The sequence below is a fragment of the Lissotriton helveticus genome, chromosome 2_1, assembly GCF_964261635.1.
Source record: "Lissotriton helveticus chromosome 2_1, aLisHel1.1, whole genome shotgun sequence".
In the NCBI taxonomy this organism is placed as follows: Eukaryota; Metazoa; Chordata; class Amphibia; order Caudata; family Salamandridae; genus Lissotriton; species Lissotriton helveticus.
Window position 1 is genome coordinate 1,926,385,372 of NC_136059.1, and position 144,179 is coordinate 1,926,529,550.

A 144,179-nucleotide genomic window follows, 5' to 3' on the forward strand; every position below is an offset into this window, starting at 1 on the left:
TGAGGAAACAATGACTAAACTGCCCGCATGAATGTCTGAGGTGGAAGGCCCAGGCTCTAGTTTGGAGGATAAACTTTGGTCTATGGAATGGGAAGTTAAACAGTTTGGGCATAAATAAAAGCTCTTCAAAGTAAACTCCAGAATTTGGACAACTATAACAGACATTTATATAGTAGGTGTTCCTGAAGGAAGCAAAGGTCCTCATGTACGTAACTGGGTCGATTCCCTACTGAATAGTGCTATCCCAGAGTTAACAGGAGATCTAACTAAAGCTCAGAGTGGTATATTCATAAGGAGCCATCGCCGAATTAACGGCATATTATCACAGCCAAAGTCATGATAAATTTACCCCACCATTTACAAGCTCGTACTAACAGCCCACAGCACCAGTTTTCCCGTGATAGCAGCCACAAAAAATATCGCCACAGAGGACCTCCACAATTTTCTCTAATGAGATGCAGAGTAGGCGTCAGAGTAGGCGTTCCAGTGACAAAACCTGCGATAACACCACACCTCAACATTCACAACGATCAGCCAGATCGGTGATAAGAACACAAAACACATGATAAGGTGCGTTAGCAGCAGGAAATTTACACCTGCTCTGACCTGGTGTAAAGTCGGACCACAGCCTGCACCACAAAAGGGGGCACAGTCCACATCCACACCTGAAGGCAAACAGATGCCATAGAGCAACTGAACTTGCAGCATGGACATCCAAGAGGGCCACAACACCCACCCACACCACCCCAAGGCCACCGCTCCCTGGCACCCCCAACCAAAGACATGCCACATCAGCTACACCGAAACATGTATGAAATAATCCGCCTTATGTCGCACATTCACAATTGGTATTGGTAAATGCTTTTATGCGAAATGCACATGAGAAACTAAGTATATATGGTTTTATTGTGAAGAGCTCTGATACCCCACGGGGTCAAGTTCGCGCTATATAATAAATAAAAATAAACTGGTGACATGCATGTGTCTTCACAGAAATGAGCATCACACATTCATTTTTCGAAGCAAACAATGAAACTTTAGTGGAAGGTCATGAGGCCATGTGCAGGACCAACCAGGAACAGGCCAGGTGGCAGAAATGAATGCTACTGAGCCCTTCTGATCACGATCCCATCCACGCCCTCATCTCCGGATGTGTGCCCTGCCCCACCTGGGGGTGTTGCTGTACTGGCTGTGGCACTGTGTGCCAATGACACCTCAGGTGCCGGAGGTGGATTGTTGGCCGCACTGTGTGGCACTGCAACATCAGGTGCCGGAGGTGGATTGTCGGCCACACTATGTGGCACTGTAACATCAGGTGCCGGAGTGGTTAGGCCTGCCGCACAGGGAGGCATAGACAGTGGTCCCTGGGACAGTGAAAGATGTATTTTCAATGAATATAGCACCAATCAGTACTATATTTGTGCCAGTATCGAGCCCGATAAAGGCAATTTTAATATGCAAAATAGTAGAAAAATAGAACAAAATTGCGAGTAAAATAACAGTGGTAAAAAAGCATGTATTCATGGACCCACAGTTTGTGGTTGTTTCTATCAAGAAATGCAACAATTGTGAAACAATAAATATCAAAAGGTCACCTTTACACAATATTAAATGAAAGAATCACTGTGTATATGGTTCACAATTATGTTGACGACGTTTCGATCCTTATCAGTGAAATACCGGATCATCCTCAGGACTATCAAATAAAGTGCCTGAAAAACATTTGCCTGTAAATTACTGTAGTGTCGCCCTGTAGATGAAGGCAGTCTTAGGCGTGTCTGGATTCCAAGCGCGACTCACTGAGATAATGGAGCAGATACAAAGAAGATGGGGACTTGTGAAGTTGACATCTCGAAGGGGCGCAGATTGCCCGGAAAACCACACGCCGCGATCAGCAGTGGTTTAGGCCCTCTGTCTGCCAACCCAGAAACTCTCCACGCTTCCAGTAACGCGAGCATCTCTCTCGCTCAGGCTTTCAACATGCCGCGAGATGTCAACTTCACAAGTCCCCATCTTCTTTGACTAAGATGCTGATCCCGCGTCTTGACATCACGTCACACTATATCTGCTCCGTTATCCCAGGGAGCCATGGATAAAAAGGAGCCTTCATAATATTGGTAAAATAGATTGTATCACATTAATTAATTTTATTAAATATTTAATACTGTTTGTTTTTATTTTGAAATGTATTTTAATGTTTAATTTTGATGTATTTGGGTTTATTTAAAGTTTGTTGGCATTTTACATTTCTAATAATTTTTTAGTGGCTAGAAGAATGAATAACATTTTGGTTTTTTGAATTGTTAGTTAATTGTTATTGCATTGTTTATAATTGTTAATGTGTTATTTAGTATTTTATATATATATGTGTGTGTGTGTGTGTTTGTGTACATATATATGTATGTTTTCCTAGTAATTCATTTAAAATATAAAAAAAATAATATAATGTAAAATAAATATTTATATTACTTATGTTAACTATGTTACATGATATATATATCATTGAAAATACCAAAGCCATGAGTGGTGGGTTTTGGATTTATGTAGGGTCATTAAATATTACCTTACATTAAAAAAGAGCTAGAAATTCAGTCAAAATACTAAAGTTTAAGTAACGTCATAATAAGGTGACATTTTCATTAAAACATGTTATGTTTTAAACTCTAAAAACCACAGAAATTCACCATCTCAAGTAAGTATAACTCGTTCCCTAAGGTAACTATAACTCTCAGCTCCACCGTTCACAGTTTTTTCATTAATAGTTTCACTGCAAATGTTGCAGTGATATTTTCAATGAAGTCAGATAAGATGTCTTGAGTGATGTAATATGTGGGGTAAATAGCAGTGCATGAAGAGGTCACAAAGTATAGTTACCTTAGGGCCCCCCAAAGGCAGACAATTCCGTACTGTACACAGCCTTTGGCCATACATGGTGGGGATTGATCACAGGGTGTTGACCTGGGGACACCATCCCCCAAGGACTTTTATTCTTATGGGGAGATGGGTCACATGCACCGTCCCTGAACCTATTAAGCCCTGGGACCCCCATAACCCAGGACCACATATATTTTAAAGGGATGGGAGATCACATGGCCCACCTCCTTTGAGGCCATATTAGGCCCTGGGGACACCAATCCCCAGGGGCCGTATTTATTTAGAAGGGGATAGAGCCACATGGGCCCCCCTCCTCATGCCTTATCAGGGACTCCAAGGCCAGGGTCGGTTTTCCTCTCTGAGTCTTATTAGGCCTTGGGGAACCAATCCCCTGGGATAAAAAATAAATGGAGTGGGGCCACATGGTCCCCCTCCCCAAAACGTGTTAGGCCTTGGGGATCCCATGCCCCAAGGCCACTACTTAAAATAATGCTGAGGGGGCTGCGTGGCCCCCTCCACAAGCCATTATTGATCATAGGTACCCCATCATCCAGGCCCACATTTTGTAGAGGTGGGTGTCCTGGCGCCTACCCAGGGCACTCACCATATACTTGTTGGGGACTGCGGGGAGAGTCCCAATGCCCTCTTGGCCCCTGTGGGCACCAAACATGCAGCGGGAGCCAACATTGCTCCTGCACCCAGGGAGCAGCTACTTATGCTCCGTTTCCCTGCCAAAAACAGATAAAAATTCTGCTCCGAGCTGACAGGTTTCTTTTCAAACCTCCTGCCAGATGAAAGCAGACTTTGTGTTACCTTCCGCATCGTGGAACTTTGGAAAATGCTCCTGCCAAATGGGACCAAACACAGGATTCCCTGTCCACGCCGGTGCAGGCAGAGAAACCACTATGTCCTGAGTGCGAGCTTTCTGGGACATAGCTAGGGAGCTGGCCCCCGATGATGGGGTCCCCAGGGCCATACATGGCTCAGTGAGGGGACTGTGGGGCCCCCGGTGATGGAGTCCCCAGGTCTTTGGAAGCTCAGGGAGAAGGGCTGCAACCTCCCATCCCTTTAAAAATACAGTGGGTGATGGGGTTCCTGGAGCCAAATATGGCCTAAGGAGAGGGGCCACATGCCCCCTACCCCTTAAAAATACCTCAGGCCCCTAGAGATTGTGCCCCCAGGGATGTGAGTGGCTCAGGGAAGCGGGCCACATGCCTCTCTCCCCCTAAGCATATGTTGGGTCCAGGGGTATGGGGGCCCATGGGGCTAAAAATAGCCTGGGGGCTGCTTGTCCCACTTTTCCTAAAAAAGACATCAGGCCCTGGGCAATGTGGACCCCACCACCAGGCCTAGTGGGTCAGAGTATCCCTATCCTGTCCCCTTATGCCTTTTGTTTTACTCTTTTTTAGGACTCGGGACTGAGTCCTGAGTCCTAAGATGGCTGCCACCACGTCCTGGTTGTGCAGCCAATCAGATCTCAGCAGGAGATGTTTTGGGATCCGTGGAAGCTCAGCATCACTAGATATAAAATGTTTTTGATCATTAATTGCTCAGACATTACTGGACGGCATTACATAAAATCACAAATAAAGCCCTCTTTCTATCTTCCTGCTAAATCCGGTTTAGGCTGTAGATATGTCTGAAGTTCCAATGGAAAAACCGGGACGCCCTTTTTTCTTGGCCCCTGCTTGATGGATCACCCGAAATCATTCCATGTGCTAACTAGTCAAAAAGTAGCAGGTTTTAGGAAGCTTAATGGAGATTCAGCAAACGGCACCAACGTTATTAGATAGTTAAACATCCAGAGTTTAAAGACCTCACGCGTGAATCACACGTCATGAGGTGCGTGTCTGAATGCCTTCAAAGTGCAACTATACTGTGACTATGGCTGAAAACTATGTGCCATGATTATGCCAAAACCAGCAACATACACTGAACCTTAACTGAGGAAGAACTTTGCACTTATTTCTAACCTATGAGCTTAGGTCATGTCTTATTCTTGTACCTTGAAGAAGTCCCTAAGTTTTAGGATGAAATTTGGAGGCTGTGTCTCTGTTCCCCTTTTGTTAAAGTGGAAGCAAAGAAATAAAGAAAGAACATAAAGAATACATGTGCCTCATGATGTTTTTGAACTAGATGACTAATTAATTTTCTACTACTCTGTATATAGACTCAATCTTGGGATATTAGGCCCAGTGGTAAATGTTTCCCACAGTCTCTTATTATTAGTAAAGCAAGGGAGCGTCTTTTGATTGTTAAATACTGGGGCTTTCCTGACAGTTGGCCCTAGGAGTGAGCATCCAGTGTTGTGGGGAATGTACAGAATGCAGCAATAACGAACCCTAACCATTCCAGTTGTGTTTTTTGTAATTTAAAATAGTTAATTTCTTATTTGTACGGTACTTAGCAATTTGGAATCAATTGAGAAAGAAAGTAATACATCTACACATGTAGATTTATATTTATGCTCAAGTGTAGTTTCACTACTTTCTGAAATGTATGAACTGTCAAAGGAATGAGCTTCGAAACTGTGTCAGATGCAGGTTTAACTCAGATTCTGGGTTCTGGGAGAGCCATGCAATATCTCAAATAGGATCCCATTCCCAGTGTGCCGAGTTGACTATTGTACCTAACTGTTATTCCCTGTGAAAAGAAACATATTTGTTAGCTGCAAGAAAATATTTTTCCAGTAAAGAAACCCCTTGCATTATACGTCCACAAGATCTGGGGATGTTTAAACCCTCTTCTCACCCTGGAAATGGTTTATTCTGGCATTGTGCTGGAGTAAGAATCTGACCTTGCTGAGGCTGGAAAAGGAATGTGATGAGTTTATGAATTTCTCACAAATGTTTTTTGTGGTCATTCACAAACATTCCGACTAAGTAAGCTTTTGCACACCCCCTGGGTGGAACTTACTCATGCAGAAAACTCTCCATAAATGGTAGAAATCTCTGCACCTGGAATTGGGCACACTCCTGCCAGGAATCACTTTGTGAATTCCAAACATTCATAAGTTATTTAAATTTGTTTGTAAGCCGATGTTTGTCACCAAGTGTAGCATTGTGAGTTGGTGATGCCCAATTTCTTGGTTCATATGAAGGTAACAACTCTGAATTTGTGGTTCAGCAGCTATTTTGCATCGTTCTATGAATCATTGCCTGTTTGAACTATATTACTATTTTACAGGGGCATATATATATTTTTTTAATATTGCAAATATTCCTTGATATGCTGTACTTTGCTTGGTAAAAGACCAAAGACGAATGGTACTTTATTTTTGTGATATTTGTAATTTACAGTGAACATTTGTCTGAAGATGACTGGGCACGATTTAAAAGATTCATCCATTAGTCAAATTGAAGTTTAGCTCTTATCTTCTGGGCAATGATTCCTCTCAGGTTTTGAACCAGCAACATTTGTCTAGCTAGTTTAGGTCATATTCTGGGAGGGTATTCAATATTAGTTCCAGAAGAAAATATAGAGATGACAAAGTCTTATTTTAAGTACCCTAGAATGTTTCTACTTTCTAACTCTGTCATTGAGAGCAGATGTTTGTGTTTTCTTAATTTTCAATAAGACGGTCAATAGTGGTGCCACTCCTATACCTTCCATTAGAACACAATTTAGTGCACTTCTAGTGTGTGCATCAACAAAGGTTTTCCTTTTTGTGTAACCCATTTCAGTAAACATGTTTGAATCTGTAAAAGTGAGAAATTCAAAAAGAATAGATTTCCACACCTACAGGTTGTTTGTTCTCTTCAGTGTTCCCAACTACAACTCCTAAATTAAGATAGACAGTATCATCTTTGGTGGTAGAAGTAAGTAGATGGCTTTTCAGTAGATGTCTCTTTAGTGGAAAAATATGAGAGGAATATTTTAAGTTTTAAACATAAATTATTATTAACTGTAGGTGTTGTTAGGAATTTCTGTGCTAATTATAGCTGTCAACAATAAATAAACATATGTGCACTCACTTCTGTTAGGGTTCTAGTTGCATTTGTCATGCAAAGTAACACGCTACTCTTTCCATGGGCAGGTATGGTACTAGTTTGATTGTTTGGCTCTCTTCTATTTATAACGCTAAAAAATGTATTGACCTTTCCTTTTCTTTAAAAAAAATATTTCTATTGCATTTTATATAATAATACCCCCCCAACCAAGCAGACATTTCTCATCATTTACAACAAGTAAATCAAGTAGCAGCGCTTAAACACTTGTGTGATTCATCAGAGAAAAAAGGAGAAACAGAACAAACAAAAAGAGAAAAAACACACAAGTTTTACACAAAATCCAAACATAGGGGCTCATTAGGATCGCGGTTTTCCCGCATCCTCCGGGCCGGCGGAAGCCACCGCCGGCCCGGAGGATGCGGGAAAACCACCGCGGAGCCTCCAAAGACCCACCGCCAAATTAGGATGGCTGGTGGGTCTTGGTTTATGTCCGCCGCTTTTCCGCCGCGGTCGGCTTACAACCGCGGCGGAAAAGCTCTAATATGGTGGCGGTGTCTCTCAGACACCGCCAGCCATATTAGGATTGTGTATCTGATATGGTTTTCCGCGGCTTGTTCTCCGCCGTGGAAAAGCATACGGATGTGCACCTCGGGGGCCCGTTGCGGGCCTCCAGGGTGAAGGGGGGATGGGGGGTGCACATGGGGGGTACCTATGGTACCCCCCTGCATTTACATGCAGACAGCGGCAGGCACCGCGCGGTGCCTGTAGCTTTCTGCATGTAAATGCAATGTGTGCATTTTTACCATTGCGGCGGGCGCAGCTTGAAGCCGCACCCGCCGCAATGTTAAAAATAGAGGATGTGACCGCCAGGGTGGCGGTCACATCCTAATTGCAGAGGAGGGAACGCCGCAGCCCATGCGGACGTTCCCTCCTCCTCAAGGGTCGCGGACGGACTCAAGTCCGTCCGCGATCCTAATGAGCCCCATAGAGTGGCGCGAAATTGTCCATAAAAACAAAGAGGTGCTAATTGCTAAACCTCACTTGTCAATACAAATCATTTACACCCTCCCCTTTTCTGAGATTATTCCCCAGTAGAATAGTATACCACCCACCCCCCAGCCCTAACTCCTTCTCTTGCAGAAGGGTGGTCAACCATTGCTGAGGCCCAATAGTAGAATTTAAGATTTGGGACTGCCAAGCAGCTGCGTTTTCTTGTAAGGGTCATACATTTTAATGCCCTCCTAGGGTTAGCATAAACTCAAAGAAAGCATGTTAGCATCCCATCCAGTTCTTTTAACCACTTTTTTCCCACCTCCAGGGGAATGGCTGGAAGAAAATATAGAATTTTGGGCTGGAACATCTTTTTAATAACGTTAGTCCACCCTATCAAGCAAAGTCTTGTATTGTTCCATCTCCCAAAATCCATCTTAGATTTATGTATCAGAGGGGGCAAGTTACATTCCACAATTTTTCTGACATCTGCCTTAATAGTGTCACCTAGGTAGACCAATACTTCGGCCACCTGTCTATCCACAAATACTGTCTTCTTATTAATTACAACTTGTGTCTTTTCTTGGCTCAACAAGTACCCAGAAAAACTTCAGAATCTCCTAGCTTCCCTTTCAATTTCTTAAATGGTGTTTCTAGGATGAAGAGTGACAATAGCCATATCATCGGCAAAAGCAAGAATTTTTGTCCCGCCCCTAAGAGTTTATTGGTGAAATTGCGGGGTTATATTGGATTTGCCTGATAAGGGGATCGATGTACAGAGCAAACAGTAGGGGGGAGCAAGGGCAACCTTGCCTAGTACCCTGGTCTATATTCACTAGATCAGAATAACCACACATCAATGAAATCTTAGCCCAAGGGTTATGGTAGAGGGCCTTAACCAATGTCATAAACCCCGTTACCATACTCGTGTCATAGCCTCCCAGAGATACGACCAGGAAGTTGAATGATTTTCCCGCATCTAGGATTATTAATGCCATAGGGTCTTGTGCTGTGCCAGTCACATCAAACAGGGTGATAACCAAGCAAATATGATCTGTAGTCCCCCCTTCCCGGAATAAATCTGTGCTGAACTGGAGAGACAAGCCGGCTGATGACAGCTGCCAGTCGTGCAGCCAGGATGTTTGAGTAAATCTTAGAATCACTATTTAAGAGTGTGATCTGCCAGTATGAACCTAATTCTTGAAGAGGCATATTTTCTTTGGGAAGACAATTATGTTGGCCGTAATCTAAGTATAGTCCAAGTCTCATGAGGAGCTGTCCCCCTCTGAACCTCCTGAAATAGATCCCTCATATAGCTTTTAAGTATAGCAGAAAAAGTTTTATATAATTCTCCTGGAATAAGATCTGTCCTAGTGGCCTTCCCTGATTTTATATTAGTGATAGACAGTCCTACCTCTATTTCTGAGGTGGGTTGCTCTAGCATCTTCCTATTTTCTGCCACCAGGACACCTCCAAGACCTGAAGCCAAATACCGCTCTATACTATTACTTATGTCATTCACTTCCTTTTGATAGAACTGCTGAAAGGCCAACCAAATTCCAGCTGGGTCTGATTTTAAACCCCACAAGTGGGTCACGGATTCCCTTAATATTGCTAAAAATAGTGGTTTGTCATGTTCTGGTTGCTAAAAACTACCAAACCTTCTCTTTGTATTCATAAAACCTTTCTCGCCAAACTATATATTTATCTGTGACTTTTTTTGCAGTAGCTCTGGCTACGGCTACTTCCAACAGGGCATTCTCTATCCCTTGTCCTGTTGATACCAAATCAACCAATTTGGCCTCTGCTTTTGCCAAAGTCGCATAGAGTCTATCATCTGTAATTTTTCTCTTCCCTGTTGCTCCATGCTATACCTCAAGTTTTCACCCCACGGACTAGCCTCAAAGCTGTCCCAGACGACTTCAACTGGAGCGCTACCAAGGTTTTCTGTCATAAATTCTGGGATCCAACCCTACATATATCTCACGTATTCTGGATCTAGCAGGAGTGCCCTTTCAAATGACCAGCTACTGTCCACCTTAGATGTAGAAGTCATTTTCACTTCAAGTATGAGTGGGTTATGTTCTGACATTGCCCTAGGAAATTTAAAGATTTGTGAATTTGGCACCAACTCTTCTGAAATAAAAAGGTATCCAACCTAACATGCACTCTTGGCAGATTTTAGAGTCTAATTTAAATGCCCCATTGGCTGAATTAATATCAAGGTCCCCGCATATGATAAGCGGCATAGGTCATAGCTTTATTTAGCCAGTTAAACATGATTGGGTCGTTCAGTACTGGGCCATATATAGAACAGAGTGTAAAATAACCTGAGAGGGAGCAGCATTCTGTAATGGTTCAAAGGGCAAATGTATCTGTACTCGACGAGGGAAGTTACAGGCACCCTCTCTTGTCAAGATAGCAACCCCCAAGTGCGTGTGCCTTGAGTAGTACAGCAAACAATTTGAAAGCCCAAACAGCTTAGAATATTTTGCTGTGCATTCTCTATATGCGTCTCTTGCATGCAAAATATATCCACCTTTAACATGCGTAATTCAATGGCCACCCTTTACCTTTTTAACCGATCATTGAGCCCACAGATGTTGATTGAAGCTATACGTAGATTACTCATAGAAGAGACAAAAACAACACCCTAAGTGCCCCAATAAATCAACTAAGCATTTCACTACTTCATACTCTAGCTGCTTTACCATAATTGTATCACTGTTTGCTGCCCCCTACCACCTCCCACTCATTTCCACTCAACCGGGCCATCCCTCTCAGCTTCCCGCTCCCCCATGCCCTCCCAGGGCCCCCTTCCTCCATCCCCAAACCATCACCAAGCAACAGGTCACTACTGACCATAATGATGGTACCCTCTGAGGCGTCACTTCCACACCCCATTGGCTCCGGTGAATCCAAAAGAACCTAATTTATCCAATGGACGGAAAGGAACAAAAAGAATAGGAGATGATGTAGCCTTATGGATAGAGCGGTTGACCTCGAAGCTGGGGGAACTGGGTACTAGTCTTTGCAAGGAAACCAACATCCTGTGATTCTGGGCAAATCACTTAATCTCCACTTGCTTAACAAAAATGAACGTGTCCTTGTGTAATGAAACTGGTGCTCATGGAAAGCGTACTGATACCCGATATGTTCGGGTCTAGTTCACGATATATAGTAAAAATTCAACTAAAAAAAAAAAAGGAGGGAGGCGGAACCCCCATGCCTCTCTATCTAACCAGTGGATACCATGACACATCACCTTGTACATGTAACAAAGGGACCTTCTCAACCCTGCCCAGTTCTCCCACCCATAGCCATTAGAGTCAGTTGAGATCTCTTCCAAAAATTCTTGTGCCCTTATTTTGGAAGAAAAAAAACTAGTGGCTCCATTAAAAATAACCTTTAGTCTGGCAGGGTTAGGCAAAAAGACCTGACAGCTAGCCCCTTGGAGAGGTGAAAACATTTGGCATGTGGCTCCACCTCCTCTCAACGGTGGCGTGGCAGAAATTGGGCCGAACAAAAAAGGTACGGCCTTCAAATGAGCGTTTGGCTTCCGGCCGAGCTTTTTCAAATAATCTTTGTTGCAGCAAAAAATTGCCAAAAAAGACCAAAATCACCTTTGGGTTTTCCACGTGATCGGCCTATTGAGTTTTTCTCAACATCAGTGGAAACCTGTGCGATCGCTGCACTTCCACGTCCCAATTCCAATTGGGGAGATCTGGGAAGGCTCCCTTAAGCAAACCCATGATTAATGCGCTAATGTCATCATTCCCCTCAACATTTTCTGCGAGACCCAGAAATCGCAGATTATTACGCCTCTGCCAATTTTCAAAATCCTCTAGCTTCCATTGGACATCAGCCATTTGAGCGTCATGTTAGTCTACAAGTGCTTGTAGCTTGCCTGTAGCCTCCTTTACCGCCACTGTCCATGCTTCCACCACTGATACTTTTTCAACCATATCGAGCATATATCACTAACTTTGCGTATTGCCTCCTGAAGCTTTTTGGTAGCCACATGAGCCCTGTGATTCTCAGCTTGAGCCTCCCCTTGCACTTTTTGTAGACTGCTATAGATAAGTTCCATAGTGGTTGAGCCTGTGGATGCTGAACCTGTACGGGTCCTATCCAGGGACTGACCACCTATCTCCTCATACACTTGTTGGGTTGCGGAGTAGTCCAAAATCAGCTGCTGGGAAACACCTGAGGCTAGGTTGGCACCAGAGGCTGGATCGGCACCCTACCTGGTGGGTCTGTTCCTTATTTTCTGCTTTTTCAAAGTCATTGGTAATTTCTGCATTGTAGATTGCTTAAAGCTACTACTAACAATTCCCCCAGAGACCCCAGATCTCAAGACTTCTTTAGATAGCTCTTCTCTTCGACCTGGTCGATCATGCCATCTTGATCGACCGTGTCGAAGCACTGGGGATTAGACACAGGGCTAGGACTCTCCTGGCTTCCTTCCTTGCCGAGAGAACTCAGGTAGTCACCATAGGGCCTTTTCAGTCCACCACCCTGTCCCTGCCGTGCGGTGTACCTCAAGGCTCATCCCTGAGTCCGACACTCTTTAACATATATGTGTCGGACCTTGCCAAAACCATTCGTGCCCATGGGATGAGCCTTACATCTTACGCCGACGACACTCAGTTGGTTCTGGCCATCAGAAATGACGGCCAAAAAATCACCGATAATTTCAATCTGGGCATGCAGGCCATAGGGAATTGGACGGCATCCAATTGCCTTAAATTGAACTCGGATAAGTCCGAGGTGGTCATCTTTGGAAGCTTAACCCCAGAATGGTCCTCCCGCTGGTGGCCACAGTCTATGGGTCCTCCCCCCACCCCTGTCAGCAAAGTGAGGAATCTAGGTCTCACGTTTTTCCCCCATGCAAATCAGATTGCCTCCTCTGCTTTTTATAAGCTACGAATCATTAAAAAAATTCTCCCCTTCCTTCCTGTCTCAGCTGGTAAAACCCTGATCGCCTCCTTGGTCCTGTCCACCTTGGACTATTGTAATGCCCTATTTCTGAATTCCCAAGAAAAAGTTCTCAATAAGCTGCAAACCATCCAAAATGCGGCTGCCAGACTGCTGGGTGATATCCCCAAGTTTCAATCAGTCTCAGGAACCATCAGAGAACTTCACTGGCTTTCCATCAGGAATAGATCTAAATTCAAAGCTTTGTGTATTGTGTATAAGGCGTTGCATAACCAGGGACCAGCCTTTCTTACGCAACAACTTGTTCCTTATCGGCCCATCAGATCCCTGAGGTCTTCTGACCTCCTCCAGCTGGAAATACCCCGTCCCAAACTGGTTTCATGGGGCGACAGAAGATTTCTCGTTTCAGCACCCAAGCTCTGGAATACTTTGCCACTATCTATAAAGAGCAGCCCCTCTCTGTGGTCTTTCCGAAAGCATCTTAAAACGTGGCTATTTGATCAATAATTACCTCCTTCTCTAAGGCAGATTTCAGCAAATACTTAGCACCGAGATGCCCACGGGCCTTCGTTGCGCTTAACAAGTGTTTAAATAAATAAAAAGAAATAAATAAACAACAGCTCAGACTCATCTGTCAAGGAGAAAAACGTGTCACATTTTTTCTGGGGAAGCAGCATCTCCCACCTTGCCAGGGCTCCTCAGAGTTTCCTCGAACCCATGGATGGCTATAGCTGGGGGGGCAGCAACCATCTCCTCCTGCTGGTTTTGATCCCCTCTTTTCAAACTGGTCAGGCATTCAATAGATGCATTAGCTGCCTCCCTTGTGGTAAACATTCCCCCACAAGCCTGGCAAACTGGGTAACAGCTCACCAGGAGTAATATCCGATATTGTAGAACCATATCACAAGCCCACCATACTACTCACAGTCTCGTCCGAACCACGGGCATCTAGTTCTTCCACCTGTGTTCCTTGAGTTCCTTCCCTTTCTCTGGCTTTCAAAGGCTGGTATGAGGCTGCAGTAGTTGAAATCACCAGGATAATTGGCTGCTTTTGTCCAACATGTCCTGATTGGCTTGTAGTACTCCGGGGTTCCTTCTGCAGTCTCTGCTTCTCTATTGCGGCTCCCAGTTTCACTTTCTCTTTGGTCTCTGCATTCAGTTCCTCTGCTGCTTTCCTCCTCGCAGTTCAATGTTGGAGGGGCGGCACCATGGTGCTGACCGGCGGTGCGTCTTTTCAATCTTTCTCCTTCTCTTTCACCACTTTACTTGGCCGCCGTGCCAATCTTCAACCTGGTTGCCTAAACCACCTTGCCACTGCAACACCGGACAGCCTCTCCTATATTTATGATGGTGAGTGCAAAAATTAAAGAGCGTTGTTAAACATGTCAAAGTACAAAATATTGTCTTTTTATATGTATAAAAAATAATGTAAAATAAATTAACTAATACATTTAACTTATACAAAAATATTTAGATTTATTTGTAAATTTTAACAATTATAAGTAATACATTTAATTTATAAATAAATTAAACATACATATATAAAATGTAATATACATTTACTTAGAAATAATTAATAAATAATCATTTTAATAAATGATAAAATATTAGAAATATATTTAAAAAGATAAATAAATATATATATACACCTGTAACATAACCATTAAAATAATTAAATATTATAAAATAAAATATTAAAATATTTAATATTTTGTAAACCTACACTTTACACCACATTTAGTGCAACAATAGGGAATGTGTTGGATAGCAGAGGAACATTTTTTACTATTCCCACTCTAGCGAGTGCAACAGTAGGGAAAGTGTTGGACAGCGGAGGGGAATAATTTACAATTCCCACTCCAATGTGTGCAACAGTAGGGAAAGTGTTGGATAGTGGAGTGAAAAAATTACTATTCCCACTCCCGCAAGTGCAACAGTAGAGAAAGTGTTGGATAGCAGAGGGATACAAATTACTATTCCGACTCCAGCGAGTGCAACAGTAGGGAAAGTAATGAATAGCGTAGGGGTAAAAATTACTATTCCCACTCCAGTAAGTACAACAGTAGGGGAAGTGTTGGATAGTGGAGGGAAATAATTTACTATTCCCACTCCAAGTGTAACAGTAGAGAAAGTGTTGGACAGTGGAGGGATAAAAATGACTATTCCCACTCCAGCGAGTGGCACAGTAGGGAAAGTAATGGATAGCGTAGGGGTAAAAATTACTATTCATACTCCAGTAAGTGCAACAGTAGGGAAAGTGTCTGATAGCGGAGGGAAATAATTTACTATTCCCACTCCAGCAATTGCAACAGTAGAGAAAGTGCTTGATAGCGGAGGGATAAAAGTTACTATTCCCACTCCAATGAGTGCAACAGTAGGGAAAGTTTTGGATAGCACAGGGGTAATAAATTACTATTCCCACCCCAGCGAGTGCAACAGTAGGGAAAGTGTTGGATAGCGGAGGGGAACAATTTACTATTCTCACTCCAAAGAGTTCAACAGCAGGGAAAGTGTTGGATAGTGGAGGGTATTAATTTACTATTCCCACTCCAATGAGTGGAACAGTAGGGAAAGTGTTGGATATCGAAGGGGATAAAATTACTATTCACACTCCTGTGACTGCACCAGTAGGGAAAGTGTTGGATAATGTAGGGGTAACAATTACTATTCCCACTCCAGCGAGTGCAACAGTAGGGAAACTGTTGGAAAGCGTAGGGGTAAAAATTACTATTCCCACGCCAGTGAGTGCAACAAAAGGGAAAGTGTTGGATAGTGTAGAGGTATAAATTATTTTCCCACTGAAGAAAATTAAAATTTAAAAACAAACAAAACAAAATATCAACAAAATAAAAAATTAACAATTACCAAAAATATTTATCAATTAATAAATTAATATTAATAATCAAGTAATGATTAATTAATTTAAACTAAATAACTTTCCACTCTCTCCCCTAATAAACACCAAAACACACACCTAAAAGTATTTACACAATTTCATAACTAATTTTACATTAATAATTTAATCTCAATTAACAACAAATCCTTAATTAATTTTAAAATATTTACTTCCCACCATTTACAACTATGAACCCCACAACTCACGCATCACAATTATTACACAATTGGCATATTTACATTTTTATTAATTAATTAGCATTATTTAACAAATAATTAATAATAAATAAATTACCTGTCACTATATTCCCCTATCAATGCCACCACCCATTTCGTAACACATGACACAATTAACATAATTAATTAACAATTAATAACAATCAAAATATAAATATTTATAAATAAATTAATTCACACATTTACCACTATAAAATAAAAATAAACGAATATTATATAAAAAATATTAATAAATGTATTCAAATTAAATCACTTCCCACCCTATCCCCTATCAATCCACAAACCACTCCTAAAAAAAGACACAATTAACATAATTACCAATTGATTAATAATAATTAACAACACATTAATAAATAATTAATAAAACATTAATCCCCACACTTAAATTATAACATTTTAAATACATAAATATGAAATAATAAAAAAAGTAATGAATTATAATTAAATTACTTCCCACCCTATTCCCCTATAAGCCTACAACCATCTCCTAAACAAAAATGACACAATTAACATATTTACCAATTAATTATTCAATACAAATTTACAGCCAATTATTCATTAATTAATTATAAATTAATTCCCACAACTAACTTTAAAATCAAAACTAAATAAATACTAATAAATAAAAAGTAATATTCAATTTATTATAATGAAATTACTTCTCACCCTATACCCCTATGTACCCACAACCCGCTACAAAACTGAAACGCAAAATGTAATTAAAATAAAATTAATAACTTCTAAAAATTTAACACATATATTAAAAAACAAATACAATACTTAGACAACAAAAAAGAGCGCATACATTTAAAATACATATTAAAATCCATAACACTAACTAAAAAACTATATTTTAACAACTATATTTTTGCAAACTATATTAATGACTTCGATATTTTAGAAAACAGTATTTATTACCTTATACTCGATATTCTTGACCATGATATTCTTCCAGTAGATATTTATGTATCTTGATATTTTTCCCTCGATATTAGTGCAAGTGGAAATTTCCAACTCAATATTTTGACTCTTTACCCAATCAAACAACTGGACCAAGCAGGAAATATAAGCGGTTGATTGAAGCCATCCGCAACTCCCGGTGTCACAAGGTGGCGTAAATTCTCTATTCCTTTCAGATTGCCATCTTCCCCTGTTAGATGCCCCAGAGCCTCGGTGAATAGTTAGCGCGGTGTCCTAGGTAGATGCCTTCTTGCTCATCTGAGAAACCCTGGGGAATGTGTACAAGCCCCTATCGCCACGGGAGCGTCACTTTTTGTGACGTTTCCATGGCGATAGGGGCTGCACCTTATGTATCGAGGCTTAACGCTGCCTTGTACATAAGGCACCCTTTCACGCTATGCTTAGCGTGAAAAAGGCGTGCATTAGGTGTTGTGGTGGGGGTTCCATTGCAACACCCATTGTATTTGACACTGCCTCCTATGCACAAGGAGTGGCAGAGCGTGTCGTTAAGCCTAGGAGGCTAACGACACGCTCCGCCACTTTGTCATACATATGGCCCCAGTTTCTAACCGTATTGTCCTTTTCTATTGTAAACTGTTTGATTTTTTTATGTGATTAGTTCGGTATTTAATTTATAACTTTTTTTCTGTTAATAGGTAGATGTTACTTTTTTAATTGATCTCTGTTTGGAAGTTTGCTTTTGCGAGCTTGATGTATAAACGTTATGGTAATTTATATCTTTATGAATGATATATCATTTTATATATGTTGTTATTAATATATTTGCTTGAGAATGCTGGCAATGAACTGCAACACATGTTTTCACTTTCCATTGATGTAATTGAAAAACAATATTCTGTTTATCTATATTATTTTAGTCGATGTAATTGTATAATGTTTCTAACAATGATTAGTTTGTTGTTTATATTTCTGTATTTTAGATAAAGTGTTAGATTTTCAGTAATTATGTTTTTGTGTCATGGTTTGTTTGTTGTCGATATTGTGAAATCCAGGAATGTCAGAACTCTTACTTGCCTTCGAAAAGTGTTAAAATGTGGTCAACTGAAGAGCATGTAAAAGCATATCATAAACCTACAAAATCCACTGCAAACCTTCCCAATTTGTGGCGGCTGCATCCGCTTAACGCATTCCATAGGTGTGCTAAAAGTGGCGTATGTAAGTAGACATTAGAAGGCATTGAATTGAATATGAGAAACAAAAATGTAATTCGTGCCATTTTCTATCGGCAGCAAAACAATATGGTGTCTACAATTACAGTCCTTGTTGTGCAATGTACATTGGTATAATCACTAAGAAAATCAAGAATAGAATTATCAAACATTAACCAAAAAGCAGATCTGCCAATGAAAATGTGCAACTTGCTTCTCACTTTGTAGGAAAATAACATATTCCTGTGGACGTCTGCACAGTTTTAGCCACCATTATACAGAATAATTGGAGATGGACTTTGAAGGAAGACTGGCACAAAAGAAGGCCAGTCTTCACAGGCCTTTGTGGTGAATCATGGACTGGATCAAATAGATGAATTACAGTGTTTGCTTTTCACAACGATTGACATTACAGAATGTGGAAACATTCAATTATTTTTGAATCACAACTATTTAATGCTCCAACTCAGCTAAGCTTATTTACCTGAATAAATGGTCCCCCTGCACAGTTTTGGTGTTGAGTCAATAAAATGTCACACAAATGAAGTACATAGTGCTGCATCAGATTCAGTAATTTAAGATGTAGTATAGTCACATATCAATTACAATATGTATGCTAATAAATCGTGATGCATAAGATAAGAATGGATTGGAGAATCATCATGCAACAATAGGAATCTGATTGAATTTCTTTAATCTAGTATTGTTTTTGTTTAAAATATAGGAATACCAATACTGATATGAACACCAACCAGAGAAAGCAAGTTAAATCTGATACACAGTCTCGCTTTTTATGCATTCAGTATAGGCGCCAAAAAATACCACGTCATCTTGACTCATATAATGAGGTGAATTGCATGTGCACCTGCCAATTGCAGGCTAGAGAGATATGGTTTTGTAAATGTTTGGGCCTAAATTGAAGTAATGTACAGCCGCAGCCGGTAGTGAGAGTACCGGCCGGAGAGTGATGTGGGGAGGGGGAAGGGGAGGGGCAGGGTGGGGGGTAGTAATGTTTGGATTACAGACTTAAACAGGTAGGTAAACATATACATTAATAAAACGAATTTTGTTGCATGCACTGCATCACCAAATGCGATGCAGTGTGCGCAACAAAATTCCCACTACCGGCCGCGGCTGGTAATGTACCTTATAGGGATTAGTAAATTAATGAATTTTGTAATCAATTCAAATGCATAGAAATATGGGCCTTATTATAACGAAATACTCAGCGTTGTTCTCTCCTTTTTAACTGTTTAAGAAACAGATCCATGAAACACTATGACATTAGGTTAAAGACAAACGTCAATCTGATGACCACACATTTGTACCGCTGGTGGTTTCTACATTACAGCCTAAAATATAAATCATGAACTCATTAACAAACATATACAATGGTGTCTCTCAAATACACACTTTTTATTTTCAATCAATACATATTATTCAATTTAACATAGGCTTACAATTTGTGAACGATTACCACCAACATTGTAGGCTCAGTGTTTTGCCAAGAAGGGGGCACCAAAATGCCCTAGATACCCCTAATATGCCAAGAAGTACTACAAATAAGCCAGTCCCAGTGTTCTGGATAGACACCAACATTCTAATAATGCTCATAATGGACAGAGTTGCACCATTAATACATCAGGCCAGTCTTTTACCAATGTGTGGGCCTGATTGTACCATGCTAAGAACTCCCACCAATATTCCGACATCAGGTGCCAGGTCCTAATAAACAAGGATATGCATGCTGTGATGTGTTCTTTTATAACAGTGTGTATAGCGCTGAATTACCTATAGTTTAGTTTCAATGTGCTTTTGGGTTCAGATATCTTCATGCCCATAGGAGAGAGAGAGGAAGAAGGGGAAGTGAGACAAGAAGAATGTTAAGAGAATTAAAAATGACCCACTATACCATGTAAAAATTCTAATGTGATTTCAAACCCTATGAACTGAACAAAGAGGCTTTGCAACTCTCAATGTACAAACTCCTTTTATGAGTCAGAAATGTGTTTTGAACTCATGAAAGGGGCTATGATACTCATTATGAATCGCCAGTAAGAAGGGGCATGAAATCAGGATTCACAATGCACTGAAATTGTGCTTGCAAACCATTAATCAGATACTGATACCAATATCTTAAAGGTGGTGATATCTGATTTGCAAAGAGAATACTAGTCACCCTTGGGAATCATGTTTTTTGTTGTTGTTTTTTTTACGGAGTTTTATATAGCGCGAGCTTGACAAGGTATCAGAGCGCTGTACATAGCACCAGTTGCGTTACATGAGGACACATTCATTTTTTGTTAGACATGGGGAGATTAAGTGATTTGCCCAGAATCACAGGATGTTCAGCGTCATTGCCGAGACTAGAACCCGGTTCCCCAGATTCGAGGTTGACTGCCCTAGCTGTTAGGCCAACTCCTCTCCCCTGTTATACTGCCTCAGAAAGTCAGACACTGGTCCAAAGGACCAATGCCTGCTCCTTCAATGTGTTTATGGGAAATATTCATGTAATATTTAAAGTAGTACTTGTCGCTTTAATGGACATGGGCACCTTAGAATTTGGGAAATCAAAGGCATGATTGATGATGGTCTGCTGTCCCTTGCGGGCCACCATCGCTGCATTCACACCCATGAGGAGGGGTTCACAAATTGTAACCTGCTGAACTAATACTTATTAGACAGTTCATTTCATTACCAATTGTGAATGTAAAATTCCTAAAGGATCCTAGATAGAATTCTAAATAGTATATCCATTAACACATTAGTTGGTTCTCTAATTTCACATGCTGGTTTTTGGTTTTTGAGTGGGTCTTTGTCATCAGGCTTTAAATATGAGATGTCTGATTTTTTTATTACAAAATCCTACTGTGATTCCTTGGCCACATCAATGCCACATGATTATTACGTATAATCAATATGGCCGCACTGTTTACCTGTTCCTGTTATTGAGCTCATGGCTCTTTTGTTTACTGGTAAGAATTTGAATTTAAACTCCAGATCTCTGTCTCTCCTCAATTAATTAAAAAAAGCTACAATGAAATAAATAATAATGCACTAAAAACTAAAAGAAAGTGTTGGGTTCAAATGCAGTAAGTGAGAATCCTGAAAAGTTACAAAGACATAATTAGGGTTAAGGGTATTGAAATGAGTGTAACATAATTTCCCCTTTTCAACACATCTTTGTCTTCAGCACAGAACAAAAATGCACAGATGTTGAGAATTCTGTTTTGTCTTCTCAAATCTGGCCCTGCAAAAACAACACCATCTTTTTGAAGACTTAGGTTTCCTACTTTATGACACGTTCTTTGCTTGTCTCACTGGAAAGTGCTCTGCCGCCTTTTGTCCAAGGTTTTGCAGTGCTATATCCAGAAAATAAACGAATAAATAAATAAATAAAGCTCTTTTCATTCTCATTCTTGCTGAGAATTGAAATGTACAAAAACTGCAAATAAATTCATGAATAAATAGCATTGACCTTTTTTCAAGCCATTCAGCATATGCTTGCCTTATGTTAAGGTATATGCATCATATTATCATACTATGCCATCTCAATTATTAGGTCTTGCCTTTGGCTACTGTTTTCCCAAAACATTATGGCAAGCAGGCTTCATCTACTGATCTATTAAATTGATATTCATTTTTTGCATCTGCTCACCACAGAATACACTATAGGGTAGCTGGTTAGCCCATTTTACCCACTGGCTTGCTTCACTCTGAGAGACAGCACAAAGCTTTCACATATTGTTTAGCCCTGAAAAATAATTAATTTCTCTTCAGTGACCAAGATCATTAAAGTGTGCTTTTTTAATTTAATTTTTGCATATTTTCTTTAAAAGCTGATATTTGTTTTGCCTGTACTTCAGGTGCTCAGTTATATGGTGATCTGTTTACTGTCTTCTTTTTAGAGTTGGTGTATAAAGTATTGATGTGGCACTGTAACATTGTAGCTGGCTGCAATCTGAGTGATTGTATGAATGACACATTCTTCTAGTAGCGCACACAAAAATAATTGTAAGATGCATGCAGAACTGAAATGTGTGTTGCTCTGTATTATGTTAAACTAGTAGTAAAATAACTACACCAATGAATGCTCTTCATATGTAACTTTTATATTGCGAGCATATGGTGGCCACATTTAGGTGGCAGTCTTTTTTGTAATATTATTATGGCATATAAATGCAATACAAATAACAATGTTGCCACTGGAGCAGCTAGCCAAGGATTGACATATTGTCTTTTCCAATACTTGTTTTTAACTTAATGTAGAAACCTGCTGACCCGCTCACAAAGGAGCACTGCATTGACTGTACAACTTCCTGAGCCATCCTGCCAGCTTTTAAATGTGCAGAATTTGTAGATATTAGCTTGAAATTCAACTAATTGTTCACAGATGTGGCTTTGCCTCATAAAAGGGAAAGTACATTGAATTACACTTGCTTGGTAGTAAAAATGGGACATATGCCGTATCACAAACATTACAAAAGTCCTAATTATCTCATAAAGTTCCATTCATAAATAACTTCGAGATCTTTGCAGATTTGTGCAGTCTGCAAGAAATATGTGCAGAGTGAAAAATGCTTTGCAGACCTCAACAATTTATCAAGAACATTCCACGAGATTAAGTACAAACTGCACACCAGAACCCGTACAGGAAAAGCCCAGTATCGGCCACATGGTTGTGGCACAGTCAAGGATGTATGCAACTATAAACCTCAAAAAATTGTTTTGTTATTTACAGTACTGAAATCCCTTAAACTAATTCTTGTTTGACTACCTGACCTTTCACATTGGAATGTATACAGTTTCCTCTTGTTAAAAGGGCTATTTAATTTCGAATGTGTCTGGCTGAATGTAAAAGATTTAGTTTTTAACTTAACATGCACTTACAGGGTAATTAAATTGCTTTAGCACCAATCTTGTACGCGTTAGCTGCAGTTTCAATAGCCAGTGACACATTTTGTGTAAACAGTGTGAATTTCTCAGACTCGTAAACCAAGAATCTGCCAGTTCTCCAAACTCTCACACTTCGTATAAGAGGTGTAAAAATAAACTTGGGAAAATAAAATTCCGCAGTTCGAGCGATTCTTTTATGTTAATACTTTCATTTAAACATGATTGATACTGTAAAACACCTTGCAATCAATAGGATAAAATATACAGATAAATTATATGGCCTGCAGGTTTAAAAGATTATACGTAGGTTATGACAAAATCTGCGGGCAGTTAATTCTGTTGTACCCGCACACTCTGGGAACAGAGCTGCAATGAGGTTTTCAAGATATTTGCTGAGCCTGATCTGGAAAAACACGAATCACTTGACTAAGTGCAAATTTTCAAAACAATTTTGCAAATGCGTAAAACGTGAAGCATGTGCGTGAACTGCTTTGCTCAAATCTATTTGTTAATAACGGACAAACTGTGTCATAGCATCTTTCAGTATAGACTTCATTTATGACAGCCACCTTGTGGGTGCTTGCTGACATCAACAGGTCAATATCCATCTAACCACGTGGTTCCAGTTAGTCAACGCATATTACAGGAGTAGATTAGAGGAGGAGGGAAAGAGTGCTGACCTAAACATTTGAGTTCAGAACCAGCTCTAATTGACTGGTGCACCCGCAAGCTGATAGTTCTTATTGTAAATCCTGGAAAATATTTGCAGGGGTTGCTTGGCCGTTCACCAATGTGCGGCCATTCCCCCAAAAAAGAGATGGTACATAAATCTCCTAACACTTGATTGACAATGGTAAAGTAAACTGTCCTATGAAATGTGGGGGGAATTGTGTGTTTTAAACATCTGTTCCCCGAAAGGAATTGTGACAGACTATTACTAAAATTTGACTTCCCTTCGTAGGAGAAACACATTTAATCATGTCATTGTCATTCAACAACAGTTTACCGGATTTAGGATTAAGATCAAGATGGCCGTCGAGTAGGAGCTCACCCCTGGAGCTCCCGGGTAGGGGATTACCGTATCGGTAGTTATCCCCTTGATTACCCAGCCACCCAACTTCCTAGCTCACATATTCAGTTTAATATTGACCCCTTAATGACCTGGAAATTGGTTTTTGTGCTGCTTACCTGCCAAAGCGTTTCTTTCACCGAGCAGTCTCTCTCGGCAGGATGGATCTCCCCGGGACTGTTGTTCTCCACCGCCTCAGCACCGATGCTCACAACAGGATGGATTCCCCTGCAATTGATGTGCCTCGCCCGTACTGTGATTGAAGTGCCCTGCTTTCTGATCCGTCCCTGGGCCTTTGATTCCGAATTGGCCCCCTGTCCAGGACTTGTAGCCTGGGACCAGACCCTGCGACTAAGGCGTATTGGCCATCTGGCCTGGAGCGAGGGTCAAGCTGGATTCTGCCGCTCACGGCTGGGAGAAGACCCACACCCGGTGAACAGAGGTGGTGTGCCCTGTTTCTGCGTATCCCGAGGCCATCGATGCGGAGCAGTCATGCAATCCGGGTCTCCCTTCCTCCTGAGCCTGATCCTGTTGTTGGTCGGGGGTCCCCCACTGGCCTGGTTCTTGCGATGGCTGGATGGTCTTCCGCTGTTCTGTGTGCCCCCTGCCGATTGCCCCGATCGACGGGCTGCGAAGGTGGTTGGCACCCACGGCCTACCGTGCCACATCTGCTCAGTCGTTTGTGGGCCCCCTACTGCTAGTATGTTTCGATGTAGATGTTTGCAACCGTCTACGTCGAGGACCAATGAGCCCCCTACCAGTCGCACAGATCTTTGCTGGAGCTATCTGCATTGCCCCGATCGATGGGCTGCGAAGGTGATCTACAACCCATGGCCTCCCGCACCGCATTAGCTCAGCGTTGTGTGAGCCCGCTGCCTCCAGACTATTTCGATGTTGAGATAGACAGCGGCAACACAGAAGTTATCTTCGTCTCAAGGCTCCCTCGCACTGGCTAAGTTGCACAGGCACAGCTGCCCATGAGCCTGCTCCCCTGTCCTGTTAAGCCGTTGATTAATCACCGCGGCTCACATCCTCTTCAACGCACGGCCTGCACGGGCATCCTGTGGCCGGTTTTCCACGTTTCTACAGACCCGCTCTGTCGATTGGGTAAGTAGCTATTGGAGTGGTGATGCACCCCCCCTCCTTCTTGGATTATTATTGCAGGCATCTGACTGTCTTTTTTGCTTTGACCAGCATTTTGAGACGCTCCCCTGGCATTTGTCTACAACAGAGGTCTCCCATTATCACTGGCGGAGGACCCAGCTCTTCACTACGTTGGCTTGATGAGCTTTAACTTTTGACCGGCTGATGCTAGTATGGTGCCTATCTCCATCCCAGCTCCCCTGACTTTCATTGACTGATGTCTATCTGCCCACCATTTTGTGACTTTCTTTTTTGCTCTCATGCACAATGTCTGCTCTCTGTTGCATTTCTTGCTCCTGGAACTATTTCTTTTATTGGCTCTGTAACCTGGGTTTGTCCACCGCCTTATAATTGCCTCGGCTATCTCCGCTTCCCCTAAACCTTTGTTTCTTTTAACAGAGGAAGTGGATTCTTGTTCTAAACTTGAGCACCATCTAGAGGCCGCAATAAGTATCCGAAGGCTTACCAGTTCATCCCTATCACAGGTGATAGGTGTTTCATTACCTGTCTTTTGATAGGTGCTTCATTATCTATGTTTTGAGTTTTAAAAAAAAAGTATTTGCTTTTGCCTTTGCTGATGTTTCTCCTAAATCTTAATCATAACTAATCATGGCCACCCTATTTTTCTGACTTTATTCTAATTTTTTATGTAATTTTTCTCTTTTATGCATTGGCTACCCTATTTTAATGGCTGTACTCTTATTTTTGATGTAATTGAGTTCTTGTATGCATTGCCTGGAGTATTATACCGGTTCACCTACTTTAGGAGTGTTATTTGTAGTAATATTAAATCGTTCCCCTATTTTAGGCCACCTCCCACTCGCATTGAGAAAAAGATTGTACTGGTGATATTCTGCATTGTGCATCCTATCATATCTGTCCTTCGATATCCTCGGCAGGGAGCCACCATTTTGTTGTTTCTTTCCTTCTCCCTCGGTCTGTTGGACCTCATCCTGCCGACCCTCAGACATTGCTCCTCGGCTAGACTGCCTTATCTCGTTCTCCCCCACCAGGCCCCTGTCTCTCCTATCACCTATCTCATCTCCCCCTCCCTCCCTCTCTCTACCTCCTTGGATGTCTTGTTTCTCCGTTCACTCTGTAGATAAATCTTATACAATCATTTTTAGCCTAATCGTTGTGATAATGGAATCCTGAGTGACACAACTCTAACCACCAATATATGTAGTAGTAGTTTGTGGTACTTATCACTATTTCGCAATTTTGAGCTTACCCGTTTGCATCTCTCCCCTGAGTTACTCCACAACTTATACATTTCCTTTTCCTCTATCTGTATCTTTTCCTTGTGGGACTCTACAACTCGCTGACTCCCTTCCTTTGTCTCCCAGTTCTCCCTGACCCTTGCCTTTCGAGGACCCTGTCTTTTTCTGTCTTTATGTTCCCCCTCTGTCTACCTGCCTGTTCCGACCCTCCTCCTAACCCCCTGTCCCTTGTGCCCTTATACTAAGCACTCCTTCTCCCCTTGTTGGGGATAGATCCAATATCCATACCCTAGAGTCTCAGTGACCCCTCTGAGAGAGTCCACAGCGCCAAGGGAGCCACTCACAGTTGAGGTTTAGTATGGTACCCTTTGCCAAAGCACTCCCTCTCCCCTTGTTGGAAGGATCCAGTAGGTAGGCCTTGGAGTCTCAGAGACCCTCTGAGAGAGTCAACTGCGTAAAGGGAGCCTCTCGCAATGGAGATGTGGGATTGATACCATTTCCCCTGGGATCACGCCTTACCGGACCTTGAACACGGCTTTTACTCGTCTACCAGTTTGTGCCACCTCCATCCCCCCTCCTCTTTCATGCTTTGTCTCTCATTCTCCCCTAGCTCTTTCCCTCTTTCATTCTTTGTCCACTTCCCCTGCTCCTAGCCCCTCTCCCCTGAGTCTCTCTCCTTGCCTGCTTCATAACATGTATCTACGCCGCCTAGCCCCCTGTCCCTTGTGCCCTTTGTCTAAGCACTCATTCTCCCTCTGTTGGGAAAAGATCCGATATTCATACTCCGGAGTCTGAGTGACCACTCTGAGAGATTCCACAGCGTCAAGGGAGCCACTCACAGTTGAGGTTATGGTATGGCCCCCCTTGCCGAAGCACTCCCTCTCCCCTTGTTGGGGAAGGATCCAGTAGGTAGGCCTTGGAGTCTCAGAGACCCCTCTGAGAGAGTCCAGTGCGTCAAGGGAGCCTCATGCAACAGGGATGTGGGAATGAATCCACAGCTTACCGGACTTAGGATGCAGCCTTTACTCGTCCCCCGGTTTGTGCCCCATCACCCTCCCCTCCTCTTTCATACTCTGTCTCTCTCCCTCCCCCACCTCTTTTCCTCCTTCATTCTTTGTCTACTTCCCCTGCTCATACCCCCTCTCCCTTGAATCTCCCCCATGCCTGCTCTTTGCCTTACGTAAATGTCCTTATTGTTTTTCTCGATCTAACATGTAACTATGTAACTATGCTCTGAAACTGTGTCATCTTGTAATGATGTAACCTGCAACTATGGTCTGATACTCATGTAAAGCGCTCTGATACTTTCGGGTCTAGTCAGCGCTATATAAAACCTTTCAAAGAAAAATAAAAAATAAATAAAAAGAAACATATTTTGTCACAACCCCAACACAAAGCTGGAATGCAAAATGACTGTGGTTGGTAATCAGTGTGCAACTCTCTGTTGGTCCACTTTAAAAAAAAAAAAATCTCAGGTGTTCGTCTGACTCTAATTTATTTACATTTATTTACTATTTTAATGTCAGATTTAATTGGTAGATTCAATATGCATGTCTTTCAATTTCATTACAAGACCAGACGCTACCATTATGCATTATTCCTTTAATGAAACTCCACGCAGCACTTAAAAGTTAAACATCACACAAAAAAGCTATTCCAGAACAGAACCTTCCTGGTATCTAATAGACATGCACACAGAACAGTCTGCCTCTTTTAAATGCGTCTCCACGCAGATATAAATCTTCAATTTCTAATCCTTCCATTTGCTTGAGCCTAACCATATTATTTATGTATAATTATCCTTTTTTTATCTGATGTTCTGATTCACATTTATAGGCTTTAATTATAACTTATTTCACAAGCCGCTTACCGTGGGTCCAGTTGTTGTGAGGGTTTTCTTTTAGCCCGCAGGCATTTGCTTGATTTTCCGATCATGGAGCATGCCTTCTCTCATAACGTACTGGCGCTCCCTGAGAAGAACAACCATCCTTGTTTGACCCGTTCTTTTCCCTGATGAGCCTTGCAGCTTTCACAATGTGCCGGGAAAATACGTCCACCATGACCACTGGACATTGGCTCGATCGGCTTGGCGCATAGGGCAGCGTCTCTTGCTGAGGCCACATATCTCCCGACGTGTCTTCAGGACACAATGGTTCGGAAGTAAATATTAGTGGAGTGCAATTGGCAATGGCTTCTCCTGACCTAGCGCCCTACATGCCGCCATCTTAGATGGCTTTCTTTTAGTAGGAAGCAGCTGCTCACACTAGACACTGTGACATCTCAGGGATTCCTGACAGTTCCTGTGTTTCTAGTGATCAGCTGTTCCTCAGGCACACATTAGGTTTTCTCCCTTGTTAGGATCATTGGCGATCTCGTCTCTCCGTGGCAGCATGGGTTTGTGCCTGGGCGAGGCACCACGGACCACACTCATCGAGCAATTACTTTATTCGATGCCCATGCTGCCGCGGGGGGGGGATATGGCCATGATCCTCCTCGAGGCAGAGAAAGCTTTTGACCGCATGGTCTGGGATTATCTATGGGGCATCCTTGTAGACAGGGGATTTGGACCCAGGGTCATTAGTGCTCTAAGAGCGATGTATAAAGATCCAATAGCCCGGGTGTCAATAATGGGAGAGAGATCGGAGACTATAGTAATCAAAAGGGGGACTCGACAGGGTTGCCCCTGCTCTCCGATTCTCTTCGCGTTATATATAGACCCCCTGATCCAAAAAATCCTGGGGTGCCCACAGATTAACCCAGTGACGCTTAATGGGTATTCAAACAAACTGTTAGCATACGCCGACGATCTGGCGGTTTTGACTATCGATCCACAGCAGGCGATGCCCATTGTGACTGAGCTGGCTAAGGACTTTGGAAGTAAGTCAGGATATCTGCTAAATGTGGGAAAGACTCAAATAATCTGCACCAAAAACATCAGAAAGGTAGACAGCAGGTATGTAGACTCAGCAGTTTATCTAGGGGTAAGAATTAATGCTTCAGTGGATAAGATCATCACAGATAACTACCTCCCCCTTATGGGCTCGATTGAAGCCGAATTGAAAAGATTAGATGTCCTGCACCTCTCCTTGATAGGGAGGGTAAATGTCCTCAAAATGACGATGTTCCCGAAAGTTTTATATCTGTTTCGGGCCATCCCATTAATGCTTGAGGACAAACTAATGAAAAATCTGGAATCAATCTTTAACAGGTTTATCTGGCAGTATGGGAAGACTAGGCGCTCTATGAACCTTATGTCGCTCCCATATGAAAGGGGGGGCTTGGCTTTGCCAAACCTCCGCTTATATCAATGGACGTGTCTTTTGACACTAATGACCGTGCTTTTTCAATCGGACCCTAGTTCCGCTGCTGTTCCTGGAGATAGGCAGAGTCCTCCATTTATTTTTGAACTTTTACTGGGGAAGAAGGCTATTGGTCTACTGCTGCGTGAAGTAGATCGCAGATATTATAAGAAGGCCCGGTATAAGATTCTGGATGGGGTATGGGGGATTTGGAAAGCTACTCAAAAACTGTTGGATATACCAAAAATTAATGCGCATCTCCACCTCTGGAACTCTGACCTTTTTCCCCACTTAGGTACAGACAGGAACTGCATGTTCTGGAGAGAGCATGGAATAAGCACCATAGGGGACATCATGGAGGGGGAAGACATCCTTGGGTTTGAAGAGATACAGCGTAAGCATGGGATTCCACCCAATCATTGCTTCCTGTATGGGCAGTTAGTTCGAACTTTGACGGCCTTTACACCTAGGATCTCCATAACAACTTGTATTCCCATGATTGATTACCTAAGAAAGGGGGGTAATAAAATAAAAATAGTGTATAGCCAGCTAATGCTGGGTTTGCAAGACGATCTGGAGAAAACTGAATCGACACTTGCAGAGAAGTTAGGAGACCCAGATGTTGATCTAGATCTAGCCCTTATATTAAACAAGAGACTTTTTCGATCTTCGAATCTGAGGGCACAGCACTATAAAACGTTGTTTAATCTATATCATACACCGGCGAAACTGTTCACTTGGGGTATGAGGGACAACGACAAATGCCCTAGGTGTGATGCGGGTCCCGCAGACTTACTGCACATGTTCCACCGCTGTGATAAGTTAATTTTAATACGTAGGGAAATCACCAATTTTTTGGAGGGGCTGCTAGATTGTAGACTCATTCTATCCCCTACCCTGATGCTACTTGGCTCGGATAGTAAATTAAATTTAGATGGTGCTGCAGAGGCTTTGGTTTTTATGTCTGTGGCAGTCCTTCGCATTCTTATCTCAGCAGGTTGGAAGGATACCACACCCCCCCACTCCTTTCAAATGTGGATGGCAAGGTTGCTTGGAATGCATAACATAGAGTCCTGTCTATACGAGCTAAAGGGTAAAAAATCTAGGGAACTAGGCAGAAACATCTGGGCTCCACTTGCCAAATGGAGATGTTTTAGACTGTAATCAAATGTTTACTTTCTTTAAGAATATGTATCATCAAATGAATTATTGCAATATTTTAACAGTCTTGCTTTTATAATCTCTGTGGCTATTTGCTATTTATATATGTGGTAATGAATTTAAGGAAATTTGTAATCTGTTCTCTCTGTACTGTTCAAAGAATTAATGAAATAATGAAATTTTATCTACTCTTTTGTATGACATCAGTAAATCTCAATAAAAATATTTTAAAAAAAAGGTTTTCTCCCTTGTCCTTTTTCAGCAGTGTCTATGGTTTCATAGGCTACTCTAAGCCTTCTTCCAGGCGTTAAATCTGTTTTTTGTCATAAAAAAAATATTTTCCCTTGGCACTCTGATGGTTGTAGTTTATCTGGTAGCAGTCCCTATTTATTAAAATTTCAGATGAGGACATTGATAGCTCTGATGCCCCCTTTTCAAATTTAAATGAGGATTTAATCAAAACAAGTATTCAGCAGGAGATGCAAACATAAGTATGCAAAACCTTGCACCATGGTATGGCCAACAAGAGAACTTTTGTGTCTAATGAAGATATTGATTGTGATTCCGCTTCAAGGGGAGACTGATTGTGGTAAAGTAAAAAGGGGCAAGAGATTAAGGAAAATTAAACATACTGAGCTTTTTTTTCCCATGAGCGTTACAGGTGGTCCAAGCACCTCAAAGCATATTGGGGGTCTAAGCACCAAGAAACATGTTGGAGGTCTAAGCACCTCGAAGAAATCAGGAAGTCAAAGCACCTCAAAGGTATTGGGTACCCTACGTGACACTGATTTGAAAGGTTTCCGAAGCGCATATCTGTAGAAGGTGCAGAAAATAATATGCAGGACTATGCCATGGAAGAACTAGAGTTTCAGAATGAAGAACTGCTAGATGAATACATCTTTGATCTAGATCAGGGTGATATGGATATGGATGGGCTTGTTACAGAAGAAGAGGTCTCATCTTCCTGCAGGGGATTTGTCATGAATCCCTTAAGTCAAGAAATGTTCTCCACTCATAATATCAGACACCCAAGGAGTGCCGCATTTTGAGAGTGAAATGCTGAAGGCCGGTGAACCAGGAAAAGGTGTCCTTGATTCCCAACCTGGACCCAGAGTTCATTACCTTTTAATGTAAACATGGACCTTAGGAAAGGGATAGAGAGATCCCTTAAAGCCTGCCAGGACTGTCTTCTTGATGTCTTGTGACCCCTTACTAGAATATTTGACATGGCAGCGGAGTCCCATGTCAATGAAAACCCAGTGGATATTAAGCTACTCTGGGGTTGGAGCCAGAGGGCTTTGATCCTCCTGGGGAATGCCTATGCTGGGTGAATGGTGAAGGATTTTATTATCAAAAATCAACCCCAAACTAGGAGACCTTGCTGTAAAGCAGCCTTCAGAGAACCCCAGAATTTACTTTTTGCGGCAGAAATGTTTAAAACACCGAGGAAGTACGTGGCTAAGTTTTCAGCCCTAGACAAAGCCCAAACAAGTATGAGGAGAGTATCCAACCAAGGTGTTTTTGTCATGCAGAAGAAGGGGCCTTTCCGCCGGATGGACCTCCCAGAGGCCCCACTTCAGACAAAGAAGCTTCGGTATGGGTTATTAGCCGGGTGTGTCAGCATCATTCTACCCCCAAAAAGGGCAAGCTTATCGTGCAAGAAGCTTTAGATCACATGGACAAGGTGTTACCAACTTTCAGAGTGAGTACAGTGATTTCTGATATTTCTTTTTCCCTGAAAAGAAGTGGGGCCCTTCTCAGGTTCATTTTCCAGGCTTGGGATTCAATCACACAAGATCCATGGGTTCTAGAACCTTCAGGGGTTCAGAATAGAGTTCCTAAAGGTTCCACAGTCTTCTCCCCTAAGAGAATTAAACCTGACAACAGACCAACAGAAGATGGTAGAAGAAGAGGTGGATTCCATTATGCAAAAGGGCGCTTTTCTAGAAGTACCCTTGTAATACAGGACATTCATGAGTACACTATTCCTGGTGGAGAATGAAGGCAAAGGATGGAGAGCTATAATACATTTCAGGGATCTTAACAGATACCTTGTATACAGACACTTCAAGATGGAAGGAATCCATCTTTTGAGAGATTTAATATTAGAAAAGGATTGGCTGGTGAAGCTGGATCTGAAGGATGCATACTTCACCATTCCCATGGCCAAAGAGTACCAGTGTTACCTTCAGTTCATCTGGAGACGTTGTCATGTATCAGCTCTAGGCACTTCCCGTTGGTCTTTCCGGGGATCCTTGGTGTTTCACCAATGTAAGGAGAGCAGTTGCTTCCTTTAACAGGGAAAGGGGAGTATGTATGATTGTCTACTTGGACAATATCCTGATAATGTCCAGATGTCAAACTCAGATTCTAAAAAATCTGGATATGGTTGTAACTCATTGGAAAGTTTGGGTTTCAATATAAACAGGGAGAAGTCTATTCTTATTCCCTCCAGGTCCCTAGAGTTTCTGGGCTTTATTGTAGACATGGTGAAGACACTACTTTTACCATTGAAGAAGATTACCAAGATTTGCAAAGAGATAAGGTTTGTACTAAGACAAGACTCTATAGTTTGAGAGAACTTACCAAGGCATTCAAGCTATATTTCAGGGGCTATGACACTTTCAAGAGTAAAAGCAAAAACTCTGTGAGGAGGTTTATGGTATGGGGACAGGGTAATCATGGATGAGGACGCCAGATTGGAGTTGGGTTGGTGGCTGGAGAAAATGGTTGCCTGGAACGGCCGGGCAATTTTTGGGTGCTCTCCAGAATTTATTCTAGACTCGGGACACAAACCTTCTTATCTGTGGTGCTTGTCTAGCACCCAGGATACAGGGGGTCTGTTGTCTCACATGGAGAGGTCCCATCATATAAGTTAAAGAGCTGCTTTAGGCATCTATGCTCTAATGAGCTTCAATCATTCTCTGCAGTGCAGAACAGTTCTACTGAAGTTGGACAATGTGTCTGCAGTAGCATACATAAATTGATTAGGGGCTAAAAAATCCTCAGACCTATCAGATCTGACAAATAGACTTTGGATGTTGTGTCTAGAGCACAAGATCAGCCTCAGAGCAGACTACATACCTGGGAAGGCAAATGCATCGGTCAACTGCCACTCATGGGGCCCGATTCACAGAACTAACTTAAGACAAAATCCTAAACGTACTACCGTTTTGGTATTCACAGAAGGCACTTACTAATTTTGGTATTCATAGAAGGCACTTACTCATTTCGGTATTCACAGAAGTTAGGAGACCTAACTTTAGGACTCCTAAATGCCTTCTGTGAATACCGAAAGTCTTAAAGTTAGGATTTTTTTCAGTTTAGTAGTAGTAAAGTTAAGGCTCCTAACTTTACTACTCCTAAACTGAGAAAAATCCTAACTTTATGACTTTTGGTATTCACAGAAGGAATTTAGGAGTCCTAAAGTTAGGAGTCCTAACTTTACGACTTTAGGTATTCACAGAAGGCATTTAGGAGTCCTAAAGTTAGGAGTCCTAACTTTACCACTACTTAACTGAGAAAAATCCTAATTTTAAGACTTTCAGTATTCACAGAAGGCATTTAGGAGTCCTAAAGTTAGGAGTCCTAACTTTACTACTACTAAACAGAGAAAAATCCAAATTTTAAGACTTTCGGAATTCACAGAAGGCATTTAGGAGTCCTGAAGTTAGGACTCCTAACTTCTGTGGATACCGAAAGGAGTAAGTGCCTTCCATGAATATCAAAATGAGTAAGTGCCTTCTGTGAATACCAAAATGGTAGTAAATTTAGGATTTTGTCTTAAGGTGGTTCTGTGAATCGGGCCCATGGTTTTTAAGGGATTACAGTGACTGGAAGCTGAACAAAACCCACTTCGAAGGTATGTGTTGTTTGTGGGGGTCATTGAAATTGTATCATTTTGCAAGCAAGCTGACATTTCAACTGAAGAAATACTTCATCTGGATACCAGAACCAGGTGCTCTGGAAGTGATCGCTTTCCTGCAGATTTGGACGGGGACACACGCTTACGCCTTTCCCCCTTTCGCAAAGATTCAGAGAGTACTTCAGAAGATATGTTCTCTTGTGTTGATAACTCTCTTTTGGTCATGTAAGGCATAATTTCCAATGACCTTGGTAATGGCTTGCGATATTTAGTTGTTTCCATGTGCTGAGGAAGGTCTCTCAAGGTACTTAGATGGAAGAGAGCACTCTCTGGTACTGACAGGGACTTTGAACCTTCTTGCCTGATCGGTATCAGGAAATTACAAGAGATGTCAGGCCTTTCGGGAAGAGCTACGAGGAGCTCCTCAAAGAGTCCTGGGCTCCAGGTACCCACAGTAGATACATTGGAAAATGGAAATCATGGGTACGTTGGGGCTTGGATTTGGATTCCATAGAGGCTCCAATAGTTGAAGTAGGTAATTTGTTTGTGGAACAGTTCGATAGGGGCCTTAGTTACAGAACTCTTGTTTGCCACAGGTCTGTAGTCTCAGCTGGACATGCTTTAGTGAGTTGCAGGAGCGTTGGGAAAAATGTCATGGTCTGTAGAATTCTTAAGAGTGTCAGGTGAAGTAGAACCTTAGTCCTATATATGAGACCCTTTGGGAAGTGAATTCAAAATTTGCAAACATATGTGACAAGAATTTTCAATTCTATTAAAGACACAGAGGCGAGGATTATGCTTTTCTCATTTCTTTACCAGAAATGCTCAGCAGCCAATCAGAAACAGTAAAGAAAAAACACTACTACAATACCCATGAACATTCTGGGTATCACCTGATCAACCATAGAGTAACCACTATATAAAGTCCAATAGAGAATACCATATCCTCTTTCTTTGGTAACTTAAAACAGTTCAATTGAAGAAATTTTCAGTCCAACATGAAGAGCGTGGAGGAAAGAAAACACTGTGATAAACAGCAGCCTACTGGGATGGAAGACGCGATGCTCGCATCCGTAGAACAACACTGGAACTGTAGATAGCCATCAGACAGGCCAAAGGGCCGTACAGGAAAACTTCATTTAGGATCAGAACAAGAAAAAGACATAGATTTGTACTATACCATTCCTCCATAGTAGAAATATGCAGTAGAAAAAAGGGGGGGGGAAACAAGGAGTAGATATAAACAATACACAATATGCAGTTGCAAGAAATGGCAACAATGTCAACACATTTGAAATGCAGAAACCTGGGTGGGATAATCCTCGCCTCCGGTCCTTAATAGAATTGAAAATTCTTGCCATGTATGTTCGCAAATTTTGAATTCTATGTCAGGACCGGAGGCTCTGATTATGCTTGTTTAAAGCTGTGCCACCACCACAGATGCAATATCTACAATTGGTTTATAATAGAAAGATTTAAACATAGAAGAAGACGACCAATCAGCGGCCTTCATAATGTCAAGTAAACTGACTCCCATAGAAAAAGCTTTGGAAGCCATAGCCCCACGTGCAGAATGTGCACCAAATTTGGAAGCATCAGTACCTGCTTCATGCATGAGCCATCTTACCCATCTCGCTAACGTAGATGGGGTCACAGGGCGAAAAGGCTTCTGCAGGGCAAATAACAATTGACCATACTGATCTTGTCGAAAGGGAGCAGTACTCACCTCATAATCCTTAATACATTGAACCACACAAAGCTTCGGATTATTTGGAAAAGACGGGTACGTAACAGAAGACGTATTACATTTAGTGCGTCTGGAAATAGCAAAAGTAACAGCCTCAGGTGAAAAACTACAACCTGCAAGTTCCAGAGCACGAACATCGGAAACACGTTTGCACGAAACTAAACAAAATAACATAGTCAGTTTTGCTGAGAGTTGTTTGTGGGATAACAAACTATTGGACGGCCAAGCCTCCAAAAATCACAAAACAATGGAAACATCCCATAAACCCACATACTTTGGACAGGGCGGTTTAACCAGCCGTATACCCTTGAGCAACTTATAAATCAAAGGATGCTCACCAGCAGGTTTGCCATCTATAGTAATAAGTCCCGCAGAAATGGCAGAACGAAAATTATTCACTGTCCTGTAAGACAGACCTGTCGAAGCAATAGAGGCCAGAATATTCACAATTAAAGAGACATCCGCTGAAGCGGTATCCACCTCCCATTAAATACACCAACCACACCATCGTTTCCAAGCTGACACATAATGTTTGTGTGTGTTGGGAGACCAAGCCTCGCTGATAAATCTGGTAGCGTCTCGTGAAAGGCCCTGGATTTGCCAGCGCTCCGCAAAACTCGCCATGCAACCAGGAGGAGCTGACCCGATTCTATGAGGCGATGCGGGTTGTGGAGAGGGTCCAGCAACAGATACCATCTCTGGGGAAGAAGGAGCGGCACCGCACAACTCATTTCCAGAAGAACTGGGAACCAAGCCTGAGCCCTCCACAGAGGAGTGATCAGAATCAGCTCCGACTGACAATGCTTCGTGCGAGCCAAGACTCTGGGAACCATCACAAACGGGGGGAAGGCATAACACAGGAGAGGCGGGCAGACCTAGAGAAAGGCATCCGTGGCTAGGGCTTCCGGATCCGGACGCCAACTGAAAAACAGGGTAGGCTGAGTGTTGAGGTGAGAGGCCAACAGATCGATCTGACACTGGTCCCAAACCCGGGACAGAGACCGGAATATGCAAGGATGAAGCCTTCAATCGCTGAAATCCCGAGATGAGAGTTCCAGTCTGCAATCAGATTGTCGTGACCCGGGAGATATTCTGCAATAACTGTGATCTGCCTCTGAAGGCAAAAGTGCCAAAAATCCTTGGCAATTTCTGCCAAAATCCTGGACTTTGTGCCCCCTAATTTGTTGACATACCGAACCGCTGAAACATTGTCCATGTGGAGGAGTATGCAACAGTTCGTCATGCGCGGAGACAGACAACGAATTGCAAAAGACCCTGCCAGAAGCTCCAGGCAATTCATATGGAGAGACAATTGCTCTTGAGACCACCGGCTCCCGTTGACATTTGGCCGCAACAGGCTCCCCATCCCCACAGACTGGCATCTGATTCTATCACCACGTCTGAGGATGCTCCGAACAGTGCTCGTCCGTTCTAAGACTCCATGTGCTCCAACCACCATAGCATCTCCCACCATGCGTCCTCCGAAAGAGAAACCTGATCTGAATAGCGGAGGCCTTTCTGGAGATGGTGGGTTTTGAGATGCTGAAGAGCCCGGTAATGAAGAGGACACGGGAAGATTGCCTGAATCGAAGAAGCCAACAGACCGACAATCTGAGCTACAGACCTCAATGATACACTCTGTTTCGACAAAACCAACCTCAACTCCCTCTTGATGGATCTGATCTTCTGATTGGGAAAAAGAAGTTGGCAAAAGAGGGAATTGACAAGGAAACCCATCGACTGAGAGGGACTGAAAACAGACTTTTGAAGATTCACCAGAAACCCTAGTGACTGTAAAAGATCTCTTGACCAATCCAAATGAGTCATCAACAGTAGAGGGCAATGCGCTAAAATGAGAATGTCGTCCAGATATATGATCAGACGAACACCCCGGGCTCGCAGAGATTCTACAGCGGGCCTCAGAAGTTTTGTGAAGCACCAAGGTGCTGACGAGAGGCCGAAGGGGAGAACTTTGTATTCGAACCAAGTCCCTTGCCACTGGAACTGCAGGAATCGTCAATGAGGACCGTAGATTGGAATTGACAAGTATGCATCCTTCAGGTCGAGACGGACCATCCAGTCCCTTTCCCGAAGATGATCCCTTAGAAGATGGATGCCCTCCATCTTGAAGTGGCGGTAAACTACCCCTCCGTTGAAGTCCTTGAGATTGAGAACCAACCTGGACCCGCCCCCATTTTTCTGGACCAGAAAGACGTTGCTGTCAAAACCCTGAGGATGACGGAAAGTCTGAACTATGGCCCCTTTGGACAGTAGAGACTCGATTTCCGCGGAAATGACCTTTTGATCTTGGAGGGAAAAAACTAGGGGCGAAGGAGGATGGGGCTGATGCGGAAAACTGTAGTATTCTATTTTTTAACCTAGGACAGTCTCCAATACCCATTCATCGCTCGAGATCAGACTCCAATTTGGAAGACAATATTGAATCCTGCTCCCCAAAACAATCTCGGAGGCCGGGATCAAGCTCACCTGAATTCAAGGAATCCTGATGTCCTCCTTGGTTACCACCGTAGCGTCCTTTTTTTAATTGCGGGAGGGATAGAAGGATGACTTATTACTGTTGTAATTGGAATCCTGACCACCTCCTCGCTGGGACTGATATCCACGCTGGTTATGTTGGTTAACCCATGGCCGAACGATCGTCCCCTTTATCTTCCGGCCCTTCCAAAAACCGGGCGAAAAGCCCACCGAAGAGAAGATTGAGCCTTATTGAGCCCACTAAAGGTTGCAACAAATTTTGTCAACTCCTTAAGGAATGGCTGGCCAAATAATAAGCCCTGAACCAGAGGGCCAGACTCATACGCTGACAATTCAGCCAATTTGGGGTCCAGTTTCAATAAAATAGAGCGACAGCGCTCACAGGACATTGCACAATTGGCATTCCCTAACTGGCATATGGCCCTCTGGGACCAACCAATCAACTCGTCAGGATCAATGACAGTAGAAGACTATTTGGCCCGAAAGCCTGAGTCTAAAATCTTTGTGAGAGGATCCAAAAGATCCAACAACTTACCCTTTTTAGTATCCTTGGCATATTTCTTAAGATAGGTCACCATTGTTGGATCCATCTCTGGAGTGTCAGCCACCTTGTCTGCCAAATCAGGGCGTGGACACTCCGACCGAAGATGGCTCGCGAATATGTGCCTGAACATACTCTGCCACCTCCGGGGACGGAAGCCAAGAAGAGGAGTTTGGGTGCACAATATCAGCAGGATCGAATGTAAGAAGTTGGGGGTGCGATGGCACATCCACAAAATGCTCCTTATGAGCTTTCTTAGATGGAGGAGGAACATCCTGATCAGAGGACGAAGAAGAAGATGTGTCACCATCGTCGGTCTGAGAGAGCTCGAGATGCCCGAGCCTCCTTGGATGATTTACCAGAAGCATGCTCAGAAGAAAGCGCCTTGGCCAGCTTAACAAAATCAGACTTGTGTGGATTTTTGGGAGATTTCGAAGAACGCCCTGAAGAGGAAGGCAACCAGCCTTGCTGCAAGGCATAGTTGGAGAGACGAGGCTTCAAGGGCTCAATAGCGCGAACCAGCGCCTTATTAGCAGATTGCTGAACACCTTGGTCCAGGGCCTCAACCAACTTCTGTTCCATGGAGCCAGAGGATTCATCATCATAATAACAGCCATCTTCCTCATAATAGTCTTCCATAATTACACCAAGTGTAACAAATAATGCCCATCAGAGAAAGGAAAAATGAAATGCCGAAGGCAAATATAAGGGGGAGTGGCAAACTCCAAAGCAAGCCAATAGGAGACAGGCTGTAACCTGACAGAAATAAATAAATAACGAGTGGAGGGCTTGCGGAAAACAGGCCACTCTAGGTAAGGCCTATGAGAATTATACAGCTCTGAAGCGTAATTTCAGAAATGTGGGCATAATTGGGGACCAGAAACGCAGGCTGTGGGCAAGAGCTGAATAAACGCTTTTCCGGCATTAATACTCCATGTCAGAGCGGAGATAAACAAAGAAAATGGCCGCCGCGCATGCGCGGTACGGCCGCCTGCAGGAAAACAAAGAGAGGACTACGCGAGCAGCCCGCGTAGCCTCTCAGCCCCCAAAACTCCTGCTCCACTTAAAACAGGAGCGGGCGTAACGCACCCGAACCGGGGAGGTGAGCACACACTCCCGGCAAATAAGAAAAAAGTATAAAAAGAGTAATTAAGCCGGGAACAATGCGAGGAGCACAAAACCACCAAAATGAGCGCCGGACTGCCAAAAACACAGCAGCGGCAATGCGCGAGCAAAGCGCAAACACAGGCAGCACATGAAGTAAGTACAAAGTGTAACACAAGCCATAAACAGTATTAACATACAGTATAGTAAAGCAGTAATGAGGTAAAGGTACCTAATTGGCTGCTGAGCAGCAAAGAAAAAGGATATGGTATTCTCTATTGGACTTTATATAGTGGTTACTTTATGGTTTATCAGGTGATACCCAGAGTGTTCATGGGTATTGTAGTAGTGTTTTTTCTTTACTGTTTCTGATTGGCTGCTGAGCATTTTTGGTAAAGAAATGAGAAAAGCATAATCGGAGCCTCCGGTCCTGACATAGAATCTAGTCTTGGACTTGTTTACTTCATGGCCGAGTAATAGATATTTTGAATTTGATAAGAAAAGACTGTTTATGAAGTTAGCATCCTTGCTCTCTCTAATACCCTGTCAACGTGTGGCTGACGTTAAAGCTTTAGAGGTAAGTAGAAAAGTCTATGATGCCTATGAGGTGAATTATGAGGTCATTAGAAGAACTAAAACAATGTCTGATACCATATTTTATCCCAATGTTGATTCTAGCACGAAGTTGTGTGTGTTAAGTTTTATGAAGGAATATGATTTCAGGAGGAGCGAGCATCGTCCTGATAGTATTATTAAACTTTTCATTTCTCTTTTGAAACACTTTAGAGCTGTAACCTCTACAATAATCACAAGATGGGTTAACTGGACTATGCAGTTAGCGGGAGTTGACCTTCAAAAATGTCAGGCTTACTCTATGAGAGGAACTATGGCTAGACAGCCCTTTTGGAATGGTGGCAGACTACAGGGCATCTTTAGGGATGCTGATTGGTTAACTTATATTACTTTTGCAAAACACTATTGCAATTTTGCTATGGGAATGGTTTGTTGTCTGCCTTGTGGCATATGCAATGAAGGTAGGCAGTGTCAGTGTTTTGACTGGGTTGAGGAGATGGCAGAGTGAATGTTTTTCTAGGCAGAACGTTTGAGTGATTAAGACATAAATTTTTATTTCTCGGCGAGTAATATAGCATATTTGTTCTCCATTTGTTATTGTTTTTTTTAAGCATGGGCACTAACCAAAAGGTAGACAAAACATCCTATTAATATCTCCATTTTGTATATTCTTCAGAATGTGGTCCTATCTGTAAAATGATTATCACAATTTGTTGTTTAATTCATATGGTGTGGTTTCTAATTAGTCATACAAAGTCTGTATTTGAGCAGAAATGACCAAGGATGGGAAGGGCATCTACCATCCCGGGATGACCTGTAGGGATAGTGTACCATAAAAACACCCAAAACATTGTTTGAACAATTAATAGTTAAAAACAGTGTACATCTTGGGATGCGGAGCCTCTGCAAACCCAATAGATCTCCTGGCGAGGTCTGATTGGCTGCCACCAGCTCGACCAGAAAAGGAGGGTAGCCATCTTAGGACTCGTGACTCAGTCCTGAGTCCAACCAAAAAGTTTAAAAAAAGACATAAGGGAGCAGGGTAGGGATGCATGGCCACTAACCAAAATGGAGATGGAAATAAAGTACCCAGAGAACACCCTCTCTATTACAACTCACATTAACAATTAGCACTCTAGGTATACAAAAAACAGAAAGACATGTCTAGTAGAGCCCAGGATCAAATTCCTTTATTTTTTAGAGCAAAAGCCCTCACCTACCCTAAGGGGCACTCGTCACCATAAGGCTCCTTCTCTCATTGACCAGCTCTGAGATCCAATGTGTGCTACAACCATAAATAGGGGCGCTCTTTCAGTCCTATGTAATGTGAAGGTGGCCTACTTTGTAATGCAAGCAGAGGGGAAATAGGAGCAAGAAAAAACAAAATTACCAACTAGTAGAAAACAATCTTATTAAAAGCTACAGTGTGTATATAAAAAAATCAGGAGAAAACTTTCACCCTGCTAAGTGGTCTACATGTTTTTGCTCTCAAACAAATGGCCTGTTTTGGTCATGGGACATTCATCAGAATGGGACACTATCTGTGAAATTATTTATAAAACATTTTCTTTAATTCATATGATATGGTTTCTAACTTTTCACACAAAGTCTGTATTTGACAAGAAAGGACCGAGAATGGGAAGGGCATCTACCATCCTGGGGAGACCTGTAGGGAAAGTGTAATATAAAAACACCCAAAACAATTCCTCTCTTAGTAACAGTTAGGCCTTTATTGCGATGTCGGGCTGACACACGTCCGCCCAACTCTGTTGCAGAATCGGAACCGAATGACCTACAGTCAGCAGTCCCGGTCACAGATTACAATGCAACCCTCAATGTTGTGGTTGCATACTTCAATTTGTCTATGGAAGCTTGTGCTGTAGCCATAAACCATCCATAGCACAAGTTTCTATAGAGAAATGGGAGGATCTGTTCATCCCTGCTCCGCATGGCAGACACCTCATGGAGCCTGCCACATGGTGCAGGGATAACCAGGGGGTGCCATAGGCTTTCCCCCAACCGGAGGCCACAGGGTGAAGGGGGCCCTACTACGGGCCAACAATGTTGCTATCCGAAAGGCTCTCCATGTCGGAAACCCCGCATGGAAAGGCTGTTGGAAACCAACATTGTAATCCCTATGACAGGAACACCGTCAATAGGGATAATGTGCAGGCCCAGCCAGAAAGACCGTCCGGTTTCACTATTGACCGCCTGCATCGTAATGTCGCGGTAGAAATTAAAACCCGTGATGAGACCCGGAAAGCGTTTAGAGGCTTTCCTGGTCTCATCATAACGAGGCCCTTAATGTTCATTCATATTTCCATAAGAGCCTCACTCACAAATACTTCACGGCAAATACACCTGCAACCCCCCACAACTTGTGAAGAAAAACACACTTGTAATATATAGATACCCTAAACTTGGTTGACCCTCTTTCTCACTATAGTGATAACATGAAACTGTAGCCAGTTAATTATATAAATCAGTGTTCAGTGAATGATTTTATATAATCATTTTGACTTTTTCTTGAAAAAGATGTACTGACATATGGACAACGACTTGTATATTTTAATGAATATATGGGAAGCTTTAATGCAATATTTTGGAAGGCAGACAACATAGTCCATTTATTCACTGACTCGCTGAGTGTAAATGAACAAAAAAGTAGGATAGAGGTAGCTAACTAATCAACTTCTGTAGCAAATTATTAGTCCTGTGGAAAATGCCCCAAACCAATGCTCAACTGACTCTCCTAATTATCAATATAACGGCACATCACATAAGTGAAAAATGTTTAATAAACATATAATCTACCACTGAACCACTCAGAGTGTAAAGGTTGCTAGCACATTTGGTGGCTATTAACATAAATGTAAAGTGTAAAATAAACATGTTCTATAGCCACAGACCCACTCTCATTTCTGAAGTTGTTAGAACACGTACTAATATGCACCCGTGTTTTGGGAATATCTGCCAGCTCCTTACAGCAGCAGCATTACAAGAATAATCTGGCTATTGTCTCTGTATCTAAAGTCAAGGCGCAATGGAGACGGTGTTCTCAGCACAGTCCTTTCTCCTCAATGAGGAACGAAAGTAATGCGAAATCTCAGGAGGCTGAAGAACATGGGCTTTGTAGATCACCGAATTCCACTCATTGGCAAGCAGTTACAGCGGCACGCATGCTAACTAAGCAGGTGTAATAAACAAAATCCAACTGTGGGGGATGTAGATTGTTACTGCCCTTTATTGAAAAATTATTCTCTCCCTGCAGGAGGAAAGTGATGTCAAGAAGAGCTATTTCTGTGTGCTTTAAGGAAATAATTAATCAAGAACTAAGGGCCTGATTTAGAAGTTGGCGGACTGCGACGCAGTGGGCTTTTTTTTGCGGTGTTCCCAGCCGCTTACCTGGTGGTCCACCTGCTCTATTACAATACTGGTGGTTTGATGGACTAAATACTTTCACAGTCCCACCGACTCTGCCAGGAGGTTTACCCACATCGTCAAAAGGTCAAAGCAGCTGACAGAGAGAGGGCTGCCATGTTTACCGCCCGGTCCATCACAATGTGCATTGCCACCGATGTGACTATGGCGCTCAAGTCCCCACACCTGAGTTGGCGGTTTGGAATGGATATAAGGCACAAGCTCACCTTTATTCATGTTTACTCTCCTTCACAACCATGAACCTGATCTACTTTTGTTTCAGAAAATCATACTTACAAGCAATGGCATACCAATGTGCAATGTATATTTTGGAAATATTGATAACGATACACCTAATTCAGCACATTGGATATAAATATTTGGTGAAAAATAACATAAGTATAACATCAAAAACATAGGCAACACACTTTGGGGTAAGTGCAATGTAACATGAACCTTTGCCATATTAATTAGAACTAAATTCAATGTCAGTTTAAATTTGAAAGTATGCAACATATACATCCATGGGACTTTACACTTTTTCTACTGCAAGCCCTGTACCATTTCCCAAGTCAATGGTGAAAAAACCTGATAAGGTGTATATGTGCTCAGACTGAGCAGGAATCTAGGCCAAGCAAACACACCTACAGTAACACAAATGTTCAACATCAAGTAGTTTGTGAAAGTGGCCCCTACTAGGATGAAAGCCTGCATTTACATCAAATGACCGTCACATACAATGATAACCAATGTACACACTTAACCATTTACACATCAATTAATCTAGCAAGAGAACATGCCACCATGGTAAAGAAAAAGAAGTACTTCACATTTTAGTTAAAACATTGCTGCAAATCAAACAATTGTGAATTAACATTATTGATATGACAAACTTGGTGAAAATAAAACAATACATTTATTTGCAAAAATTAGATGATGCCCTCAAATGCTATGGCAAATTGCCAGTCCAAATAGGTCAATTGTCTCCCAGTTACTCCTGAGGCGGAAGCCGGGAGCTGTGTTGTGCGTTCCTGCATTTTTAAAACTTAAAATTTACTTTGGCAATTTGCTACCTTTTTAATCTTGCCGCCGCATTCACCCTCACTCAGCCGATTAGGTGCTGAGCGTTTAGATGTCCACGGAGGCTGCCAGAGTATCGAGCGGCCATCTTGGGAGGTATTCAGGGTAGCGGGCTAGTGTTGTGACGCGCTCTGCGTCTGTATAAAAAGGGTAATCTCGTCACGATCACGAGACCTAGTTACTCCTGAGGAGGCAGCCAGGAGCTGTGTTGTGCATTCCTGCATTTTTAAAACTTAAAATTTACTTTGGCAATTTGCTACCGTTTTAATCTTGCCACCGCATTCACCCTCATTCAGCCGATTAGGCGCTGAGCGTTCACACGTCCACGGAGGCTGCCATAGTATCGAGCGGCCATCTTGGGAAGTATTCAGGGTAGCGGGCTAGTGTTATGACGCGGTCTGCGTCTGTATAAAAAAAGACAGTCATGCCTCCGCGCAGCAGACGTGAACAGCGGGCGCGCCGTCATCACGCCAAAGGAGAGCCAAAGGAGAGCCCGTCTGCGCCCGTCCGTGCCAGGACGGGCCCAGGGGCCAGAACCCCTGTGCAATCCGCTACAGGGAGGTACAGGTACAATAAGGAACAGCTTTTGGCACTTAGGGGAAATGAAAGCACTAGATGCTCTATTATCATTCCACACGATGAGGGACAATGTTTCTGTTCCCACTGCAATTATGACCTTCGATCTTATGAACTCCCACTGTCATCCACTAGCAAAACCAGGGTATACCGCCTAGAATTACTTAACTGCCTCTCCCTCCCTAAACATGCGAATGAATTTTGCATGTTACTTGAAGATAGATGCCCCGAAGTGCTCTTTTTAACGGAAACCTGGAGGAATGCTTCGTCTGATCCTGATGTTGTCCGGGCTCTTCCCCCTAATTATGCCATCTTAAGACAAGACCGAGATAAGGGTCAGGGTGGGGGAATCGCAATTATATATAAAAATACCTACAGCTGTAGGTCAACTAGCTGCACTATCTCTGAATGCGAGAGCGTCATGTTTGCCATCAGTTTCTCTCCCGCATGTACCCTTTCAGGAATCCTTTTATATCGCCCTCCAGGATCACACGCTAATTTCTGTAATGACCTCCCTAACATTGCGATAAACTACGCTAGCCTCACTCCCAATTTCTCCATTCTGGGGGATTTTAACAGTCACCATGATGAACCTGATACTCCCACTTCTCTAAACCTTATGGCAGGCTTAGATGTGCTTCATCTAAAACAAATTGTTAATGGCCCCACCCATAGAGCAGGCCATCTGCTAGACCACTTTTTTACTAATCTTAATAACATCAGCCTTAAGGAATCCTCTGCAGTTCTTTGGTCAGATCACATGCTGCTTTCCTTTTCTTGGCCCCCCGATCAGGCACCTCCTGTTATAACCACAAAAAATTGAGTGTTATTTGATCCAAGCTATCATTGGAGGAATGGGCCTCGAATCTTAGTTGTCCGTTCCAGCTCTTAGCTCGAATCCTATATTCGCAAATGCAGCCTTGAATAACTGGCTGGAGTCCTCTTTGGACCTTACCTTGCCTAAGATTGAATTTTGTCACCGCATTGGCGCTAATAAAAAAGCTTGGTACACCCCGGAATTAAAATCACTCAAACAATCTTGCAAACAGCTGGAAAGAAAATGGAGGAAGGACTTCTCTGATTTCAGTAAAAGTAACTATAGATCAGCACTTCGGATCTATAAAAACAAAATAAAATCAACGCAATCCAGCTATTACCAAGATAAAATTGCCTCTGCCTCCAACTTCCCTAGGGAAATTTTTTAAATCTTTAAATCGCTGGTTTCCCCTCCGGGCCTTCTCATTGAACCTTCTAACTCTCAGAAACGTTGTGATGAGTTAGCAAATTTCTTTGCTTCTAAAGTTTCCAACATCTTCTCGCTGTTTCAGCAGGTGGATCCTATATCTCTTCTTGCCCCCCCCAGATGGGTTGGTTAGATTGCAGGAAGTTGTTCCCCTCAACCTATTCACTCTCCAGCAACTTCTGGGGAACCTTAAGTCTGGTTCTCCGGCCGATGCCGCCTCTCCATCCACCCTTAAGATGGTCTCGGAGATTGTTTCCCCAGTTTTACGGGATGTAATTAACCTTTCCCTTGCAGCTGGGCTGGTGCCACCTTCCTGGAAACAGGCAAGAGTGAAGGCACTCCTAAAGAAACCGAACTTAGATCCGGGGGACTGGGCAAACTATCGCCCCATCTCTCTGTTACCTGGTATAGGTAAATTGGCCGAAAATCATGTTAACTCCCTATTATCCACTTTTCTGGAAAATAATAATGCCGTACATCCCACCCAGGCAGGATTCAGATGTAAGCAAGGCACTGGGACGGCCCTCATTGCCGTAGTCGAAGAAGCGAGAAAGATAGTGGACTCTTGAAACTGCGCTGCTATTATTCTATTAGATCTCAGCGCGGCCTTCGACACGGTTAATCACTCATTAATCATTCAGAGGCTGAGTGATGTGGGGGTATTGCGAATGGCTCTCAATTGGCTCCAGTCCTTTCTCACTGACAGAAATGTTGCTGTCTTTGAGGAAGAGCCAATGTCAAAGCAGATTCCCTTGCAGTACGGCGTCCCCCAGGGATCCTCATTAAGCCCTACCATGTTCAACATCTACATGAGGCCACTGGCTCAGGTGGTTCTCCCCTGGGGGGTCCATCTGGTCACCTACGCCGATGATACCCAGTTGGCGGTCTCCCTTTCCAGACATGGCACCTCTGGTACCAATCTTTCCTCATGCCTTAGTAAAGTACTGGAATGGATGGATGCGTCCTTCCTCAAACTTAACGGCTCCAAGACCGAAATAATGATGCTGGGGCACATGGCCCCTAACAATCTAGATCCTTGGTGGCCTAGCTGCCTTGGGCTGCCCCCTTCCCCCAAAAACCAAATCAAGAGTCTGGGCGTCTGGCTAGATCCCAACCTTAAATTTCTGGTACAATCACATAAGGTTGCGGCAACTTGTTATGGTCTGATGAGACTTTTAAGAAAGATTCTTAATCTTCTTCCTTTTCAAGCCAGGCATCTCTTGGTCCAGTCACTCATTTTGTCGCGTCTTGACTACGCGAATGCAGTCTATCTGGGTACCCCTCAGGGAACTATTAAAATCTTGCAGATAGTACAAAACTGTGCTGCGCGATTGTTAATGGATATGCCCAAATGGAGCTCGGCTAAATCTGCATTACGCCAGTTGCACTGGCTTCCAGTGCAGCAAAGGATCTGGTTCAAGGCTATGTGTACTGTCCACAAGTCCATTTCTGACTCCGGACCGGCCTTGATCCAACCCATGTTTCAACTCCATCACATTCCCCGTACTGTCAGATCGAACCACAAGAAATTTCTGACAGTCTCCAGGATCAAAAGGACACATATGGGTGGCCGACATTTCTCCCTACATGCCGCAAAATTCTAGAACCAGCTCCCTGATGCCATTCGACTGGAATCTTAGGTTCAGGAAACTGCTCAAAACCTTTTTGTTTCCATGAGCCGGAGTAATGACTGGGTACTTAATGCGCTGGGATGCCTCCGGGTAGCCATGCGCTATATGAATGCGTAATCATTCATTCATTCATTCTTGCACTCCTGTACACTGGCACAACTTGCCTCCAAGGAAAATGCCATAGGAACCTCCACAATAAGGGGTATCTATGTGCCAGAGCAGGCACCTCTAGATCTGACATGGGAAGGGGGTTGTGGGGGGGGGGTTGGGTTTGGGAAGGGAAGTGGGGGTTTTGGCAGGGGAGCTTTTGGACTTTTTCTTATCTGAATGTTTAGGCTTGGGAGGGGAAGGGGATTGGGTTTGACAGTGGAGCTTATGGACTTTTTCTTATCTGAACATTTGGGATTGGGAGTGGAAGAGGGGTTGGGTTTTGGCAGGGGAGCTTTTGAAGCTTTTATTATCTGAACTTTTGGGTTTGGGAGGAAAAAGGGAGAGGTGGGTTTGGTTTGCTGAAGGGAGGGTTTCTATTTCAAGGGGGAGTCTGGGAGGGGGAGATGTTCTTTTTGATTTGGGAGGGCTTTTGAGACATGGAGGGCATTATCACAAGGGTAAATAGGTCACTCTCATGGAGACGATGGGTGGGATGTTCGGGAATGGTTAAGGTTTTGTAGTGTAGTCCCAAAAAGTGCCCTGTCATGCAGGACCTACGACAATTACAAATAACATATACTGTGGGTCTGGTGGCAGACTGACTTTGTGTACACCCCCGCAGCATATATTAGCCTATAGTTCGCATTAGCTAGCTACTAGAATCTCCTGTTATCAGAGAGATTAGTTTGTGCAACTTTAGAACACAATAACCTCAGACTCGTGGAAATAATATACTACTTTTCACCCAGTCACTCGTGGTTGCTTGTTTTTGCTCTCAAACGTATTTACAATAAGAATTTATTGTACAGTAGTTCTTCTCATGTAGAATAAGTGCGCTGTTACGACTGTAACACAGATATAGAGCCAGCTGTATAGTGAATAAGAAGAAATAGTGTTGTTCTACCATTTTGCAACGGTCATGGACCTATATATGAATATAGAATGCATTTATAAAATAAAGTGCGTACTTCTAAGATGCCTGACTAGATGTACCTAAGTGTACCTAGCATGTGAGTAGGTGCGAAAGAGCTAATGAGCCTAATAGCCTAATATCCTAAAAACTAAGAGCCAAGAATCCCGCTAGGATTTAGTCCAACCTCTATACCTGAATAGTGAGAGTGTGGGACTCCATCCTGGTCTCGAGTTGGACACCCCGCAAGTGATCATCAGACCACTGTCAGCTGGACCAATGTCATTGCGGAGCCGCTGCGTCTCTGGTCAGTGTTTGGTCTTGAAATCTAGAGTCCCTCCTTCTTACTATTAGCAAGAGGTGTAGTATTTATAGAGTCTATGTGAGTGTGTTACCCATTGTTCAGTATGAAGTGTACCTCCTGGAAAATGTACTCATTAATTATTCATATGTGCTAAAGATGACGTCTTAGCAGTATCGATCGGGCAGAACCCACCCTCGTCATGAACTAGGTGAAAGGATTAGTCCATAAAAGGCTGCAGACCTTATAAGGCGTTATGTCTATAGAAGGCAGTCTTTCCTTATTTGGAGATATGTCCTTTTAAGGCTCGTTCATATGAAATCACGGGATCTGATGTAGGGAAAGTGTACGATGTTCCCTGGACCTATATTAGGGTACCAATAATGAATATAACAGTTTGAGAGGGAGAGGGAGTGGATAAGTCTGCTTTGTGTGTTGAGGCTGTAGGTGCCTGTGGGTCTGGTGTCTGTGCTTGTAGTCTGTCTTTTGCTAGGTGTTTGTTGTGTCGGTTAGTGTTTGCGTTTATTTTCCAGAAGTGTGCTTTCTAATGTGTGTGTGTGGATGTGTTTTGATGTGTGTGGTGTGGAGGTGAAGAGTTTAGGTGTGTTACATGTAGAGGGGGTGGGCCTTGCGTGTATGGCATCTGTTGTAGTGTCTGTCAGTGTGCTGATACTGGGTGTGAGGGATGGTTCTGTGGTGGTGTGTGCACTGTCAGTGGGTGTGTCAGTGGAGGGGGTGGTGATTGTGTTTTTGGTGGTGTCTGTGCTGTCAGAGGGTGTGTCAGTGGAGGGGTGGTGAGTGTGTCTCTGGTGGTGTGTGTGCTGTCAGTGGGTGTGTCAGTGGAGGGGTGGTGAGTGTCTGGTGGATGCATGTTTATCCGTGTGCCTCTGTTTCTTTTCTTCTTTCCTGTGTGTATATCTGCTGCTTGCATCTGTTGAAGAACCTGCATGTAAATGTTTTCATGTGCTATGGACATGGAGGGCATGAGGAATGAGGATTGTACTGGGATTGAAGGTGGGGCACAAGGTTGGGCACGTTGAAAGGCTGCCATAAGGGAGGAGGCCAGAGTCTGAAACAACTTCTGTAGGGCAGACATACCACACAGGAAAGCTGACATGTGCTGCATCTAGGAGCTACACCTCTGTATGGCATTCAGCCAGGGAATCTGCCCTACAGTGATTGTGTGTAGGAGGCCAACAGCCTCCTCAGTGATCACAGCCAGGATGGCAGGGGATGAGGTGCCTGGGGCAAAGTAGACTGCATTCTTTTTAGGAGCATGGGGTGGCCAGAAGAGGCGAAGCAGCATGAAGGGTGGAGATGGGACTCGGGTGGTGGACAAGAAAGCAGGGGTAACACATCCTGGCGGGTCCACCACCACTGGTGAAGGTCTCCAAAGACAATGTACTAGAACCGGGGACCTCCACAGCACTCCCCTCACTCTCTGTGAGACTAGGTCCATCACTATCATTGGGGTTGCCAGCACCAGTACTGCAGCAGGTAGCTGCTTCCCCATCTTTCTGGCCACGCTCTCCTTTGCCTACTGCCAAAGATGCTGTTAGGACATATACAACAGAATATTGTATCTGTGTAAATGGAACTGATCATGAACTTAGATAACAATGCATTTAACAAGGTTTCACATTACTCCTGCTTTAGGCTCTCCAACTTTGTTTAGACATTATCATAAATACATGTATGTAGGCAACATTTCCTGAAACTATTTGGTCACAGGTTAGTCATTTCACCTGATAGCTCCAATATTATGGATTCTCTTGTCATTAACTTATCCATTGCATTTCTACTGGAACCGTCTGAATGTTCAGCCATTGTTGCATAGAATAATGAACTTTGGACCTGATTTAGATCTTGGTGGATGGTTTTCTCTGTCACAACGGTGTCAGATATAGCATATTACACCTAGAAAGATTTCTACTTTTGACTAATGAGTCCTAACTCGGAACTTGTTTCTAAGATGGGAAATAACTATATTCTTGTGATGAAACAATCCATCACCAAAAGCCTTGCAAGTAATCACTTTGACTCTTCCATAGATTTAGCTTCTGGGCACAAGAAAAGACAATGATCAATGGCTTTGTTTATCTGTTACTGTGTGACCAATGTGTACACATATCTGTCTGTGTTGTTCTTAAATTCATATGCATCTCACAAATGTTTATGGAAAACATGACTGGCTTACATCCACACTTGTGAAGGAGTAAGACATCATACAAAACTGTCACTTGTAACAGGAATCAACATGTAGTTATGATTCTGATCATATTTTGGATATGTATAGAACCTAAAATCTAGCCATTCAATCTGATGGCATTAGACAATCTGGTTTACCTGCTCACTCTTGTGTGGGTATGAAACCAACTCACCAAGGTGGGATCTGGAACCTCCACTGTATGATGACTGCATTGTATGCTTTGTCAACTGTATTAGGGCTAAGCCTAGATCATTCACAATAGGAAAGGATAGTCACATCTGGCACAGGAAGAAGTAGTGGCCTGCTATGTACAACTGTCCCTCATGAATAACTATTATTTAGGCAGGCACGTGTCTGCTGCTACAGGTTCATTGGTAGTGAACAGAAAGCAGGTGGTATCCTTTTCTAAAAATTCAGGTACTAAACACTTCATCATACACCTTATGCCAAACTTACACCATCAAAAATTCTTCTACGTTTGACATGTGACAACCTTCAAGTAGGTGTCAAAAATAGTTGCTGCAACAAAAAATAGTTGGTTAATATGTTCAACTTACCCCCTTGCTGCTGGTGTTGGGCTCTCAACTGCCCATCAAGTGCCGGAAAGGCACCGGCAAGAATATGACAGGGGCCAGTGTGTGGTGCACGGAGTTCCCACATTGGGAGGACTGGCCGAGCTGGACTTCAGCGGACTTTCGGATCCACGTCATAGGTTCTCCCACCTCTTACTGCAGTGAATGCTGCACTGCTTGTAAACCTCCAAAGTCCACACCTTCCTGGAGATGGTCTTTTATATCTCCCGCTTCTGAGGGGAATTGACCTATATGAATACTCACCACTATCCCAAGCATGACTCATAAGTTAACATGCCAAAAGTGCATCTTCACATGCTGACCAAAACAAATATCTAAATGCACACTTTTGGGTGGCCTGTTGACTACTCCCATCCCTTGTCACTTCTTACACTCATGAATCCAGCACAGTGACATCATGTAGGCCAGAGTCACCGAAATTTTTGGTGATAGAGCTACTTTAGATCATTTCAAAACATTGTGAGGTACTCACAGGCAAGTAACTTGCGCTATGGTAGGTCTGCCATGAGTGTCTGTAAGAATGAATGAGTGTATGTGTGTGTAGACCTAGGAATCACTGCGTGCATAGGTCGTAACTGGTATTGGTGTGTCGATGGTTTTGAAAAGGGTAGTCTATATTTTACAGTGGGTGTATCAAAGGTTATATTAGAGTGTGAGGAGGTGGATCAGATTTTCACATGGATGACGTAGTAAGCGTTGTCAGCAGTGATGTCACTGACCATGTCATGAATGATGTAATATGGGATGTCATCAGCAGTGCATTGCAGGGGCGCGATTTACAGTTTATAACGGTGGAATGTCTCTGGTTTGCTACAAGTGAAATGTTCAACTAACTATAACGTCTCTGAAACCTATGGTTTTTTTTGTGAATTTCTAAGGTTTTTTAAATGCTAATTTCTAACTATAACATCAATGAAACTTGTGGTTTTTTCAGTGAATTATAAAGGTTTTTTAAATGCTAATTTTCAAATATAACGTTCATTAAAGCTATGGTTTTTTCAGTAATTTTGATTTTTTTTTGTAATATTGTGTATCCTTCATATCCCAAAAACAGGTTTTTTACTTTTTTTTGTTTGTTATTAAAACAATATAATGTCTTCTGTTTTCTTAAATATTAATATATATTTTATGGTGGGAGAAAAAAGTGGAGTCGCATACCCATCATGTACCTATCTCGGTGGGTGTGTGGATTCAAACCGCTACAATAGTAAAGTGGTGAAGGATGCATGTTTCAGCCAGCCCACTCTGCTTACGCTTATGGGGAGGGGGGACGACAACGCTACATGTCCCAGGTCTTTCCTGTAGTGATCTGCTGATCACAGGTCTAGTTGTCAGCCTGCCACAGCCACTCCCTCACGGCTGGTTTACACCCACACCACACCCATGCAGCACAGGCATCACAGGACATGTGATTCCTTCAATAAAAAGGGCCGGGCGCATGTGCTCAACGCCATTTCCAGTCTCTATCTGGGTGTATCTGTGTGCTTATTATGTTGGTGGCAGCCGAGGCACTTTGATCGACATGGGCCTCCCACCACATGGCGATGAGTTGAGGTGCACAGAGATAGTGGCAGCCGAAGCACTTTGCCGGGCACTGGCCTCCTGCCACGTGACGATCACTTGAGGTGCACAGAGTTGGTGGCAGCCAAGGCATTTTGGCCGACACAGGCCTCCCACCACATGGCGACAACTTGAGCTGCACTGAGCTAGTGTCACCAGAGATGAGCGGGTGTGCAGCCTGTGATAATGCGTGGCCTTGATACGCTATTATGGCAATCAAGACCCGATTTGAATTGTGAGCTCAGCTGGACCGCTTGTGCGCCAAAGGCAGCTGGCTGTACAGACATGACTGCTCGGCGTGGTGCAGCAGGATGCGCTGGGGGCCTGTGCTGCGCAATCCAGCGACGGCTGAGGAGGATGCTCTGGCATGTGGTGGGCCCTCTTGGGCACATGCTGGTGGCAGCAGGTGAGCATTGAGGTCTGGGTGCGTAGGGCTAGGCAGTCATCGCTGGACGGTGGACTGGGGACCAGGGCTGAGATGCTTGGAAAAATGTAAGAAGTTTGCGACAACATTAGTAAACAGGCCACGGTGGTCCAGTTTTGCCTGTACATTGTTGGAATGTGTGTGGTTTCTGTTGCAGTGATTGTGTGGTGTGACAGCATGGGGTACAAGTAGTACATGTCTGTAGTCAGTTGCCGCAACACGTGCAGACAGACTGCTATGGCGTGGTTCCCTTGCTTGGTCTCCAGTTTTTCTGTGCAGTGTGGGTGAAGTGAACATGCAGATGTATCAAGCTGGAGCGAACATTGATGCTTACAGGTCTGATAAATCCTTCATAATGAGACCATAACAAACAATTGTGTTTCTTTCCTATGAAGGTTATGACCACACAAGCTTCTGTTGCGGTCATTTTGTGCAGGATTGATCATACCTGTAAGCATTCTGGTTCGTCCAAGTGCAATACATTATACCACATTACGTTCGTGACCATACTAATGCTGGACCATTATCTTCATTTATCCAACAGGTCTCTGAATATGGAGTTTTGAGATTTCCAGAACGATCTACAGTCATTTCGATCCACAAGTTGATGTTCCCCATTGGCAATGTCACTCGTTGTTTGATATTTTTGTGTTGTTAATTTATGTTTTTCTAATAAAGTACTCTTTTTCCACTACTGTTGACTACTAGACTTCATGACCTGAAGCACCCCCATTTCAGTGAATACAATGTTGGATCTGGAGCACAGAGTAGTCAAGCAACGCCTGGGGTTGAGGACGAGCGTGTGGTGCAGATGAAGGGGCCCTAACTTGCTTTTGTAGACATGCATCCAAGACGTGTGAGGAAGTTTAAAAGGGCTGGCTGTGAGACTCCTCCGACTCTCGCAGTTGTTAGTTGGAAGATACCAGAGGCCAACAGGTGCAGCACAGCCAGTAGCTTTGTCTGTGAAACAATGTTGATTGTCCACTGTGTTGGTACCGTCAGCCTGTGTGCAATGTGGCAGTGTGCACCAACTGGAGAATGGGGCGATAATTCTTTCACCACTTTTGCTGGGCTAAAGTGGCGATAACTCAGCAATAAGTCCCAACTGTTGGGTTATAGGATGCCTCTAAAATGAGCCCTTGTGTTTATTAGGACTTTGTTGTAGCTACATGCGAATCACAATAAAAAAGATGAAAATCATGAAAAGTGGGCAGGGTACAAACACCCTCACCGCCCTAGGCCTGCTCAGGGGATCCCATAAAAAGCCCCAGGGCCAAATTATTATTCTTTAAAGCGGCTGGGTGCACGTATCCGGCCCCAAAAAAATGATGGGGTGTATTCTCAAAAACGTATCGCTGAGTTATCGGTATTTTACCGCAAGTTTTCCAGCGATAGCCTCCTCAAAATAACATCGCTATCAATGAGAGCGACAACTAACGCTATTGATATGCTGAATAGGCATTCCAGTGCAAAAAAACAAAACATGAAAACACCACTTTCTGATGTTTTCAACAACCGGCGGAATCTGCGATGTGTTCCAAAAACATGGGATAAGCCGCGTTAGCAGTAGGAATTTAGCATCTGCCTTCTACTGGTGTAAAGCAGGATGACTACCTACAGTATGAAAGGGAGCCCCCCCCAGAAGCACATCTGAAGACAAACACATGTCATAGAGCTACTGATCATGCAGCTCAGACACCCAATAAGGCCACAACACCCACTGCCAACACACCCAGGGCCTCTTCCCCACCCCCCTACTACCACTGAGGCAGCGCAGAACAGAAAAGCAGACATTCCAAAAACGGCATGGCACCTCAGCCACACAATAGCTGAATGTTGGGGGACGTGAGTACCAAGTATGTGTGAAGGAGGCAAGTCACCCATCAATAACAATGCACACAATGCCAAGTGTAGTAGTATTGTGCTATATATCAAACAACAAGAGAGTGTTAAAACAAATAACAAACACAGTAGGTAAACAAATTTCTGTTCAGGACGCTACTAAGCCTCAAGAAAAACAGTTATTTACAGTAGGAAAAATAGAGTGCACGTGCTCAAAGGTCTAGCTAAAAGAACCCTCAGGCTCCAATGGAACACTGGTAGCCAGTTGTCTTCATTGGGTCCTCCTTAGTAGCTAGAGAAATGAAAGTGAGTTAAAAAGAGTATGGACCACTCCTCAAAATTATTTTAATAAGAGGGTGGCTCTAACTCTCTTAAAAACAGTGATTGAAAAACATAATTATTTTTCAGGACTATAAAAAGGTTTATTCAGTGAACCAATTAGTCCGATTAAACAAGTGAAAGAAAGGAATTAGTAATATAAAATACGGTCAACATGTTTCTGCTTTCGGAGCGATAATTAAGCTCAGCATTCTTCAGGACCAAAAATACAATACTCTACCACTCAATGATCAGAGCACGCTAAAGCACTCAGACCCGAGCAGTGATTATACGGAACCATACGACCTGCAGTTGTCGAAGCTCCTTTTAGGAAATTCTTCCTCAATTTCAATAACCTCCTTATTGTAGGAGAAACGATCAGAATCTACAGGGATGAATAAAAAACAAAAGTGTCCAAATTACGAGCTCTTGGAAATATACATCCACTCAGGTAGACTCTTAACATGTGCACACCTATACTAGAATCAGCTCCTTTGTAAGCTGAGGGAAATTATTCCTTTTATAATTGGAAAAAAGAAGAAGAACAAACTAATGATAACGCTGTTTGCATTTCAAACCATGTCCTATCATTATCCATTGTGTATCAGCTACCCACAAAGAGTAAGTGATTGCATGAAAACAGTGCTCATTAAACCGGATTTATTATTAAAAAACTTGGGATAATCCCTTGGGATAATCAACCAAGAAAACACCTTTGCAAGGAGTATACACAGCACAAAACACTCCGAAGAAGGGGAAAAAAATCAGCCAGACACTTACATTGTGTTACGGGATAGTGTGCCCCATGGGCATAGCGGCAGGAGGAAATCTTCACGTTTGGTCTCTAAACGTGCAAAACAAAGGAAAGGGACTGGATAAATAAATAAATAAACCCTCTCAGTCCCGCTAGTTGGAAATTCCTCAACTCTCGTTAGATTTAGGTTGAAAGACTTACTTGTCTCCAAACGGCTCCCCGCTGGAACACCTACAAGCGACCACATCCGCCGCCCGTATCAGTAAACGCGGGAATGGAGCCGCGAGTAAAATAAACGTGAGAAGCGCATAATGCGTAAGGGGCGGTTCTGACGATCACGTGTCTGACGTGATCGTGTCACATTCATTAAAGGCGCCCGTTTATTTACAGACGCATTCCAAAGCAAAACTTACACGTCTGCAGCATGATGAAAGGAATACCTCTTAGGTCGTGTCACCATTATGAAAGTGTCTATGCAATTGTCTGCGCGGTCCCGAACAACAATTGTAAATAGACAGGTTCAAAAAAGAATAACTAATCAAATGGTGGCCAAATATGTTCGGTTACTCACATAATACAGGAAAAACCAAACTGCAGCAGGTTATACTGAAGCCATAGATAATAAAGTGTTTGGTGTATTTGTTGGAACGGATCATGATTAATCAAACCTATTACCTACATCTCAGGGAATACATAGTTATTATTCATTTCTTACTCGGATGAGACAAATCATAGGACAGGGAGGTGGGCAGGATAAGCAAATTTAAGTAAATTTACCAAAGAGGGTAGACCGTCTATCTATGCATGACTGATCCCCACGGGATATCGTCATTTAAGCCATTATTATAAGTAGATAGACGGTATACCCATCGCTGCTCCTTTTCATACAGTGTACCTTCATCCACAGAACTCAACTGTTCAATTATTACCCATTTAACATCATTAGGACAATGGGCTTTCCCAAGAAAATGGGTAGTCAGCTTCGTAGTATTTCTGCCACACCGGATATTACTACGGTGTTCTCCTATCCGTGTTTTAATTTTTCTGGTGGTCATCCCTACGTATCTAAGTCCGCATGGGCATGTAATCAAGTAGATGACATTACTTGAATTACAGTTGGTATGGCCTCGCAAGTGCCATATCTTGCCCTCTTCTAGTTGTAGTGTTTTTGTAGGGGATGTAAGGTGGCACACACTGCATCCCCCGCAGGGAAAATGACCAGTAATAGGAGGCAAACCCCAGGCATTCAAAACAGTGATATCATGTTTAGGTTGGTTAATTCTTGGGCGAGTGTGTACCAGGGCATCTTGCAAACTCCTTTCTTTTTTATACGAGAACAACGGTTTCTGCCAATTTCTACCATTGCTCGTCAGGATTTGCCAATGTTTTCCAATGCAACGACTTACAGAGTTAGATATATTACTATAGGTAGTAACGCAGGTCAGAGGGACCTCAGATTCACTTACTTTCACATTGTCTTCTAACAGTGCTTCCCTGTTATTGTTTCTTGCTCTCTTCCGACTCTTTTGTAGGATTTTTCTGGGGTAACCTCTCTGTTCTAGTTTTTTTGTGAGGTCATCAGCTTGTTTGTTAAAATCCACAAGACTACTACAATTTCTACGTACTCGTAGATATTGCCCAAACGGGAGATTTTCGCGTAATGGACGCGGGTGAAAGCTAGAGAAGTGTAGGAGGTTATTCCTGCTTGTAGGTTTGTAATAAGTTTTACTTGTTAGTCGATTCCCAGTTTTGGTAAGTGTGACATCAAGGAAGACAATGGAATTGGAATCATAGTGATGTGTAAATCTTAGATGGGGGTCACAGGTGTTGACCCAATCGAAAAAAGCTAGTAAGCTTTCCTCAGACCCTTTCCAGATTAAGAGCACATCGTCAATGTACCTCTGCCACAGGATTACATTGACAGCGTAAGGGTTGGAATTTGTCAGGATGTGCGTTTTCTCGAAGTTGTATACATACAACCCCGCTATACTGGGAGCAAAGGTACTACCCATCGAGGTGCCAGTCTTCTGTAAGTAAAATGTGTCTTGGTATTGGAAAAAATTCCGTTTCAATGCCAGGGTAGCACAATCTATCACAAAGGTCTTAGAGGTGTTATACGACCATGTGGTTTGGTCCAGGATGTCTGCCAATACTTTGAGAGTTGCATCCTGAGGGATACAAGTATACAAACTTTCAATGTCTAGGGACACTAGATAACATGGTTCCTCTGGAAGTTGTACATTAAGTAACATTGAAAGGAGACTTTTTGTATCCTTAATGTAGGTACTTGTTGCTTGAATTAATGGTTTAAAGAAAAAATCACAATACTTAGAAAGTGGTTCCAACTGGGACCCAATCCCTGACACTATGGGTCTTCCCGGCGGTGGTATGCGGTTTTTATGGGTTTTGGGAAGGGTGTAAAAGTAAGGGATTTTTTCTTCTGAGTTTGTGAGGAAATCTGCTTCCTGTTTGCTGATATAACCATCTCTCTCCGCAGTGGAAACCACCTCCAGGATTTCGTCTTTAAGGAAAGGAGAGGGGTCTTGTTGGAGCACGGTATAGCTGGTAGTGTCCCCTAAAAGCCGTTTACATTCGGCATCATAGGCCGTGGCATGCTGAATCACTATGCCACCCCCTTTGTCAGCACTTTTAATTACGATTTCTTGATTCTCTTGCAAAGATTTTATAGCTTTATATTCCCTTGCTGTCAAATTTTTAAAGGAGGTTGGTTCAGTCAAAGCCTCCACTTCTCGAGACACCGCCTGCTCAAAAGTTATGATATCGGCCGGTATCAAGTGAGATGGGGGAGTAAAATTGGATCTCCTTTTACAAAGAAAATCTTGCACAGTCAAACCCACATTTTGTTCCCCGCCACAACAATTCCAACAGAATATGTACCCGCAGCCTTTTTTAGGTTTTGGCCGGAGAGGCAGGGGCAAGAGACGAACAGGCAACCAGGTGCACTGGGGACCCACAGAAACAGTGGGGGACAATACACGGAGCAAGGCCCAGGAGCAGAGGGCGGGACCGAGCAATCAACAAGTCTGATAACTAACTTATCTAAAGTTGCCTTAACTATAGATGAAACTACAGTGTTAGAAAAGGGACTCGGTTTTATACCTAGCCCTCGCTTGGATCGTTTCAAATTGAAATGTGAATTGGGAGAGTTTTTCAGGAAACTCAGATTAAAATCCTTTTTTGAACAACAAAATACAAACCTCCCCACTACATCGAGTGACACTAATTTTAAAAGGAGATCCAATTTTACTCCCCCATCTCACTTGATACCGGCCGATATCATAACTTTTGAGCAGGCGGTGTCTCGAGAAGTGGAGGCTTTGACTGAACCAACCTCCTTTAAAAATTTGACAGCAAGGGAATATAAAGCTATAAAATCTTTGCAAGAGAATCAAGAAATCGTAATTAAAAGTGCTGACAAAGGGGGTGGCATAGTGATTCAGGATGCCACGGCCTATGATGCCGAATGTAAACGGCTTTTAGGGGACACTACCAGCTATACCGTGCTCCAACAAGACCCCTCTCCTTTCCTTAAAGACGAAATCCTGGAGGTGGTTTCCACTGCGGAGAGAGATGGTTATATCAGCAAACAGGAAGCAGATTTCCTCACAAACTCAGAAGAAAAAATCCCTTACTTTTACACCCTTCCCAAAACCCATAAAAACCGCATACCACCGCCGGGAAGACCCATAGTGTCAGGGATTGGGTCCCAGTTGGAACCACTTTCTAAGTATTGTGATTTTTTCTTTAAACCATTAATTCAAGCAACAAGTACCTACATTAAGGATACAAAAAGTCTCCTTTCAATGTTACTTAATGTACAACTTCCAGAGGAACCATGTTATCTAGTGTCCCTAGACATTGAAAGTTTGTATACTTGTATCCCTCAGGATGCAACTCTCAAAGTATTGGCAGACATCCTGGACCAAACCACATGGTCGTATAACACCTCTAAGACCTTTGTGATAGATTGTGCTACCCTGGCATTGAAACGGAATTTTTTCCAATACCAAGACACATTTTACTTACAGAAGACTGGCACCTCGATGGGTAGTACCTTTGCTCCCAGTATAGCGGGGTTGTATGTATACAACTTCGAGAAAACGCACATCCTGACAAATTCCAACCCTTGCGCTGTCAATGTAATCCTGTGGCAGAGGTACATTGACGATGTGCTCTTAATCTGGAAAGGGTCTGAGGAAAGCTTACTAGCTTTTTTCGATTGGGTCAACACCTGTGACCCCCATCTAAGATTTACACATCACTATGATTCCAATTCCATTGTCTTCCTTGATGTCACACTTACCAAAACTGGGAATCGACTAACAAGTAAAACTTATTACAAACCTACAAGCAGGAATAACCTCCTTCACTTCTCTAGCTTTCACCCGCGTCCATTACGCGAAAATCTCCCGTTTGGGCAATATCTACGAGTACGTAGAAATTGTAGTAGTCTTGTGGATTTTAACAAACAAGCTGATGACCTCACAAAAAAACTAGAACAGAGAGGTTACCCCAGAAAAATCCTACAAAAGAGTCGGAAGAGAGCAAGAAACAATAACAGGGAAGCACTGTTAGAAGACAATGTGAAAGTAAGTGAATCTGAGGTCCCTCTGACCTGCGTTACTACCTATAGTAATATATCTAACTCTGTAAGTCGTTGCATTGGAAAACATTGGCAAATCCTGACGAGCAATGGTAGAAATTGGCAGAAACCGTTGTTCTCGTATAAAAAAGAAAGGAGTTTGCAAGATGCCCTGGTACACACTCGCCCAAGAATTAACCAACCTAAACATGATATCACTGTTTTGAATGCCTGGGGTTTGCCTCCTATTACTGGTCATTTTCCCTGCGGGGGATGCAGTGTGTGCCACCTTACATCCCCTACAAAAACACTACAACTAGAAGAGGGCAAGATATGGCACTTGCGAGGCCATACCAACTGTAATTCAAGTAATGTCATCTACTTGATTACATGCCCCTGCGGACTTAGATACGTAGGGATGACCACCAGAAAAATTAAAACACGGATAGGAGAACACCGTAGTAATATCCGGTGTGGCAGAAATACTACGAAGCTGACTACCCATTTTCTTGGGAAAGCCCATTGTCCTAATGATGTTAAATGGGTAATAATTGAACAGTTGAGTTCTGTGGATGAAGGTACACTGTATGAAAAGGAGCAGCGATGGGTATACCGTCTATCTACTTATAATAATGGCTTAAATGACGATATCCCGTGGGGATCAGTCATGCATAGATAGACGGTCTACCCTCTTTGGTAAATTTACTTAAATTTGCTTATCCTGCCCACCTCCCTGTCCTATGATTTGTCTCATCCGAGTAAGAAATGAATAATAACTATGTATTCCCTGAGATGTAGGTAATAGGTTTGATTAATCATGATCCGTTCCAACAAATACACCAAACACTTTATTATCTATGGCTTCAGTATAACCTGCTGCAGTTTGGTTTTTCCTGTATTATGTGAGTAACCGAACATATTTGGCCACCATTTGATTAGTTATTCTTTTTTGAACCTGTCTATTTGCAATTGTTGTTCGGGACCGCGCAGACAATTGCATAGACACTTTCATAATGGTGACACGACCTAAGAGGTATTCCTTTCATCATGCTGCAGACGTGTAAGTTTTGCTTTGGAATGCGTCTGTAAATAAACGGGCGCCTTTAATGAATGTGACACGATCACGTCAGACACGTGATCGTCAGAACCGCCCCTTACGCATTATGCGCTTCTCACGTTTATTTTACTCGCGGCTCCATTCCCGCGTTTACTGATACGGGCGGCGGATGTGGTCGCTTGTAGGTGTTTCAGCGGGGAGCCGTTTGGAGACAAGTACGTCTTTCAACCTAAATCTAACGAGAGTTGAGGAATTTCCAACTAGCGGGACTGAGAGGGTTTATTTATTTATTTATCCAGTCCCTTTCCTTTGTTTTGCACGTTTAGAGACCAAACGTGAAGATTTCCTCCTGCCGCTATGCCCATGGGGCACACTATCCCGTAACACAATGTAAGTGTCTGGCTGATTTTTTTCCCCTTCTTCGGAGTGTTTTGTGCTGTGTATACTCCTTGCAAAGGTGTTTTCTTGGTTGATTATCCCAAGGGATTATCCCAAGTTTTTTAATAATAAATCCGGTTTAATGAGCACTGTTTTCATGCAATCACTTACTCTTTGTGGGTAGCTGATACACAATGGATAATGATAGGACATGGTTTGAAATGCAAACAGCGTTATCATTAGTTTGTTCTTCTTCTTTTTTCCAATTATAAAAGGAATAATTTCCCTCAGCTTACAAATGAGTTGATTCTAGTATAGGTGTGCACATGTTAAGAGTCTACCTGAGTGGATGTATATTTCCAAGAGCTCGTAATTTGGACACTTTTGTTTTTTATTCAACCCTGTAGATTCTGATCGTTTCTCCTACAATAAGGAGGTTATTGAAATTGAGGAAGAATTTCCTAAAAGGAGCTTCGACAACTGCAGGTCATATGGTTCCGTATAATCACTGCTCGGGTCTGAGTGCTTTAGCGTGCTCTGATCATTGAGTGGTAGAGTATTGTATTTTTGGTCCTGAAGAATGCTGAGCTTAATTATCGCTCCGAAAGCAGAAACATGTTGACCGTATTTTATATTACTAATTCCTTTCTTTCACTTGTTTAATCGGACTAATTGGTTCACTGAATAAACCTTTTTATAGTCCTGAAAAATAATTATGTTTTTCAATCACTGTTTTTAAGAGAGTTAGAGCCACCCTCTTATTAAAATAATTTTGAGGAGTGGTCCATACTCTTTTTAACTCACTTTCATTTCTCTAGCTACTAAGGAGGACCCAATGAAGACAACTGGCTACCAGTGTTCCATTGGAGCCTGAGGGTTCTTTTAGCTAGACCTTTGAGCACGTGCACTCTATTTTTCCTACTGTAAATAACTGTTTTTCTTGAGGCTTAGTAGCGTCCTGAACAGAAATTTGTTTACCTACTGTGTTTGTTATTTGTTTTAACACTCTCTTGTTGTTTGATATATGGATTCATGAGGGGCATGAGAGTGTTTCTTCTGACCCTTACTCTCTTGTTGATGGAGTTGTTGTAGTATTGTGCTAGACAGACCTCACTATGCAGAGCACAGACCTCTCCATGTGTACATATACTGCTGGTGCTTGTACTTTTGTGGATGGTGGACGCAAACATGTTACCTCGGGCAGTAGGGAAGATCTCGGTCATGTAGGTGTGTCGTCACCCCCGTAATAGGAACCGGAAGCGGAGTGGGCTGGTCCAACGTATGCCACTCTAGCTTAGAAGTGTGAATAAACAGGCCGGGGCTCTGGGCGTAGTTGATTTCTGGAAGGCCAACGCGTATGCCAGAGCCACGGCCCTCACCCGGCTTTGAGGCCGCCACTGTGACCGCCGACCTCCTCGACACAGGCCCCCTGCAAACCCAGCAGCACAGCACTGCAGAGTTATGTCTGTACAGACTACGGCCTTCGATGTACACTGCGGACAGCATGGCTCACAATTCAGATCAAGTCGCAATTGCAGATGACGCAGTCTAGTAGGCAAGATACATTGCTCCCAGTGTGGCCCGCCCAGACCACGCCTCATCGCTGGCTACGCACTCACTGAGTGCCTTAGTGCACCACAAGTCATCGCCACGTAGCCTTATAAAGGCAGAATTCATTAGGCAAAAGACATTGCTACCAGTGCGGCCCGCCTGGACCACGCATCCTCGCAGGCTGCGCACACGCTGAATGCTTAAGGTGCCACTAACTCAGTGCACCATAAGTCATCACCACGTAGCCTTGTTAAGGCAGAATTCATTAGGCAAAAGACATTGCTACCAGTGTGGCCCGCCCAGACCACGCATCATCGCTGGTGGCGCACACGCTGTCTGCCTCAGGTACCACTAACGCTGTGTAGCTCGAGTGAACGCCACGTGGCTGTTGGCCCTTCCTGTCCGCTGCCTCCGGCCTAAACTGCAGATGGCAGGACTGACATGATGTTGTTCAGGTGTGGCTGTGGGCTGTGCTCCCTTTCATGTTGCAGGTTGTAGTCTGACTTTATACCAGGTCAGAGCAGGTGTAAACTTCCTGGTGCTAACGCACCATATCGCCTGTTTTGTGTTCATCTCGCCGATCTTGCTGGTCATTAAGAATGTTGAGAAGTGGTGTGTTCGCTGCTAACGCCTACTCTGTATCTCATTAGCGATATATCTGCTGGGGTCCTCCCTCACAATGTTTTTTGAGGCTGCTATCACTGGTAAACTGGTGATATGGGCTATTTGCACCCGCTTATGAATGGTCCGTTAAATTTATCACCATTTTGGCTGCGATAAACTGCTGTTAACTCTGCGATGTGTCCTTGAGAATACGCCCCTCTGTGTTCTAAAGAACTGAGAAGTACTTGAGTGCCGCTCTGAGAGCAGCGCACCGAGCGTCTTCTTACTAGGGGTTCGCGCTGAAAGCCACGCTACGATCACGACTCCGAACTAAAACATTCACTTTCATTAATTTACATTCCCCGCGGGACCCCATCCCCGGAGGCATGCCCACATCTACATTTTTTTAAGGGGAGCGGGGCCACGTGGCCCCGCTCCCAGGCCACTTCTGGCCCTGGGGATCCCATCCCCCAGGTCCTGGTCTCTCTGTTGGTGACCGTGGGGAGAGCCCCTGCCGGCTCCCCACCTCCTGCGGGAGCCAGCGTTGCTTTTGGGCAAAGTGAGCTACTAACATACAGCAAAAAACATTGCTACAAGTGCAGCCCTCCTGCACTACGCATTATCGCAGGATACGTACAAGCTCAGCGCCAGAGATACTACTAACTCAGTGCACAATAAATCATTGCAAAGAAGAGTGAATAGTTTTATGTCACAGTGAGACATACTGTCATTTCATGCAGAATACAATCGACAAAACACATTACTCCAATGACTGTGCCCCCTAAACTATAATGTCCCTGAAACATACATATTTCAACAATGTATTCTTTCTATACATGTTCTATCTTTCATTTCAATCATGATTACAGACAATGCAGTCCACCCTAAGATTTACACTGCACACAGCAGGGTTTGCAACTTGAATTCAGCTTTGCATCTACACTATAGACAGTAGGGAATTCAGCCTTGATTTACTTAATGCAGAGACAATTATACTGCATGTATTCAGATTTTGTTAAAATAAGTGAAAAAAAGCATTTTTCTATAACTGTCCTGACTAGTGGCTTCGATGTACACTGCGGACAGTAGGGTTCACAAATTGAATTCAGCTTTGTATCTACACTACAGACAGTAGGGAATTTAGCCTTGATGTATTTAAGGCACAGGCAAAAAATACTCCTGTGGCACTGCTAGTATGCACAAGCACCTTTAATCCCTGCATCCTGTGAACTATGTTCACAAAGAATGTAGAACAAAGCGCCAAAATGTACCTCCACCACCGGCAATACCAATTACCTCTGGGGCATTACCTTCAACATCGCCACCAGACAAACGTCCCCATTTTGAGAAAGTTAGAATGCACTGCCTGAAATGCAATCATTTAATTTGTTATGGGGAGCAATCAGTAGACCTAGTTTGCAGAGCAATTGAAAACCAATGATGGTATTTTTTTTCCCCTCAAAGTTAATGCAGTCCAGTATGCAACACTCAATGCTTTGAGTACAGACCGCTCGAACCACGCATCATCGCAGGGTGAGCACAAGCTGAGCACCAGACGTAACACTAACTCAGTACACCATAAATAATTTCCACGTGGCCTTATTAAGGCAAAATTCAGTTGCCAAAAGACATTCTTACCAGTGTGTTCTGCCTGAACCACGCATCATCGCAGGCTCTACACAAACCGACCCTACCTTAGTGCACCACAACTCATGAAACCTTTACGATAGAATCTTCTGAGTATTATTTCACATATAGTGCTCCTACCTTTGTACAGCAGAAGTCATAAACCGTTTATGATTGAATATCTGTGTATGATATCATGAGTACTATTCTACTTGGTACCAACAGCAACATAATAAAATGGAGTCGAGCACATGTGCCCGTACCCACTTCAACTATCTATCTGTGTCGGTGTACTTTTTTGTAAATGCTGCTCCTGCGCCCTACCACATTATATTGTGCTGTAAACAGCGTATGCAACCATCTTACCTCTGCCAATAACAAAAACTTTGATTATATAACTTTCTCTTGCTCATTCTACAAATGTGAATGTACAAAGGGGATCATTACAATACTGCAAAGAAACTGTATAGTCAATTTATAAATGTGCACTATTTCTTTTATTTTTTTTAGCATATTTATATAGCGCGAAGTCGACCCAAAACTATATCAACAATTTACATGACCACCGTATCTACAGTACATTTTCAGGCACGCGTTGATTACATCATTCCTCTACAATAACAAGATGTGGACGCGACTCCGAGCCTCAAACAATGATTTCCAGCACCAAGTTCGACAGTATACCTGAATGACCACATACGTATATATAATATCTGTCCCTCATGTGCCAAAAACTGCAACCTAAACCTTTCACAGCCCTGTAATACTACAGCTACAACACTCAACTGAATGTACAACAAACATTCATATTCGCAGAAATGCATCATGTCCACCATCTTTTATGTGTGCAACTATGGATGAATATAAGGTCAATGATACCCCGTAGCTTCCATGTTAGCCATATTGTGGGACTTTACAGACATAATGACACATTTGCCTGTAAGACCCGGGTGACAGCAGCACTACAACACGGACACCTGAATCAGTTGATTTTTCATATAGCTCACAACAGAATCTCGCCCATAGCTCCGGAGACATCGTTCACAGCCTTGTGCAGCACTGGCATACGTCAGTCCAGACCACTCCACTTACGCTTCCAGGAAAACACAACAACGGTACTTCCAGGTCTAGTTGTCAGAATGGCACACACACACTCACTCATGGCTGGTATACACCCACCAAGAAAAACCAAAGGTGGCGATGGACGGAGCATTGACAATACAAACACTCACCCCCAGTCAACTGATCTGGGTTTAATCCATCACCGTTCTTTAGCTCACTCCGCCACCCCAGATCGGAAATGGCCATATGCAAATCAGTCTGACCCTGTGCCTCATGGGAACAGTCCAGCCCAAACTGCCAAGCCATGTCTTCCCTGGACCGGAGTCAAGCTTCCCAGGACCGGTTTCTGGCATTACAGCCGTCTTCAGCCGGGCTTGCTTGACTCCAGTGGCAAAGTGAGCAAGGGACTCACGTCTGAGCATACCCTGCCAACTTAGGGCGAACAAAGAAAAACCAAAGGTGGCGATGGACGGAGCATTGACAATACAAACACTCACCCCCAGTCAACTGATCTGGGTTTAATCCATCACCGTTCTTTAGCTCACTCCGCCACCCCAGATCAGAAATGGCCATATGCAAATCAGTCTGACCCTGTGCCTCATGGGAACAGTCCAGCCCAAACTGCCAAGCCATGTCTTCCCTGGACCGGAGTCAAGCTTCCCAGGACCGGTTTCTGGCATTACAGCCGTCTTCAGCCGGGCTTGCTTGACTTCGAAAAACGATGGATTTGGGCCCAGATCTTTGGACTGGGGTGAATGTGTGACATTGATCCACATTCTGTCCATCATTGTTGTGTTTGCAGTTACCGCTCTAAGTGTACTGGGGATGCTCAAACGTGAGTCCCAGGCACTCCACACCACTGGAATAAAGCTAGCCGGGCTGATGAGAGGTGTTACCTCGAAACCGGGCCGGTCCTCGGATGCTTGTTTCCGTTCTGGGAAGGACATGGCTTTTGTAGTTCGGACTGGACTGTTCCCATGGGGCACAGGGTCAGCGCTGATTTGCATATCGCCATTGTCTAACCCAGGGTGGTGTGGAGTGGAAAAACGATGGATTTGGGCCCAGATCTTTGGACTGGGGTGAATGTGTGACATTGATCCACATTCTGTCCATCATTGTTGTGTTTGCAGTTACCGCTCTAAGTGTACTGGGGATGCTCAGACGTGAGTCCCAGGCACTCCACACCACTGGAATCAAGCTAGCCGGGCTGATGAGAGGTGTTACCTCGAAACCGGGCCGGTCCTCGGATGCTTGTTTCCGTTCTGGGAAGGACATGGCTTTTGTAGTTCGGACTGGACTGTTCCCATGGGGCACAGGGTCAGCGCTGATTTGCATATCGCCATTGTCTAACCCAGGGTGGTGTGGAGTGGAAAAACGATGGATTTGGGCCCAGATCTTTGGACTGGGGTGAATGTGTGACATTGATCCACATTCTGTCCATCATTGTTGTGTTTGCAGTTACCGCTCTAAGTGTACTGGGGATGCTCAGACGTGAGTCCCAGGCACTCCACACCACTGGAATCAAGCTAGCCGGGCTGATGAGAGGTGTTACCTCGAAACCGGGCCGGTCCTCGGATGCTTGTTTCCGTTCTGGGAAGGACATGGCTTTTGTAGTTCGGACTGGACTGTTCCCATGGGGCACAGGGTCAGCGCTGATTTGCATATCGCCATTGTCTAACCCAGGGTGGTGTGGAGTGGAAAAACGATGGATTTGGGCCCAGATCTTTGGACTGGGGTGAATGTGTGACATTGATCCACATTCTGTCCATCATTGTTGTGTTTGCAGTTACCGCTCTAAGTGTACTGGGGATGCTCAGACGTGAGTCCCAGGCACTCCACACCACTGGAATCAAGCTAGCCGGGCTGATGAGAGGTGTTACCTCGAAACCGGGCCGGTCCTCGGATGCTTGTTTCCGTTCTGGGAAGGACATGGCTTTTGTAGTTCGGACTGGACTGTTCCCATGGGGCACAGGGTCAGCGCTGATTTGCATATCGCCATTGTCTAACCCAGGGTGGTGTGGAGTGGAAAAACGATGGATTTGGGCCCAGATCTTTGGACTGGGGTGAATGTGTGACATTGATCCACATTCTGTCCATCATTGTTGTGTTTGCAGTTACCGCTCTAAGTGTACTGGGGATGCTCAGACGTGAGTCCCAGGCACTCCACACCACTGGAATCAAGCTAGCCGGGCTGATGAGAGGTGTTACCTCGAAACCGGGCCGGTCCTCGGATGCTTGTTTCCGTTCTGGGAAGGACATGTCTTTTGTAGTTCGGACTGGACTGTTCCCATGGGGCACAGGGTCAGCGCTGATTTGCATATCGCCATTGTCTAACCCAGGGTGGTGTGGAGTGGAAAAACGATGGATTTGGGCCCAGATCTTTGGACTGGGGTGAATGTGTGACATTGATCCACATTCTGTCCATCATTGTTGTGTTTGCAGTTACCGCTCTAAGTGTACTGGGGATGCTCAGACGTGAGTCCCAGGCACTCCACACCACTGGAATCAAGCTAGCCGGGCTGATGAGAGGTGTTACCTCGAAACCGGGCCGGTCCTCGGATGCTTGTTTCCGTTCTGGGAAGGACATGGCTTTTGTAGTTCGGACTGGACTGTTCCCATGGGGCACAGGGTCAGCGCTGATTTGCATATCGCCATTGTCTAACCCAGGGTGGTGTGGAGTGGAAAAACGATGGATTTGGGCCCAGATCTTTGGACTGGGGTGAATGTGTGACATTGATCCACATTCTGTCCATCATTGTTGTGTTTGCAGTTACCGCTCTAAGTGTACTGGGGATGCTCAGACGTGAGTCCCAGGCACTCCACACCACTGGAATCAAGCTAGCCGGGCTGATGAGAGGTGTTACCTCGAAACCGGGCCGGTCCTCGGATGCTTGTTTCCGTTCTGGGAAGGACATGGCTTTTGTAGTTCGGACTGGACTGTTCCCATGGGGCACAGGGTCAGCGCTGATTTGCATATCGCCATTGTCTAACCCAGGGTGGTGTGGAGTGGAAAAACGATGGATTTGGGCCCAGATCTTTGGACTGGGGTGAATGTGTGACATTGATCCACATTCTGTCCATCATTGTTGTGTTTGCAGTTACCGCTCTAAGTGTACTGGGGATGCTCAGACGTGAGTCCCAGGCACTCCACACCACTGGAATCAAGCTAGCCGGGCTGATGAGAGGTGTTACCTCGAAACCGGGCCGGTCCTCGGATGCTTGTTTCCGTTCTGGGAAGGACATGTCTTTTGTAGTTCGGACTGGACTGTTCCATGGGGCACAGGGTCAGCGCTGATTTGCATATCGCCATTGTCTAACCCAGGGTGGTGTGGAGTGGAAAAACGATGGATTTGGGCCCAGATCTTTGGACTGGGGTGAATGTGTGACATTGATCCACATTCTGTCCATCATTGTTGTGTTTGCAGTTACCGCTCTAAGTGTACTGGGGATGCTCAGACGTGAGTCCCAGGCACTCCACACCACTGGAATCAAGCTAGCCGGGCTGATGAGAGGTGTTACCTCGAAACCGGGCCGGTCCTCGGATGCTTGTTTCCGTTCTGGGAAGGACATGGCTTTTGTAGTTCGGACTGGACTGTTCCCATGGGGCACAGGGTCAGCGCTGATTTGCATATCGCCATTGTCTAACCCAGGGTGGTGTGGAGTGGAAAAACGATGGATTTGGGCCCAGATCTTTGGACTGGGGTGAATGTGTGACATTGATCCACATTCTGTCCATCATTGTTGTGTTTGCAGTTACCGCTCTAAGTGTACTGGGGATGCTCAGACGTGAGTCCCAGGCACTCCACACCACTGGAATCAAGCTAGCCGGGCTGATGAGAGGTGTTACCTCGAAACCGGGCCGGTCCTCGGATGCTTGTTTCCGTTCTGGGAAGGACATGGCTTTTGTAGTTCGGACTGGACTGTTCCCATGGGGCACAGGGTCAGCGCTGATTTGCATATCGCCATTGTCTAACCCAGGGTGGTGTGGAGTGGAAAAACGATGGATTTGGGCCCAGATCTTTGGACTGGGGTGAATGTGTGACATTGATCCACATTCTGTCCATCATTGTTGTGTTTGCAGTTACCGCTCTAAGTGTACTGGGGATGCTCAGACGTGAGTCCCAGGCACTCCACACCACTGGAATCAAGCTAGCCGGGCTGATGAGAGGTGTTACCTCGAAACCGGGCCGGTCCTCGGATGCTTGTTTCCGTTCTGGGAAGGACATGGCTTTTGTAGTTCGGACTGGACTGTTCCCATGGGGCACAGGGTCAGCGCTGATTTGCATATCGCCATGGTCTAACCCAGGGTGGTGTGGAGTGGAAAAACAATGGATTTGGGCCCAGATCTTTGGACTGGGGTGAATGTGTGACATTGATCCACATTCTGTCCATCATTGTTGTGTTTCCAGTTACCGCTCTAAGTGTACTGGGGATGCTCAGACGTGAGTCCCAGGCACTCCACACCACTGGAATCAAGCTAGCCGGGCTGATGAGAGGTGTTACCTCGAAACCGGGCCGGTCCTCGGATGCTTGTTTCCGTTCTGGGAAGGACATGGCTTTTGTAGTTCGGACTGGACTGTTCCGTTGGGGCACAGGGTCAGCGCTGATTTGCATATCGCCATTGTCTAACCCAGGGTGGTGTGGAGTGGAAAAACGATGGATTTGGGCCCAGATCTTTGGACTGGGGTGAATGTGTGACATTGATCCACATTCTGTCCATCATTGTTGTGTTTGCAGTTACCGCTCTAAGTGTACTGGGGATGCTCAGACGTGAGTCCCAGGCACTCCACACCACTGGAATCAAGCTAGCCGGGCTGATGAGAGGTGTTACCTCGAAACCGGGCCGGTCCTCGGATGCTTGTTTCCGTTCTGGGAAGGACATGGCTTTTGTAGTTCGGACTGGACTGTTCCATGGGGCACAGGGTCAGCGCTGATTTGCATATCGCCATTGTCTAACCCAGGGTGGTGTGGAGTGGAAAAACGATGGATTTGGGCCCAGATCTTTGGACTGGGGTGAATGTGTGACATTGATCCACATTCTGTCCATCATTGTTGTGTTTGCAGTTACCGCTCTAAGTGTACTGGGGATGCTCAGACGTGAGTCCCAGGCACTCCACACCACTGGAATCAAGCTAGCCGGGCTGATGAGAGGTGTTACCTCGAAACCGGGCCGGTCCTCGGATGCTTGTTTCCGTTCTGGGAAGGACATGGCTTTTGTAGTTCGGACTGGACTGTTCCCATGGGGCACAGGGTCAGCGCTGATTTGCATATCGCCATTGTCTAACCCAGGGTGGTGTGGAGTGGAAAAACGATGGATTTGGGCCCAGATCTTTGGACTGGGGTGAATGTGTGACATTGATCCACATTCTGTCCATCATTGTTGTGTTTGCAGTTACCGCTCTAAGTGTACTGGGGATGCTCAGACGTGAGTCCCAGGCACTCCACACCACTGGAATCAAGCTAGCCGGGCTGATGAGAGGTGTTACCTCGAAACCGGGCCGGTCCTCGGATGCTTGTTTCCGTTCTGGGAAGGACATGGCTTTTGTAGTTCGGACTGGACTGTTCCCATGGGGCACAGGGTCAGCGCTGATTTGCATATCGCCATTGTCTAACCCAGGGTGGTGTGGAGTGGAAAAACGATGGATTTGGGCCCAGATCTTTGGACTGGGGTGAATGTGTGACATTGATCCACATTCTGTCCATCATTGTTGTGTTTGCAGTTACCGCTCTAAGTGTACTGGGGATGCTCAGACGTGAGTCCCAGGCACTCCACACCACTGGAATCAAGCTAGCCGGGCTGATGAGAGGTGTTACCTCGAAACCGGGCCGGTCCTCGGATGCTTGTTTCCGTTCTGGGAAGGACATGTCTTTTGTAGTTCGGACTGGACTGTTCCCATGGGGCACAGGGTCAGCGCTGATTTGCATATCGCCATTGTCTAACCCAGGGTGGTGTGGAGTGGAAAAACGATGGATTTGGGCCCAGATCTTTGGACTGGGGTGAATGTGTGACATTGATCCACATTCTGTCCATCATTGTTGTGTTTGCAGTTACCGCTCTAAGTGTACTGGGGATGCTCAGACGTGAGTCCCAGGCACTCCACACCACTGGAATCAAGCTAGCCGGGCTGATGAGAGGTGTTACCTCGAAACCGGGCCGGTCCTCGGATGCTTGTTTCCGTTCTGGGAAGGACATGGCTTTTGTAGTTCGGACTGGACTGTTCCCATGGGGCACAGGGTCAGCGCTGATTTGCATATCGCCATTGTCTAACCCAGGGTGGTGTGGAGTGGAAAAACGATGGATTTGGGCCCAGATCTTTGGACTGGGGTGAATGTGTGACATTGATCCACATTCTGTCCATCATTGTTGTGTTTGCAGTTACCGCTCTAAGTGTACTGGGGATGCTCAGACGTGAGTCCCAGGCACTCCACACCACTGGAATCAAGCTAGCCGGGCTGATGAGAGGTGTTACCTCGAAACCGGGCCGGTCCTCGGATGCTTGTTTCCGTTCTGGGAAGGACATGGCTTTTGTAGTTCGGACTGGACTGTTCCCATGGGGCACAGGGTCAGCGCTGATTTGCATATCGCCATTGTCTAACCCAGGGTGGTGTGGAGTGGAAAAACGATGGATTTGGGCCCAGATCTTTGGACTGGGGTGAATGTGTGACATTGATCCACATTCTGTCCATCATTGTTGTGTTTGCAGTTACCGCTCTAAGTGTACTGGGGATGCTCAGACGTGAGTCCCAGGCACTCCACACCACTGGAATCAAGCTAGCCGGGCTGATGAGAGGTGTTACCTCGAAACCGGGCCGGTCCTCGGATGCTTGTTTCCGTTCTGGGAAGGACATGTCTTTTGTAGTTCGGACTGGACTGTTCCATGGGGCACAGGGTCAGCGCTGATTTGCATATCGCCATTGTCTAACCCAGGGTGGTGTGGAGTGGAAAAACGATGGATTTGGGCCCAGATCTTTGGACTGGGGTGAATGTGTGACATTGATCCACATTCTGTCCATCATTGTTGTGTTTGCAGTTACCGCTCTAAGTGTACTGGGGATGCTCAGACGTGAGTCCCAGGCACTCCACACCACTGGAATCAAGCTAGCCGGGCTGATGAGAGGTGTTACCTCGAAACCGGGCCGGTCCTCGGATGCTTGTTTCCGTTCTGGGAAGGACATGGCTTTTGTAGTTCGGACTGGACTGTTCCCATGGGGCACAGGGTCAGCGCTGATTTGCATATCGCCATTGTCTAACCCAGGGTGGTGTGGAGTGGAAAAACGATGGATTTGGGCCCAGATCTTTGGACTGGGGTGAATGTGTGACATTGATCCACATTCTGTCCATCATTGTTGTGTTTGCAGTTACCGCTCTAAGTGTACTGGGGATGCTCAGACGTGAGTCCCAGGCACTCCACACCACTGGAATCAAGCTAGCCGGGCTGATGAGAGGTGTTACCTCGAAACCGGGCCGGTCCTCGGATGCTTGTTTCCGTTCTGGGAAGGACATGGCTTTTGTAGTTCGGACTGGACTGTTCCCATGGGGCACAGGGTCAGCGCTGATTTGCATATCGCCATTGTCTAACCCAGGGTGGTGTGGAGTGGAAAAACGATGGATTTGGGCCCAGATCTTTGGACTGGGGTGAATGTGTGACATTGATCCACATTCTGTCCATCATTGTTGTGTTTGCAGTTACCGCTCTAAGTGTACTGGGGATGCTCAGACGTGAGTCCCAGGCACTCCACACCACTGGAATCAAGCTAGCCGGGCTGATGAGAGGTGTTACCTCGAAACCGGGCCGGTCCTCGGATGCTTGTTTCCGTTCTGGGAAGGACATGGCTTTTGTAGTTCGGACTGGACTGTTCCCATGGGGCACAGGGTCAGCGCTGATTTGCATATCGCCATGGTCTAACCCAGGGTGGTGTGGAGTGGAAAAACAATGGATTTGGGCCCAGATCTTTGGACTGGGGTGAATGTGTGACATTGATCCACATTCTGTCCATCATTGTTGTGTTTCCAGTTACCGCTCTAAGTGTACTGGGGATGCTCAGACGTGAGTCCCAGGCACTCCACACCACTGGAATCAAGCTAGCCGGGCTGATGAGAGGTGTTACCTCGAAACCGGGCCGGTCCTCGGATGCTTGTTTCCGTTCTGGGAAGGACATGGCTTTTGTAGTTCGGACTGGACTGTTCCGTTGGGGCACAGGGTCAGCGCTGATTTGCATATCGCCATTGTCTAACCCAGGGTGGTGTGGAGTGGAAAAACGATGGATTTGGGCCCAGATCTTTGGACTGGGGTGAATGTGTGACATTGATCCACATTCTGTCCATCATTGTTGTGTTTGCAGTTACCGCTCTAAGTGTACTGGGGATGCTCAGACGTGAGTCCCAGGCACTCCACACCACTGGAATCAAGCTAGCCGGGCTGATGAGAGGTGTTACCTCGAAACCGGGCCGGTCCTCGGATGCTTGTTTCCGTTCTGGGAAGGACATGGCTTTTGTAGTTCGGACTGGACTGTTCCATGGGGCACAGGGTCAGCGCTGATTTGCATATCGCCATTGTCTAACCCAGGGTGGTGTGGAGTGGAAAAACGATGGATTTGGGCCCAGATCTTTGGACTGGGGTGAATGTGTGACATTGATCCACATTCTGTCCATCATTGTTGTGTTTGCAGTTACCGCTCTAAGTGTACTGGGGATGCTCAGACGTGAGTCCCAGGCACTCCACACCACTGGAATCAAGCTAGCCGGGCTGATGAGAGGTGTTACCTCGAAACCGGGCCGGTCCTCGGATGCTTGTTTCCGTTCTGGGAAGGACATGGCTTTTGTAGTTCGGACTGGACTGTTCCCATGGGGCACAGGGTCAGCGCTGATTTGCATATCGCCATTGTCTAACCCAGGGTGGTGTGGAGTGGAAAAACGATGGATTTGGGCCCAGATCTTTGGACTGGGGTGAATGTGTGACATTGATCCACATTCTGTCCATCATTGTTGTGTTTGCAGTTACCGCTCTAAGTGTACTGGGGATGCTCAGACGTGAGTCCCAGGCACTCCACACCACTGGAATCAAGCTAGCCGGGCTGATGAGAGGTGTTACCTCGAAACCGGGCCGGTCCTCGGATGCTTGTTTCCGTTCTGGGAAGGACATGGCTTTTGTAGTTCGGACTGGACTGTTCCCATGGGGCACAGGGTCAGCGCTGATTTGCATATCGCCATTGTCTAACCCAGGGTGGTGTGGAGTGGAAAAACGATGGATTTGGGCCCAGATCTTTGGACTGGGGTGAATGTGTGACATTGATCCACATTCTGTCCATCATTGTTTTGTATGCAGTTACCGCTCTAAGTGTACTGGGGATGCTCAGACGTGAGTCCCAGGCACTCCACACCACTGGAATCAAGCTAGCCGGGCTGATGAGAGGTGTTACCTCGAAACCGGGCCGGTCCTCGGATGCTTGTTTCCGTTCTGGGAAGGACATGGCTTTTGTAGTTCGGACTGGACTGTTTCCATGGGGCACAGGGTCAGCGCTGATTTGCATATCGCCATTGTCTAACCCAGGGTGGTATGGAGTGGAAAAACGATGGATTTGGGCCCAGATCTTTGGACTGGGGTGAATGTGTGACATTGATCCACATTCTGTCCATCATTGTTGTGTTTGCAGTTACCGCTCTAAGTGTACTGGGGATGCTCAGACGTGAGTCCCAGGCACTCCACACCACTGTAATCAAGCTAGCCGGGCTGATGAGAGGTGTTACCTCGAAACCGGGCCGGTCCTCGGATGCTTGTTTCCGTTCTGGGAAGGACATGGCTTTTGTAGTTCGGACTGGACTGTTCCCATGGGGCACAGGGTCAGCGCTGATTTGCATATCGCCATTGTCTAACCCAGGGTGGTGTGGAGTGGAAAAACGATGGATTTGGGTCCAGATCTTTGGACTGGGGTGAATGTGTGACATTGATCCACATTCTGTCCATCATTGTTGTGTTTGCGGGTATACACCCACACCACACCCATCCAGCACATACGTCACTACACAGGTGACCCTACCAATAAAAAAGACGGGGCGCACGTGCTGTACGCCATTTTAGAGTTGCTCCCATCGCAAGCACTGTGATGGCCCGTTCTAGTGGTTCAGACGCCTCATGAAGGCCCGAACCACCGAGCAGGGGGGCCCACCACTACGTGTGTGGCCTCTTTGGTTACTGAGTTAGTGGTACCACAAGGACTGAGCGGGTGAACAACCTGCAATGATGATGGGAGCTCGAGTATGTCCTTAGCCATAGCGATATCAAGACTCAGCACCACATGTGAGACTATTTGGTGGCAGAGCGGGACTGCATGATGTAGGAGGTGCCCTGTCCACTAAAAGGTGAGCAGTCAGGCCTGGGTGCACAGCGGAGGGAGTAGATGGGGTGCAGCAGACTGGATACAAAAAGGCAACGCAGCAATTTAGGCGTACTCAGTCATATATGCCGTATCTTATTGCATTTGTATTTTTTTTCCAATAGCAGAAAAGTTTTTATAATCGGTCAAATGTCCGTTGCTTGTGATGATTGAAACCACGTGTATCACTGCGCACCACTTGCTTTCACAACCGGATAAAAAACATTACTACTATACTAATTGTACAAAAATCGAAGCCTATTAAACAAGTTGGAACTGTACAAATAGTTGTTTTTTTAAATGCGGGAGGGAAGGTGTGTGAAAGGGCAATGTAATTCTACTCCACATTAAGATAGTAACAATTACCAATCATACATCTTTCTTTTACTATCTTTTAGATGTAGAGCATCAGGGTGCATTATGTCCTGGCACGTGGTGAAAGACACACCAGTGACAGAAAGGTGAGCTGCAAATATTCTTTTCAGTCACTCTTTCACTTCCTCTCTCCTTTGATAAAGAAATGACGCACAATGTTAACTTCCTTTCCAGCTTACAGGTTGTGTTTCACAAATTGGCGTCCCCCCCACAACACCTCCAAAGCTCAACGTTCGAGGATTCTGCGATGATGCGTGGCCATCGTAACAATGTCTGAGAAGGCTCCTTCGAGACATGGTGCACCCTCTTTGAATCACGCCAACGGCACAAGGTGAGCAAAGAAACTTTTTCCGAAGCAACGTCAAGTCACCTGTGGGCGGAGAGAGTGGGTAGTGTGCAGCAGCTTGACTGCGTAGGAATGTACAGTTACCACCGGGCAGTGAGAATGGATAGGTTACAACAGTCTGAGGGGCAGATTTACAAGCCCCTTGCACCACTTTTGCATCACTTTATCATGAGAAAAGTCACGCAAAAGTGGCACAAGGAGCTTGTAAATCTGCCCCTGAGTGCGCAAGAAAAGGCACTCACCTCCGGACTCTGGGAGTGAATGGGTTGCAACAGTCTGGGTACTCAGTAATGAGAACTCATCACTTCACAGTGGGAGTGCATGGGGTATAGTACTCTGGGAGAAAAAGAGTGCACAGACACCTCCTTGCAGTGGAAGTTGATGTAATACAGTATCCTGACTGTGCAAAGACATAAAGCAGAAATATACTTGTGCAGTTGTATGTACTCTGCTATTGCTAACTCTATACTATCTTTCAGATCACTAAACTTGAGGGTGTACTATGAATTGACACGTGCTTGGACACACAACGGAGCCAAAAAGTGAACTGCGAAGATTTTCTCCAGTATTAACACTACCTCTCCTGCTCCATCTATTACTTTCTCTCTCTCAAACTTTTAATGTATTTTTTTTCTCTCTTTCTCTCTCTCACTCTCTCTCACATTGTTTCTCTTTTTCTTTTAAAGTTATGGACTCTGCTGTCCACTCTGCCGATAAACAAAATCAAGGCTGAATTTAATACAGTCTGCAGTGTAGAACCAAAGCAAAACTCAAGTTGTGAACTCTGTTCGCCACAGTGTTTACACAAGGTAAGCAGAACAGCTTATATACACAATGCCTCCAATTAAATGCGTTCAAAATAAACAATATTGTCTTGCATAATGACGTGATCTCTCACCTAATTCTGTCTCATCTCTGAATCATTTTAAAGACCTGTTGGTCCATACTGTAAATCTGACGCAGTAGGCACTTCCATACAGACACCTCTTCAACGCAGGCCTATAAGAGTGGTGAAATGTATCAGGCACACTGCAGACGTGCAAATAACCACATATTGCCAAGTGTTACCTTAATTTGTGATCTGTGACCTCATTCAGTCACATTGATCTAATTTTAAACACTTCTTTTCATTTTTGTTTCGCAGGTAACCTACCCTCCTTCCATTGGAGTCCATTTCACATTATATTGTTATGTTAAAGTTATGTTTCTAGTTATTTATAATATTGTGACCTTAAAGTTACGTTTCTAGTTATTTATTGTTGTTTAAATAAAAGTTAATTTTAAAAAAGTATAAACGTCTTCTTTTTCTGACAACATTACACTATTAATTAGTGTGATAATCATATGCTTAGAAAACATTAAACAATTAAAAATAGAAATTATGTTTATAACTAGAAGTATAATACTGAGGCTAACTCTTTACCAGAGTCTGTAGTTTGCGATTAACGGTTCCTATGGAAAATGTTAAAAACTCCAGCACAGTAACTGTTTGGATTAGCAACATTGTGTGGTGAACTTGTAACCTGTGTGCTCACTTTGGTGTTCCATGAACTGTTACTATGGTAACAGGCAGTAAGCAGTTTGGGGGTAGGGTTGAAAGGTACTGGATGTACAGAAACCGTTATCTTTACCCAGGATCCTCTACATGACAGAGAGGAAAGTAAACGAAGACAGAACACTGTGTAGCAGATTTACAAGTCCCTTGTGCCACTTTCGCATCACTTTTCCCATGTTAAAAGTGATGCAATAGTGGGGCAAGGGACTAATCTGCCCCTATGTACTTTACGAGCAAAAGAACTACACAACTCTTCGAATTCTTTATCGATCACAATTAGACAGTGTTGCTTCACGATTCACAATGTACTTCACTAAATACTTTGTGCCTATTTAAATGGGAAACAGGATTGTCGACATTAAAAAACATAGGGGCATATTTACAAGGAAGGCGTTAAAATTGTTGCCGCTTTAACAGCTGCAAACTACAACTAAAATGGCAATAATGGACTTCAAAATCCTTTGTTATCTTACCGAAAGATTTTTTCAACATTGCTGTTTGCTCTAGCCCTGCCATAGCAAACTTGGGGGCATATTATCAAGGACAGCATTAACATGTTCTGGTGTAAACCTGGGCTTCTATTGGAATTCTCCAGAATTCTCAAAAGCCTATCATTAAGCCCTTATGGCCGCTTTAACAACACTTTCCTAACGCTAAAGGGATGATAATTTTAATGCTGTCCTTGTAAATATGCCCCCAATATCGCGAGAAATACAGCGATAATTTATGTCCCCAAGTGAAACGCTTATTAATATAAGACTGAGGACTCAACATATCAATTCACCTCGCATATTAAACATGCTTAAGTCTACTTCAGAACAGATATTAGGATCCGACCTAAACCGCAATTAGCGAGAGTTTTCCTATCGGTCCTCAAATCCTGGATCGCCTTGTAAATACAACGCTATTGTCCTACCTCCCTCTTCCTTTTTATATTCTCATAGAAACACCTACCTTGCCATTGAGAACACCTACATTGCAACTCATTGGAGATACTAGCCGAACCTTAGCAAACCGGCCGCTAACATGCATTAATGCATCTTAGCGTCACCTAGTAAATAGGGCGATATCATTTTCACCGCATTTTTGGCTTTTTTAAAAAGTTTGCTATGACACAACGGGAACCTCTACTCCCGCACTGCCATACCAAACAGCAGTATCCTGGGGTAGACACCCCGAGACACAGCAGGAGCCGCTCCTGGGGGTGGCGTTCCCCAAGGTTTTCGACTGCTCCAGAATGGAGACCACGAGGCCCCCCTCTCAAAATATAAAAAAGCCCGAGAGGGTGGTAATCCTTGGGGCTTAGATGAACCTTTGAGCTCCCGCACCCATTTATTTTGTAGCACCGACGAATGGCGGTCCCCGGGCTACAGGGCCCCTCTGGACCCCCATCAAATGTAATATTTTAGACCCCGGGATTTGGCCCTCCCAGGTAGGTAATTTTTAAACAAGCAAAGGAGCCCCCCCCCTTCGTTTTTATTTGTATTACGGTGGATCCATACACCCAACGCACATTGCTCTGTTCCAACCCCCCAAAATTTTTGGGGGGACCCCCTAAGCAGGTCTAGTTGTTCAAAATATTTCTTACATGTCCCCTTTATACGTGTTGAACACTTGTCCCAATATTTCCTAGATCCTCGCTTCTACCGAGGTACAAAATGGCTGCCAACACTTCCTCGTTTCCAATGAAATGCCTTGTTTGTTTATTAGTAAACTGTGCGATTACTTAAAATCTTTACAGTGTAAGATACAATGAACTGCAGTAAAATGCATAAAAATACCCCCCCCCCCTTCTCGGCCAAAACCAACTAAAACCATTAGTGCAACTATATAGTTACAAGACTGACTGTGATAACTACTATTGTCCAATCAGAGTTCTATTAAAAAGAATGAGAGTTATAATTTCTCCATGAGACCACGCCTACTAGAGTCTGAGAGACGTATGGAAGTTTGACATCCTCACTCACGCTGCTGAGCCAGTGTGATGTATTCCTATAGGTACTGTATCGATTCCCCTATTCCTGACCCTGGTTTGGTTAATAATTAACTAGCAGTCATCCAACGGTGCAAAAACCGTTATCTGATTAAGCCACACCACGGCACAGAAGCGCGTTATGTGATTAGGTCATAACGCATGCCATCTAATTAGACAAGCGATATTCCTCCAGCCCCTGATAAGGCATACGGAGTTCTCAAAACAAATCAAACCTACAGCGACCTGGGAAATTCCCATAGCCATTGTTTTGATTTCACCGAGAACTTCAGCAAAGAATGTGCGAACGAGCCCGTTCATATGACATCCTTATTGACGTATATATGTCCATCCTTACGTCAATCTCGGCACCTTTCAGGTATAAATATTACCGACATTGCCTTAAGCAAACACATGCGGTGGTGACGAGATCGGAGCAGCGAGACGTGCTGAGGAGCCCAGCAGAGAGCGAAGCCCACAGACGCTGCCCCGCCTTCCTGACGCGCTGAGAACGAGACGCTGCCTTTCTCCTGCCGAGAAATCCAGCTCCGGCGCTTCCAAGCAGCCCTCGCAGGCAGCTGGAATATCAAGACCTGGGATAAGAGATACCAGCCCTCCATCATTCTAGATCTCAGGTACAGAACTGAATAACCCCTTGCAGAGAATTCTCGAATCAGTCCCTTGGCAAAACAAACTTAACTTAAACTGCTACTTATCTACTCCCGCCCACGTATTAGGCTTAGGTCAGGTACACTGGGGTAGGCGTGGTTAGAAGCACCAGTTGAGTATGATTAGTCAAATGTATATATGTATGTATCTATTTTATCCATTTTAAAGTATCATATGGCTCAGAAACCATATCAATGCTTTTACAGTATTATTTTATAATTCTGTCTTTACTGTATGCACTTTACTTAACTATAAGTATTACAATAATAGCAATTAATTTCTCTTGTATGAGAAAGGAGACTGATCAATAAATAACATCTTTTATTGAACACGCCCGTCTCTTCCTTTTCTCTACAATCTGGTGAAACTAAGAATGCACTGAACTGACTGAGTAAAATAAGTTGTCTTTTGTTTTCACACGACTCTAGAGATACACTCTTGATTAGGGGAGAGCAAAGTTGTCATGTTCTATGGTTGTCAGAAACTAAATCCCTTCTTGTCTATCCAGGGAGGTTAAAATCCTCCTTGCCTATTCGAGAAAGTTTCTAGTGAACTCTGAGCTAGCAAAACTTTAAGTCTAATATCGTCGGTAGAAGACCTAGTTAACCTCTGCCCTAGGTCTATACTATTGAAGATATTATTCCAATGCGCAGAGCCTATTGGGATAATAGGAACTACACTACATGGCGCCAAACGTTTGGATAGGCGATAAAACTAACGCAAGACATTAGAGTAACTCAGTCGTGCTTTTTCACACAGAACCCCTTTTTTTCCCATAATACTCCAAAGACGTCTGGAGTGGGTGAAAGGTCATATCCGCCAAACCTCGCAGGAGGAGACTCCTATGTATGGTTCTTGGTTTATTCAACGTTGAAGGATACACTGTTCCAAAATATTGTGCATCTAATCTTTGTTTCATAGAAACCTGATCTGCAAACAAACAGAATAACCTTTCTGTAAAATGACAGAAAGTGAAGACGAAAGGGAGACAGTTAGACTAGCAGCTGAACTCCTAGAAGCAGACAATACTCTGCTGGAAAATGACCCAAATGCAATACTCATCCCGGTCAACATAAGGAAATCTATAACCTTAAAACTTATAGAAAATGGACTGACACCAAGAGGTGGTACAGTCATATTCGTAATTGAGGCACACGAATATCGGCAGACAGAGATATTCTATTCATGGATAAACTTTCCAGCAGCAAACGCTGTAACAAAGGACTTCCACTATTACAAAATAGAGGAACCTCCTAGTGAGTACACTCCTTTCGAGGAAGTGGAAATACCACTCAAATTCCAAGAGCACCTGCTCTTGTTTCATGGCGCCCTAAAACATAATAATCACATCACCAGGCTCGGTCCACTAGGTAGACCAGGAGCAACGTGGCCGGTCCTAGCCGGATATACACCACATCCAGACATTGAAGAAATGCCTGCACCCGAGCTTTTAGCACAGCTAAAACAATTAATAAAAATACATAGACAATTAGTCCAATATGTAATGCGGACTTCAACAATCCAACCAGCAATTAAAATTCCACAGCTGACCACTCATCAGGGGAACACAAATAAAATTACACCTCAGAACATACAGTCCTGTCTAGGTAAAGTACCCGCAAAACGGGAACAAATTCCTTTCTGGCTAGCACAAAAAATCACTCAAATAGAGGCGGTGTTTCCAGATACCACCCCTGTTGAGAAACATAGGATTCTGACTATCTGTCTCCCAATGGGAATCGCACCACATGTGGAGGACTGTGACACTTGGGGAACAGTCTTTGCTTCCATTTACACAAAAACACATGGTGTACCATCCATGTCAGTAATACCAGATGTGCTAAAACAGATTCAAGATGAATACGGTCCAGAACCCGCTTTAACTCTCGGTATGAAACTACTGAAAGATTTCAAGCAGGTCTCGGCAATATTATTGGCAAACATAAAGGGAGAAGCAGCAAATGTGGCGATTCGCCAGAGGTTAAAAGAGACAAATATAGCAGACCAACCATCTGAAATTGCCAGAATCATAGAAAAATCCTATGAAGAACTAGGAAGAGATAGTTTGGGTGGAATACCAGTGAAACCCCAACTAGTTGAAAGTCCTGAAAAGGTATTTATGAAAAATAATTTAAACAATCAAAAAAAGAGCTGGGATGGAAATAAACAATCCAATCCTAAAGAAAAAAGATTCCAGTCCAGAGGAAAGTCTCCTTGGCAGAGAGAAAGATCTCCCGACCAAGGACGCAAGTCTCCCCAACGGGAGCCCTCTGTGAAAAAATACAACCTTAGAAATAGGGATAATATAAAGAAACCTGATAGATATCAAGATATTGATACACGTCCCTCTAAATCTTTTCAGACTTCCTCGCAGAAATCGGAAAGAAGAGGACGATCAGAACAAAGGGAAGAGCACGTCAAGTCCAAAGACAAAGAACCTGCTCATCTGAATAAAAAATTAAAATTTCCAAAAAAGAAGGTAGCCAGTATTAAAGTAATCAACAATGCCGAGAATACTGAGGACACAGCTGAAAAACGGAGAATGGGCTCAGACAATGCTAGACAGCGCAGCAGAAGTGAGCATAGCTCGCAAAGTCCTTATGAATCATCTGGAGACAGTGGACACGAATGAATACATTCAGGTGGAATCTGCAGATACCAGAGTTAGCAAACCTCATAAAATATATGAAATAACATTGCGTATAGAGGGGGATAAGACTAGAAATATAAGGGGACTATTTTGGGATAATCTGTCCAAGGGCTATGACATCCTTCTAGCTGAACAAGACTGGCCTCCAGAGTTTGTCAGGGAGTGCCCACATGGCGAAGAAATAATTATGCCTGCCTTCTCAAACCATATTCCAATTCATAAAAAATATACACTTGCAAGAAAGTGGGCAGTAGCTCAAGCCCCTGCCTTATATAAAAATCATGTGGGATGGGATGAGGACTCTCCTCCTCACAAAATCCAGTTAAAATCACAACCTACTGCACAGAGGCAGTACCCGATTAAGCAAGAAGCTAAAAAACAGGTAAAAGAGATCCTAGATCAACTTGAATACCAGGGGGTGATTGAAACTTGCACCTCACAAATGAACAACCCTTTGTTTCCTGTCTCCAAGCCAGACAATTCATATCGTCTTGTTTTGGACTACAGACACCTTAACTCATGTTGCAAAACATTTGCAGTACAAAACTCGCACAGTGCTGCACTAATGAATAACATAGTGCGCAAAAAATACAAAACAACCTTAGACATTTCTAACGGTTTCTTTTGTCAAAATATAGCACCAGAGAGCAGATATTTGACGGCGTTCTCAATAAATGGCACGCAAAAGAATTTCTGTCGTTTGCCCCAGGGGTTCAAGAACAGCCCAGGGTTATTCTCAGCGAGGGTAACAGAGTTACTACAAACCTATGATGACGAGGCATTATCTTATGTCGACGACATCTATCTAACAGACGATGACTTGGATACTCACTTGAAGAGAGTGAACACCATAATACTTGGGTTCGCAGCAGAGGGTTACAAATTTAACTTTAAAAAGTCAAGAATTGCCCATCCAACAGTCCTGTTTTTAGGATATGAACTATCAAGTGAAGGCAAAAGCCTGGCTGACAATTTCCTAGAGAAATGTGCTGTAATCCAAGCACCCAGAACACTAAAAAACCTACAATCAATTCTAGGCTTCCTGAATTTCGGAAGAACTTATATTATAAATTATGCAGAAAGGGTCAAACCCCTTTATGATCTAATAAAACCAGATTTTAAAAGAATCAATTGGACTCAAAAAACACACAGAAATTTTGAGATCTTTACAAACAGACATGTTAATTAAAACAAAATTACAAACACGTGACAACACACGCAACCTTGTGATTCGAGTCATCCCAGGAAGATGCGGATTCACATACCTGACCTCTAATGAGGGAGAGAAGGTACCAATAGCATACAAATCACATTTGTACACAGAAGCTGAAAAAAGGTTCAGCATTAAGGAAAACATTGTTCATGCGGTTCAAACAGCTGTAGGAAAAGAAAAATACCAAGCAGACGGTAGACAGGTTACAGTCAGAACAGCAGAATCAGCTTTTGAGGCATTAACAACACCATGTAATTTATCGACAACTGCACTAAATCCAGAATGGATACAATGGGTAAATTCTGTTGCTACAGACAAAGTAAAATACTATTTTGACCCGGAAATGAAAGAATTAAAATATCTAGAATATGAGAAAGAATATCCTCTGCCAATCGACATTCTGCCTTTACGACAGTATGCCTGTGTAATACATACAGACGGGCATGCTCAACCCTCAGTTTGGGGAGAGCTGGCTTACAAGGCCACATGCGAAATTGTAAAAGAAGTGTGGCGCGGAGGTAAATTAAGACCTCTACTTACAAAAACACACTCAGTGGAAAATAATTCAGAACAACAAACGGAAATAATTTCATTAAAAATGGCGCTAGATAATGCCGATCGCGAATTCCCGACACTTATTGTGTGCGATTCGTATTACTGCGTCAAAACATACAATAACGATTTGAAGAAATGGATTCAAAACGGTTACAAAGATGACACATGTGCAACAATAAAGCAAAAAGTGCTTTGGGAACAAGTAGTTCTTTTACAGAAAGAACTACCAAAAACTCACGTGATACATTCACTGAGTCATCAGCGTGATGGCATTCACGTTGCAGGGAATTCATTGGCTGAGACAGCCACAGCGGGAGCAACTAAACCGGCTTCCGTAGCTACAAAGAAGCGTGCAGTAAAATACATTGACGGTGAAACTGTGCTGGCGGTGAAAACGTCATCAAAAGGCGACTGTTCAGCACTACCGATCAATTATCCACTCAATTATACATACATAATCGATGCAAACTCAGTCCCTTTTGCTCGAATCCCTGGAGTGGGGGATAGAGTGATTCCAAACACGGACAGGAGAGGCTTGTTAATAGCAGACGCACATATGGGTGAGGGTCTCAGACACCTTAAGCTAAAAGATTCTCTGGAAGAATTACAATCAGTGTACTGGTGGCCAGGCATGAGTCTGCATCATCACATTTTTGTAAAAAACTGCCCAGACTGCAATAGAGATCGCAGTGGCGAGCGGGGAGGACTATTGCCATGGCATTTCACTCCAGATAAACAACAACAATAAGAAAGCCCCCATCATGAAAAAAAAAAAGCGTTATATTAACATAAAAGACTAATTTTCACTTATAATGTAGACCCCAGCGCTCGGCTGACGTCTGGACTGTTATAAAAGGATTTGCGAGTCTATAATGGCATATACGCTAGGAGCATGCTACGTTTTGACTAATGTATTCCTTTTAGCCTTCAAGCTTATGGGGAAGCATGGCCAAATGAGCATAGCATAGCGGGACTCTTCTCACTTCCTTCCTGAGGGATACGGGATGGTGTAAAGAAAAAACCAAGACATAAAGCAATCTATAACGGAAAAGGTATTAGGTTCGGGTACTGGGTGGGTCAAACATCTAATAAGTGTCCAACGTAGTCTAAATAACCTGCCAAGGAATTCTCTGAAAGGGTTCAGTCCGTACGAACTATTGTTCGGGACTAGAATGATGATCCAAGATCTTGATAGTCAGACTTCAGTGGTTAAAGACAAAAGCTTTGATATCAAAGATCGTTTGGCTATTTTACAGGACTTAAATGAAACAAGAAAGACCTGAGCAACATAAAGTTGAAACAACAGCCAACAACCACTGAAGAGAAACCACCTGTCCCAGAAAGGCCTGTCTGGATTCCAAAAGTCGGGGATCTAGTCAGAGAGAAGATCGCGGTAAAGAAGGAATTTGGGCCTTCTTACAGAAAAGCAGTTCCTGTCTTGTCTGTCAACGGGACAAGATCAGTAGTACTACCGCCCCTTGCTGGTAAAAAGGAGAACCGAGTTGTATCCATCGACCTGGTTAAACCACAATCATGTGGCCGATAACAAACAGTAGGCCAAGTGGACTCCCAAGAAGTAGCAGAACACCAATGTTTGCTACGAATACAGAGGCCCAAACTGGAAGACTGATCACATTTGGGAAATCTACAGTGAATCAACAAGGACTATGCAACAAAGCAATGGAACTTGAACCTCTTAAAACCCAAATTAAAACTTTTCATCAAGAAACAACAACCTATGATGATGTAACTGCAGACTTTGCTAATGAAACAAAGCAAAATCCAAAAACAATTGGAACAATTGACAGAACAGCATCCGGCTACTTCATCAACTTCGATGATTCATCTGAAGACCTGAGTGAAACAAAGAAACAGCCATCAACAAAAACTTTTAAAGACAAAGCTAAGGAACTTTTTCAACAGCTGAAAGAAACCTATCTGATCTCTCCATGGATTGAATTTTGGGTGGCCTTCGGTGCATTTATCCTCATTCTTTGGCTCATCTTAGTACTATGTTTGGGACATTTCATTGAAGAGAAATATGCTAAAATGGACACAGCAAGCCAGAAAATCAACTTGGTCCTTAAACCACACACATCTTCACACATCGAGAAAAGAGAACTTTCTTCAGTAAACTTCACAGCCAATCCTATACCAGGCGGTGTAGCATGGGACAAAACTGATTATGAAATATATGGTCCGGTTGAAATCCTGAAGTATCCACACCAATTCAAGATCTCATTGAGTGACTTTGTAAAACCAAGCTCATTTGCGGATGATTGGGACTTTGAAAGTATTAATGATATGATGTCTGATCTTGTGATGTCTGCTAAATTTACAGAACATGATTATTTGCAGGGTTCGTCTAATTATGATCAAATGTTCTGCTACAACCATTATGGTAACCATTATCTACATAAATCTGCTCAACCTAGAAATGTTTTAAATTATAACCAATGGGAACATTGTGCTACTCCTCCAAAAGATAGCTCAAAAACATTTTATGATAAATATTCATACTTTTCAGGGTTTAACACAAGTAATGCAGAAACATTTTATTTCAAATTGTCAAATAAGACAGGTATGAAGACCATGCTTACAAACACAAAATTGATATATTCCGATTCATTCTTTGAACAAATGAATACATTTGGGTTTGATTTCTGGAACAATAATATTGAAGCAAAAACTGTTTGGGGTACAAGAGATTGGCAAGTACAAGGTATAGAATCATTGTTTAGAGCCTGCATGATCCCAGAACAAATTATATTTTTGAACGACACTATTCAACAAACTACCTGTCTTGGCTTAGCCAAAATCAAAGATTTGAACAAACCGTCTATTCCAAAGCCAACAGTGAACAGTAATAGCTCTATAGATGTTGAGATAGACGTAAACCATATATTAAACCAAAACAGAACACATCCTGAATGGAAAAAATGGTTGATCTGGCCCACAGATACAAATAACTGCCAAGACAGATTCCTGAACAAAGAACAGGGGTTCACATTGACTAGGCCAGACCCTAGATATTCCCAAAGACAACATCCAGGGATAGTAATAACCTACAACGTGGGCAAGCTCTGCCTTCAATGGCTACAAACGTCCACACTGGCTGAAATTAAGCAACACCTAACTTTACTTACAGAAGGTGCTGACTTGCGTGATTTCATATTGGGACCACGCAAACAGCGTCAAAAACGTTTCATAGCGGCCTCTATATATGCAGCTTATAACGAAGTCTGGAAAGTAACTCAAATTGAGACAGCAGAAAAAATACGGGAAATTGACCGTATTAATTTGGAAAAATCACTTTCTGTGGTGGACAATGGGTTAATGACTCTGTCCTCCAGAATATATTCTCTGGACAGCATTGTGTCTTCAGCAATCGATATAATATTGCAAGACTTACTGATGTTACAACACGGTCAGTCCCAATTGTGTTCTATTGTACAGCTTGGCTGGACGTTACAAAATTTGCGTTCTGGCTATGTGCCTTGGCGTTTAATCAACACAACGTCATTATTTAATATCTTTAACCTCACTGATAAACAAATCAGTTTGGCACAGAAGGGTGCTGACTATACAATTCTGAGCATTGAAAAACTTGAGAGATTACCATTGACAATGTCAGAACGACCTGTCATTGAATGGATAATACATGGGATAATAAATATTCCGATAACTACTTTCCAGTTTCAATTCTGCCAAAAATATATACAGGCAGGCCAGTATGAAAGGTTGGGTAAAGGATACATTAAGTCAATATGGAACTTGCCCTATACACACGAATGTGTCAGCAATAAAGGCCAGAAAGTGTTTCTCAGTGGCGATAATTGTGCAAGATCACTGAGCGGTACACTTCTGTGTCAGGGTATTAGTTTGCACGGAGCCTGTGAAGGGACTTCAAATAACCTTTCATGTTACCAGCTAGGCACACCTGCAACACGAATAGAACCATTCTTTAGGAGACTCTCGAACGGGAGTTACATTCTAATAGTAGATCGCAGATGTTGTAGTTTGCTGCCCGGAAAACCTTATCTCATAACTGTGACTAGGAAGGTCATGTGCTGTGAACATGTATTGTTCCCCAGCGAGTCTGCAGACAGGGAGGCAAGGTTATGGCCCGATTTGAAAATTGCTTCTATTCGAATAGATACTTTAAGCAGAATGAAGACTGTGCTCCTACAGATGCCGACAAGGCTCACGTCATCAAAAGAAACGTATGATCTCCAAGTTGCAAGGACAACAGAAGAGATTCATTCATTATTATCAACTAATTCCCCCATACATTTCGCAGAAATACTGAACGAAATCTTAAATATTTCTGATACCACTGGTATCTCCAGTGTATTTAAAGCAGTGTTTTCGGGTGCTTTAACTCCATTCAAAGCCATCCTGGGTATTTTTCCAGACTTTGCCCATTCCATTTTTGGCGGACTTCCACTCCTTTTGGGACTAGTAGCGGGTATTCTATTTTTGATCCTGTTATTTCGCTATGGCAAACCATGTCACAGACAAAACACCTGCGACAAGGGAAGAAATGATCCTAGCCATTGGCTACCGGGACCGGGTAACTAAAATCCTTGGACTATCCCGGCTCAGAGACCTGAACATGACTTGGTTTCTTTCATTTAGACCAATGTGGCAAAGTTGTGTTATGCTTGTATTAAGGGGCTTGGTATGCGGCGAAGAATGCGTGTTGGACACCTGTCTGGCACTACAATCGGATGTGCCAATGGACGCAGATACCTTGTTGGGTCCGGTAACGGCTCATGCATTGTGCTGTCCCCAGCGGCTACCAATCCTGATGACGGCATTCGTGGAGTCTTCACCACTCCGATTGAGGGGTAGTGAAGTACAAGATGAAAGCAGCATCGATCAGGTACGACCTTCAGTCAGCTATGCTGATCAAAACATCAATGGAGGCAATCATGCTCAGGCTCATGAATGCATGGTAACAACCTTTTCCGAATTAGTGGAACTTACGCAAGAAGCTGTTGACAGTTTTTTCAACAGTCTAAATAATATGATGTCCCTTGCTCATTGCACCATCAGGATTCAAGCAAGCCGGGCCGAAGACGCCTGAAATGGCAGAAACCGGTCCCCGGAAGCTTGTTTCCTTCCCAGTGTAAGAATTGGCTTTTGTAGTCTGGTCTGCCCTGTTCCCATGATGCACTGGGCCAGGGACAGACTAATTTGCATACAGCCAGGTTCTGAAACTGGGATGGTGCAATGAGCTAAAAAACGGTGTTGGATCTAGCCCTGATCTCTTGACTGGGTGAGAGTACTCTGCTTAATTCAGAGCCTCTGTCCATCACCACCCCTTGTTGTAAATAATTTTGTCCACCCTAAGCGTGGAAGGGTATACTCAGAAGTGAGTCCCTTGCTCATTGCACCATCAGGATTCAAGCAAGCCGGGCCGAAGACGCCTGAAATGGCAGAAACCGGTCCCCGGAAGCTTGTTTCCTTCCCAGTGTAAGAATTGGCTTTTGTAGTCTGGTCTGCCCTGTTCCCATGATGCACTGGGCCAGGGACAGACTAATTTGCATACAGCCAGGTTCTGAAACTGGGATGGTGCAATGAGCTAAAAAACGGTGTTGGATCTAGCCCTGATCTCTTGACTGGGTGAGAGTACTCTGCTTAATTCAGAGACTCTGTCCATCACCACCCCTTGTTGTAAATAGTTTTCACCAGAGCAGCAGGAATAACTTTGAGCAAACTAGCACTTGGAGTTCCCTACATGCTGAATTTGGCCTTCAACTTTTTGAAGAAAAGCGATATGAAAAAAAAAATTCTCATAATTTTTTTTTCAGACTGCAAGAACTTTTTCCCCAATTCGACAATATTTACGATTTTTGGGACACTTATCTTCTGCTTAAAGTAGACGTTATTCTTAGAGAACTAAATTTCTATTTTTAGGTAGTCACAAGACATTCGCTATGCTAGCACTGTTATACATAAATTTATGATTGTGATGAAATGGTCTCGCACTTTTTTTCTGTATTAAGAGCCATTTCATGTGTGGTTTTCGCATTTAGATTATGCTGAATTTTTAACATATGAGTAGCATTATTAGACTGCTTGTGCTTATAGTATACGTGACAGTACATGTGATTGTGTTTCGTATATTTTATAAAATCCAATTTTCGGAATGCATATAAATGTATTTTGGGGTGGTACGGTATACACAAACGCTACTGATATTCACTATGCCTATATTTGTAAATATGGACATAGTCTACGTGGAGTGGGTGTGATGTATTCCTATAGGTACTGTATCGATTCCCCTATTCCTGACCCTGGTTTGGTTAATAATTAACTAGCAGTCATCCAACGGTGCAAAAACCGTTATCTGATTAAGCCACACCACGGCACAGAAGCGCGTTATCTGATTAGGTCATAACGCATGCCATCTAATTAGACAAGCGATATTCCTCCAGCCCCTGATAAGGCATACGGAGTTCTCAAAACAAATCAAACCTACAGCGACCTGGGAAATTCCCATAGCCATTGTTTTGATTTCACCGAGAACTTCAGCAAAGAATGTGCGAACGAGCCCGTTCATATGACATCCTTATTGACGTATATATGTCCATCTTTACGTCAATCTCGGCACCTTTCAGGTATAAATATTACCGACATTGCCTTAAGCAAACACATGCGGTGGTGACGAGATCGGAGCAGCGAGACGTGCTGAGGAGGCCAGCTGAGAGCAAAGCCCACAGACGCTGCCCCGCCTTCCTGACGCGCTGAGAACGAGACGCTGCCTTTCTCCTGCCGAGAAATCCAGCTCCGGCGCTTCCAAGCAGCCCTCGCAGGCAGCTGGAATATCAAGACCTGGGATAAGAGATACCAGCCCTCCATCATTCTAGATCTCAGGTACAGAACTGAATAACCCCTTGCAGAGAATTCTCGAATCAGTCCCTTGGCAAAACAAACTTAACTTAAACTGCTACTTATCTACTCCCGCCCACGTATTAGGCTTAGGTCAGGTACACTGGGGTAGGCGTGGTTAGAAGCACCAGTTGAGTATGATTAGTCAAATGTATATATGTATGTATCTATTTTATCCATTTTAAAGTATCATATGGCTCAGAAACCATATCAATGCTTTTACAGTATTATTTTTTAATTCTGTCTTTACTGTATGCACTTTACTTAACTATAAGTATTACAATAATAGCAATTCATTTCTCTTGTATGAGAAAGGAGACTGATCAATAAATAACATCTTTTATTGAACACGCCCGTCTCTTCCTTTTCTCTACAATCTGGTGAAACTAAGAATGCACTGAACTGACTGAGTAAAATAAGTTGTCTTTTGTTTTCACACGACTCTAGAGATACACTCTTTATTAGGGGAGAGCAAAGTTGTCATGTTCTATGGTTGTCAGAAACTAAATCCCTTCTTGTCTATCCAGGGAGGTTAAAATCCTCCTTGCCTATTCGAGAAAGTTTCTAGTGAACTCTGAGCTAACTGGCAAACACAAAACTTTAAGTCTAATATCGTCGGTAGAAGACCTAGTTAACCTCTGCCCTAGGTCTATACTATTGAAGATATTATTCCAATGCGCAGAGCCTATTGGGATAATAGGAACTACACTACACCAGATGACAGCTGGTGGATTCTGCATCGGACCCTTAGCCGACCCAGATTAAGTAACTCAGTCCGATGGTTCCAATTGCTTTTCGACGTCTCCCTAGGTTAACTATCGGCTGACAACTTTGGGGAGACGAGGAAAGCGCTAAGCCCACTATCGGGGCCGATCGGATCTGTAGGCTTTAGTTGGGAATCGAGTGCCATTTTAACTTGATAGATGAACTTGCCGACCCTAGCTAATAAGCAGGTCGTGGTTTCTGAGAAACACCAGTCCGAGGCCTCACTGCATGTTCTATGCCCCAGATTCCGTAATACCGGGCGCATCAATCGCTGTCGGTCGCTAGCCAACTTTGTGCAGCAACATAGCAGATGTAGCCAGGATTCTCTGCGATAGTTGCAAAGTCGGCAGGCAATGGCTCCGTCCGTGCGTGCCCAAATTGGGTTGAAGTCCGCGATCCTGAGGGCCAAAAGGCGCATAAACAGAATTTTCTGTCTTGCCTGGGTTGTTAATGAATCATACAGGTATTGTTGGGGTTTGCCGGGGATATAGGACTTGTCCAGGGCCAGAGTTTTTTTTTTTTTTTTTTTTTTTTTTCAAAAACCTTTATTGTGCGTTTCAAGTGTTTACACCGCTATTCAGCCAACAACCCGGAGGCAGGCAGCAGTAGTAGTATCTATGGGACCACAGCTTGTAGTCACGATTTGACACACTTGTACATATTGTTCAGCATAACTCTTCTTAGAACTTTTACAACCAAATTAACAGCGCTATGTGCATTTAAATGTACAGTTGGTCGATTCAAATTGTAATTCGTCAACACCACCAGATTATTAATCAGTGCAGTGCAAGTGTAGGGGGGGGAAGGGGACTAATCTATCCGGAATCTCCAAAACACATACCAGTTCCCACCGTCCTCACGCAATCCCGTGATCCAGTCTCATACACCCGCAGTCACCACAACACCCATGTATATCACCACCGCCCCCCCACACACAGCTCTCGAAGCTCCATGCACCCCATCACTCTCCCAGCTCCAAGCTTACAGCCACAGCTCCAACCACATCATTCGGCCATCTCTTCCCCAGTCAACCAGGTCGTTAGGGGCTGCCAGATATCAGCAGGTCTGGATCTCAGAGGCATGAGTTCCCAATAAACAGTCAGCTGGTCTCGACAGTACAGTGCCGAGTTAATCCATCCCGCAGTTGTCGGAGGCGCCCTCCGTTTCCAATGTAGTGCTATCTGCCTCTTCGCCAGTAAAAGCATCAACGCGGCTAGTTTCCTTGAGGCACTCGGTATGCTCGCCACGAAACCCAGGAGGGCCACTAGTGGATCCGGATCGAGCCGTTCACCTATCATGCGTCCCAGTTTCGAAAACACCTCTACCCAGTAGTGTAGCACTGGTGTGCATTGCCATGTGAGGTGAAAGAAGGTTGCATCCTCACTTCCACACCTCCAGCATCTAGCCTCAGATAGCAGTCCCATTTTGAAGAGTTGCGCCGGCGTGCGGTACGTTCTATGGAGAAAGTTGAAATGAATTAGTCTCAGCCTGTAGTTAGGCGATAAGTGTTCGAGTTGGGTGCAGCAGAATGTCCACTGCTTATCCGATATGCTTATGTCCGCCTCCCATTGCACCTTCGAACCAGGGCGCACCCACGGCGTCGCGTCCTGTGTGATTTTGTAGATCCGAGTAATCAGCTTGTTTGAGGAGCTATTGGTTAATATGTCCTCCAGTGCCGCAAGCGATGGGGGCACCTCCGGAAACATCGGGTATCTGGCCTTACATGTCGCACGCAGTTGGTAGTAGAGGAGTAGCTCAGAAGCCGTAGGTACTTCTGAGCTGCACATAGCCTCCAGCGTTACAAATGTGTCGTCCGGGTACAAGTCACTGGCAAGAGACAACCCACATCTCCGCGCTCTCTCCGCTATAGCCGGGTCTTGTAATGGCCCCAGCAGCGTATTACCGCCCAGCGGCATGGACGGGGCATACAATTCAGTAATTTCTGCCCGCTTTGCTAGACTTTGCCAGGCCCACCTCACCGTTTCCACTGTGTCTACGTCTTCAGGTGAGCGTTTGAATTTACGATAGAGCGTTGTGGCTGATACGGGATCGGGTGGAGCCAATAATGCAGGTACTGGGCCTGGGCGCAGTAGGCATATAATTCAAAGTCTGGGGCCGCCAGACCACCCTGACGGAAGGGCAGTGTCAGTATTTTCCATTGAATTCTAGGCTGTTTGCCCGCCCACACCAGTTCCAAAAGTGCGGAGCGTATACGTTTAAAGAAGGATAGCGTGAGCGGCAGTGGTATGTTCGCAAAGAGGTAGAGAAATTTTGGTAATATAACCATTTTTGTTATGGCTATCCGCCCTGTAAGGGAAAGCGGCAGGGTCACCCATTTCTTTACCTTGGTCTCGAGCCACTCCACCGCAGTGCCATAGTTCAAGAGCCACAGGTCTTGGATCGATCGACTAATGTGGATTCCCAGGTATTTTACCTCATCCTCTATCCAAGTGATGGGGAACTCCGTGTGACATCGAGCCGTGCCGTCTTTCAGCGGTAGCATTGCTGATTTAGACCAATTAATGTTAATGCCAGTCAAACCGCTATATCGCACTAGTTCCCTCATGAGAGGGTCAAAGTTTTCGGACGGGTTTTGCATAAAGATCGTTATATCGTCTGCGTACATAGACACCAATAGCCCTCTAGACGTGAAGCCAATGCTGCGTTGGGTGTGGTGCTGCCTCAGGCGTGCCGCCAGTGGCTCCGTTGCGATTGCAAACAGCAACGGCGATAAGGGGCAGCCTTGTCTGGTCCCTCTCGTGATCTGTATAGGCCTCGAGACTTGCCCATTAACCCTCACCCTAGCCGTAGGGTAATTATAGAGGATGCAGATTTTCTGAATGAATAATCTGCTGAGTCCCATTCTGGTGAACAGCGCCTGCAGAAATTTCCACTCAAGAGAGTCAAAAGCCTTAGTGGCATCCAATAGGGCCGCCGGAGCCTGAACCTTGGGGTCCAGGTAATGAAGTAATCCAAACAGGGTGCGCCGGTTGTGCGACGTGGACCTACCTGTCACGAATCCCAACTGATCCGACAGTGCTATCTGGGGTATCATCGGTTTCAGCCGTTCCGCCAGAAGCTTAGCGTACATTTTATCATCTAGGTTTATCAGGGATAGTGGCCTGTACGAGTCTGGGATCGTGGGGTCCTTGTTGGGTTTGAGGAGTGTAATAATCATGGCTTCCCGAAGCGACGGGGGAAGACTACCCGCCTCAATCGCTTCCATGTATAACTTATGCAGTCTGGGCACGAGAATATCCGCGTATTCCTTGTAGAACGACACCGTGAGACCATCCGGGCCAGGTGCTTTTCCAGAGGGCATGCCAGCTATAGTTCGCCGTATGTCCTCCTGTGTGATTGGCAGATCCATGTACTCGCGAGCCCCGTTGTTGAACCATGCCAGTGCTATCGTGTCCAGGTAGTCTGTAATCACCTGGTCTTCCGGCTGCACCCTTGAGGTGTATAGTGTCTCATAATATGATTCCATAGTTTGCAAAATATCTCGCGGCGCTCGGATGGGTTCACCAGCGCCAGTTTTGAGTTCCAAAATATATTCCGCGCCTCTAGGTTTTCTAAGCATAGCGGCTAGTGTCCTACCAGGGCGGTCCCCCTCTCCATAGCGCCTGGCCTGGGCATATTTATGCAGGAATTTCACTTCCCTCTCAGCTTCCTCCTGATACTGAGTAAGTTTCGCCCTGAAATCGGCACGGGCCATAGCAGTGGGGGATCTGGTTAAGGTGTCTTCCAGAACTGCTAATTCCTTTTCAAGCTCTTCCAGCGTGTTCCTCATAGATCGCAGCACTCCCGTTTTGAGCCCCATGCAGTGCCCCCTGGTTACCACCTTACAGGCTTCCCAGAGCGTTCCAGGCGAGTCTACTGTCCCTTCATTGAGAGTAAAAAACTCCTCTAGTTTGCCTCTCAGCTCCTCCTTGAAGACCTGATCTAGCAGGGCCTGCGATGGGAACCTCCAGCTAAACGGTTGTATGTATTGTGTGGGGGTGGCAATCGTCACTCCCACTGGGGCGTGATCTGACAGCGATCGTGGAAGGTGTGCGGCCTCCAGGACCGAAGTATGAAGGTCTCTGGATAACAGCCAGTAATCAAGCCTCGACCATGCGGCCCTGTGCGCTGTAATGCAAGTTCCCGCACGCGTATTCGGGTGTAACAGCCTCCAAGAGTCCACCAGGGAAGCCTCCATGATAATGTCTCCCAGTGCCTCAGCCGCCTTCGGGTGGTGTTCCCGGGCAGCGCCCTGTCTATCAGCGGCATCAGAAAGCACCACATTGAAATCTCCCGCCCACAGTATCGCCGCACTGCCAAGTGTACGCATTTTATCCCACAGTCTCTCATAGAACTCAGGAGTGTCGCTATTCGGGCCATACACATTAAATGTTAAATGTTAAATGTCGTATACTTGTAAAGCGCACAGCTGCCCCAGCAAAGGGGCGTCCCGGCGCTGTATACCGCTGGGGAACCCGTCCTGGCTTTCCCTGTGGGATGGTCCCTACTGGGAATCCCCAAGGTGGAGCCAGGCATCCCCGGCGTTGATGGGGCCGTTGTGGAGATTAGGCAAGCTAATGCCCAGAGTTGCCGAGTGGGACCCCAGGTTAGAGTAGGCACCGAGGCGAGAATTGTCGAGTCCGCTGACCCTGGTCCACGACCCTGCCGCGTCGGGAATTGAACCCTGGTCCCGGGCCGACTTCTGCTCCCGGGTCTGCCGCCTCTAACCAGTGAGCCACACCACTCCACATTCACCAGCAACATTTGAACACCACACAGGACTCCCAACAGCATTATATAGCTACCTTCCTCATCCCTCAGCACCTGGTGTGTCACCCAGTTTAGGCCTCTACGGATCAAGATAGCCACCCCCCTTGCATAATTGGAGTATGGGGCATGTAGCGTCTCACCCCATCTAGAGTGTTTTAGCTGAGATACAGCAGTGGTGTGCAAATGGGTTTCTTGCAGCATACAAATATCTATGTGCTGCCGCGACAAGTATGCATGCACAAGTCTCGCTTTCCTTCTGTCATTCATTCCTCTCACATTCCATGATAGGCATTTTATCGAGGGATTCACAGCATTCGCACCAGGGTTTGCGGTCTCACCAAATCCTAAGCCGCCTCTAGATTCCATCACAGTGCCGGGACAATGGTGGTGAATAACAGTCGGAGCATCAGAATGCAAAAAGTAATCTGTCGGTGGGATATATGTCCCGATTCCCCATCCAGCAGTGTAAGTGTCCACGTCCATCCCCCCCTTCGGGATGCAGCATCGTTATCAACGAACACAATTCGAGCAAAATTAGGTGATATGTGCAACATAGCGTTTTCATAGGTTAACTGTTCAAACCAAACAAAACTTAACCCACCCCCACCCCACCCACCCGCTCCAACCCCCCAATCAGGTCGTGCATATACCCCCCCATTGCCCGCCCCATCAGAACCAAATAACATCAGTAGCAGTAGGGCGAACCATACTCTGGGAGACATCCCTCGGGGTACGCAGTCATGGGCCTTCTAACCCTGTACTCATGACAGGGCGATCGAGCGCGAATCTGAGCCTGAGCGCTCTAGGACCCCCCCCAGACACCAGGCCAAACGAAGCAGTAATTATTCACTACCATGGGTCACAAACTTTGAGCATTTAGTACATGATCCCCATCTCAAGTGAACAGCGTTGCTAACAGTGTTTCAATCAACAATACAGTGCATCATTCAATATCACTTAGCTGCTCAGTAGCACCCCGCTTCTCCTCCGCCGAATGTCCCTTCTGGTTCTTAGCCAGCTGTTTAGCAAATTTGAGGGCCGCCTTCGCGTCCGTGAAGAAAGTGGGTTTGCCCGGCCCCTGCACCCTCAGTTTTGCTGGGTAGATCAAGGAGTATTTCGTGCCTGTCTGCTGAAATACCTTTTTCGCGGGCAAAAATTCCCTCCTGGCCGCCTGCACTTGGAGAGTAAAGTCAGGGTACATGGATATCCGGTTACCTTTATATTGCAAGTCCACCATGTTTCGCGCCAGCCTCAGTATAGAGTCTCTGTCCCTGTAGTTCAGAATGCGGGCTAGAATGGGCCGCGGCGGGGCTCCCGGCTTGGGCGTTGGTCCTAGAGTGCGGTGTGCTCTCTCTACCAGAAACATCATCGACAATCCATCCCCAAATAAATCCTTCATCATCTGTTCTATGTAGCGTTCCATATTTTCAATGTCTGTCGATTCCGCCACGCCCGTTATGCGGACGTTGTTTCGTCTGGACCTCGCTTCCAAATCCTCATTTTTCATTTGTATCAGGGACAGCACTTTGTCCATGCCTCGCAATTTCTTGTTGAGGTCCGTCTGGCATTCCTCCGCCTCAGTCACTCGGGTTTCCAACACTGCGACCACCCCTTCTTGTTTGTCCATTCGTCTAGTCATGCTATCCATCCGGGCAGCCAAGGCATCCATCTTGCCGTCTATGCCTTGCAGACACGTTTTTAAGTCTTGGAACATGGCCTTGATGTCATACGCCGGCAACACATTGCGGGCCTCTCCCGACTTCTCCTGGTCCGGCGCGTCCGGGCTCGGTGATTTTTTAGACGCTTTGTCGAACGTGATCTTGGGTTGTCTGGTGTCAGGCTTCCCCATGTCGATACGCAGTTCCACCGCACTATACGTTAGTTGCCCTGAGATCTCTGCTCTTCCATCTGGGTCTGGCAATCAGGCTGTGTGGCAACCGCTGTGGCCGTCTATCTTAACGTGGCCCCTTTTCGCCTGCGCCTGTAGCAATGGCGCTGGTCACCACAATATGTCTCCACCACCAGCCAGATCCGCCGCGTGGCGCACAGCGTATCTTCGTCCGCCTTCGCTCCAGCAGCGCACAATGTGCCCAGGGGTGACACTCCACACTGTGAGGCTGTGCGGGCCCCAGGGGCCTTCCCAAAGTAGCACCCCGGTTATTCTGGCATACGAGTTGTGCCCACACTAAGTGCGCCACACGCTGCAGCCGCACTAGGCCAAAATGGCGGTTCTTGCCTCGTTTCCGCCGGCCCGCTATTAGCGCCGTTGGTCGTCGGTCGTGAGCCTGAGGACTCGACGGCCCGTAGAGTCTTCGGCGGCCAGGCCGCGCACGCAAGGAGCACTCACTGTGTAGAGGTGGGTGCCGAGTCCCGCACCTTCCCGACCGCAAGATCGCGGCTCCCGTCTCTCAGGACGCGCGCCCTGCACCTCACGCCTGTAATTGAGCTGTCCGGTGTCTCGGCCGTTGGGATCCGCACAGAGGCATCCGCCAGCCCAGGGTCGCAGCGAGCGCCACTCGATCAATGTACTGGCGGCGCAGGTCCCGCATAAGCTGCCTGACCCACACTCACTTCCGGCCGGCCAGCAACAACTCGAGCTCCCTGCGCGCAGTGTCCTCGCAGGCCCCTCAGCAGTCTCGGAGCAGGGTGTCTGTTCTCACTCAGGGCGGGAGCGCCGTGCAGCAAAAACACCGCCGATGTAGAAGGAGATGCTTCGCCGGTCAGGGGGTGCACGGGGACCGAGTCTCAGGTCGGGAAAAACGGATCAATGGCGGATTAACTCGCGGGATCAGCGGAGCTGCGAGTTCAGGCAGCCATTCCGCTCGGCAGCCAAGCCACGCCCCGTCCAGGGCCAGAGTTAGTGGGTTGTGCCGGAGTGAAGAAAGGTCAAGCTCAAAAGAAATGGACTGGACTTGACGCTTAATGGCTTGGGCCCAGGCGGAGTATGGAATTTCGTGAAGATACAGGCTCCTACCCTCAATTTTCAGAGCTTCAATGGCTAGTTCCACCTTGGAGTGCCATAAGCAGCCTGCAACGCAGAAGATGGTTTTTAGGGAGTGCTTTAAGGTGTTCTCGGGCGATTTCAGCACTCTAATGTAATATTTCAGCAAGTCCCCCAATAGTGTCAGCTCCGGTCGGTTCAGGCCTATTTCTAGTCTGAGCCTGTTGTTCCGTGCCTGTCTAGGGGCCCGTAGCACCATCTTGTATGCTTTCACCTGGGCCGCTTGGACCACTTTTTTAAAAGCCCCTGGATAGGCTATGTGGCCATACGTGATGGCAGGGAGCAGTTTGGCCCTGAGTACTGTCAACATCGGGTCTGCAGAAGGACTAGCGAGGCCATGGCTTAAGCGTCTTAAAGACGATATTATTTTGTTTATTTTTGGTTTAAGCTCCTTCAGGTGTTTAGTTGCAGTGGCCCTCTCAGATAGCCATGTGCCCAGATAGTTGTAGGATGAGGCCGTGATGATTCGGTGCTCCCCCAGGGACCATGAAGCTTTTGTTTTGTGATGGTATTTGCCAAAGATAACTATCTTGGTCTTACTCACGTTGATATATAGCTCATTCTCCTTATTGTAGGTGGCAAGACTATTTAAGGCTCTTTGAAGGCCTACCCTGGTGTGGTCCATGATTACTGTATCGTCTGCGTACTGGAGCGTTCCCAGGACCAGCTTCCCCAATCTAGGGGGTGCTAGGTTGGCATCTTTCAGGGCTTGTCCCATGTCTGCTGTGTACAGATTAAAAAGTAGGGGGGCCAAGACACACCCCTGCTTTAAACCAGAGTTGGTGGCAATTCTTGTGGTTGTGGTTGTAGGGCTTAGTTTCACTTGGACCCAGGTCCCCTCATAAAGTGCTTTTATGGCTTTTAGCAGGACTTTGGGGATCCCCCAGGTCTCTAGTTTTGCCCATAGCCGGCTTTTGTTCACTCGGTCAAAGGCCGTTGAATAATCTATAAAGCAACAGAACAGAGGCAACTTGTTCCTCGTTTTAGCCTTCTTCGCGAGGTACGTGAGCGCTATGATATTATCCAGCGAGGAACTGTTAGCCGTAAAGCCAGTCTGTGAGGGCAGAAGAATGCCATTCTTATCCACCCAGGTCTCCAGGTCCTTTAGGAGAAGGCGGGCATATACCTTTGCTTCAATGTTAAGAAAGGCTATGAGTCTGTAATTAGCCGGGTTCGAGTGATCGCCTTATGGATGGGAAATAAGATTGAGTCTTTCCAGGAAATTGGAAAGATTGCGGTTGCGAATGAGTGATTGAATAAAGGAGTAAGTTTGGTTGCAAAGAAGTCTGGGGCGGTCTTAAAAACCTGGGCGGGGATCCCGTTTGGGCCCGGGGCGCTGTCGGTTCTGATGGCCTTGATGTGCTTCACCGTCTCCGCCTCCGAGAATTTTCCGGGTCGGGTCGATCTTAATTCTTCTGTCCTGGCACTTTCAGCTTTGATGGTGGCGGCTGCCGCCTTGGACCACGCGGTATTGCCGAGAGTTGGCCGATTAGGCTCACAGGTATACAGCCCCTTTGCGTTCTGTTCCCATACTTTACCTGCAACACTGTTTTCCTTATATGCGCCTCCAGATGACAAGCTGTTTATATAGCGCCAGAGCTTGCTGTTATCTTTTTCTTTGATTAAGGAAAACACTGTCAGCCAGTTCTGTTCGGTCCGCTTTCTTTTCAATTCCCAGATTCTCTTTTTGTAATTGGCTCGCAGAACGGCAATGGGGGGGGCGCCCTTGGCAGGAGGATGCCTCTCTTTTTTGCCCTCACTGCCTTGTTGAGTAAATGCTTAATCTGATTCAGGCTCTGCGTTTTTAGGCGGCATGGCCTGGTGTTTTTTTGACTGCTTCTTGGTTGATAGGTGTTGCCCAGGCACTTCAATATGTCCTTGGTCAGTGTTTCCCATATGTGTATGGTGTTCTCGCTGTCTTGTGGCATTAGTTCTGCCACCCTGTTGGCAACAAATGCCAATAGACTATGGCTGAGATTTATCGACCATTTTATTCTTTTGAGTACTAGATGATGTTCTTCGCCTGTGGTCGTACCAATTACTTCATAGTGGTCCGCCTGTTCTCGTGTCAGGTTGAATGTGGCACGGAGGGGCCTATGATCGCTTTCGACTCTGTCATCCACGGTGAAATTGCAAAGTTTGTGAGTCAGTCCTTCATTGGTAAAGATGTAGTCTATAGTGGAGACATTCCTAAAGGTCGGGTTGGCGGTCCATGCGGGGAGGCACATTTTTTGTGTCCCGTGGGTGGATTGCAGGTTGTAGTTCGCTAGAAGTTCAATCAATGGAGCTGTCATTTGAGATGTCATCAGTGATGTCACTGACCATGTCATGAATGATGTAATATGTGACATCATCAGCAGTGGATTGCGGGTGCGCGAAATATAGTTAGTACAACTAACTATATAGGAGCAATTTCAATGGTTTTGTATGAGTGAAACGTCCAACTAACTATAACACCCCTAAAACTTATAGTTTTTTGAGTGAATTTCAAAGGTTTTTTAAAAGCTAATTCCTAACTATATAATGCCTGAAACCTATGGTTTTTTCAGTGAATTTCAAAGGGTTTTTAAATGCTAATTCCTAACTATATAAGACCTGAAACCTATGGTTTTTCAGTGAATTTGCAAGGATTTTTAAATGCTAATTCCTAACTATATAAAGCCTGAAACCTATGGTTTTTTCATTGAATTTCAAAGGTTTTTTTAATGCTAATTCCTAACTATATAAGGCCTGAAACCTATGGTTTTTTCAGTGAATTTCAAAGGTTTTTTTAATGCTAATTCCTAACTATATAAGGCCTGAAACCAATGTTTTTTTCAGTGAATTTCAAAGGTTTTTAAAATGCTAATTCCTAACTATATAAGGCCTGAAACCTATGGTTTTTTCAGTGAATTTGCAAGGTTTTTTAATGCTAATTCCTAACTATATAAGGCCTGAAACCTATGGTTTTTTCAGTGAATTTCAAAGGTTTTTTAAATGCTAATTTCTAACTATAAAAGGCCTTAAACCTATAGTTTTTTCAGTGAATTTGCAAGGGTTTTTAAATGCTAATTCTATTAGAGGATAACGTTTAAATATATTAATATCCTAGTGGGACCACCTGAGCAGCCCTAGGGGGTCAGGGTGTTTCTACCCTGCCCCCTTTTTGTGTTCTACACGTTTGTTTTTCTGCTTTCTTGTGCCTCAGTCTACTAAGACCCAAGATGGATGCCAACACTTCCTGGTTAGAAGCGTTGACAGCCAATGAGCATGCAGCTTTCTCGGGAAGGCATGCTGATTGGCTGTCACTGTCTGTCAACACTAGCACAAGATGGATGCCAACACTTCCTGGTTAGAAGTGTTGACAGCCAATGACCATGCAGCTTTCTCGGGAAGGTATGCTGATTGGCTGCCACTGTCTGTCAACACTCCAAACCAGGAAGTGTTGGCAGCCATCTTGTGCCTTGTTAGAACCAAGGCACAAGAAAGCAGTGAAACAAAGATGTGAAACTCGCAAAGGGGCCAGAGTAGAAGCACCCTGACCCCCTAGGCCTGCTCAGGGGGTCCCACGGCAAAAATTACAAAAAAAAAAAAAAAAAAAAAGTCGCGGGGTACGCTTACCCCGCGACATTTTAATTATTATTTTTTTTTTGCCTTGGGGGTCCTTGTGGGACCCTCAGAGCAGGACTAGGGGGTCAGGGTGCTTCTACCCTGCCCCCTTTTTGAGTTCTACACATTTGTTTTCTGCTTTCCTGTACCTCACTCTACCGAGGCACAAGATGGCTGCCCACAATTTCTGTTTTAGAGTGTTGACAGACAGTGGCAGCCAATCAGCATGCAGCTCGTGCATGTAGGGGTACGCGCACGTACGCACACGTACGCATATATACGTGTACGTACGCGTACGGTACACGTACCGGTAAGCTTAGGAGTAAGCTTAGGGTGAGCTGCTATAGATATATATGTGTTTTTGAAGTTAATTTTCATAAAACCCACTGGAGCAATTTTCACCAAACATAGCAAAGGCACATCTGCGTACCAGTCCTTACAATTTTGCCAAGTTTGGTGTAATTTCGTTCAGCGGTTCGGGCTGTAGACTCGTCAGACCGTCCTATGGAAATTAACATGGGGATAACACGTTTTGGGACCCCCCTTTTTTCTAAGCCCCCACTTCACGAATCCCCCCGAAACTTCCAGGGAAGGAGCGCAGCGGAGCTGGCCAAAATTTTGGAAAATTACACGCAAATTCCTCAACCGGCGCCAAAGTTATTCCCAATAGAATGTTGCGGATTTCCTATGGTAGCCAATCCTAACTATATATACCTACTGGCTATTGCCAGTAGGTAGTTATAGTTAGGACCTAGTTTAGAGCAGAGGACGATAGCAGTAGGTTAGAAGCCGGTTCCTTCACACACCAACTAATATGTTGCCCTTACGTGAAGAGACTACGCCCTGCCCGTTGAAGCATTTTAGAGCCCATAACTAAGTCTCTTCTTTTTCCATTTTTTTGTCTGCTCATCTATATGATTGAGCGCATATACCACTGGCCATTTGCCATTAGGTACACAGGGGTTCAGGACAGGGTGCGCCTTTTAGGGGGCCCACACCTTCCGTCCACCTGTTTTTGGTCCTGAGGAATACCGGGCAATTGCCCATTTGGTAAAAACATGTTGACCAATCTACACAAACACATATTGAGATCTTCTGGTCGTAACTCGCCTACCAGTATCTCACCACTATTATTTTTTTTAATATTGTTCAGTTGCTCTACAATAAAAATTTTGTTTTGAGTTAAACCAGGACAATTTTTAACATTTTTTTGCACCTACAGTCACAACCCGCTCCACTGTATTACAGGTGTTGAAGCACATCCTGGTGACGCTAGGTCACCAGGGTGGACCCCGATGATGAAGCATGTCACCACTAGGCTGGTGAGTGAGGGGTTTTAAACAAAAGGATTAATTTTTTCCTTTATGCCAAAAAGTTTACCCTCCAGAGAATTTTCCAAACTCTCCGCTGGGGATACTCCTCTTTTTGTTTCATATAGTTCCTTCCAGGGGAATAGGAGTTGTCTCTGTTTCACTTGTAAGTGGACAAAATTCCTTGCTCTCCCTTTGATTTCTAAATTATACGAAATTTGACAAAAAGGTAGAGCCTGGCTCGCAGATTACGCTTTTGTTTAAATTGTGTAAATCTCTCCAGTAGTTGCTGAGAAAATTAAAGTTAAAATCAATTATATATCTATAAGCGCGAACCCGTGCGAGCACCTTTCCGTGCGCGAGCGGAATTCTGATTTGCTGTTTGACGTCTGGCAACATTCGATTTGGAGGAAATCAGGAAGTGTTGACCGCCATTTTGTCAGTGCGAGTCTACATATTGTAGAGAACAAAGGGGCAGAACATGGAAAGGGGGCAGGGTGGAGACTCCCTGACCCCCTAGGTATTTTCAGGGGGTCCATTAAGGACCCCCAAGGCCGAAAAAAACCTTTTTTTTTCTAAAAAGTTGCGGGGTGCGCGCACCCGGTCGCGCACCCCGTCTCAAAATGACGTTTTACTCGATTTAAATAAAAGTTTCAAAACGTGAGAAGGAGGCTTGGTAGACAGTCCCTGACCCCCTAGGTATTTTCAGGGGGTCCATTAAGGACCCCCAAGGCCCCCAAATTTTTTTCTAAAAAGATGCGAGGTGCGTGCACCTCGATTTACAAGACCGTTAAAAACTATAGCGGAGATCGTGGAAAGGGGGCAGGGTGGAGACCCCCTGACCCCCTAGGTATTCTCAGGGGGTCCATTAAGGACCCCCAAGGCCCCAAAAAATATTTTTTTTTCTAAAAAGATGCGAGGTGCGCGCACCCGGTCGCGCACCTCGATTTACAAGACTGTTAAAAACTATAGCGGAGATTGTGGAAAGGGGGCAGGATGGAGACTCCCTGACCCCCTAGGTTTTCTCAGGGGGTCCATTAAGGACCCCCAAAGCCAAAAAGGAACATTTTTTTGTTTTCTCCTCGCAAAAAAATGCGGGTACGCGCACGGTGCGCGCACGGCGACAAAAAAAGATAAAAAAAAACATGGAGTTAAATTACAAGTTTGAGTGTTTAGATGTTAGATGGCTCTAAAAAGAGCCGTTGTGTTTATTGGGTGTTTTTGGTACTTACAAGTAAGTACCGATGCAGAGTCTTATGTTACAGAGGAAGACTCTATTGTCCTCATCGGTGAAATGTACACCATCTCTGCTATAGATGCTTGCATGTTGTAACGCAAGTTGTTGTGGTATATACTACCTATTCCATAGTCTCTCAGGTACGCAGAAACAGATTTATTTACATGTTTCCTTGCTTTCTCAATCTGTGGACAAAATTGGTTCGACCAGTTCCATTTTTGCCTTTGGCAAATATTAGAAAATACCAAGGCAGTTTTTGGAAAAAGTGTCATCAATTGCCCAAAGATGTCCTTTAAAAGCATTTCCAGACCTACACCAGTCGATGTGCCTAAATCATTTCCACCACAGTGCACAATCATAAGGTCAGGGCGTGGAAGATGCATAAAGGATTTTACCAATGGTATCAATTGATGACATCTCAATCCTCTCTGTCCAATCCATACAATGTCCACATTTGGTAAATCAAGGTTGTAATTACCTCTGTTAGCTGTGTATTTTTTACTCCAGTGGACAAAGCTATGACCCACAAACCAGACTTTTGGCATCTTCAAGGTTGATGTGCCTGTATTCAGATGAGTTGTAAAAATGAAATGGCAGTTTGAAAGTAGGAGTTATGAAAAAAACTGGTTGAGATTCAGTGCACTTGAAAAACAAGAAATGATTGGTGCTTTCTTAAAATTCAGCACTGAAAATTAGGGTGCATGCTTTTTTTTTTAAAGAAGTAATTTCAATGGTTGAGAAAAAGTCATTTAAACAAACATTGCACATGATTAGCTAGTGCAGTGAGAGGTCAAACACCCTTGATGGAATATTTTGCAACATTGTATGATGAACTTCTGCACTGTCTGCTGGGTTAGGAGGGAGTTACCATGGTTACAGGGGAATGAGCACTGGGGGGATGGGTGAATGTTATGTGACTTTCAAAGTGTTCAAATGTACAACTAATTAAAATGTGCAGTTTGGTTTTGAATTTGTGTGGGAAGAATTTTTATTGGCTATGTACAAGAATATGGGTCTGAAATGAAAAAGAATCTGTGCCATTAATATCAGGCTCCAGTGTCAGAAGCATAATTCAGAGATTCTGCTTAAGAAAATCTGTTGACTGTGATTGACACTGTCTACATCTTCCAAAGCATTTTTAAAGGTGAGTAATTATTATTTTAATAAAGATAGAGTGCTGTATGCACTATGAGGAAGATTAGAAGCTTATTGTGCTTCTTTATTCTTGTATTTTGTGTCATGTTATTTTGTAATGTTGTTTAAAAATAGAATGGTGCATATTGGAAATGTATTTACAAAATGAGTTAGGTTTCTGCTTTGTTTCTGTAGTGGTCATTTAAATGAGCTGTGCTCTGTGTCAAAAACGATTTATTATGGAAAATGTTTTCTGGTAAAAAGTCTGGTGTTTAAATTTTGGTCAAGGATTACTCTGAGTGTCTGTTTAAAGTCAGAAATTATATTTATATAATTTTCAATAATGTCACATGTGCCTTGTAACAGTTTGCCTCTTTTAGCTTAAAGGGTATTCGGTGCCTGTGTCTCATCTTACTCTGTGCCTGTGTGGTATCTAAAATATGATTTATTTAATGAAGATACACTGCTGTTTGCAGTATGTGGAAGATTAAGAAGCATATTGTGTTTTTTTATTTTTTGCATTATGTGTCATGTTGTTTTGTAATGCTGTTTAAAAATTGTATGGTGTTTATTGGAAATGAATTTTGGAAATGAGTTAGGTTTCTGCTTTGCCTTGCAGTGGTCATTTAAATGGGTTGTGCTCTGTGTTAAACACGATTTAGTATGGAAAATGTTTTCTGGTAAAAAGTCTGGTATATATATAGGTGGACTGTTTTTGGCCAGTAGAGACAGTGAAATATTCTGAGCAGAGACACACATACTGCTTGCAGAGAAGGAGATGGTAAATTACATGCAACATGCTGCTCATGTGTTTAAGATGACACTGTGATTCAAGCTTCATTTTAAATGGATCTGGGTGAATAATATGCTTACTTGATGTCTTTAAAAATATGGAAGTACATGTTTTTTAAAGACATGGTAGATTACATGTGACATTCTGGTTATCTGCCTAATATCACACTGATGGGTGAATCAAGATTCAGTCACAGTGTTATTTTAGGCACATGAGCAAGATGTTACATGTAATGAGAAATTAATGTTATGTGTTGCTTATATATAGGTGGCCTGTTTTTGGCCAGTAGAGACAGTGAAATATTATGAGCAGAGACACACATACTGCTTGCAGAGACAGCGATGGTAAATTACATGCAACATGCTGCTCATGTGTTTAAGATGACACTGTGAGTCAAGCTTCATTTTAAATGGATCTGGGTGAATAATATGCTTACTTGATGTCTTTAAAAATATGGAAGTAGGCGTGGCCAAGATGGCGACGGAGTGAGACGCTTTCTCGTGTCCCTCCGGCGCTGAGCCCAGCTACGCATTGTAATAGCACCTGAGGCGGCCTGCTCTTTCACCCGTTTGGGACTGCAGCGATCCCTGGAACTTAAGGGTCCGGCCTGGAGCTTCGGCTGTGACCGTGGAAGCCCAGGGGCGGACATTGCCGTGACGGCGGTCTGTGGCCCAGCAATCCCCGGCCTTGCGTAAGGAGGGCCACCGGAGGCGAAGTTTGGAGGGGAGCGCCGGTAGGAAGGACCGGGTGGCCTGGGTGAGTGCGGCGGCCCTCGCTGCTTCCCCTCCCCCCGGCCACGCTTCGACGGACCCGACGCTGCGGCCCGGCCGCGACGTCCCCCTCTGCACCTACTCCTAGGGGCGCCCTGCATTAGAGTGGGGACGTCGAAGATCGCCATCGATCGGAAAGGGCCTAGAGGAAGGCCCCGGAGCACTTGCTGCTGGTGTTTCGCGCTCCCGAGCCCTAGGCACCTGGCGGGCTCGGGCTCTAGGCTCTGCAGGTGCCGGACGAGAACGTGGCGGTGTAGCTGCGGCATAGAGGGAGCTCCGGCCCCTTGGACTGGCGCTGCCCCCCGTGGCTTTGGAGAGCGGCTCTGAGCGACAGGTGGAAGAGCACAGCAGGCGGGGTGAGAAGTCCGTGGTGAGGGACCAGCGGCCGCTGGGGGCCCCGGCAGCGGCGCTATCTTTCATCGGCCCCGTCCCTGAAGTGTGTGGGAGGCTGGGACGGCCTTCCTGAGAGCGGGCCCCCTGAGATTTGAACACCTGGACGGAGCCTCCGGAGGGGACCCGGTGCCCCCCTGCTTGTGCCGCGCCTGTGCCTCTGGGGTACTGAGACGTAGTGGAGGTGCCCTCCGTTGGGGGCCCGGCTGGTGAGCTACGCGGCCCGAGTGGTGATTGGAACGCGTTGTGCGGCGGCGGCTTGCCGTGGTGAGGCCAGACGGCGGCCGGGACCGGGAGGCTGGGGAGCCATGCCCCCTGGAACACTAGCAGCAACATTGACAACGCTACCCCCTGTGGCGGAGTGCTAGAGGCAGACGCCTGGACTACGGACTGAGACCTGCACTTTGCGGAGCCCCGACTGTGAGGAGGCCGGTACGTGTCCTGATTCCCCGGAGCTGGTTCTGAGGCGCCCTTGTGAATACCGGAGGGGTGACGGCTACCCTCCCCGGAGGAGTCGCGATGTCCTCCTCGCTGCGCAAGGGGAAGGCCGGAAAGGATGGCGCAGCAAAGAATTCGCAACTTCCACAGTCCCCTGGAGCAAGCGCCTCGCCCAAGAACTCGGACAATGAGGCCCCTGCAACCAAGGCCTTCATGACGGAGCTCTTTGCCTCCATCAAGGAAGACATCTCTGAACTTCGAGCCCAACTAGCGTCGGACCTCCGGGAGGTGCGGAGGGAAGTGGATGACCTCGGAGAAAGAGTTGCCACGCTGGAGGACCATACCTAAACGGGGCCAATGATATCCATCAGCTGCAGCAGGATATAATTAGGCTCACGGAGCAGAACTTGGATCTTCAGGCCCATACGGAGTACCTGGAAAACCGTTCCCGCCGGAACAACATCCGCATTCGGGCCGTACCCTGGGACGGAGAAGCGGGTGATCTGCGGAGTTATGTCCAAGCTCTTCTCTTGCACGTTCTGGATGACGCTGATGTTCGGGAAATCAAAATGGACAGAGTGCACAGGGTCGGTCTCCCTAGACGGGGTGGAGGGCCGCCCCCGGACATACTGGCCTGTGTGCACGACTTCCAGCTGAAGGAGCGGATCTTACGGAAGGCGCGGACTCTCTCTCCCATGCAATTCAGAGAACATCATCCGCAGCTGTACCAGGACTTAGCAGCGACGACCCTTCAGAAGCGGCGGGAGTTCCGCCCGGTGACCACCTTCCTCCGGGAACCAACATCTCCTACTCCTGGGGACATCCCTTCCGCATCATCTTCCGGTGGGAGGACAGACTTGCACAGATTCGATCTCTCCAAGCGGCTAAAGCACTGTTGGGACTGGACGATGAGACTCCTTCGCAGGGGTCTGGCAGATCACAGCAACGACGGCGCAGACGTTCCTCTTCATGGCAGAGAGTAGGCCCGGCGTCTGATCGTGGGCGGCCTGACCCTGCAGCTCGCCTACAAGAGAGAGGGGATGCAGTGGCTTCGGTGGCCTCGGCGACTTTGGCGTCGTCCCAGCAAAGCTCCGGTGCCGCTTGAACCTTGAGCCGCCAGCGGGCTAGTGCCGGAGGGGCGCTTGCTGCCAGGTACCGTGGGTTCAGTGTACTTTTGGAGAAGACACCCCGTACCGTGGCCTGTGGGATCCCGCACTGGATACCACACCCCCAGCCCAAGAGGACCACTTCGAACTGTTCCTCGAGGGGTCTACTAAGTACATTTTTTCTGTTCTTGTTTTTGTTTTTGGGTTGGGACGGGGAGGGATGAGTGGGACATGGCGGGCTACTGAGGGGGGGCCTGTTGGATTATGGATGCTCGGACGGGTGGCATGCGGGGGGGACTGTTGGGGGGAAGGAGGGACGGGGGTTGGGGAGTTTGGGTGGGTTGTTCGATGGGGTGGTGATGACAGGATTGTGCGGACTGTTATGCGTGCTGCTGTTGGTGTGTGGGTCGCTGTTAGCTGTAGGGAAGGGGGAGTGGAACTGAGGTACTGACTGGTTCGGGGAGGCGGGTGGGGGTATCGACTTCAGAGCGGGTGACTTTCCCTTACCTCTATGTCACTTAATATTGCTACTTGGAATGTGAAGGGCCTGAATTCGCCACAGAAATGCCAAAAATATGGAAATACTTGATAGACCATCAGCTTGACGTGGTGGGTCTGCAGGAGACCCACTTGGCGCGTAAAGATGAGCTCCGCCTTAGGCATAGGCACTTCCCGCTTATCTATAGGTCCTCGGCTTCCACCAAGCATGGGGGAGTAGCCCTTCTGTTTCGAGCGGCCCTTCATTTCCAGCCACTAGGGATGCAGAGTGACAGAGAGGGCCGATGGTTGCTGGTCAAGGGGTTGCTGTATGAGAGGATTTGTACTTTTGTGGCGGTGTATGATCCCAACTCAGGGCAGAATAGTTTTCTCCAAGAGCTGCTGCGGAAAATTGAGAACTTTGTGGAGGGTCATTTGATTCTTCTCGGTGACTTTAACATGGCATGGGATAAAACCCTGGATCGTTCAGGCACCCTTAGAGCCGATGCCGGCACGTTCTCCTCAGCCACGCAGCGTAAGATAGGTGAAATGGGTTTGATTGATAGTTGGCGCGCACTGCACCCCCACTCCCGGGACTACACTTTCTTTTCTGCTGTCCATCGCTCTTATTCCAGGCTCAATCATGTTTTTCTAAGCCAAGCTCTTCGGGGCGATGTCCGCGACTCCAGCATCTTTCCACTCTCTGTCTCCGATCACAGCTTACTGGTCCTTGGGTTGCGCTGGTCGGCGAAAGGCGACGGATTGCGCAAATGGTATTTCCCTGCTGCCTTACTCCGAGATGACACTTCGTGCAAAGCGTTACGAATGGCCATTCGCGACTTCTGGGCACTGAACCCGGTCTCGGACACCTCCATCTTCACGACCTGGGACGCCTGTAAGGCTTCCTTGAGAGGCACGTGCCTCGCTCTCAACGCCAATCTTAACAAGTTGCGGAGAGCGGAATGTGAGAAACTGGAGGCTGAGCTGACCGATCTGGAAGCGGCGCATAAATTGAACCCCTCTCGGTTCACCCTTCGCCCTCTTACTGCGGTGCGGGGGAAATTGAGGGCCCACTACAACAATAGGGCGGAATTTACTCTACTGCGGCTGCGCCACGCTTCCTACGCTCGGGGTAACAAGGTGGGGAGGCATTTAGCCCGTCAACTCCGAGATAAACGGGAAAGGGAATACATTGGAAGCATGCCGGACAGAGCGGGGGACCCTCTTCACCGTGACGAGGAAAAGGCTGCCCTGTTTGGCCGCTTTTACGCTGATCTCTATAGAGGTGACGCTCACGATCCCGATACGCAACGGCGATATCTGGCCGACTTGTCACTGCCTCAAGTCTCTGCTGACCGCAACGAACGCTTAATGGCCCCTTTCTCCCGGGAGGAAATTCTGGACGCCATCAAGGCCCTGAATCCTCACAAGGCGCCGGGACCTGACGGATATACCGCCCGTTTTTATCAGGCTTTCGCCACCGAGATCTGTGACCATCTTACGGATCTCTTCAATGCGATGGCGGAGTCTGGCGGCATCTCTGGCTCTATGGCTGGGGCGGTGGTCTCGGTCATTCCTAAACCCGGGAAGGATCCCGCTCAATGCTCTTCCTACCGGCCGATCGCCCTTTTGAACATCGACACGAAATTGTATTCGTCTATTATTGCTCGACGCCTCCAGGAGCTGATGCCGGTCCTCATCCACCCGGACCAGTTGGGCTTTATCTCGGGACGCCAGTCCCACGATAATTTACGCCGGGTGATCCATTTGATCGAAAAGGCCGATAGATTCCGCATCCCAGCGGTGCTAGTGGGATTGGACGCGGAGAAGGCCTTCGATCGCGTGGATTGGGGGTTTTTGTTTAGTACCCTGGCGGCCTTCGGTTTCTCGGATAAATTCATCACGATGATCCGGGCGAACTACAGTACTCCCCGCTCCAGAGTTACCGTTAATGGCCATCTGTCACCCTTCTTCTCCCACTCCCGAGGCACTAGACAGGGCTGTCCTCTCTCCCCTCTGCTCTTTGCGCTTAGCATTGAACCGCTGGCGTTGGTGGTGCGGCAGCATGAGGGGATTCAGGGCCTTCCCTTCACGGGAGAGCAACACAAAATCTCACTCTTCGCTGATGACGTTCTGCTGTCCATAGGAGATCCTGCTCGCTCGCTCCCACACGTCCAGGAGGTCCTGTCCGAATTTGAGGAGGTAGCCGGCTTTAAGGTAAACTTTGGGAAGTCGTACATCCTGAACCTCACGCTGTCACCGGCTGAGGAGGAGCGGGTACGGCCTCAGACCCCCCTGTCCTGGGCGACCGGCTCCCTCTTGTATCTGGGGGTCCGCTTAACACCCACTGTGGGGGGCCTGTTTGCGGCAAATTTCCCTCCGCTGCTGTCGTCCATCCGGGCTGACTTAGCCCGCTGGAAGCCCAAGTACATCTCTTGGCTAGGTAGGATACACGCCATTAAGATGGTTCTCCTCCCTAAGTTCCTCTACCTTTTCCAGGCTCTTCTGATCCCGCTGGACCTAGATTTTTTTAGACGCCTCAAAACCCTGATGCTCCGCTTCATCTGGCAGGACGGGCGGGCCCGCTTCTCCTTCTTTACATTGCGCCGATTGCGGTCGGATGGGGGAGTGGGTCTTCCCGATATGCACCTGTATTATAAAGCGGCGCAACTGCGAGTTTTAGTGGAATGGTCCCAGCAACTCTCGGAGAAACACTGGCTGCATATGGACAGGAGTGTCGCCGGTCGGTCCGTATGGGATCTCGCTTAGCAGCCCAAGAGTGATAAGCCCAGGAATGCCTATATCAGTACCCCTACCAGCACGGTGCTGAAAGTGTGGGATACGGTCTCAGGCGATGATCATTGGACGACGTTCCCGTCGCCCTTTACCCCCATTCATTTCAACCCGGCCTTCCCCCCCCCGCGATGCAGGAGGGTCCCTTTCGTTTGTGGCGTGAGGGAGGCTGTCGAGCACTTACTCACCTTTTCCATGGTACCGTTCCGCTCACCTTCACTAATTGCATGAGAGACTACGGGGTTCCCCCGTCTGAACGGTATCACCATCTCCAGCTCCTCCACTGGGCTACCTCCCCTGGGACGGGTGATGCTGCTACGAGACCGCCTTCCGCCTTTGAGGCCTTCCTCCTGCGCACTACCACCATGAAGGGGGCCATCTCCTTTCTCTATAAATTGCTGCTCACTACGGCGGCATCGCCCCGCCCACGCTATATGGGACATTGGGAGGAAACGATCGGGAGAGACATCTCCGATGCCGAATGGGCAGGCCTCTGGCGGGACGTCTCGGCGCATAATCGCTCGATAGCGCTGCGAGAAGCCCACCTCAAAACAATGATGGACTGGTACTTATGCCCTTCCAAACTGCACCGCATCTTTCCATCCGCTTCCGACCGTTGTTGGAGAGGCTGCGGGTTCTTGGGGGATTTCCGCCATATCTGGTGGGACTGCCCGATCATTCGCCCTTATTGGGAGGAGATCTTGTCCAACCTCAAGGACATCCTGGGCTACCCGATATCTACCTCACCAGAACATGTCCTACTCGGGCTTCGGGACCCAGGCCTTGAACACCAAACGAGAGCCGATAAGCAAATTCTCTGGCTCTGTCTTGGGGCGGCTAAACTCACCCTTGCAGCGGCATGGAAGACGCCGGCCGCTCCAGCGATCTCCCTCTGGCACGCGAGGCTGTGGAGACTTTTGAGTATGGAGAGAGTGGCGGACATCTTTCTGGGGAACTTTAAGAACTTCATTTTTCGCTGGGGCCCTCTGGTCCGATTCCTTTCACGAGGATTGCCTTCGGCAGTCTGCCCTTCCTCGGTGCGCGCGCTCCACCTATTTTAACTTTAAATGAGAGTAGTGTGTATGTATGAATGAATGGCTGTCATCACCACGGGGGGGAGGGAGGGGAGGGATGGGTGGGGGGTTCGTTCCTGTTCTGCGACGATCATGGCACCTTTCAACGGGCTCAGCACTTAGTGCACTAGACGGCTAGCCTCGGCTCCGGCTGGCCTCCTGGATTGGACTTCGACTTTGGACTAACTATGCTGCACTGCCATTGAACTCTTTTTCCTAAAGTACGTCGCCCATGTGTAGACTATGATTCAGAGATGTCGCTCGTTGTACTGTTTTATTTTGTGTTTTGCACACTGATAATGAAAATAAAAATTTTACAAAAAAAAATATGGAAGTACATGTTTTTTAAAGACATGGTAGATTACATGTGACATTCTTGTCATCTGCCTAACATCACACTGATGGGTGAATCAAGCTTCAGTCACAGTGTTATTTTAGGCACATGAGCAGGATGTTACATGTAATGAGAAATTAATTTTATGTGTTGCTTATATATAGGTGGCCTGTTTTTGGCTAGTTTAGACAGTGACATATTATGAGCAGAGACACACATACTGCTTGCAGAGACAGAGATGGTAAATTACATGCAACATGCTGCTCATGTATTTAAGATGAGACTGTGATTCAAGCTTCATTTTAAATGGATCTGGGTGAATAATATGCTTACTTGATGTCTTTAAAAATATGGAAGTACATGTTTTTTAAAGACATGGTAGATTACATGTGACATTCTGGTCATCTGCCTAACATCACACTGATGGGTGAATCAAGCTTCAGTCACAGTGTTATTTTAGGCACATGAGCAGGATGTTACATGTAATGAGAAATTAATGTTATGTGTTGTTTACATATAGGTGGCCTGTTTTTGGACAGTAGAGACAGTGAAATATTATGAGCAGAGACTAAGCATGGGCGGATTTTGCGGATTGGCAATCCGCGAACTTGCGTATTTACGGATTCGCAATCCGCGAAGATCCGCGAACTCTAGCGGATTTGCGGATTTTTCCGTTTTTTGTGTTGGCGCGTGTTCGCGCCGATTTTGGGACAAGTTCGCAATTGCGAACTTACTTTTCGGCTTGCAACGGCCGCGACTATGTTGTTTCTACGTCTGGTTTATCATCACAGGTTCACAGCACCCTCTGTTTCACCACTGCCACCCTCTGGGACACCCATGCCACCCTCTAGTACATCCTCACTGGCACCTATTAGGTTTATTTATCACTGTAGATTATGGTGGTTGAAAAAAGCAAGCACACCTGCCCTTCTTCAACTGCCATCAATTAATTTGTGTTTCATTAATGTGTCAGTAATTTTGAAAGTTCCAGTCTGGCTGGCACCTGCTTCCTTCCTTATCTGTAATTTGCTTTTTGTTGCAGTGAAATTTTTTTTTCACAGGACCTTTATGGTGCTATTCTATGAGCCTGCTGTTTGGGTCATAGCAGGGTCATAGAATAGTTGCAAACTCTGGAGGGGCCCATCAGGAAGCACTACCTTGAATGTTACTAATGTTAAGTTTGAACTTTTGCACCTGCTCATTGCTTTCATTTTAGCTAAAATCGTTTTTTCTGCAATTTCGCGCGTTTTTTGGGGCGCGAATCCGTGCGAGATCGATTTCGGAAGCCGCGAATACGTGCGAATACAAAATTGTTTTTGTTGCGACGTGTATGTTCGCGTGATCTTGCGCGTGTTCGCGAGGCGCTTCTAGCTATTCGTTTGCCAAGTTACCCTATCGGTCGTACACGGGCGCGGCCATCTTGTTGGCGTGACGTAATTCCGTTTCCGCCCGCTATGTGTAATCTCGCAAAGTGTGCTGCTCGCTAGTACAATTTCGCGCGTACTCGCAAGGAAAATCTCGCGCGAACTTACCCACGCGGTCGTGAACGGGCGCGGCCATCTTGTTTCTCATTCATTGCTATGGTTCTGGGCATGCTTTCTCTATCCTCTCTCAATCTCTGCCATCCTTTGCTTGTTTGAAGTTTTTTTGATCTAATTTTACTTATTATCTAACCCTCTATTTTTCTAGCTCTATATTTTTGTGTTTTCTGCAGCTTTTAGTTACTTTTAAACTACTTTTTTAAACTCTTTTCTTTTCTTCTTCACTATTCTATTTCTTCTTTATCATTTAAGTTTATTTCTGCCCAGACCATGGTAAAGGGAGCCGGGAAGCACCCTGAGAAGGGGAAGGGTCCCGCACCCCGTGCCCGGCTCCCGTGCGGGCGTTTAAGGGGGGAGCAAGTGGTCCCGAGGGAGATCTTCAGCGCGGAGGAAGTGGCGGCACTGATCTTCCACGTCCAGCGCCGCCTCCCCAAGACGATCCTGGGAGGCGGCAAGATCGCGACCGGCTATGGCATCCGGGAGCGCCGCCAGCGGTGGGAGAAGGTGTGCCGGGCCATGTACAAGATCTCTGGGGTCCGGCGCACATATAACCAGGCCACCCACCGCTGGACCGATGTCATGGACCGGGAGCGGGACTTGCTGGACGCGCTCGGCGTAGAGGTCCCCGGGCTTGGTGAGTAGTAGTAGTAGTACATTTACTACTCTGTTTTATCCTGCTCTGTTATTTGCAAATCTTTGTTCTTTACCAAGAGCAATAATGCTGCCGATTACATTGAGGTAAATTATATTTCAAAATCTTCTATGCATTTCATTTTCAGGTGCACTGCTCTCCTTCTCAGTAGCCTTGCTTGCTACTATGCTTCTTTGTTTTGTATGTTGTGTTCAGAAGCATTTCATTGGCCTGAGAAATTATGTATGAGTGTACTGTAAAGAAAAGAACTGCGTAATGCTAGACAGTAAGGGTCATATTTTCAATTACCGGCGCATCCCTGCAAAGTAGCAGGGATGCGGCAGTAATTGTGTGCCATGCCACCACCACCCATTGGCCCAAAACGTCACAGAAGCCTTACGCATCTGTGCCGTAAAGGCAGCGCATTGCTGGAGTTGCGTGCCAACGATGGCGCAGCTCCAGCAATGCTCTGGGGTACCCTATCTCCCCAATGCTGCATCAAGCCGTACGTCGGCTTCAAGCGCGCAGGGTTTGAGTCATGCATCATTGTCCTAAAAGTGACTGATTGACATCTTGTAGATTTCCCTCAGCCACTTTTAGGATTCGTTCCTGCGCAGGTACGCCCTCCCTTGCGCCGGAACGCCCCCTGATGGCGCAGGGCTTTACAACGTGATGCATCGCCCATATGCCCATATGTGTTTTTTTTTAAATATATACGCCGCACCAACACCATGGCGAGTCTTTTGTTCTGCCGCTGCGTCAGAAAAGGCACGCAACAATGAAGGAAAATCAGCCGCAACTTCCGCAAGGGACTTATAAATCAGCCCCAACAGACTGAAGTCCAGTCCTTCCTTTAGACAGTCACATGGCTATCAGAAGAAATAGTGGCGGTGGTGGCGGGTGGATTGATAGTTTGAGTATTCACTGATCTGCAAGCAGGATGGACTTTGTCTGTCACGTGTTGCGCACTGCTGCCTGCAGTGCCAGGCCTAGGCAAACCTCTTTAGTAGTCTGTTTATTGAGTTACATAGGAACTTTCTAAGTCAACGTTCCGCAAATCAGGCAATACGAATAACGTAGTATACCACATGAGATAGATCCCGTGGAATAGTTGTCTATCTATTTGCTATTTTTCCAAAATATGTTGTTATTGTTCTTTTGAAATGTTTGATTTGGTTGAAAAATCTCATCCATGTTTTCTGGTTTTTCTTTCTTTCATGTTGTACATCAGCTCCCCCCAAGGGCAAGAGGACACAGGAGGAGGGTGCTGAGGATGCAGGCCAGGATCGGGCAGGCGAGGGCTCCTTTGCTGGCCCCAGTAAGTTTACATTTTAATAAACAGTACATATTTTTTCCTAGCGTTCCTCATTCGATTTTTTCTAAATCGTCTTTGATCTTCTTGTAGACTGGATATAAATTCTTATCCTGCCTCGAATATGACTCCCTGTGGTATTACTAGACTATTCTTATTAGTCTGTCTGTGTAGCTAACTAAGATTGGACATTTGGCAATTCCATTGGACTCCCATTATATTCAGCAATACCTCTATGCACTGTCTCCTTACTGACTAGATAGTGTGGCAGAGTCATTCAGCTCCCGAAGTCACCGATTATAGATCCCCAATGATCTCTAGATTATCGTACGCAGGACAAGAGAGTAGTACGGAGTCACAGCACAGTCAAGAAGTGTCAGAGGCACTCATGCTTGCAAAAATTCCAAAACCTTTAGCTCATCCACTCTAGTCTAGAGGAACAAAAACCACAGAGTCTATTTAAGTGTAAAAGCTTTATTAAAAGTAAACACATTTATTAAAATCTACTTTGTCATAAAACTATTTAACTGTAAACGGAAAAGTGGTTAGTGCTGACGATTAATTGGACACATTTCTTGTGGTCGAGCCGAACTCTCACCTAGTTTGAACTTGATCCTGGTCGTGTTCTTAGGACTCAGGAGTCAAGCTTCTGTCTGTTAGGAGAAAAAGTGGTGCGTGCTAAAAATCAAAAGCAAGCATTCATCAGTTGTGCATAAAAGTGCAGCAAGACAACAGCCTTCCCTGGAAAATGGGACATTTTTACTATGGAGTAGACAGTCACAAATTATTACATTGTATTCTGTTTTTTTAACATTTCTCCTAGACCAAATATTATATAGTAGTGAGTGGTGAATTCTAACATTCTTAAATGTACTTTGTAGGTGTAACATCTGGTGACGGGGCCAGCGCGGAGGTGGCTGTGTTGGACTTGGACTCGGAGGCCTCTGGGGAGGAGGCGGCGTTAGAAGAGCTGGTGGCCGTTCCTGTGGGGGATCAAACGGTGGTGGCGGAAACAGGTAAGCTATATATTCCTTACTTATTGAGATTGAAGACTGCATAGTGTGCTTTCTGCACGGGTGTATTACAATTACAAATCAACCAGGTAGTAGCCTCCTCGAAATGTACTTCGACTTAGCTGTGAAGTTTTTGGTGAGAAGAATCCCAATAAGTTCTTAGACGAACGTGATGGATGGGATGAACGAAAAGCGAAAGAAGGGTGTAAGTAAGTGGGACGCGAACTTGTATGATGGCTGGCAAAGAAGAACGATATGTGTTTGCTTGGACCCAGAGGTGGCTGGGAAGGAAAGAATATGGTATGGTGCATGGCTGGGTCAATGATGAAGCAAGGATGGGTGGAAGGACAGCAGCCTGGGTGGGTGAAACAGAAACTGTATGTGTGCGTATACTTTGACTGAATGGATGCCTGGAGCATGGTATTCTCTGACTCTTACATAGCACATGTGTATCTAGAGAGAGTAGATGGTCGCCAGGTGAAGTAAGTGTTACCTTGAAGAGCATGTACCACCGCACCCGCACGTCCGTCCCAGTGCAGGGAAGGCAAGGAAAAGAAATTGTAAATGTGTCCAATACTACCATGAATAGTAGCAGTACTTTGTATTGCGTTTGCATTCACAGCATATATCTGGTTATTACGGTGGACACTCCGTACCTCTCTTAATAACTTTAGTTTACTTGTAGTACGTCATTCATGTGTGGGTGTATCACTGTTCACTCAATATTAAGCAAAGCACCTAAAGTCATCTCATCTGTCATTAAATACGTCCCATGTGAAGTGATAGATAATCAAATTAGTTAGCTTCTTCAGTTTCCTTTTCTAGTACTCATTTGCACTGTAGGGTGAAAGGTAAATTAATTAAGCAGTAGCCCTTGTAACAGAGTATTCTCAGTGCCACCCGTAATAGAAAAGTAATAGCTTCACCACCTGCATGTACTGGACCGGTACAGTAACGCAAGTCTGTCTCCATCATCATGGTGTGCAACTTTTTTTCTCGGGTGCAACTTCACTGTGCTGTGTCCATGTCATTCTGCCGGCTTGCATAAGATAACGTACCCATTTCCCTAAACAAGAGAGAAGAAGAAGAATAAGACTGGTGTACTGTCATAGTCGACTGTAATGGAAGTCCATAGTGGTCGTAGAATTAGTTCATTAAACTACCACTACTGTTAGAGCAAGGATGCAGAAGTGGGAGGTTACATAGATACTGTCCTCAATAGTTATGTACTGTGCTTTCAATTTGCTACTTGTACTCTGTGACCCAACTTTCGGCTCAATCACTTTGTGTTATTAATAAGGAGCATTGGTTACAGACTATGTCTTTCTTTCTTCATATAGTTGCTCCTTCCAAATCAACAACAAGGAGGGAGCAGGCTAGATTGGCCCGGCAACGGAGGCTGGAGGCCACAGTCGCCGAGTATCGGCGGCTGGTGGCCCTGGAGGAGGAGGAGGACACGCAGTCGAGCGGGGCAGCATCTTCGACTGTGACCACTGCATCCTCCTCCGTGACTAAGCCAGCGGGACCGAGCCGGGCTAAGAAAGCTGACCGCCACCGCCAAGCAACCGAAATACCAGCTGCCCCCCACAGGAGCTGCAAGGAACGCCAACGCCGCCTACGAGTCCGCATGTCCAACCTGGAGCAGGAGGTCCTGAGGTATAAGACCTTGGTTAAGGGCCTCCGCTCCGAGCTTGCCACCCTCCGCAAGGAGTATGATGCCCATGCCGCATCATGCACCAGCACCAGCACCCTCCAGTAGTGGAGTGTCCCTTGCCCTTTTTTTATAGACTTTTGGGGGGTGGGATTTGGGAGTTGGGATCGTTTTGGGACGTTTCAGAGACAATCGTTGGGGTTAGGGTGGGTGAGGGAGATTATTTTGTTAGGGATAAATAAATATATTTTTCAACTTTATCTGACCATACCTGTTTTTTACTGCTTTTCAGTCTGGTGGGTGGGGGGCGGGGGTGTAACAGTAACTTTGTTTTCCTGAACAGTCGTAGGACTTTAGTAGTACAACCGTCAATCTCTTGTCTACTCCGAAATAATACTCCATTATACTACCTCCCACCAAACGCTTATCTTACCTGTAATTTGTGTTAGAAATTAGGGCTAGGCCCAGGGCTGGCTCCAGGTGAAATGGGGATTAACGTTGTCATTCCTGGGCGGGTGACATTTCCTCATTGCGGTGGTACTAGTGGTGTGACACAGTGGCAGTTGCATGCCTATGGAAAAAAAGAAAACGAAACCTTGTTTGTACTCCTTACTGTAGCATTACAACGGTTACGGTACGATCGAGAAAATAGCAGGTGACAGTACACTAGAACAGTGCCATAATGTAGCCTAACAAATGGTAAAGTATTGCAAGTATAACTAGTACTTGCGTTGAATTTATTTGACATTGGCTACTACTACTAGAAGATATAGTACTGAAGCTGAGTAAGTCTAGAAGATATCCTCGTATTCCTTCACCAGCCTGTTGCTGCTATCACCTTATCCTCCCCAGCAAGTGTGTGGAATTATTGATGTCATTTTAGTCAGACATCAAGCAAAACAACACAGCCCGGGGGAAGAGGGTTAGGGTTTGTAAAATGGATGGGAATGGGGGTTTCTTTTTGGGTAGGTTTTGTTGAGAGAAGAAAAAAAAAGCAGAGCATGGACAAACAATAATTGAAGATACAGAGTTTACAGACAATCTTTGGTTACAAACTAAAGGTAAGCACATGCAGTCACACTCATAGAATAAAAGACAACAATGGATACTGTATCTGTATTGCGTATGTTGTTGGAGTTGTCCTGTTGAAATTGGTAAGTAAGTTGCATGCAGCAAACAATTCCTCTTATTGGCGGCACTCCTCCATTCCAGCTGACGCTTCGTCCATCAATGTGGTGGTGAACACTGACAGAAGAGACACCCTGTCCACTGCCTGCCTGGCGGATGTTGACTGAAGCCCGGCCTGTAATTATTGAACGGAAAACAGGAAGTGCTATTACAATACCACTGATAAATAAATAAAAGGTATGTACGCTGTGTGGTTCAAAAAGTGACACTTTGATTTCCCTAATAGACAGTACAATATTTTTGAAATTGCGTGCTCTGTCTGAGTCACCTTTTTAAGGATCAATAAGTATGGCCAAAATATTATAGCGGATCTTTCCCCTCAAGGTGGGTGTACTACTGTGTTTTAGAACAAAATTTGACCTTCCCAGCAATGCTCCCACCAAGACCCTTACTAAAGCCAGTCGCAAAAATGTAGAAGAACCCAATCATATCTCCAAAAACGATGCCTAGCAGAAAAATGGTTACAAAACGTACTTTGAAAGTAACAGTAGACCCAAATACAGACCGTGGATTGTATTCAAACCACTTGCCTGCAAGCAAAAGTATCCATAGCCAGCATCGCTCCAACAGTGCTCTACAACAACAGAACCGCGTTGCAATAGAACCCCCCTAAACACATGCAATCCTGCTGCTAGGGCTAACCCTAACGAACCCTAACTTACAAAAAGTGCCAAAACTGGTGTTTCCTTATGGATTTTGTCCAACAAACTTCTAGCCGGTATTAGACCTTTCCAGGAATGCCCCAGGCAAGACCCGCCAACCCACCCGCAAAAAAACACCCGACACAACACCACCAAACAGCGAAAAAGCTAAATCTCATACTTACAATGTCTCTCGGCCTTCGGTCCAAACGCGGCGCTGTGCAGCTAGGTCGTCATCATCATCAATCATCATAACTCCTGTTTTCCACCACGGATTTCCTGAAAAGCAAATGCAATCAAGATTAGACTGTCGCAGCAGTGCTTCGACAGAGACCCCGGCTGCAACCCACCCACGAACAGCAGGAAGCCCCCCAAAACGCTACATTGAGCAAGATGTCTGAAGAAATGGCAAAAAAAAGGCTTTTCCTTAAGGATTTTGTCCAAAACACTTCTATCCGGCATTAGACCTTCCCAGGAATGCCCCAGCCAAGACCCGCCAACCCACCCGCAAAAAAACACGCGACAACACCCCCAAACAGCGAAAAAGCTAAATCTCATACTTACAATATCTCTCGGCCTTCGGTCCAAAGTAACGCGCTGTGCAGCTAGGTCATCATCAATCATCATAACTCCTGTTTTCCACCACGGATTTCCTGAAAAGCAAATGCAATCAAGATTAGACTGTCGCAGCAGTGCTTCGACAGAGACCCCGGCCGCAACCCACCCACGAACAGCAGGAAGCCCCCCAAAACGCTACATTGAGCAAGATGTCTGAAGAAATGGCAAAAAAAAGGCTGTTCCTTATGGATTTTGTCCAAAACACTTGTATCCGGTATTAGACCTTCCCAGGAATGCCCCAGCCAAGACCCGCCAACCCACCCGCAAAAAAACACGCGACAACACCCCCAAACAGCGAAAAAGCTAAATCTCATACTTACAATATCTCTCGGCCTTCGGTCCAAAGTAACGCGCTGTGCAGCTAGGTCATCATCAATCATCATAACTCCTGTTTTCCACCACGGATTTCCTGAAAAGCAAATGCAATCAAGATTAGACTGTCGCAGCAGTGCTTCGACAGAGACCCCGGCCGCAACCCACCCACGAACAGCAGGAAGCCCCCCAAAACGCTACATTGAGCAAGATGTCTGAAGAAATGGCAAAAAAAAGGCTGTTCCTTATGGATTTTGTCCAAAACACTTGTATCCGGTATTAGACCTTCCCAGGAATGCCCCAGGCAAGACCCGCCAACCCACCCGCAAAAAAACACCCGACACAACACCCCCAAACAGCGGAAAAGCTAAATCTCATACTTACAATGTCTCTCGGCCTTCGGTCCAAACGCGGCGCTGTGCAGCTAGGTCGTCATCATCATCAATCATCATAACTCCTGTTTTCCACCACGGATTTCCTGAAAAGCAAATGCAATCAAGATTAGACTGTCGCAGCAGTGCTTCGACAGACACCAAAAATTACACACAAACCCCCGGAACCCCGCCAAAGAGCACCTCAAAGGCAAGCAAGTCAGCAAAAACGGCAAGAAATTTCCACCTCATATTTGGTCCAAAGCACTTTTGTCCATTATTAGAGCTTCACAGCAATGGGCCCAAAACCGTCAACTCACCCGCAAAGAAGTACAACACCCCCACAAGTGCTGAGTCTTTCTTCATTGTGCGTAATCCAGCACTCTGCTTGGAGGGAAATCGCAGTCTGGAGGAGGAGGATAGAGGAGCATGTTCTTCAGAACTTGTGAACCTGAGGAATGTAGACTGCGGCACCTTCAAATCAATAAGCAAACAAGTGAAGACAGTTCTGATGATGGTCTTGTTTTTGGGATTAGGTGATTAAAGTTTGAATTAAATTAACTGTGCAAAACAAAGAAAGAGAGACACAAAGCACACAGGAATAAAAGTGAATAAGGACGAAAAAGAAAGTTCTTGATTGATTGTCTCATTTTCAGGGCTCGGTGTCAGGGAATAAGAACAAGATTTCGTCATCAAACTCTGCGAATTCAGGCTGGATGAGGTCAGTGGCACCGAACAGAGAAAAAATCCCCTCATCTACGTTGCTGTCCTCCTCGTCTTCATGCGGCGTGCTTTCTCGTACTTTGTAATCTGGTGGTATGAGGTGCTGATTCATCTTGATCATTGTCAGCCGCTCCACATTTTTGGGCGAGAGGCGCCTCCGTTTGGGAGTTACAATGCCACCAGCAGCACTGAAAACACGTTCAGAAGACACACTTGCGAGTGGGCAAGACAAATAGTTTATAGCCAGGTTGAAGAGCTGTGGCCACAATTGTTTTTTGCCATGCCAATACTGCAATGGCTCATCATTAAGGAAGACCTCTGTTGAGTCATTCAGATAGTCCTGCACCATCGACTCAAGGTCATCAACTGTTCCTCCACTTTGCTTACTTTTTGCTGTGCCTGTGACATTTTTTCGAGAACCATACCCCATCAAACTTAGCCAATCCTCCTCCCCAGCCACTGTTAGTGTTGTCATTGTGTGTGGTGCAGATGATCCAGTTGCCGGTGTCTTTAACGGCTGAGAGGTCACTTGTGCCCCAGCCACAGGTGCAGAAGTGGATTCTTGTGACTGCGGATGGCCTGCTGATGCTGATGCTGATGTACTGGCTTCTCCTTCAATAACCTGCCGTTCTTTTTCAAACCTCTTGGCTGACCAGGCTAACCAATGTTTGTACTTTTGAACATCTGCATCAGCGAAAGGAAAGAATGCGTTGTCTGCCAGCGCCTTTTTGTAGCGTGGATCCAGAATAGTAGCACAAATGTAATGCTGATCTGAGTTGATGTTTTTAAGACGTTCATCACCACGTAGGCGATGTAATAATTTCTCAGACAAAATGAAATGGTTTTTTTTTTTTTTCATCTTTTTGAAACTCAGAAGAAACCGCCATCAGTTGGTGCTCCAGTATGCACAACAATGGGATAGCTTTTCCCAAATTACAGTCCTCCTGGCTGACTGCACGCGTGAAGAACTCAAAAGGACGAAGCATGTCTGTCAGGCTTTTAACTATGGCCCATTGCGCCTTACTCATCCGCAGGTCCTCCTTCTGAGATGTAGCCTCTGTCAAGAAATAGTGATCGAGTACCGTATACTGCTCATACAGACGCTCAAGCATGTAGAAGGTTGAGTTCCAACGTGTTGCCACCTCCTGGATGAGTGCTTTCACTGGCATTCCACGTTCAAGTAGCAGTCTCCGCAGATGCTTCCGGGCCTTAAAAGAATGGCTGAAATGGTTGCACATTTTGCGGCAGGTGGCCATTACCTCGAACGCTGGACTCTCTTTATCACTCAAGAATTTTTGAACTACCAGGTTGATACAGTGCGCCAAACACGGCACTCTAACATGGTCACCCTTCAACATGGCCTTAACTACATTGGCGCCATTATCCGTGGAAACATAACCAATCTTGCGTTTTAGGGGGGATAGCATTGTCAAGACCTTTTTGTCAAACTCTTCCAAAAGGTTTTCTGCTGTGTGACTTTTCTCCAAGCCAAACATGGCTAGTGTTGCATGTTTCCGAGCAGCTTTGAAAACTTGGTCCGGGTCAACACCTGCGTTTAGCTTTGCTATAACACCTGAAAAAGAGACCCAGTGTGCAGTGATGCACATGTAATCATCGCCTGGGCCACTGGTCCACATGTCTGTTGTCAGATGTATTGTGTGAACAGCACTCTTCTGCAAAGCTGCCCCAATCGCCTGCAGCACATCTTCTTGTAGTGCTGGAACCGCAACTCTGGCAAAATAGAACCGGCTCGGAACCTTCCATTTAGGGCAGAGCGTTGCAACTAATTCAAGAAAACCTACCGCTTCTACAAAAGAAAAAGGTAGAAGGTCCACAGCTAGCATTTTAGCCAGCTTAGTGTTATACAGACGCGTCAGTGGGTGGTTGCGTTCATATGGCACGTCTGAAGTAAGCATTGTTCTAATGTTGCCCTGGACCAAGCATTTACGGGCTGATAATGACTTCGTTGACCCAATTTTGCTCGCTGGTGAACTTTTGTGCGTTGGTGTCTCACTCGCTCCAACACTCTTAGTGTGCCTCACATTGGGTGTGCTGCTGGCAGGGGTACTGGGTGTAAGGGAAGTGTTTGACACGTCTTCTTCCTGCTCGTCAACATCAGATGAAACATCAACGTTTCCTTGATTTTGGCCTTTCTTGATCGCAGCTAGGTGCGCAAACAATTGGACAGCGTGCTTTCTCTCAAGATGACCACTCTGGCCGCCGGTACCATAGTTGCTACCTGACTTACCACGACTAACTGCAAGCTTACAAAGGGTACAAATGGCAAACTTTGGATTTTTGGGACAAACAGTAAAGAAGTCCCAAACTGGGGACTTGAAGTGTCTGTGGGACCTGGAGGAGGCGGCGATACTGGTGGTGGTGGTCATGAAGCTAATGCCAGATGAAGTGGAGGATCTGGATTGGCCAACTTTTGTACGTTTTCCACTTTCACCGCCACTAATTAAGGTCGAGGTTGACGCAGGTCTCTTCTTGCCAGAAAGAAATATGGAAGCGGGACGAGTTGGTGTACTACTTAACTCCAATGATTGTGGTGTTTCCACTGCCTCCTCATCGACAACATCATCATCATCATCATCACGCGCAGCAGCTCTTCGGGCTAGGGTCAAAATGTCTGTTTGCTGCATGCCCGCTGGGGCTGCAGTGACCTTTATGATGACTGGGTCGTCTTTGGCAGAGTCTTCATCAGCAGCAGTATCCGCCACTTCTTGTTGAGCCTCATCACACTCCATAAGTCTGAGACTTTGGACGAGCTTCCTTTTACGCTTAAGTACCTTTGTTGGATCATGGTGTGCCTCACTCTCAGACGGCTGTGGTGCTGGTTCCCAAGTTTGATCCGTATCATCAGAAGGAGGTGTGCTTGAAGAGGATGTAGACACCACCCTTGATCTCTTCCTTGCTAGGGTTGTGGAAGACAATGAAGGATCAGCAGGAGGAGTGGCTTCCTCAAATGATACCTCGCCTTGATTGTCGATTTCCTGATGTGCCCCTACTTCGGGAGGAACAACTATTGTGGGCACTTGTGACCCTCCATGCACCTCTGCTTGCGCATCTCCTTGCGCTGCCTCTCCTTCCACATGTACTTGGGCTTGTACTTGCACATGTGATTGTTGTTGCGGCTGTGGTTGTTCAACACTCGTCAGATGAGCTACAACAACCTGTGTTGATTGAGGGACATTGCTGCTGCTTTCTTGCGATGAGCCAACATCACTGGTCGATGGTGATTGAAGAACTATACTGGCTGCCTCTGCAGCACTCAAGGGCTTGGACTTAAGTTGGCGTGGTGGTGGTGGTGGCACTGAGCCCAATGGAGCGGGGGGGGTGCTGCCAGCTTGGTCCCCAGCAGATCCCGCTGCTGCTGCTGCAGGCATACTTTTTTTTTTACTCCCAAAAAAAGGGGCGGGCGGCACACCAGTCTCCTTGGTAACTTGCTTCTTCTGCTCCTTACTGGCACCTTTCTTGCTAGAGGAGCTACGGGTTACTTTTTTTGGGGCCATCCTCTTCAGAGCAGGTCAGCAGGCAGCAGTTGCACGAGTTGCAGAGGGTTCTGTGTCCAGACGTGACGTCGCGTGACGTTATGCTGCACACACCGCTGCAGGACTTCTTCCTGGCACTGGTGGTTCTCTTGAGTCTTCTTGTGCACCTAAAAGCAATGGAAGACAGAGGAACATCAGTTCAGTTATACACCACAAAAATTCGACAAAACACAGAAAAATGAGCACAATCCCATGCCATCCTTGATGTTTACATTGAAGACACCCCACAGAAAGACTACGGACATGCAAGTATGCAACACTCACTACCCCTGGGCATAATGGATGAAAAGTAGGCAAAATAAGTGCAGGCCTCAGACACTGCCTCTCCTCAAAATGGCCCCTTACACCCCAGGCACATGTTGCCTGTACCAGCCAGTACTCAAGATGGCCACCACCACCACCCACATGGCCAGTCCACATCAACAGTACACCCCCAAAAAACAGAAAAACAGCCAGAAATCACCACAATCCAACGCCATCCATGATGTTTACATTAAAGAGAGTGAGACCACACCACAGGCACACTCAGTCCATGCACCACCCACCACCCCTGGGCAAAGGGCCCCACCAGCAGCCCCCCAAAAACGACAAAAAACAATAAAATAAGCACAATCCCAGCCCATCCATGGCCTCAATTATGTTTAAATTCAAGAAGACACCCCACAGAAAGACTAGGCCCATGCAACACTCACCACCCCTGGGCAAAGGGCCCCACCAGCAGGCCCAAAAAAACGACAAAAAACAATAAAATCAGCACAATCCCAGCCCATCCATGGCCTCAATGGTGTTTAAATTCAAGAAGACACCCCTCAGAAACACTAGGCCCATGCAACACTCACTACCCCTGGGCATAATGGATGAAAAGTAGGCAAAATAAGTGCAGGCCTCAGACACTGCCTCTCCTCAAAATGGCCCCTTACACCCCAGGCACATGTTGCCTGTACCAGCCAGCACTCAAGATGGCCACCACCACCACCCACATGGCCAGTCCACATCAACAGTACACCCCCAAAAAACAGAAAAACAGCCAGAAATCACCACAATCCAACGCCATCCATGATGTTTACATTAAAGAGAGTGAGACCACACCACAGGCACACTCAGTCCATGCACCACCCACCACCCCTGGGCAAAAGGCCACACCAGCAGCCCCCCAAAAACGACAAAAAACAATAAAATAAGCACAATCCCAGCCCATCCATGGCCTCAATTATGTTTAAATTCAAGAAGACACCCCACAGAAAGACTAGGCCCATGCAACACTCACCACCCCTGGGCAAAGGGCCCCACCAGCAGGCCCAAAAAAACGACAAAAAACAATAAAATCAGCACAATCCCAGCCCATCCATGGCCTCAATGGTGTTTAAATTCAAGAAGACACCCCTCAGAAACACTAGGCCCATGCAACACTCACTACCCCTGGGCATAATGGATGAAAAGTAGGCAAAATAAGTGCAGGCCTCAGACACTGCCTCTCCTCAAAATGGCCCCTTACACCCCAGGCACATGTTGCCTGTACCAGCCAGCACTCAAGATGGCCACCACCACCACCCACATGACCAGTCCACATCAACAGTACACCCCCAAAAAACAGAAAAACAGCCAGAAATCACCACAATCCAATGCCATCCATGATGTTTACATTAAAGAGAGTGAGACCACACCACAGGCACACTCAGTCCATGCACCACCACCCCTGGGCAAAAGGCCACACCAGCAGCCCCCCAAAAACGACAAAAAACAATAAAATAAGCACAATCCCAGCCCATCCATGGCCTCTATTATGTTTAAATTCAAGAAGACACTCCACAGAAAGACTAGGCCCATGCAACACTCACCACCCCTGGGCAAAGGGCCCCACCAGCAGGCCCAAAAAAACGACAAAAAACAATAAAATCAGCACAATCCCAGCCCATCCATGGCCTCAATGGTGTTTAAATTCAAGAAGACACCCCTCAAAAACACACTAGGCCCATGCAACACTCACTACCCCTGGGCATAATGGATGAAAAGTAGGCAAAATAAGTGCAGGCCTCAGACACTGCCTCTCCTCAAAATGGCCCCTTACACCCCAAGCACATGTTGCCTGTAGCAGCCAGCACTCAAGATGGCCACCACCACCACCCACATGGCCAGTCCACATCAACAGTACACCCCCAAAAAACAGAAAAACAGCCAGAAATCACCACAATCCAATGCCATCCATGATGTTTACATTAAAGAGAGTGAGACCACACCACAGGCACACTCAGTCCATGCACCACCCACCACCCCTGGGCAAAAGGCCACACCAGCAGCCCCCCAAAAACGACAAAAAACAATAAAATAAGCACAATCCCAGCCCATCCATGGCCTCAATTATGTTTAAATTTAAGAAGACACCCCACAGAAAGACTAGGCCCATGCAACACTCACCACCCCTGGGCAAAGGGCCCCACCAGCAGTCCCAAAAAAAAGACAAAAATCAGCACAATCCCAGCCCATCCATGGCCTAAATGGTGTTTAAATTCAACAAAACAGTTGTATCATGCACCCCTAACCAACCCTGGTCCTACTGGATACTGTGGCTACCCACAATATAATTTATTTAATGTTCTGAAAAAGTTCCAAAATTTTACTTGCAGCAACTGTAATGCCCCAAACAAACTTACTTGTGAAAGTTGATTTCTAATCCAAAAGTGATCCAAAGACAGTCAAAAAGGCCTCAAATCCAAATATCCAGCAGCACCCACAAAAAGTAATCCTTCCAGCTCCAGATCCAAATGAAAGTGACCAGGAGATGGACAAAGCACTGGGAGGAGCCTGCTGGACAGGAACAGGAAGTTGGAGACTGTGGGGCACTTCCTTCCCCCCCCCCCCCAAAATGGACTCCTTGCAAAAAAAAAAAGCCATGCAAATGTCAACCTGAGGAGTGATTCTGATAAAAATCATAATTTTCTGAAGGTTTATCCTGTTTGCTGGTGATTTTCTTGTGCGAAATTGCAAAATCTCTATTTCGCAAGTGCGAGATTGTTCCTTTCCGCCGCAACTACGTGTTCGCAATTGCGAACTCTCGCGAGGTGTGCTGTGCAAGGTGGCAAGCCGCGAGTACGTATTCGCGGGCGACAAACTCCCGCGGGAACACGCAGCAAGATCTAAAATGGCGCGTCACTCGCAAAGAAAAACAACTCGGCAAATGCTAAAATGACGGAAAGTGAACGCCGTGCACCACGCCGCGCCGCAACCAAGCAAAAAATCCGCCGCGAGCGGATTCACGGATTTTCGACAAATTCGCGAGCGTTCGCGGATTGCGGATTTGCCGAAAATCCGAAAAATCCGCGAGCGGAGCGGATTTTACGCCCATGCTTAGCAGAGACACACATACTGCTTGCAGAGACAGAGATGGTAAATTACATGTAACATCCTGGTCATGTGTCTAAGATCACACTGTGAGTCAAGCGTGATTTTAAATGAATATGAGTGTATAATTTTCTTGAAGTCAGTTAGGCTTTATGATATGTACTGCTAGGGAATCTTAGGTAGCATGTCTGTTAGGCCTCTTACTTGCCAAAATGGCTCTATGCTGTGTAATAAAGATGTGTGTAACATGGTAATAAAATTTGTGTTTTTTGGGGGGTTTTGTGTTTCCTGCTCAAATCCAAGAATCTAGAGTGTAATTGAGAGTGTTCTGATCCTTCAAAACCCTTTTTAAAGGTGAGTTACTAATTTGTAAAGGGGATCTATTTTTGTGTAGTTTAAAATAATAAGAACACATTCTCTCAATGCTTCCACCATTTGTTCTGTGTTGTATCATTTTATCTTTTATGTGTACCTTGTCTGTATCTGCTTGCACTATTTATGTATGTTCTCATACTATTTTACTGTCTCTCGGCACTATCTTTTTATGGCACTGCTCCATGTGTTGTATTCTTTGCAGTCCTGCTTTATCTATCCTCTGATTGTAACAGTTTACTGTCTGCATGCATTATTTCTTCTAAATCTGCATTATCTCTCTAACTCTGGTTGTACCATCTGTCTGCATCCGTTCTTGTGTATTTGCAGAGGCCTATTATGATATGGCTGTTGGTGTGTGTTATGCAGTCCTACAATGATAAATATTTTCCCTCTCTGTCTATAGTTTCGCACTCTCTGGTTGTACTGTTTTCTCTCTGTCTTCTCTATCTGCGCCTCTGTGTGCTTCTTGTAGCCTCTGGATGTAACATTTCAGTGTCTGTTTCTAGTATTTTTTCTCTATTATACTATTTTATCATCTGTGTCTGTTTTCATACCATTTCACCGTCTCTACTGGCAAAAAACAGACCATATACATGCACAACATAGAGCCTTTATAGCAAATAAGAGGCCTAACAGATATGCTGCTTAAGATTCTCTATATTTAATCAAAAGGAGACTAGCTCATCAACAACTAAGTTAAAGGACTCAAATATGTTTTGTCAGGGGGTAGGAACACCTTGTAGGTGTGTTCATGAAGCCCTCACCCACCAACCTAGTTGGTGGCATGCTTCATCATCGGGCCCACCCAGTAACACCTAGCGTGTCCCGGGTGTGCTTCGACGCCTGATTACAGCGGAGCAGGTATATTGCTGAGTGTGCAGTGTGCGGTGTAAGGTATAGTGATGTTTAAACGGCTTGGCGGGGGTCCCAGTACCCGAGGGTAAATTAAACTTTAATAACTGGGCCTCCGTCAGCGGTTAAAAATAAGGCTTTTCGGATGTAGGAGGCGAGTTACGACCTCTCACATCCAGTAGTGGGTCGACATGTTTCAGCCAGTGCCTTATAACTATGCTGGCTTTCTTCAGGACCAAGATAAAAAGGTGTAGGTGTGAATTAAAGGTAATGGGTGTGTAATCCAGACTATGTGTATACACGCCCTAAAGTGTTTATCTTTGTGTGAGAGGGGGATTCCCTTCTCAAAAACACCTGTACATGTAACATATAGGGGACAGAGACAAAACATACAAGGAAAAAAGAGTCACTGGAGAGTATAGTGTCATACATATCAAGTTGCCGGCTCTATAGCGTTAGGGGTGCTGACTATAGACGGCTACGGTGTAATGGTACTGGTGGTACCATTATGGTGAGGTTCGCACTAGTAATGCGGGCGTGGCGTGGCTAAAACACGGGTATCACATAAAGGTGCATAAATGTGATGGGGCGCAAGAGGACCTTCTTACGCTAGTTTTAGTTGTATATGACTCAAGGTAGAGAAGTGGCAAGGGGATGACCCTGTGGGAGAGAAGGTGGGCCACTTAGGTAGGAGACCTGTAAGGAAGGAAAAGATAGCGCTTACCAGTGGTTGTAGGTGTGGTATCTCATACTCACAGCTTTTCTGGGCAGAGCCTGCCTGGGACCTGTTGTGCCTCCTTCGCATACCGGTGGTTTGTGTCCGGTTTTGCAGCCTGTTATATACTGTAGAAGATTGGCTGATCGTGTCCACCTGAGTAAAGGGAGCAAGGGTAGATAGACTCGAAACCGAGTGTTTCGCCGAGTCATTGGAGCTGGTAAAACGCCTGAGTGCTGCGGTGCCACTATTCCGTTCAAATGCGCATGAGCATTGACTAGGGGGCGTTCTGCGCATGCGTGACCAAGTAGTGTTACGCTGCGCGCATGTGCTGGGCTTCCTGGCTTTTCTAATGAGCAAGCAACGCTTGAAACACTGCGTGTATGCTGGGCGCTCGTTATTGACAGCTATGTGTAAATAAAGGAAGGGGTTCCTCCTACGAAGAGTATACATTGACACACCTCGGTAAAAATAAGAGTAAGAATATAGAAGTGAAGTGCCTTGACTATTCAGTGCCCAGAGGAATATTATAAGGGGGGGGGGTTAGGGTAATGGCACTGCAAGTGGAATCAAGGGGGACCATGACCCCAATTACTCAGAACTATGGGGCTCTAATTACATATATGTCACCAGGGGGCTAATATTTGGTGGTTTCAGTATTTGTTACATTCCAACCCAGGCCCATGAAGGGTGTGTGGGTGGCGGTTAGTTACAGTGAAGGTGATAGTTCACTGGTTCGTGGGTTCAGAGGTACAGTGATGATGATAAATCACTGGTAGGTGGGTTCACGGACATGTTAGGGAGTTCCAGGGAATGGCATCGTTCAGCCCCTGCGTTGCCGTTGAAAGGCGATAGATCCAACGTTGTTCTTTGCTTAGCAGCATTTTGTCGTTTTCACTGGCGCTCTCTGGGATTTGTTCGATGATGGTCCAGGTTAGGTCATTGGGTGTGTGACAGTGGGTAATGAAGTGGCTAGTGAGTCTGCTGATGTTCTTCTTACATCTGATTGTGCTTCTGTGCTCTGTTATTCTGGTCTTTATTTTGCGAGTTGTCATCCCGACGTATCGGAGTCCGCATGTACAGGTTAGTAGGTATATGACATTGCGGGAGTTGCAATTGGTGTGGCTTCGTTGGGTCCAGATCTTGTTGGGCTCCAAGTCCAGGGTTTTCGTGTGTGTGGTCAGGTGGCATACACTGCAGTCATTACACGGGTAATGTCCTGTGACCCTCGGTAAGCCCCATGCATTTAGGATGGTGTTCTCGGTTTGTCTGGTCTGTGGTACTGACCAGTTGGTCTTTTAGGTTGTGGCACCGTTTGTATGCAAATCTCGGGGTGTCCCATTTCCTCTGTCCAGAGTTGATGATCTCCCAGTGTTTTTTTTATCACCTTGGCTACTTCATTGGAAGCTGTGTTGAAGGTGGTGACACATGTGACGGGTTGTTCCTGGTTATCCTTTGTGATGTTTTCGAGTAAGGCATCACGGTTCTGGTTCCTTGCTCTTTTCTGTGTTTTGTTGATGATGGCCTTAGGGTAGCCACGGTGTTCCAATTTTTTGCCCAGTTCCGTGGATTGTTTTTTATAGTCGGCAATGTTGGTGCAGTTTCTGCGTATGCGTAGAAACTGGCCGAATGGGAGGTTCTCCCTGAGGGGGCGGGGGTGGAAGCTCGTGAAGTGGAGCAGGGAGTTCCTGGCAGTGGGCTTGTAGTAAGTTTTCGTGACCAGGGTGCCGTCCTTGACTGTGATGTCCAGGTCTAGGAAGGGTAGCTGGTGGTTGCTCGCTGTGCTGGTGAATTTGAGGTATGGGTCCCTGCTATTGAGCCAGATCATGAACCTGTCTAGGTCAGCCTTGGTCCCTTGCCAGAGTACCAGGATGTCATCTATGTAGCGGCGCCAGTTTAGAATATGGTTACTGAAGGGGTTGGTGTCCGCTGCTATGTTTGTGCGTTCAAAGTGGTGGACATACAGTCCCGTCACGCTTGGGGCAAAAACGCTGCCCAAGGATGTGCCATTCATCTGCAGGTAGAAGGTGCCGTCGTATTAAAAATAATTTTCTTTCAAAGCTAGAGTTGCACAGGCCATAACAAATTCCCTAGGGGTGTGGTAAGGCCAGGGTGATTCCATCAGGTTGTTGTGGAGTACTGCCAGAGTGGCGTCTTGGGGGAGGCTGGTGTACAAGCTCTCCACAATCAAACCTACTAAGAGTTGAGTCTTGTTGTTAAACTCAGTGTTGTTTATGACTTGTAGGAGATGTTTGGTGTCCTTGATGTAGGTTGGATTCTTTTGCACCAGGGGGTTCAGGAAGAAGTCACAGTAGCGTGATAGGGGTTCTAGCAAGGAGTTTATACCCGACACGATGGGTCTGCCGGGCGGTGGGGTTATGCCTTTATGTACTTTTGGGACTGTGTAGAAGTACGGGGTCTTAATGTTCTGGGGGCATAAGTATTCCGCCTCTTGTTTGGAAATGTGTTCAGCATCCGCTGCCCGTTTGACTAGTGCTTGAATTGTTACTCGCAGCTCTTCCGTTGGGTCATGTTCCAGTCTGCGGTAGTTCCTGTTGTCACTCAGTAATCTGCGACACTCTGTGTCGTAGTCCTTTTTGTCCTGTAAGACGATGCCTCCCCCTTTGACCGCGGGTTTGATGATGAGTGTGGGGTTATTTTGCAGGCGTTGTATGGTATTCCTGTCTTCCCAGGATAAGTTGTTGAAGTGGTTAGTAGGGTTGAGGTTCTCTATGTCGGTGTACACAGCTTGCTCAAATGTCATGATTTCAGGAGGGACAGCCGAGGGTGGGGGGACGAACGTAGATTTCGTTCTGAGGCCGGTGATGTTAGGATTTTGGTTGGTTAGGTCGATTTCGGGGGCTGGTTTCTCGAAGAAGGATTTCAGTTTCAGTTTCCTGAAGAACTGGGCCAATTCTACGTGTAATTTAAATTTGTCAAGTCTGGTGGTTGGGACAAATGATAGGCCCTTCTCTAGTACTGACTGTTCCTTATCAGTATGGTTTTAGAGCACACAGGGGGACCATGAACCAATGTTTAAACCTTCACCTCATTATTAGTAAATACACTGTGGTGAAGGAGGGGATTTTATATTTAGGATTTATGGACTTATCCTCCGCTTTTGATTTGGTTAATCGCTCTAAACTGTGGCTTATTTTGCGGGATTTGGGTTTGGACACTACCTTGGTGAATTTTTTACATGATCTCCATCAGAATTTGTTCGCTTCTGTTAGGGTAACAAGGGAAGGTAGGTGTACTGAAAAATTTAGATCAGGGAGAGGGGTCAGACAAGGCTGTATTCTGGCCCCTCTTCTATTTACACTCTACATTAATTCCCTTGGTAAATCACTTAATTTAGCCACCTTGGACGTCCCGCGTATGGGAGGGTCACCCATTCCGGTCCTCCTGTACGCGGACGACGCCGTCCTACTAGCACGTACAGGCACGGGCTTACAAAGAATGCTAGACCATTTTGGATCTTTTATGGAAGCTTTGGATTTAAAGATCAACATATCAAAATCCCATGTTATGGTAACTGGCTCACGCAGGAAAAGCATGACGATTAAAACTTTTAGATGCAACGAAACACCAATCTCTAGGGTACCTTTCTTTTGCTATTTAGGCGTCACTTTTGACGAAAGAGGATCCTGGGGACCTCAGCTAAAACTGAAGGGCAACGGAGTTGCAAGATTTACTACAGGCCTTATGAACTTTTCTAAAAGACTAGGTTCGAGACCCATGGAGGCCATGATCCGCATCTATAAATCCAAATGCCTAGCAATCGCATCCTATGGGGCTGATATTTGGGGCTATGTTTCATCTCCAGGCATCCAAATTATAGAAAATAATTTTATACGAGCTTTGTTGTCACTCCCAAAGTCATCTCCTACATACTCAATTCCTAGTGAAGTGGGTTTGGGACATATTACCGACCTTCTAAAAATGTCCCCCCTGCTATGCTGGGTCAAAACCTGGACAAATGAGGCGATCACGTTGAACCACCTCAAACTCAAAGACTGTATGGCCTAGACAAAGCGGACAGTATTCCCTGGCTTGCGTATGTTAGAGCGGCATGCGTGAAGCTGGGGCGTCCGGATATGTACTCTTTACCACAGGGCCTCAAGAAAGAGGATGTAGGGTGGGTCAAGTGTAGTGTAGTTCCTATCATCCCAATAGGCTCTGCGCATTGGAATAATACCTACAGCAGTAAAGGCCTAGACCAGACGTTAACTAGGTCTACTACTGTCGATACTAGACTTAAAGTTTTGGGTTTGCCAGCGTAGCTCAGAGTTCACTAGAAACTTTCTCGAATGTTCAAGGAGGACTTAACTTCCCTGATTAGACAAGAAGGGATTTAGTTTCTGACAACCATAGAACATGACAACTTTGCTCTCCCCTAATCAAGAGTATATCTCGAGAGTCGTGTGAACAAAAGGCAATTTATTTTACTCAGTCAGTACGTGCATTCTTAGTCTCATCAGATTGTAGAGAAAAGGAAGAGACGGGCGTGTTCAATAAAAGGTGTTATTTATTGATCAGTCTCTTTTCTCATACAAGAGAAATGGATCGATATTATTGCAATACTTATAGTTAAGTAAAGTGCATACATTAAAAGCAATAGTATAAAATAATACTGTAAAAACATTGATATGGTTTCTAAGCCATAAGATGTTTTAAAATGAATAAAATATATTACATACACATATACATTTGACTAAACGTACTCAACTGGTGTTTCTAAATACGCCTACCCCGTGTACCTGACCTAAGCCTAATACGTGGGCGGGAATAGAAAGTTACAGTTTAAGTTAAGTTTGTTTTTGCCAAGTGAATAACTAAAGAATTCTCTGTGAGGGGTTATTCAGTTCTGTACCTGGAATCTAGGTTGAATGAGGGATGGTATCTCTCGTCTCTGGTCTCGATATTCCAGGCTGCCTGCGAGGGCTACCCAGAAACGCCGGTGCTGGATTTCTCGGCAGGAGAAAGCAGCTTCTCTCAGCGCGTCAGAAAGGCGGGGCTGCGCCAGCGGGGTCTGCTCTGCTCTTCGCTTCGGCAAGTATGGCTGCTCCGTCTCGTCACCACGCGTGTGTTTGCATAGGGCAATATCGGTAATATTTATACCTTTAAGGTGCCGAGATTGACGTAAGGATGGACATAGATACGTCAATAAGGATGTCATACGACTTGCTCGTTAGCACATTCTTTTACTGAAGTTCTTGGTGAAATCAAAACAATGGCCGCAGGGTTTTGCCCAGGTTGTCATAGGTTTGATTTGTTATGAGAACTCCGTATGCCTTATCAGGGGCTGGAGGAATATCGCTTGTCTAATTAGATCGCAAGCGTTATGACCTAATCAGATAACACGTTCCTGTGCCGTAGTGTGACTGCGTCAGATAACGGTATCTGCATCATGGGGGTTTTCTGCCTCATGGGCTGACTGCTAGTTAACTTGTTGGTTTGTTTAACCAGAATAGGGTCAGGAATAGGGGGATCGATTCAGAACCTCTAGGAATACATCACACCCACTCCACGCTAACTATGGTCATATTTACTAATCTATGCATAGTATAACATAGTACAACATACTATAGAGTATAGTGTATACCTTACCACCCCAAAATACATAAATGCATTTTGAAATTTTCAAATATACGGAAAAATATTGCAGTCATATGTATTGTATGCACTCAAGCTGTAGAATAATGCCAAAGTAATCGCATTTGTATACATTATTGCTATT